The sequence below is a fragment of the Perissodus microlepis genome, chromosome 22 (assembly GCF_051167445.1).
Source record: "Perissodus microlepis isolate ML-2025 ecotype Zambia chromosome 22, ASM5116744v1, whole genome shotgun sequence".
Lineage (NCBI taxonomy): Eukaryota > Metazoa > Chordata > Actinopteri > Cichliformes > Cichlidae > Perissodus > Perissodus microlepis.
The window spans coordinates 31,628,631-31,760,243 of NC_140481.1; the positions used below are offsets into that span (position 1 = coordinate 31,628,631).

At 41.1% G+C, this 131,613-nt stretch overlaps 5 protein-coding genes and 1 long non-coding RNA gene across 6 annotated transcripts; 2 read left to right on the forward strand and 4 right to left on the reverse strand.

The window, feature by feature from the left end:
• Positions 1-208: 208 nt before the first annotated feature.
• Positions 209-3,387, reverse strand: tnfrsf11b (tumor necrosis factor receptor superfamily, member 11b). The gene is given in 5 exon segments (XM_084919920.1): positions 209-1,143; positions 1,146-1,334; positions 1,621-1,797; positions 2,571-2,964; positions 3,294-3,387. Coding segments are annotated over 5 exon segments (819 nt in total). The 5' UTR covers positions 3,297-3,387; the 3' UTR covers positions 209-1,087.
• A 9,010-nt stretch (positions 3,388-12,397) lies between these two features.
• LOC146363564 (venom phosphodiesterase CdcPDE) lies at positions 12,398-62,532 on the reverse strand. The gene is made up of 25 exons (XM_084918987.1): positions 62,488-62,532; positions 61,523-61,853; positions 58,213-58,347; positions 57,995-58,120; positions 57,368-57,428; positions 56,792-56,886; positions 53,212-53,291; positions 50,892-51,011; positions 50,199-50,308; positions 47,003-47,068; positions 46,818-46,890; positions 45,234-45,342; positions 44,591-44,713; positions 43,786-43,817; positions 41,354-41,481; positions 40,900-40,969; positions 40,722-40,809; positions 38,516-38,688; positions 35,022-35,067; positions 34,384-34,538; positions 32,683-32,818; positions 21,720-21,797; positions 19,869-20,001; positions 14,348-14,504; positions 12,398-12,835 (listed from the first exon to the last, which is right to left on the reverse strand). Exons 1-25 carry the CDS (start codon positions 62,530-62,532, stop codon positions 12,662-12,664), a joined length of 2,844 nt encoding a protein of 947 aa, XP_084775113.1. The 3' UTR covers positions 12,398-12,661.
• Positions 62,533-66,513: 3,981 nt separating this feature from the next.
• Positions 66,514-100,223, reverse strand: enpp2l (ectonucleotide pyrophosphatase/phosphodiesterase 2-like). The gene is made up of 25 exons (XM_084918824.1): positions 100,063-100,223; positions 98,095-98,200; positions 97,311-97,460; positions 94,626-94,751; positions 94,480-94,540; positions 93,949-94,046; positions 93,672-93,751; positions 93,354-93,473; positions 92,981-93,036; positions 91,895-91,960; positions 90,894-90,966; positions 90,683-90,791; positions 89,528-89,653; positions 89,408-89,439; positions 89,174-89,301; positions 88,806-88,884; positions 88,025-88,112; positions 87,521-87,687; positions 87,332-87,389; positions 86,899-87,038; positions 84,719-84,860; positions 83,966-84,043; positions 82,256-82,388; positions 81,305-81,458; positions 66,514-68,794 (listed from the first exon to the last, which is right to left on the reverse strand). The coding sequence occupies exons 1-25, from the start codon at positions 100,078-100,080 to the stop codon at positions 68,624-68,626; spliced, it is 2,559 nt and encodes an 852-aa protein (XP_084774950.1). The 5' UTR covers positions 100,081-100,223; the 3' UTR covers positions 66,514-68,623.
• Positions 100,224-110,692: 10,469 nt separating this feature from the next.
• LOC146363566 (paraneoplastic antigen Ma1 homolog) lies at positions 110,693-111,534 on the forward strand. The gene is made up of 3 exons (XM_084918988.1): positions 110,693-110,933; positions 111,021-111,278; positions 111,425-111,534. Exons 1-3 carry the CDS (start codon positions 110,693-110,695, stop codon positions 111,532-111,534), a joined length of 609 nt encoding a protein of 202 aa, XP_084775114.1.
• A 7,036-nt stretch (positions 111,535-118,570) lies between these two features.
• On the reverse strand, positions 118,571-119,211 carry LOC146363567 (uncharacterized). Its single transcript, XR_014799304.1, has 3 exons — positions 119,097-119,211; positions 118,893-119,010; positions 118,571-118,761 (listed from the first exon to the last, which is right to left on the reverse strand). It is a non-coding gene; the product is annotated as an uncharacterized LOC146363567 (long non-coding RNA).
• A 3,271-nt stretch (positions 119,212-122,482) lies between these two features.
• LOC146363568 (DEP domain-containing mTOR-interacting protein-like) lies at positions 122,483-127,385 on the forward strand. Its single transcript, XM_084919911.1, has 5 exons — positions 122,483-122,685; positions 124,568-124,738; positions 124,965-125,035; positions 125,380-125,484; positions 125,763-127,385. Exons 1-5 carry the CDS (start codon positions 122,667-122,669, stop codon positions 125,889-125,891), a joined length of 495 nt encoding a protein of 164 aa, XP_084776037.1. The 5' UTR covers positions 122,483-122,666; the 3' UTR covers positions 125,892-127,385.
• The last annotated feature ends 4,228 nt before the right edge of the window (positions 127,386-131,613 follow it).

Below are 131,613 nucleotides of genomic sequence, written 5' to 3' on the forward strand. Positions count from 1 at the left end.
GAGCTAAACCGGCACCCAACTCGGTTACATTTTTAAGTGACACTTTCACTTTTTTTTTTTGCATAATTGGCACTGTAGATGGATCTGTAAATTTTGAAGGGGTGGGGGTCAGTTTTTCTTCTTACAGTCTCTGAAGCCAGGCTTGCAACAAAAATGACTCTCGGTACTGGAGAGACCTTGAAAACGAACTAAACAAATAAATTGCCACTTTTTATGTTTGATATATTAATTTTATTTTGCATTACACAAAGCTTCAGGTAGACTAGCATAGCCAAAACAGCTCAAAATAAACTGAACTCATTCTTTACATATAAAAATAAAGATGGCTAACAGGCTACACCATCTTCTCTTTCTACTCATCTCAGGCTTATAAATAGCAAAATAAATTACAAAGTTCACATATCAAGCTGTTACACATTGTTAAAACTTTAAAACCCTTGAAATGAGCAGAACCGTTGCAACAAAGAAAGAGGTAGGTCAATTTTTTCTCCTGTAAAGGTTAATACCAGCATTTCTTTATTAAGTCTGGAGCATATTTCTGTTTTCACTTCCAGAAATAAAAACGGGTGTTTTTAAATTCAGTGCTTGTTAGTTTAGAAACACAGGTGAAACATTGTCACTTTGCTGGGAACCTATAAAGTGATAACTGACACAAGTAGATCCTAGAAGTAGCAAATAAGTCATAAATGTACTATTAGTAGCACATCATTGACAAAGGATTTAAAAAATGTAACATTTTGTAACTAAAGTGAGGTTACTTTTTTTAATTGGTCCAAAAATGAATGACAAAACAATCTTAATGTTCAAATGAAACCAATGTTTATGGTAACAAAAAAGTGCCAAAGCCTGTCTTCAGTGCATTTAAACTAACGAAGCAACTTTCTAATACAAAAAGATTTTAATACGAACAATACACAAGGAAAATTCTTTGGTGCCTGTGCATGATATATATATATATATATATTTATTTATTTATTTTTTTCTCTTAATCTCAACCTACTTTGGCACATCAACCATCTCCACCTAATTCCCTCTACACTCAGTTTTCAGCTGACTGTCAACTCTTTGCAGCTTTTGGTCTAACCTCTCACCAGCGCCGCTTGCTCCAGCGTTCGTCAGTACTGATGGAAGCTTCCGAATTTCCTCTGCTGTCGCAGATGCTATCCAGGCGTTGAGCCGTTGGTGAAGCTCTGAGGAGTTCAGCTCTGTGTTTCTTCCCTGTCTCTTCCCATCCTGAGATGGGAGCTTGTGCACAATTCGACGCAGCCGCTTGATATTTATGTTATGGTGCACAAAAAAAGCTGGGAGGATTTCTCTGAGGTAGTCGGCACCATCTGCAAAACGTACAGACAATCAGTAGCTGATAAAGAAATGGAGCAATGCTCTGACAGCAAGATGGTAACAAGGCATTCAGATAAAACATTTTACGTGGAAGAGCCATTCTTATTATTATAGAAACTGATAATAAGCCATCAGATATTCTTAGACTGTGATCACTCGCTAAGAGCTGACATAAACACCCATAAAATCATCGTCATTTTCAGATTCTTCCTTTCTGTTTCTTTTCAGATTTAATAAATTCGTATGCCTCCTTTTGCCTTTTTAAACTGCTCATCTCACCTTTGAGATCTTCGCAGTTTGCACATACATTATTGTGCCAGGAGGAGCCCCTCAGTGCCAACTGCAGTCCTGCACCACTGCAGCTCTTGTGCTCTGTGCAGTTGTGATGAGCAGAGGAAACCTCTGAGAAGGTGCCGTCAGAGCAAGTCTGGCACACGGTGTCCTCATCAGGTGTACCTGGAAAAGGTAATGAGTACTTTGATGAAGACACCTGAGATCAGTCATGTAACAAATGGAATATTATTTGGGATAGGTTAACAATTAACATACTAATCGAAAGGAATAAAACCAAACCCTTTTGAACTAAGTGAAATCGCCCTCAGCTCAATGTGCTAAAAATGCAGTAGGTGTAACAGTGGTCCTGCTAAGACTCTCAGTGTCGCCGTACCCTGAATGAATACATGTAGTTGCCGTCTTTGCCCCTGTGTGGCAGCAAACTACAGTCTTGAAACTCAAACTGAGACTGTGCACTTGCTTCAGTCCAATGCTGACAAAAAAGCAACACCTACAGCTTCCTAAAGCAATCCTGCTCTTTGTTGCTGTGTTGGCTTTTCAGTATAAAAACCAGAAGCTGTAAGATGGCCAAGACAACCGAATGGTAGCTGTTGCAGGCAAAATTTAAATTACACAGAATGTTTGCAGTGTGGGAAGAATGACAGTGTCATAAAGACTGTCAGTTTGTATTTGCTTAGTGTTCTGAAGATGTCATCTGTGTCAAAGAAACAGTGTCATTGTTGTAATATACCGGCCTATAAATAGGCACATAATTCAGGAAGCAGGCTATTTTGAGTTGTTGTTGCCCTTTTACACAGCAGAGCGGCAGCAATTTCGATGCGTCATAGGAGGAAACTTAACAGCGCTGCTATGACATCTCAAAATACGTGCTGCAGAAAACACATTTCCCTATGATGAAAAGCTCTGAGCTCATGCAGGAGCTCTGCGCACTCTACCTTTGGCCCGCACTCCTTGTCCGGGTGGACACGCGCTGTGTGGGAGGCACATATCGTACTGCGGCTTGTAGTAGTACCCTGGTTTGCACTGGCACTGGCAGTCACTGTCCGCTGTGCACGGGGTCTTCACCACCTGATTGTGACTGCAGACTCCACAGCGCAGGCACCTCCCGATGTGGTTCCACACCTCAGTGAAGGAGCCGTGCGGACACTTTGCGCAGTCGCTCTTCCTCTCGGACGAGCACTGAGATCGCAGGTATGTCCCAGGGGGACAGCGGTCACAGCTCACCGGCGACCCGGTGATGGGGTCTCTGCTTTCAAAGGTCATGGCCACGCTGTCGACTCGAACGGCGTGCAGTAAGAGCAGCACCACCGGGAGCACCGATAACACCATCTGGAAAGAAACGAGAAAAGTACCAACGGTGAGTGCAAGGAAACATCAAAGTCCGGCAAAATCAAAGAAGGAAATAAGCAAATAACTTTAAGGAAAACAGAAGCGTCTGACAGACACGTGGAACAGATGAATATATCTCTCATTGGCTACTCTTAGAAGTAGTCAAAATAAATGAAAACTGTAGGTCTCCATGCTAAAAATGTCTACCTCGCATTTTTATCAAACTCAAACAAAAATCTTTACTAAATGAATAAATGCGTCCACGCGACCTTGTTCTACAATGATTAGCGTGAGGAGGGAATCCCTCAGACGCTGACGACGTCACCTACCATTGCTAACAGCTGGGATGTGTGCGCTGCAGCAGGATTCAGCTCTGTCAGGAGGATGGGACTTCAGCTTCCTCTCCTCTCTATTTAAGCTAAATTACGCCCCCGTAATCAATACACAACTTTAGGATGCGTCATCGTCACCGCATGATTCCAGGTAATTTGTATTTTAAAAAAGGCTTTTATTTATCCCCAGTTTAATTACTTCTTACAGCCTACATTTAAATTTTTTTATATCATCATACAGGTGTGGGATGATGTCTGTATAAACACTACCTATCCATCCTGCGGGATGCTGCATTGACCTCACGGGACTCCCACCAGAACGAAGAACCTTTAAATAAAATAAAGCTGCTCCTCGGATTTTCTTTATTTCTTCTTCTTCTTCTTTTTTTTTACTGTTCAGTTGTTTCTCTCTCTCTTTCCGGTTGGTGTTGGGTAATACTGAGCCCACGGTGCGGTTTTACAGGCGCGTTGATGTGGTAGATCCTGAAACTGTGGTACGATGAGTTAACCCCACATGATGTTTTGGCTTTGCTAACTAATGATGACTAAATCACGCGTTGAAACGATACTAGGGAAGCAGTCCAAACTGCCGGGTATAAAAGTGGGTATAAAATAAAAATTACAAGCTGGGTGGTCGGAACACTCAGTGTGGTGTCTGTGGAGAGGCTGAACCCTGTCCCAGCTGCTGTAGGGCGGGGAGCACCTTGGATACGCTAACACAGAAAGACAAATAACTATCCAAACCCACATGAACACCTATGGATAATTTAGAATTACCAATTAAGCTAACCCCACTAATTGCTTGTCTTGGACTGAGAACCCACACAGACACAGGGAATACATGCAAACATCCTTCCTCCAAAAGAAAAAAAAAACTGTTCGCCCTCAGTATTTGAAAATATTCCAACTCACAGTAGTCGTTAACAAGGCCACAAATTCTTTCCTTGAAAATGTTCAAAGTGTCTTTAAAATCTAATCCAAGAGTGGGGTTGCTGCTGAGACTAGTTATCAGACTGCACGGGGAAACAAGAGGCAAATTTTACACCTTCACATCACTCTTTACTTTGATCTCATCTCCAGCAGTAAGACTGACTTTCACCACAGAACACTGATCCTGTTGCTGTTCGTTTTTTTGTGAGTGATGACACCTTGTGGACAAAAGATGCTCTGTTTTACATTTTGCTCATAAAGATATGAATCGTTTGATCTTTAATTAAAACCGCGAATAAATAGAGACTAGAAGTTTTCAGATGTCTCAATTCACTGGAATGTGAGAGACTAGACCTGAGATCATGGTGATACTTACATATCACCACAGACAGAACATTCCAGTGTGTGTGTATATAAAAGTGACTTAATGAAACTAGAGATAGCACAGACAGGTTTTTAATTGTTTATTAACTAACAGAGAAAGTGGACGAACTGGAGTCTTGACGGCTAAGAGAGGCTGGCTGGTTTAGTTTCAGCTGCACACCTGTCTAGACTTGTAAAAGTAAAACTGAAACACACACACTCACTCTGAGTGGGGCCTGAGTCAGTACGCATCATCAAAACATGCTGATGCTAACACTTACCGGAAAGCACTCCTGTGCTCTCGTGCACACCTGAATCTAATTATTTGAAGCAAACATGTGAATGAGACCAGATGAACATTAAGTTACAGCAGGTCAAATTAAACAACAAACACACCACAAATAGCTAAATTAAACCTTCCTGTCGTGTTTGGGTCAAATCTGAGCGATTTACAACTAAAAAAGCCTCATAAATATTGAGTAGGTCAATAATAAATTAAACACATTATGACAATAAATCTCTTAATAAGGAAAAACGTGAAATCAAACTGAATAATATGAATTCTATGTTTAAATAATCTTGCATGTGCCACACTTAGAGCGACTGACAGTCATTTCTGAATAATCGCACCAACAGATGGAAATTAGCCTTTGGCTATAATCTGGCATGTTTACATTCATGTAATTTTTTTTTTTTACATTTATGTTCATTAACATGCACTGTCCTAAATAAATAAATAAATAAACAGTTGTCACCTTCTCACCAAGCTTCGTGCAGATGGTCTTGTTGGCCCTTCCAGCTGTGTGCAGCTGTATAATGTTGTCCCTGATGTAACTGATGGACTGTAGTATGTGAGCCACATGGACACACAGCCATTCTGGAGGGCATCGAATAAATCTTTCAATCACTGACATGCAAATCAGTTTATAACTTTCATGTAATGTGTTTTTTTTCTCTGAAATAAAGAACTTGAGCTGTTTTCCACACTGAGGGGCCGGTGGATGGGGCCATGTACTGTAAAACCCTGGACGAGACCCTCATTCCCTCAGTCACAACAATGAACAGAGTTTTATTTATTTTTTGGTTGATATTCTTTCTCCATTTAAAAAAACAAAAAAAACTTGTCCTCCAGCTAAACCGGGTGAACATCGAGACATTCCCAGTATTCCAGTCAGTCCCGACAGTTCTTATGGTACGTGGCTTCAAATCTCCCAGTTGGTGACAGTGAAAGCATTAATCACTAGTGTCTGTAACAAGACTTCAGAAACCAGTGGATGATGTCACAGGAGCTCCATTCATCTTTGTAAGTGTCAGACCTAAATGAACCACAAATCCCGCATGAGTCTTGTTTTTCTTCAGTAGCCTCCGCAGCCTCCTCACCAACAATTAATAATCCTGAGAAAACAGATACTTCCTCACTGAATGTTGATTTAGAAACAAATCTGTTTGTCTTCTCCTCCGTGGTTTAGCAATCCACTTCGTACAGCTGCATGCCCTCTTCTCTCTGTCACCGTCTTCGGAAAAATAAACAAATGAATTTATTCTCTGTGTTTTTGACTACGGCTTGTTCCTAAGGGAAGGATTTCCATCATAATCACTGTTTTGCGTTCACTCACTGAAGATGATTTCTTGTGTTACCATAGTTGCAGCTATTTCTAACTACACCAAGGATCCTGGGCTCTGTGACAGAAAGAAGCTGTAAACTCTGACTTCACTGAGTTTCCCATGTTAGAAAGGCTGATTAGAATCATTTCAATCAACTCACCCTGTTGAAAAAAACCACCAGTGGCAGTTTCATCCTAGGATTCATGATGGCAATGGATAAATAATGAAGAGCGGTTGTTTTTGGTCATCTTCTATTTAGTAATCCATAGTTTAATGAATGAATTGATTTATATTTGAGCTCCAAACCAAACTGTTCGCCTGTAACCTGACAGGGTCAATGCAGGTTGTAGCAGGTGAAAACAAAGAGATGAGACAGAGATGACTTAATAACATGTGGTATTTAAACCTGCTAAAGGTGAGTTGTGTTATTTTGCAGGAGAAATACATTTTCAGAGGACTCAGATGCAGAAATAAACTTAAAACGAACCTAAATTAAAGCAGGAAGCCAAAGTCTACAGTGAGCAAAAAAAAAGGGTATTACAAACAAAAAAGACGAGAATATTTGAAAATAGTAGATATATTAGATAACAGACATTGAAAACATGTAGTGAGATACACAAGCGTAAACCAAATCCTAAGTAGGAAGGTGACATACAGGAAGGGAAAATGCTAACAAAGACTGAAGAGAGCAAAAATGGAGTAATCAGGGAGAAAGGGAACACCTGGAAGACAAGACGCAGCTGAAACAGCTAATTAAGCTGGTGACAAAGGAAATAAAGTAGAACACAGAAGACAAGAGGTTATCTAAATAAAATGATTCTGCTGGAGGCTTCTTCCTGTTGAAAAGGAGTTTCTCCTTTCCGCTGTTCCATGAGCAATGAGGCAACTCATGGGAGGATGAGTGAATCCTGGAGTTTTTCTCTATCATTATAGGATCCTCACCCTATAACCTAAGGCACCTTGATGTGACTGTTGCTGTGACAACGGCAAAAAAGGAGCTTTGGACCTGTTTCTGAATATCCCTGTAATTACTGAGGGTGTGATGTTGTTTTTTGACTTTGTATAGACTCTTCGTAAGGACACTTGCATGTTGTCATGGTGTATTTAGCTAAACAGTACACTTAAAGTCTAAACTGTATGAGTGGCTTAAAGGTAATGAGATAGAAAACAATCCTTCCCAGAAAGGAACCTAAGAAACACTACTTAAGAAAAATTATTGCAAATGTGAGACGTTGTTTATAGGCCACTGAGTCAAAAGGATTCAGTTTCAGCATTCGGTAAAAACTAATACCTCAAGAATAGAATAGCATAGAGTAGAAGACAATGTGATAAGCATTTTTCTCCTATATTAAATCCAGAATTAAAATTTAAATCCTGCTCCTCGCACACAAGGTCTTAAATAGTCAGGTCCCATCTTATGACCTTATACTACCATATCACCCAAAAAGAGCACTTTACTGCTGGCTTGTGGATGCTGTTTTATTTAAAAGAAGTATAGGAGGCAGTGCTCAGCTTACAGGCCCGTCTTCTCTGGAACCAGCTCCCAGTTTGAACTTGTGAGACAGACACCCAATCTACTTACAAGATTGGGCTTAAAATGTTCTTTTTTAACAAAGCTAATATTTAGAGATGGATGTGACCCTGAATTCTCCCTAAGTTATGCTGCAATACACTTAGGCTGCTAATGCTTGAGCGTTTGTCCTTCTCTCACCACCTTTCACCCACCATGTGTTTATAGCACGATCTGATATCGTCGTGTTGGTGTTGTTCCCAGATCAACATAGTAAATGTTGTTCCAGGATCAACATTGCAAGTGACCAATCAGAATGTTGTGACGTCATACTTTTGCGACTTCAGGAAAAAACGCCGCAAAACAAAAAACTGTACTTAAGCTGCAAGAAAGCGCCTCTGTCCGCCGATCAATGGACCCTGACCCTGACCCTTTAATAAACGCTAAGCAGAATTGTTGTCCTTGCAACACTGGAATTTCATAAATGCACGAATGGCTTGGCGCGCCAAAGAATAACGTCACAACAATGTTGTTCCTGGAACAACATTTACTATGTTGTTCCAGGAAGAACACCAACATGACGATATCAGATCATCCGTGTTTATACACCACTCTGGCTTTAATTATTAGTTATTATTAATCTCTGGCTCTCTTCCACAGCATGTCTTTTGCTTCAAAGGAAGTTTTAACACGAAGGGGTTTTTCCTTCCCGCTGTCGCCTTGCTCATAGTGCTTGCTCATAGTAAGTCATTTAGTTATTTACCTTACAATATAGAGCGCCTTGACATAACTGTTGTTGTGATTTGACACTATATACCATATTTTCTGCACTATAAGGCGCACTTAAAATCCTTTAATTTTCTCAAAGATTGACAGTGCACTTTACAATCCGGTGCGCCTTATGTATTCATTCTGGTTGTGCTTACTGACCTCGAACCGATTTTATGTGGTACACAGCACTCAAAAATCTGTCAAAAAAATGTTTTAGTACGACTTTGGTGAGCTATGGAGCCGCACCGCTTGAGGGATTGTCGGAGCATTATGGCTACTGTAGTCAGGAGCCTTGTGGAGTAATCTGGGTCCTAAAGTCCGTCCACCTCAGATCCCAAAGTCAAACGAACACTGCGGCATCACTGAGAGTTTAAACTGACTAAACAATTAGGTTTAACATCCAGGCATCCATGAAAATAGAATTCATTAAATTCAATGGAGTTAGCAGTTAGCAGGAAGTTAGCTTGCTAATTTCCACCTAAACATGATATAGCATGTTCTGACCAGTGTTGGTCAAGTTACTTGAAAAAAGTAATCAGTAATTAATTACTGATTACTTCCCCAAAAAAGTAATCCCGTTACTTTACTGATTACTTATTTTCAAAAGTAATTAATTGCTTAGTTACTTAGTTACTTTTTAAAAACACGATTTACAACCTGAATAGGTGATAAAGCGATAGATCTTTCAGCCCAATTCTACTTTTTCTACATAATCCATCATACAAAATGTAATCAAATGGAAAAGTCTCCTTTTTTAAAACTTGTTTTATTAGTTTTAATCTTTTAACTTTATGCATCAAGCAAAAATGTAATTATATGCAACATTCTCTGACTGGAAGAAATTTGTTTAGCATTTAAACCTATTTTCTGCACATTCCAGCACATAAAATAAATTTTTTTTGTGTGTTTACACTCACTCTTTCACATAGATGCAAGTAAAACACAGCAGAAAATAAATAAAGTCAAAGACTCAGCGGTCCTTTTGCTCTATTTTCACCTGTAAAGCAGGAGTGGGGTAGGCGGAGGTTTACCCTGGTGCAGGTGTGCCGCAGCGGTCAGTGGAAGAATCCGCGAGTTTCTCTGTGAGTTTCCCATTACGTCATAGCTACTCGGTGCTTGCTCGGAAGTTTAGGTGTTTTTTTCGCTGTAAAAAGAAGTTTTCTTCCCAAGCACAACGGACGCTAATGTTTTTGTCACTTTTTATGGAATCAAACTCAAAGTAAGGTCAGTACTTCCACGCTTTAAACGGTGCACGCTCATACTCTCTCTCACACAGCTGTTGTCACAAACGTCGCACTTGCTAACGTCACTGTCATGAGACATTCTCGCAAAAAAATCACTGTTTTAATAACGCAGTAACGCAGCGTTCCTACGGGAGAGTAATGGTAATCTAATTACCGTTTTTGCAATAGTAATCCCTTACTTTACTCGTTACTTGAAAAAAGTAATCGGATTACAGTAACGCGTTACAAGTAACGCGTTACTGCCCATCTCTGGTTCTGACTGAGAGATTTCTGAAAAAATTCAAACGTACAGCTCTGCTATCACTTGCAACACAAATGAAGACAGAAAACTAAACAGCAGTGACGTTTGCAGGGTTACTGAAGTTGGGCTAGGTGGTATATAATGATGTGCTACGTGATCACTAGCGACACAGGCTTGGCTTCTAGAAATTGGGCAGCGATTATCTACAAAAAAATTCCATCCAAATATTAAAGACAATCAATTTTGAGCCTCAGTGGAACTGTTAAACCTTAGCACATAGGTGTCAAACTCTGGCCAGCCTAATTACATTTGGCCCGCGAAGCCATACCAAATTACTATTAGAGCTGGCCTACTGGTATTATACAGCTAATATATATATCGTTTAGTATTAAGCTTTGCTTGTTCCATATTCAGTTTTTCAGCAAAACCTGTTTGAGTCCATAAGAAAAGATTCATTCTTATATCTGGAGGAAGATTTTTTTTTCAATAAATATTAATGTTAGGCTGCGACTTTGTTCCAGTTTTGAAATTTGGCCCACTGTGTATTTGAGTTTGACACCCCTGCCTGTTGACACAGTTAATTCAAAAGAACCTATTTGTGAGAGCTACTTTTAGCAAAAGCAACATGTTAAAAGTCAAATCATTGCAGCTTTCTTTGAAATGACATTGAATTCATGGTACTCTGCACTATTCTCACCAGATCTCAGTTCACTACAGCAGCCTTGGTTTGTATCCTGAATGCGCTGCCCACAAATCTGCAGTAACTCGGTGATGCCACAATGTTAGCCTCAACCAAACTCTCTAAGGAAAACCTCCTTTTTCATCTTGTTGAACTTATTTAACCAAAAATAAATCAGGTCATTTGAGCTCTCTTCGAATCCTAGCTAAACATCTAAATCATAGAATCAGAGGTGATGAAAGAAGAGGTGCAAGTTAGGATCTGAGGTTATTGATCCCATGGTTTTTAGATCCACCTATGGAGACGGTATAGTTTTGCTCCAAAATCTTTCCTCTCGTCTTACTTTTTAGACAAACTTTGTTTAATCTCGCAAAAATCACAAATTTTAAATATAAACAACATTATAAGAATAATCCATAAATATTATGTGTACAGTATTCGATCACTCACATTGGGATTGTAAATAAATACATTAATTTAAAATGTTACACAACATTTTACTGTTCTCGAAGCATGCTTGCATAACGATATGGCTTTTTTACTGGCAAAAGGCTCTCAGGGAAGTGTCACCGCGACATCATTTTACCTTGTCCACTGTAATTTTCTTTCATAGGTGCTTGTGCTTTTGTAAATTGCTATTTTACAGCACGAGTCATTCAGTGACTACTTTCGTTTTTACTTGCAGTCTTATTCACACATTCACAGAGCTGTGGAGTAATCCATCTTCCAGAGAAATCCACTGTGATGACAGTAGCACTGCTTCAACGGCAATAATAATAATAATGACCACCACACTGGTGACTGTTGATGTATGCTATACCAGTAAAGGTTATTTCAAGTCACTCCTCTACACATTACTGTCCTTCACTAGAAGACTGTCGTTGTACTTATGAGAACAGAGAACAGCTTATAAGTCTGTGAGGAAATTACCCTGTGTCAGTACCGATGAAGAGTGGAGTTTGGATGACCCACTTTCCCAGGTAGGCAGGAATACCCCTTCATTTTGATGTAGCAGGCGAATACAGTGAGTAACTTTGTTTTTACTTGTGTGATTTTTCCTCTTGTTAGACCACTAATCACATTCTTGCCCTGAGCCTTACATTTAAAAATGTCGTGAGCATCAGCAGCAAAATGTGCATGCTGTAGTTGTGTTTCCTGTAGAATTTGGTGCAAGTTGGACATGTGTGGTATTCGAGGTGTGTCACAGTAAGGGTTTTGTCTCTGAATAAAAAATGCTGTTTGTGCTGGTGGATAATGTGTCATCTGCTCCATTTCTGTTATTCCCTTCCAAACGGTTGAGGCAGACTGTGACCCACCCACGAAAGGTTACTGAGAGGACTTGTGACTCGCACCCTCGTTGGATTTTTACTCACATATACTTACATATTTGCAAAAATATCTCTACTTCTATCCCAGAGTGTGGAAACACAGGTGTCCTGTGTGAAACTTTAAATTGAACGTCTTTAATTTTAATTAAAGACTCAGACTTAATTTAATTTTTTCCATCCCAGAATTATGAGTAAAAAGTCTGAATTTTTCAATCTCCTTTTTCAGTGGAGACAGAACAAGTCACTTGGATGAGCAATGGAAGGTTTCTTGCACTGAAAACTTCCAGATTAACAGAACCAACTTCTTGGGGGATTTCTCCACCTGAATGACTGAGCAGGCAGTCAGTTTATCCAATAACAAACCCAAAATCTCTGCAGGGTAGATAACACTGGTGATAGGAGAGAATATAATACTGTATATTATAAATAACTCTTCTTTTAGGATCAGTATGGATGTTTTTTTTCTGTTTTGAGAAGACCAAATGACAATGTTAATTCCTTCAACTTCTACTTTATTCATTGACGAATTTCTGAAAACTTGGGAAATAATGATTCACAATAGCAACTGGAATAAACAACAACTAAATTAAGAGCTGACAAATAAAAGTAAATAAATAACGTTGCTTGGAATGTATACCCTCAGACCAGTGCTACCAGTGTCATGACATAATTAAAGGAGTGCTTATGGTTTATTTTATTGTTTTCTGTAAATGGCTGCTGTGGGGCGGGTCTTCACCCTCAGCAGCTCTGGGACTGGTCGGTTGCTACCCTGGTAAAAGTCCAGCCCTGTGAGCCACTCAACATCCCTGACTCGTGCCTGGTGGAACCACATGTGATCTTCAACCCACTGAGATTCTGCTTCTGTACTCTGTGGAAGTAAAAAGGCAAAACAATTAAAAATCATAACTTTGTATGGATGCTATTCACCATGTTTATGAACAGTGGAACTGTTTTGAATATTGTTTGGGGTAGCTGTGTACCAGCTGTATCAACAGAGTGTTTTTGCAGCTCTACAAGTTGATTAAAGCTTAGTGAGCCATGATGACGATGGACATCTTTGGCAACAATGCCTTATATCTTCATTAATTTATTATGGTAATTGATCAGCACTATTTTACTGTATTGAATTAAAAGAAAGTACTTCGTACTTTCAAGCTATTTAGAGGGTTGAGTGTTTTGGACACTTCTGGGTTCATTCAGTCATTCTTTTTTGACAACAATCTTAGAGTAGGTTTCTGTTAATAGGAAAATTGTACTTAGTAGTCAGTATAATCTTTTAATGATATAAGTTTGCATATGGTAGAATGCTGCATGTAATCATTTGTGTGTAGAAGTATATAGTTGGTGGCATATTGAAAGAATGTCTCATCCTAGGAGGTCTGTAACATTCTAGGGCGTTCACCCCCACATCCTAGGAGCATGAGAGAGGTCGTACCTTGTCTTATTGTTTTACGGTAGGATTAACGTAGCTATGTCAGTTTTAGTTTAAGTGCTTTTTTACATATAGATGAACTGTTGGATTTTCCAGACCAGCAGGTTAAGGGAAGTCGTTTATGGGGCCACACTCTGACCCCCCCCCCCACACACACACACACGCACACACACACACCTCCACATTCCAATGTAAGGAACAAACGCTCACTGAAGTATAAATAAAGACCGGGGCAGTTTCTCAGTGCGAGTCTCAGTTCTGGAGACTGCCCTTGCTAGCAAGAAGTTCTGTGTGTTTCTCTTCTCTGAGTCTTTACTGAAGAAGTGTTTTAGAATATATTTCTTAACAGTTTCTGTGTTCATGGTCCATAGCTAGTGGGTTTTCAAAATAATTCAACATAAATCGAATGAATATGACTTGGCAGTAAAAAGTACATCCACACAACTTGGGAGCATTTCTGCCAATACAACAAACAAATTGTTTCTATTATCTTTGGGAGATAAAAGCTTGTAACACATTATGTTATTCCATCACAAAGTCCCTCACTGCTCCGAGGCGCAAGACCTGCTTGAACTCATATTAGCCAGCTAACTAGCATAAAGGAATATTTAAGCCAGTTCTTGATATTTAGCTAATTTTGGACTCTGAACAGCTGGAAGAAAAGGGAACTAAAAAACCCAAAAAAAGTCAATAAGTTTCAACCTGCTGCAACCATTCTCTCAGTCTACAAATAGACATGAATTGTATTGCCATAGCAAAGTGTTATTGCTATATGGGAACAGAAGACAATGGAGCCTTGTGAATGGGTTGAGTGAGGAATAGTAGACTATCATTCGGAGTCAGTTTCACATTGAGCAACACAAAGTGTTTCAGTCATTTTTCAGGCTGTGGTCACTCAAAGTGGGTACTGTTTTTTTCTTTGAAAAACTATGACATCAGGACACTTACTTTGCAACTTTCCAGGTTGTTAGCTCTGTGAGGCAGGAGGAAGGATACAGTCTGCAGCTCGCTGTCACAGGAAGTCACGCTTTGAGCAGAGTCCCTGCAGCTGGTCAACACAATAAAGTAGTGTGTGGGGATGGAGATGTTTGTACCAGGAAGAAACCTAGAATCCCACAGAAATGCACACAGTCATTAGCAAGCTGATTTTCTAACAGTCACTGTTGACCTTAGCAGTGTGACACAGAAGAGCTCTGTTGTTGCAGATGTGGTGGTCACACCGGATTACTGAATTCCATTTAAATTACAGTTGAACTCCTGGTCTCAGATACAAGCCTGATCTATGAACAACAAACAAAATCCTACTGCAGAACGAGTAGATGATGTCACTTCAAGAAAACCTATTAGGCCGTCAGGCGCATACTCTATGTAGTCCACTGCAATATACGCAGTGGTTGGAGTTTTATCCTAAGTTACATATAATGTAACTTTAAGTTACATTATATGTAACTCATGGTTATGCTATTTATAAGTTACTGATGCTGTTGGAAATTAATATCCGAATCAATGAAAATATTATTGACATGTATATTATAGATCAAAAGATGAAGAATGATAAGTCATAAGGAAAAAATAAAACAAATCAAACAAGAAGCTGTGTTACTTTTACTGTCATTTTCATTTGTTGTGACTGTTTAATTAAGTCTATTATTTTTTTATGGCCCCGCCCCTCCCTGAGCCTGGTTCTGCTGGAGGTTTCTTCCTGTTAAAAGGGAGTTTTTCCTTCCCACTGTCGCCAAAGTGCTTGCTCATAGGGGGTCATATGATTGTTGGGTTTTTCTCTGCATGTATTATTGTAGCGTCTACCTTACAATATAAAGCACCGTTGTTGTGATTTGGCGCTGTATAAATAAAATTTAATTGATTTATTTACACCTAAACTGTAACTAAACGTGGTTGTAGCTTTAGTTGCCATGACAACACCTATTAGTTTGTGAAGTCATTTTGAAGCCTCGTTAGCATTTAGGGTGCTGTCACGTCAGTTTGGAATGCTAAGCTATCAACTTATCACCATTTCTTAGATAACTGCCTGAAAATGCTCTGAAAGCCAGCTACACCAGAAACACGTCTTTAATAAATTCCAGTAGACACAGCCATACACATATGGGGGGCAGGTGCTCAAGCTTAAAAAATGCACAAATTAAAATAAATAAATAAATACATAAGTTGAACATAGCAGCACTTGCATATACTCACTGGTCTTCCTCATCCTCTTTACTGATAGGTGGCCCGATGACACCCTGAACTAATAATCCACAATCTATTCTTTCTTAGCATCATGCTGCAGTTGGCAAAGGCAAAATAAGTATTATAAAAAATGATAAGGGCAACTATATGACAGTCACTTTCAGATGACTTTATGAGCATTCCTAGGTTTTAGACTTGGATTTTTGCAGTTATACTCTCTCTATGAATGTGTAATATGGTGTACAATTATCCAAACTAGTCTGATCCTCGTGGACAAACTGACTCATCACCTCTGGCTGTCTCAGTTGTTTTTTTTTTCCTTTGCAGCAAGTCAGTGTAGAGTATCCACAGTGCCTGAACACCAGAACTGTGGACGGATGATGGATGGAAAAACAAATACTTTACTGTTATGATCTATCAGGGTGGGTTTTATCTCATTTAATCTATTACCCATAAGCAAGGAAAGAAACATTGTTTGAAGAAACATTTTCCCAGCTTCTGAATTACCACCAGCGTGTTATCAATGCCAAGGATCAGTTAACCGACAGAGCAGAGGCTCTGCAGTTTCCTTATTATGTTGTCTTTGTTATATCCATCCCATATGGTGTCTGAGTCAAGTCTGTATTTTGTGGTGTCACACTCCCCTAAAAGATCACATCACCACATGGTAATTGTCAGACCTCCTTTGTTACATGCTTGTATTAGTGCTCTTCAGTCTTTAACTGATATTGTCTCTGACCTCTCCAGTTATGAGTGTGGATTTCATCTTGGAACCCTGCTTGTGTGGAACTCATCTAACCTGAGGACCGTGGGATCATCTGGCTGCTCTTACCAGCTCCGGTGCGTCTTTCTTGAAAGGAAAGGACTTATTTGTTCTATTCTTATTTGCAGATTCTCCATCTGGATTCCCATTTGGAAATTCACATTCCACCAAAGTTTTTCTGTGTGCCTCCAACAAATGAGACTGTTGCAGTCAAGAACAACAATCACGGATTCTTCTCACCTGGACCTCAGTTAACAGTATTGGTCTGATTGAGCTGATGTGTCTCCCTCTATTGAAACAACTCATCCCTTTCAGTTACTATTTGCTTTTGCCTGCCTTTCAATGAACCCTTCAAAATAGCTAAAAGTTGCTGGAGTCTATTTTTGAGTCTGCAAGGGAAATTACGGTGTTACGGCATCAGCATTGTAAAATACAGTTGGTTCACTACAAGGTTTATCAGGTAAGACCCACACCGAGAGCATTTCATATTTTATTCAAGTATCTTTGATTCCAGCTGTTCAGCTATTTGGCAACAAAGAAGAAAAACGAACATGGCAGCAGCCAAACTGCTAACATTGAGCCTTGATATCATTGTTATGTGACTTTAGTTTTACTGCATTTGAAACATTTTGATAATTTTTTAGATGCTCATTTTTTTGTTCTTGTTTTTTTGTTTAAGTCCTATGTTTCATCCCCTATTGATATAACTGTATATTTGCCTTAACCCTTCTGTTATGCTGCGGGTTCAATTGACCTATTTTAAATGTGAAAAATCTAAAAAAAAAAAAGTGGCAAAACTTTCTGCAGAAAACATAATAAGAACAGTGCCAGGGCCGACCAGGGTGGCAGTGACCCGCGTGACAGACATCAAGTCAGACATCATTTGGGGGAGAAGTGGAAAGAGCTAGATAAAATGCATTTACGTGCATATTTGGGAGTCCTCATCCTGGCCGGGGTCTATAAATCAAAGGATAAATCAACAGCCAGTCTGTGGGATGCAGAGACAGGCAGGGCTATATTTTGTGCCACAATTCTCTCCAGAGTAATCCGATTTGATAATCGAGAGACGAGGGCTGTCAGATGGGAGCGAGACAAGCTGGCGGCTGTTAGGACAGTGTGGGACCAGTGGATAGCAACTTCCTCTACTCTATAACCCAGGCCTCAATGTCACAGTGGATGAAAGGCTAGTAGCATTCAGAGGTCGGTGCCCATTTAGGCAATATGGCTTCCAAACCAGCCAAATATGGCATAAAAATCTGGGCAGCATGTGATGCAGACACCAGCTATGCACTGGAAATGCAAGTTTACACTGAAAAGCTGGTTGGAGGAGCCCCAGAGAAGAATCAGGGCTCAAGGGTTGTGCTTGATATGGTACAAGGTCCCACAACATAACCTGTGTTTTTTCACAAGCTACAGCTTAGGTCAGGAGCTTCCAAAGAGAAAACTCACAATGGTTGGAACAGTCTGAAAGAACAGGCTGAACTCCCTGCTGAGCTGCTGGTAACCAGGAACAGGGTCCTTCAGTCTTCCATATTTGCCTCCACAGACACTACAGCGCTGGTGTCCTATTGCCCCAGAAAGGGGAAAAATGTTGTGCTCATGAGCACTTTGCACAAAAAAGCTGAAATCAGCACACGAGAGGACCAAACGCCAACTATGATCCTGGACTACAATGCCACCAAAGGGGGGATGGACAACTTGGACAAAGTCACAGGATCCTACAGCACCAAGCGAATGACTGCACGCTGGCCACTGGTGATCTTTTACAACATGATCGATGTATCTGCCTACAACGCATTTGTCATTTGGACGGAGAGCTTTCCTGAGTGGGTGTCAAAGCTGTACAAGAGGCGCATCTTCCTTGAGGAGCTGGGGAAGGTGCTTGTGGTACCGCATATACAACGGAGGCAGCACATGCTAAGGACCCCAGCTGCTGCAGCGACAGTGAGGGAGATCCAGGAGAGGACTTCATCTAGTACACCAGTGTGTGAGGTAAGTGTGTGTGTGTGTATGTTGCGTATGTCTTGGGATCAGAAAAAAAACATAGTAATCACCGTCCTCTTCTTTCTAAGTTGCTGCTGGGGAGGAGAGGAAGAGGTGCCAGGTCTGCAAGCCATCTGATGTCAAGTCAAGCATGACCTGTGTGAAATGTGCAAAATTCATTTGCACAAAACATTCTGTGACGACATGTCCCTCTCATGCTGTGTAGACATACACAAAAACGAATAGGTGGAAATGAACCAGGGGCATTTCTGGTTCTAAACATTGTATAGTGTTTACAAGTCACTTGTGTGCTGTGGAGACACACAGACACACACACATTGTGATCATATTGCTAATCTCTTATTTTGTTCATTTCTAGATCAAAAACAGCGCTTCAATAAAGTTTAGTTCCAGTACAAACTGTCATGTTTGTGCTGTGGCAGGCAGAATGTAGGACCCAAACACACGACTTGGAACGCAGGGATGAACTAAAAGAGGCAGCTTTTATTGAGCTGTGAAAACTCGCGTGCCAAAATACAGGAAACAGAGCGTAACAACTGGAAACTAAACTTGGAAACAGAACTAGTAACAAAGAAGCTAGAACATAAGAGTTTAACAAGTTCCAATATAATCCTGAGACACACAGCAAAGAGTGTAACACAGGACATACATACACAAGCAGGACAACGAGAGGATGGGGAACAGGTGGTAACACAGCTGGGGCAAATCAGAGCTAACGAGACACGGGGAAGCAAAACCAGACACACTGCGCACAGGACATGGACTATCAAAATAAAACAGGAAACACAGACTCAGGACACACAAGCTTAACACAGTAACTGGGGAGACAAAGGGAACATAGCGACATGGGTGACTAGACATGAAAGGTGGGATACAGGGAACAGAGACTAAACACAGGCTAAGATAACTACTAAGGGAGGAAGGACTACAATCAGGAAGAACTAAAGAAAACCAAAACTACCAAAAACAATAACCAAATAATATAATTACAACGTACATCAAAAAGTTTTAAAATGCATTTTTTTATGAAAAACAAGGGAATTATCCTGATTGAACCATGATCTGTGTGAAGTAAAGAACACCATTACACCAAATGTTGATTGGAATGGTGAGTAATGGAGTTAATGATGAGATAAACAGTGTTTAATGGGATTCTTTTGGTTTCTGACACTTTTAGATAAGTAAACATGCCCCGGGTCAAATTGGTGTTCCTGAGAAGCGAACACAACACGAGGGTTAAAACCTTTCAGCATCTTTGTTCAGAAACACACCATTTTTACTGTCCTCCCTCAGATTCTCTCTCATTTCTAATTTTGTGGAAAAGGGTAAAAAAGACAGAGTTCCCATTTCATTTCTTTACTTATTTGGGATGGATGGTGTGGGTTAGCACCAGGCCAGTTGGTTTTGGTCTTTTTGTTAAAAAGCATTAAGCTATTTGCACAATATCACAACTCAGTCTATATTGATGGAATTTTCAAAAGAAAATATTATCATTGGACTAGAAATAAAACTTACTGCTGGATCTGCTCTGGAGTGTCAAATTGTCCGTCATAGTTGTAATCAAACACTGGACCCAATACCACATTCATGCCATTGTAAATGGAGGCATATTTCTTAAGCAGTGTGTTGTGGAAATAGTCCCAGATCCCTGAAAAAGAAGAGAAGATAGAGAAGTGAAGGCACATAAGGAGGAAATGTAGTTTTTTCTTAGCCGTGGTTGTTGTGAGATTCTTTTGTTTTTGTTTCTTTGTTTATTGATTTGTTTTTGAATGACTTAAGTCTTTGTCTGGGGTTTCTTTGGAAATATTTTAAGATTGCTATTTTCCTTTTGTCACGGCTGGGGCAGCAGTCGTGTGGTGCGGTGAGAAAAGGATTCAAAATGCAGGTACTGGCTGGGGTGCGAGCGAGCGTTTATTTGTAGTGAAAGCAGAGTACAAAAGCAGAAAGGGCAGAACAAAACCTAAACTGGGGAAAACTAAAGAACCTGAAACCACACACGGCATGAGGAGCAAAAATGGCAGAGAGACGCAGAAATTACACCAGGTTACACAGACGACGCGACAAGGAACACAGGCAGGCACACACTATAAATACACACAAGGTAATGAGGGAACGACACACCAGAGGGGAACACAGCTGAACCTAATTAAACACGACGGGACGCAGACCTTCAAAGTAAAACAGGAAACTCAAACTGTTTTACAAACACAAACTCAGGGACGCAAAGTCCACGAGGGGAAAGAACACAGGTGGGATAATAAAAACACTGAACACCAGAACCAAACCCAACAACAAATACAAAATCAGAAGAAACTAGAAAATAACAACAATAAACTCAAAACGCTTGGTCACCGACCCTGGACCATGACACCTTTGTCATTATTACTTCCTCCAGCAGTCGGCTCGTATTCTAAGTTAATTTACTCTGTTTATATTCTAGATGTTTCCAAGGGTCTTGGTTTTATGTAATGTGTATTTGTTACCTCAGCCGTATGTCCGTGTCTGCAATGTTGGGAAGGTTACTTTAAAATGTATTCCACTACAGATTACAGAATATATGCCCAAAAATGTATTTTGTAATGTATTACTTAATATATTATCATGCTTTTTACGAGCACATGAATGTACTATTGCTGTGTGATTTATTACTATTACTGAAGGCTACTCGCCGTACCAATACCAACTAGATTATTCGTGTTTTGTTTGGGTTTCCACCAGCGTGGAATTACCAAAAATAGAGAGGACATAGCCGAACATATGAATATTACCATGGTAACTGTAACGGTTTCAGTTACTCATATTTTGTATGTAATTATGTAACACCGGTACATGTATTCCGTTACTGTCTGTTGTCGCTGCGTGCTATTTTCATGTCTTTGTGTCAAGTTTGTGTTTCAGTGTTCCCTTTCTTCCTTGTAACTTGTGCATAGTTCTGTTCCTTGGCATCCATCATCTGTAATGATCCCCAGCTGTGACCCCATACAGTCTACACTCTGTTTGTCTGTCCTCTTAGAAGATTTTTATTGATTTCCAGGACTTCATGTGCAGCTACACAAGATCTCGTTAAAGGCTGAATGAAAAGAATTGTTTCTCTCGTGCTCTCTACGAGGCAGAAGAGATTAAAGCAGAGACTTTGGTTTCCAACTCCAAAGACTTTAAAGACTGTGTTTTTGTTCCTGAAACAACAGGGAGTTTTTGGAGAATGAGCTGAACAATAATAAAAGTAACAGAGTGCTTTGTCGCAATAATTTTATGTTCAGCAATAAAGTTGTTTTGTTGTTGTTTTTTCACAGCCACATTTTCTTTACAACCTCCAATATTATTGTGCATTACAGCTTTTTCAGTAACATTTAATGTTGCACTTACTCTTAAACTCGGGGTACATTGGTACCACATTACTCATCAGTAAAGCATCATACTGCTGGTTCGCCGTTGTGTTAAGATCTGCAAAAACACAAAAGGAAATAAGGACTTTTAGAGGGTAACAGAAGGTGAGAGGCAGTACCACATCAGACATAATTCAGACAGTCTTCAATAGGAATCCCTGGAGAAATTCTGTTGCAGTAATGATGATGGTTGTCCTACCCCTGCATGTAAAACAACATGAGGTTCACTAGCTTCACACAACTACCAAATTTCAGAAGATGTAGGTAAGTGTTCTTAATATTTTACTTGCCTTTCTGTAATAACATGAATTATCATGTTTACCAAACAGTGAAATCGTGATCATCTTAAGCTTTCCTGTGTACATTAGAAGTAGAATATGACATTTTGGGGAGAAAACAATGTTTTTAAAGTGATTTTAACAGATTGGAGTGGCAAGCCTACACATGCAGGCGCTACCCACCCTCACTCACAGCTCAGTAGAATAAAGGATGCTTACAGCTGGAACCAGGCTGCATTTTGGTACTTTGCTGAATTGCACTTCACTACAGCCACCATGTTGTTGCAAAGCAGCCACATCTGCTAATGCATGTTTATGGAGGCATTATTATTTTTCATTGATTTTCTGACTTCTTTTGCTCCTTCTGAGTTTGCAAAATATTCTTTGTTCAAAGGAAGTTTCAAACTGAGTCACTAAATCTGACTGAAAAACAAAAAACTGTTTACCCTGCAAATGTTTGAGGTTTCATGCTTCTATAATTCACCCAATGCATTTTCTCTGCCAGCATTTATTGATATTTTACAGCAGTGGTTTTTCAAACTGTGGTACGTGTACCACTGGTGGTCATAGCCAGTGTTGGGACTAACGCGTTATTAAGTAATGTGTTACAGTAACTACGTTATTATTGTGGTAACGAGCACGGTAACTAGTTATTATCCCAAAATCAGGAACGCGTTACTCGTTACTGGGATTTAGATAGGCTCGTTATTCGTTACTTCGTGTGGAGGCATCGCGGAGCTTCCACAGATTCAGTAACATTAGCAAGTGGTGGAGGCCAGCAGGTGGATGAGAGAAAGGGGAGGCAGGAGGAGAGACCCGAAGCGGCCGCCCGTCCGAGTGTCAGGTGAACTGAACTTCAGGTAAGAAGTTATGACCTGCAGTCCATCTGGGTCAGATATGAACCAAGTTTAGGTGGAGTTTATTTTCGTTGTGCTGACTTTTCCGTACTGCTACTAGCTAGCATGACGGAGTTTCTATACAGCTGGGTGGTGCTATGTTACTGATGTTGAACTTTATTTTGTTCATAAGGTTAATTATTAGAGTTGCCAACCGTTCCCTAAAAAACGGAATCGTCTCATATTCAGAGAAAATATTACGTGTTTCGTATTGAGGTGAAAAGGAACAGTTTGTCCCGGACTTCAGCTACAATGAAAAAGACACAAAGCTGGAGTTATTCTGTCTTTATGCTGCACAGCTGCCTCTTCTTCTCTCATTCTCTCCCCTCCCTCTCCTGTTGCTACTTTAATCATGAAACTGATCAATGATCAGCTGATCGGCTTTTCTCTCTTGTTTATTTATCGCCCACTTTGCGCCAGAAAGAGGAAACCACCGGATGTCACGTTAAACAACAGCAGCACGTTTAAGCTTGATCAGCTGTTGTTAGAATTTATTTAATATTACTTTCTAGTATCAGCTGATGTTTGCTGGAGCCACAGCTGTAAAGCTGCTGGTCATGATATCGGTTTGGATATGTGGTGAGAGGGAAACATGAAGATGAAACCAGGAGATGTCGTTACTGAATCATCAGAGCTGAGCAGGTGATGGAGAAACAGGTTTACCTTTTAGGTGACAGGAATGAGTTGAAGGGAAGTTATGAACTGTTTCTGAGAGATAAATAACACCAGGATCCTTTCTGTGTAGCTGACAGCTGGTAACTGTTAAGGGGGCGGGTCTAGCAAAGTTTTGCCAGGGGGGCAGGTAGGGCATTAACAGGGAAAGGGGGGCACAAAGAAATACTTTTTTATTCTCATTTAAAATGTCTCGTTTTTAATAAATAATTATCTGAGTCTTACAACAAACGATTGATAGATTGATACATATATACCATCAAGACAGTGTACATCACTGTCACAACAGTGTTTATTTTCATTCAAAGGCTTTATGATTTTTCCTATAATGGTGGGCCGGTCTATAGTCAAAATGCCCGGGATGATTTTTTGTCCCAGTCCAGCCCTGTATGCAACTCATCTGCAGTCTGGTGTTACCTACATCTTCCTATTCAGAAGGCAGAATTTCTGAGTTCTGAGTACAATCAAAAGCACCACGACTGCAGTTTTTGTGTTGGATGTAAAAAGCACACACGACGCTGTAACGTAGGCTAGAATCATGGCGGCGGTCAACGACGGTCCAGGCGTGGGATTTCTCTCGTGGAAATATGCACATTGTTTTTTTCTTTGGTAGGTGGCACAGTGCACTTGTGGCAAGTAAGCAAGCTAGAAGACTGGCACTCTTGCTGGGTATCCAGTTAGCAACACATTAACAAGAGAAGTCTGAGTGAAACCAAAGTTACTTTCCCTAGTAACTAGTTACTTTGAAAGTAACGAGTAACTTGAAGTAACTGAGTTACTTTTGATGGAAGTAACTAGTAATGTAACTAAGTTACTAATTTAAAGTAACTTACCCAACACTGGTCATAGCTGGACTGGCCATCGGGCATACCGGGCATTTGCCCGGTGGGCCGCTGGCGATTTTTTGTTTTTATGGGCCGATCGATTTTTTTTTTTTTTTGGAAGGGTATAAATACTGAAAGGTGTTGGATTGGCCAATTGGTCATGATCGACTCTGGGCTGGACCAATTACAGCCGAGGAGGTCGGATGCACCCTCCCCCTTGTTTAGCAATCTTATAGACGAACTAAAGAAAATGGAGAACAGAAAAAGGAAAGGAGGTGCAGAAAAAATTAGGGCCAAAAAGAAACAAGCCCTTCAGGCAGACGCTGCCAAATGTGTAAAAATAACTGAATTGTTTGGCGGTAGCTATGGCATAGCTTCCACAGATTTAGCAACATCAGCAAGTGGTGGAGGCCAGCAGGTGGATAAGGGAAAGGGAGGCAAGAGGAGGAGAGACCCGAGGCGGCCGCCGGTCATAGTGGCAGAGGAACTGAACTTCAGGTAAGAAGTTATGACCTGCTGTCTATCTGTGTCAGATATAAACCAAGTTTAGTTGTAGTTTGTTTTCGTTGTGCTGACTTTTTACAGTTGCTTAGAATAACTGGTACTGCGTACTAGCTAGCATGACGGAGTTTATATACTGCTGGGCGGGTGCTATGAAGTTACTGATAGTAAATTTTATTTTATGCTTAAGGTTAGTTTCTCAAACTCCTCAAAATCTTAACAAATTGTGCCAATCCTTACATGTTGCACCAGGCTGATTTATCATCAAAAGTGGAGAAGTCTGTGACAGAGGAGACAGAAGAGCAGCAGAGAGAGATGGAGATGGAGAGATGACTTTATGTCATCCATGAGGGATGCATTTGACATATGTTTCACATATTATAGCCCGACAAGTTACTTATAGCAATTTAAATACGAGCAATCAGTTTTTGGCAAATACCGGAAATCAGTTTTTGGCACAACACCGGCTATTGCAGTTAATAATACAACAGCTTCTTGCCATTTTTTTGTGTTTCTTTTTATCGCTGTGTAACTGAGTTCAACTGAAAGCCTGAATGCGCTAGTACCTCTTGCCACAAGTTCCCAGAATCCTTTGCGGTTTTACCCCTGAATCACGTCACATTTTTGGTGGGCCGGTCTCTAGTCAAAATGCCCGGGCCGATTTTTTGTCCCAGTCCAGCCCTGCTGGTGGTGCGTGGGCTCCCTCTAGTGGTTTGCAGGAAGTCTCCAATTTTTTTTTGAAGATTAAATAATATAGCATGTTCTGATTGAGGGATTTCTGAAAAATTCAAACGTACAGCTCTGCTATCACTTCCAACATAAATGAAGACAGAAAACTAAACAGCAGTGACGTTTGTAGGGTTACTGAAGTTGGACTAGCTGCTATATAATGATGTGCTACATGGTGGCTAGCTACACAGCTATGTTAGCATAATATAAACACAGTGAAGCTGGAGGATGAACGCTAACTTTTTTCCACTAAAAGTTAACATGAGGGTTCCCGATGGTTAGGGACAAATACAGTCGCATGGCAGGATGCTGTAAACGGACCAAACTTCAGTCAGGAGAACAACTGAGAAAATCCATCCACAATACGAGGTTAGTCATTAATATACTGCTGCATGGGCTGGGCTGGAGTTACAGCGTAAGGGTTTCAAACTGAGTTTTAAAATGAACGGTGGTAATAAAAACCGAGAGGCCGACAGGGATCACTGACTTTTTTTAGGTACTTGTTCAGATTAAATAGAGCAAGATACAAAGTATTAAAACATGTTAAAAAGACAACAACCCTGATAAACGCAGAGTAGTTTGGACCCAGAAGCAGGGTTCATCAGGTCATCACTTAAAGACCGGATATCCCACCTGCTGTGAATGTTTTAATGCAGTACAATTCAATTCAATTCAATTCAATTCAATTCAATTCAATTTTATTTATATAGCGCCAAATCACAACAAAAGTCGCCTCAAGGCGCTTCATAGATACAGAGAAAAACCCAACAATCATATGACCCCCTATGAGCAGCACTTTGGCGACAGTGGGAAGGAAAAACTCCCTTTTAACAGGAAGAAACCTCCGGCAGAACCAGGCTCAGGGAGGGGCGGCCATCTGCTGCGACCGGTTGGGGTGAGAGAAGGAAGACAGGATAAAAGACATGCTGTGGAAGAGAGACAGAGGTTAATAACAGATATGATTCAATGCAGAGAGGTCTATTAATACATAGTGAGTGAGAAAGGTGACTGGAAAGGAAAAACTCAATGCATCATGGGAATCCCCCGGCAGCCTACGTCTATTGCAGCATGACTAAGGGAGGATTCAGGGTCACCTGGTCCAGCCCTAACTATATGCTTTAGCAAAAAGGAAAGTTTGAAGCCTAATCTTAAAAGTAGAGATAGTTTCTGTCTCCCGAATCCAAACTGGAAGCTGGTTCCACAGAAGAGGGGCCTGAAAACTGAAGGCTCTGCCTCCCATTCTACTTTTAAATACTCTAGGAACAACAAGTAGGCCTGCAGAGCGAGAGCGAAGTGCTCTAATAGGGTGATATGGTACTACAAGGTCATTAAGATAAGATGGGGCCTGATTATTTAAGACCTTGTATGTGAGGAGCAGGATTTTGAATTCAATTCTGGATTTAACAGGAAGCCAATGAAGGGAAGCCAAAACAGGAGAAATATGCTCTCTCCTTCTAGTCCCTGTCAGGACTCTTGCTGCAGCATTTTGGATTAGCTGAAGGCTTTTCAGTGAGTTTTTTGGACATCCTAATAATAATGAATTACAGTCGTCCAGCCTGGAAGTAATAAATGCATGAACTAGTTTTTCAGCGTCACTCTGAGACAGGATATTTCTAATTTTAGAGATGTTGCGCAAATGGAAGAAAGCAGTCTTACATATTTGTTTAATATGTGCGTTGAAGGACATGTCCTGGTCAAAAATGAGTCCAAGGTTCCTCACAGCATTACTGGAGGCCAAGGTAATGCCATCCAGAGTATGAATCTGGTTAGATACCATATTTCTAAGATTTTCAGGGCCGAGTACAATAACCTCAGTTTTATCTGAATGAAGAAGCAGAAAGTTAGCGGCCATCCAGGTCTTTATGTCTTTAAGACATTCCTGCAGTTTAACTAATTGGTGTGTGTTATCTGGCTTCATGGACAGATAGAGCTGGGTGTCATCTGCATAGCAGTGAAAATGTATGCTATGTCTTCTAATGATGCTGCCTAAGGGAAGCATGTATAATGTAAACAGAATTGGTCCTAGCACTGAACCCTGTGTACAGGTGTTATTATTATCACATGTCACATCCTGTTTATGACAGTTAAAATAAATAACATTTATATAAGAAAATTGTCTTGTGTAAACTGTATATGGTGTTAAATAGGCCTATACTACTGTACTTTAATGTCCGCCATAAGGGTGGTACTTCGAGAGCCATATATTTTATGAGGTGGTACTCATTGTGAAAAGTTTGAAAACCACTGTTTTACAGGAGTCAACGCATCTGGCTCAGGAAACGGATGACTCATGTAGTTTCCACTGAAGCCAGTGTCTGGTTGTTGTTCTGTCTATTTGTGAAGGCCACATAATGACCTAACTAACGTTTGTGGACTGTGTTCTTGGGCCAATTAGAACAAAACAAGAAAGCTAAAGCACTTCAATAGTTCCATTTCATTGTTTCAGCTCTTTTTGTTATCATTTCTAATAAAGTTTGTTGGCATTTGGAGTTTTTGCTGTACTGTAAATAGTTCAGTGTCCTGAAGAATGACAGCTCTGCATTGACTGCTTACCTGCATGCAACCAAACTCTGGGCAAAGGAGAGGAAAATGAGTCTAAACATATTGGAAACTCTAAATGTAAAGTTTCACATTTCACTAAATATATTGGTGAATATGTTTCTGATGCCAGTGATGCAGATCTTTTGTGCAAACATTAAGAACAAAACACCTGATTCAGATCTGCATCTTTCATCACTCGACTAAAACACTTTGAGCTATTCCCCTGGCCTGCAGAGAATGATGATAAGGATGGCCGAGTGACAGTCTCTGCCATTGTCGGAGCTGTTAAACAATTATTAATTCGCTGCAGCTGTACCAAGTTCTCACACATCGTATCAGATACTGTTTGCCTGAAATTCATGAGATAAACAATGACCTCTTCCTGCTACACTCAGCTGGACAGAGAAGTACATCTGGTTGGTATGTGGAAGTAAGACCAGACAAAAAATTATTTCTCTAAATGTCTCCCTCTTGCTTCATCAGCCTGTTTTCCTCCAGTTCGTGCTGGGTTTGCATGCTTTACTGGCTTCCTGTTTTAGAGCCTATCCTAGCTGTCATATCCTCCTGAGAAGCAGCCTATTCATTTATGTCCTGTGTAATGGACATTTGTTTTTGGTCTACGTCTTTTGACTTATTTGGGCCACCCTACCAAGTACTAAATAGAGGATATCCTGGCTCTCCATTGATATCTCATGTGTTTGGGTGGCCTCTTTAATCTCCAAAGAGGAAGGAAATCACAAAAAAGTTCAATGGAAATTTTATTTTTTCCTTGATTCTCAGGAGGATCTGGTGAGAGGCAGCAGACAAGTGACCCTGAGTCTGTTGCAGGGCCAACAGAGAGAATCAAACAACCATTCAGTTTTACTGTTACCCCACATTAGATCCACTTCAACCTTCTTAGAACAGACTCTCACAGGATGTGAGAATGTAATCAGACTGTTTATCAGAGCGAACGTGTGGGTTTTAGAACATAGCATTAGCTGGCATAATGTTGGCTTTTAACCAGCTGTTGTTGTCAAACCAGCTTATTTCAACCGTCTGGAAATGGGAGGGTCACATGTCTAACCTCGTGACAATAAGTAATTCTGACAATATCGTGAATAAACAAGCATGTTTATACACATTTTCATGTGTTAGCAGGTGAGTGCTGTCTCTATCCTCTGGGTTTTCCTTCCCCGATGATAAAACATAGGTCTGATGCCTCCTCCTTGAGAATGAAGGTGCATCAAGTTGTTGGAAGATGTGACTGCAATATTCAGTCTACATTTATGAGTACAGTGTCCTTTTTTTATATTAAATAACCTCAAAAATTACTGAGAACAACTTCACTATCTTGGCCAATGATACTTTGATACGGACACTGGAACCACCAACCATCTCATTCGTATTCAGCTTGTTAGGGCTCTGCCTCCTGAGCCATAGCTACATTGTATCGAGAACTATTATAAAGTATACGTGGGTTACTTTGGTAAGAGAGTCTGTTAAACAGGTTTTCTTAATATATGTTGAGTTCCTCTCTGTCCACCCACAAACTGATTCAATCTTTCTTCCTCATTCGTATGATCTTTGCAGCATGATAGCACATGTGCGATCACACTAATTTGCAGAATTTTGTGTCTTTCTCTTAATTTTTACATTTAAATTGACCACTTGTATGATCAATGTTACTGGTGTAACAGCAGAGTAAACTATCATTGGACACTGCACTTCCAAAATTTGGAAAATTGTGTTTTTCACTCCCATCTACTCCCATACTTGTGCTCATTACATCAAAACTGTGGTAAGTTGATGAAACCCTGAATTATATTCAATTCAATATTGTTTATACAGCACCAAATCACAACAACAGTCGCCTCAAGGTGCTTTATATTGTAAGGTAGACCCTACAATAAGCACTTTGGAGACAGTGGGAAGGAAAAACTCCCTGTAATACCTACAGCATGTTCTAATCGCTCTAATAGGATATTATGGTCGACAGTATCGAACGCTGCACTGAGGTCTAGCAGGACAAGCACAGAGATGAGTCCACTGTCAGAGGCCATAAGAAGATCATTTGTAACCTTCACTAAAGCTGTTTCTGTGCTGTGATGAGCTCTGAAACCTGACTGAAACTCTTCAAATAAGCCATTCCTCTGCAGATGATCTGTTAGCTGTTTGACAACTACTCTTTCAAGGATTTTTGATATGAAAGGAAGGTTGGAGATTGGCCTATAATTAGCTAAGACTGCTGGGTCTAGAGATGCTTTTTGAGTAAAGGTTTAACTACAGCCAGCTTGAAGGCCTGTGGTACATAGCTGATTATTAGAGATAGGTTGATCATATTTAAGATCGAAGCATTAATTATTGGCAGGACTTCTTTGAACAGTTTTGTGGGAATGGGGTCTAAAAGACACGTTGATGGTTTGTATAGTTCAGTATTTGTTCTAAATGCTGAGATTAATATTGTTTTTGTTGGGTTTCTGAAATGAGTGAAATTTGTTGTATAAAAATGGTGATATATACCCAGTTCGCCTAAAAACTATAGAGACAGCAAATGCATCTAGTGAGATCTACTCGTGTTATTTCTTAAAAAATATACATCATCATAAATGTAGCACAAACATAGCAACAGTATATTGGATATTGCCACAGTTTTCTATATCACTTTATAGTAATTCAGTTTAAAGCATTTTTAGACATTTTCAGACTAGAAATTGTAAAATATGTAGATTTGTTTGTTTTATGACTATAAAGCAGTTTTACTATTGTAAATCTCTAACCCTCAGAAAGCCTCTGTCTCATTCTTGCTCTCTAAAGCCTAAAGAGAATTATGGATTTGATCAACTGGTCCCTTAATGCAATTGACACTCTCTTTTCAGGGAGGAGCCTGGGACACTGGGGCTCTGCGCACAGCGTCTGTAAATCGGGGCTGTACGAAGTCACTTTCATCTTTACGCAGGACCGTAAGCTGTCGTCTGTGAGGCGTGAGCGGTGTTTGTTTTTAACATAGTTCACGGTGGAGAACAGCTGCTGACATAATGTGGATCCAAAGAGCCATAACTGACCTACCTGGGGTTGAAAGTCTCGATAAATGCACGGCGTTTCGGCGGGTACACCGGCTTCCGCGAGTGTGACGCTTATTTTGAGCGATGAAAAATAATAAAATATAATTTTATTTTTATATTTCAAAATCACAATAATCTTCCAATTTAGAACTACAAGTTAAAAAGAACTAACATAAATAAAATACACTTCAGCTAATTACTTCTAATTTATTTTCCCACACTATAAGGACTAAAGAGCCGCAGGTTGCCGACCCCTGGAACAGGCCTATGCGTATGTTCAGTTTTTGCTTCCTGTAGTCTTGTTTGTCAGATTCAGCCGTGCTCCCTGGCGTTTCCTGTCTCCGCAATCACCTGGTGTGTACATATTGTCCGAGTCTCTGTGTTCTTTGTCGTGTTTGCTGTGTCTTTCCTTGTGAGTTGTAGTTTTGGATTATTTGTTTGTGAGTTGAAGCAAAGTCGTTTTTGAGTTTTACTCCTCGTCTCGAGATTTCTGCAGTTTTGGTCTTATTGGACATTATCACAATGTTACACACAATGTATTATATTTGTGCCAGTGTCAGAAATGTAACAGTGTCAGTAACAATTCATAAATGTTTGTGAAAGTTTGTGTTTTTCCTATTTTTTTTAAATATACTTCTAATATGCACACACTTACAAAAACATAAACCCTAAATGGGCGAAGAACCAAATATGGCGCCTAAATAAAATGAAACATTTAGAAAAAGTCACACGGGTAAAGTGCTGCTCCCATAATAATTTAGAATTTGCATTGTTTTAATGAGTGTCCTATAAACGCTTAACTTGTATATTCCACAGTTGCTTTCGTCTGCACGTCACAGCACGGTGACACATTTCTCAGTCCAGCGCTAAAATGGTTTGTAGACCTCATTGTTGTTGGTTTCAGTCACCACTCATGGTGAGCACTGTGTCAGCCTTTCCAGTAACCCCCCCACCCCCACCCCCGAATTCTTAAACCTTGAGTTGAGTTAATCAGCTCAAGGTTTAAGGTTAGACTCAGACTTTGTTGAACCTGGTTTGTAGAACAGGATCCAGATTCTAATGTTGTTTCCATGGTTACATGCTCTTACAAAAAATTAAAAGTATTGTATTGAGTATTGCTATCAGGATTACTTGCCTGGATCTGTAGTGTCAGTGTCCAAACACTGACTCACTCTTGATGTCAGTGTGTGCTTGATCATTGTGTCCAAGTTTAGACGAGTTTGAAAAATGGTTTATAGACACATTTTTGGGGAATGATGTGTGGGGGAGTCTGGAAAGAGTGTTACTGCTATGGAAATGCCCATCTTATTATAATCTATTAGAAAATGTTTAGACAGAACATTACTGTGGTAGTGATTGAGTACTCATGTGGTCGCTTAACGCTGACTCCAGGTTGACTGGAGGTCAGTTAGCGTGGTTGTTGTGTCAGTTTGGATTTATGTGAGGATGGATACGTACTGGGTGGGTACAAAAAGGCTGAATGCAGGTTTCCAGCAGCAGTATACTGATCACATCTGGGACTCTGAGATGCTGAAATTCTCACATCAGCCCGCAAACAACCTGGTGTGACTGGAGGCAACGGGTCCAGGTTATTCTACAAGAATATGAAACATGCTTTAGTCATTTCAATTACAATTTCATTTCATTAACAGTTATTTTCAAATATTTCTGCCAAAGGAAAAATAAAAATCATGTCTAAAAACTGGCTATCACAAACACTTTGCTGCTTCAGTCTTTTATAGCAAACCAAGCACAGGGAGTACAACCACAAAGTGACCCACAGTTCTATTTGAGGAAAATGTATTTTAAATTTATGTAAATTGTGAGGGTTTTACTTTGCCAGTTTTTCAACTTGTGCATGCTAGGGTTCACACAGAAGGAGCAGCGTCTCTTCAAGACATGTTGAGGAGCTAATTTAGCCATTTAAATCAGCTGTGTTGGCTCAAGGACACATCTAAAACCTGCAGGACAGCGGCTCTCGAGGCCTGGAGTTCGAGACCCCTGAACTAGGGAAAGCATTATGTCAATTAGATGTCTCCACAAAGATACGAAAACACAGTGTGTGTGTGTGTGTGTGTGGTAGGAAGAAATCCAACGCTTCATGTTTGAACAGTCCGAGTGGAAGATCATTAGCCAAACTTCATCCACGCTGCATTTCTACTGTTGTTTAAATCATCACTTTTAAGGTGACAAAATCTGTGCATCATTATCATTAAAATAATGAAATATTTCTCTCTGTTATTAGATCACTTTTTAATTTTCTGTTTACATTATACATCATGTATCGTTTATATAGTGTATATTGTTGTAGCAGTCTGTATTTCTAAGAGATGCCAAAAAGGCACCTCTGCATCTGTTATTGGTTACAATTATGTAACTGCAGTGATATCATGTTTCTTGAATATTGCATTAGTTGACTTCATATTTTAAATGCATTTAGATCTTTATACATGTGTCTTTGCCCTTTTTGGTTTAAGGTCAGAAATATGCCCAAACAAAACAAGCAGTAACACTTAACAACGTGATTCACAGCTTATGACCTGATAGGTCAAGACTGTGATGATTATTGCCGTAACAACTAATAAATAACTACCCGCCAAATTATGTGTTGAGATGGTAAATACATCATTAAATTTGGATGTCTTTAGAGGACTAGTGTGCACTTAGCACTTGTTCATAACTAACTATTCAATAGTTCACACATTAAAATATTAAATATTTAATTTAGGGCGGTTTCACATTTTAGAAACATCAGCTAAAATCTCATCCTAAAATAATCACAATTATAAAATAGTGAGTGTATCCAGATTTTCATTCTACAAGAGTGAATAGATGGAAACAATAATCAGACACATTTCCTCTAAACCCCCCCTTGGAATGAGTCAGAAATTTTAAATGCTGCAAGTTCCTCATACGTTCACACCATCCATGATTCATGTGGAAACTGCATAAATCTTATTCACTGTGAGTCAGTAATTCTTTTTTGTCATATAAGAATTTTCAAAGAGCGATGGAGTTTTATAGAGCTACTGATTATCTATGTGTCTTCACATTGAACTTTTATATCAATCTGAAGCCAAAACTTGTAATTAGATAACTACCCTCCTCCCCAAAAAACAACCCAAAACATTACATCTTATCACCAGTCAATGGACTTACAGGCTTGTCGATGGTGAAAGAGCTCCACAGGGGCATCAGGGCTTTGTGGCTATAGGCGCTGATGAATCCCTCCTGGTAGAGGATGCAATAACTTTGGTCAGGTTGCAGCATCCGGGGTCGACCAAAAAGCGCGTGCTTCTTTTCTGCAGCGGATGCTGAAAAAGAAATGCCCTCTCTTTTTTAGAATAATTGTCTTCATGATGTCCCCACCAGTAAGAGCATTTTCATTAAGATTGTGTGTTTATGCTTTTCCAGTCAGTTAGGGGATTTTGTTTTTTGAGAAATCAGAATTTAAATTAAAGAGCTTGGTAAGAAAAGCTCCTGGACTTCTTTAAGTCCTTTACATTTTCAAGAAACACCCAGTCCAGGAGCTTTTCTTACCAAGCTCTTTAGACTATGATGACCTGGGTGACCGAGAACCTTCACAGGCAGCATTGAGATGCATGGAAATTTAACAAGGCAGAAAATGTGGAGGCATTTTTGAAAGAGCATGCAAGAAAAACATGCCAATGTGATTAGTTTGATCAGATCTCCCTTTAAAAAAAATTGTCACGTAAATCAAAAATCCAGAAAAAAAGATGTTTAAAGTAGAGAATAGAAGAGAATCGTGGAGTCGGGAGCGAGTAGAAATGTCTCACCCTCCTCTGCACTCAGATTCAGCCGTTTGTTGATATCAGGTTCAACCTGAGGGAAGACAACATTTTCCTTTAGTCTATCAGAATCAGAATCAGAATACTTTATTGATCCCTGGGGGAAATTATTTCTTTGTTACAGTGCTCCATTACAAACCAACATAAACCAACATTAAGACAAGACAGACAATACGCTAACTAAGAATAGTACAATATATACATATATATATATACATAAGTCACTCATTAATAAATAGCTGGAAAGAAACGTGTAGTTGTAGCAGTAACCAGTGTGTTAAGTGGATGCGTTGTACAGGGAGATGTCCACAGGCAGGAAAGATTTCCTGTGTCGTTCAGTGGTGCTTTTCGGTAATCTCAGTCTCTCACTGAACGAGCTCCTGTGACTGACCAGCATGTCATGGAGTGGGTGGGAGGTGTTATCCAACATTGTCTTTATCTTGGACAGCATCCGCGTCTCCGACACCACCTTGAGGGAGTCCAGCTCCATCCCCACAACATTACTGGCCTTACGCATTAGTTTATTAAGTCTGTTGGCATCTGCGACCCTCAGCCTGCTCCCCCAACCTGTAATGCTGCTACACTTTTTTCTACTTTGACATGATTGGAAGGTGAAACAAAGATTCAAAGATAGTAGTGGTAAAGGGATTGGTTCTTATATAATGTGTTTCTGCTCTGACCACTCAAAGCACTTTACACAATTTGTACATTCGCACAAGCACTTTTTTTCTACCCTGTTTCTAAGTGTTTCCTATCTAAGGATATTTGCAGACTGGAGCAGACTGGGCTCAAAGCACCAGCCTTCCAGTTGGTGACCTGCTCTACCATCTGAGCTACAGCTACCACGAATATCAGTACACTGAGCCACTGGCAGTTACAAATCGCAGCCCTTAGACATTGTTAATATCTTTGTGATGGACATGTCGATCTGTTGATAAGCCAGCTTCTTCCAGCTCAGGGCCCTTACTGTAATAGTCTTTATTTTGGTATCAGCCAGGCTGTGATCTTTCGTCTTCAGCTTGTTCAGAATGCTGCAGCCCGACTCTTAACAGCCACATAAGTCTTTAAATGGATCAGCTCCTTCGTACCTCTCTGATCTTTTAACAAAAAATACTCCAAGTACAACTCCCAGGTCAGCTGATAAATTGCTTGTGGTTGTTCCTAGAAGCAGACTGAAACAGAGGAGAACGGACCTTTGGCTAAACTTTGGAGCAGTCTGCCTCTTCAAAGCAGGATCTCTCCAACACTTGACATTTTTAAATCCTGTCTGAAAGCACATCTTTACTCGGTGACTAGAGCTGCCTTGCCACCCAAACTTGAAGAGCATGACTATGTTGTCATTGCTGGTTTCTTGTAAAACTCAAAGATTTTTCCACCATATGACTGCTGAGATTCCATTTCTTACTTTTTCCAAACATTTGTCATACCTCTTTCAAAAAAGTAGCAGCTTTTAGTTGTGGTAAGCTATTATTTTTAAATATGCGCTGCAGATGCTTAGTCAGCAGCATTGAGGTTTCAGCTGGTGAGAGAGTCCAGCAAGACTTCTAGTTTGATCGCTGATCCAGAAATCCTCCCTTTAGTCACAGCAGACGGTTATTTGAATCTCACCAACTAACTTGGTGGATGATTTGGCATTTGCACCTCAGAGGAAGTGAAACAGAATTTTACTTTCAGTGGTTCAAGGTTTGGTTGGAAACTTTCACTATTTTCAACAAATGATGCAGACCAAATCAAGTACACTGGTGACTAGTTGGATATTGGTCATAGAAAACAGATTAACGCTTGAGGTTTTTTAAAAGAATAAATCACTTCCACCAAAACCACAATAACACATCAAAGATTGAATTCATGGTAACTTCATAGCATCTCAGAAACAAGACTTGTAGACTGATGGCAGTAATCTAGACCTCAGACATGATTCAGTCGTAGGCATAATAGAAAATAGAAAAACACAGATTTCCATTCAGATAAAAGTATTTCTAAAAGTTGGCCATGGAGTATATCATTAGGGGCTGTGGTGCAGCAAGTGTGACTCTAATAATTTGTGAATAACAGATTTGAAATACAAGGAAATTGTAGATGCATCACAGTAGCCCTAAAAAGGCTGGTGGCTTCTACAACAGGATAATGCCTTTATATCCACAAAAGGTGAGAACCCTTTCAGAACGTTTCTCCAGAAGTCTGGATGCTTTTTCCCCTCGTGTTCCCCAACTGCATGAACCTTGGAGTCATTTTTGACCAGGACATGTCCTTCAACGCACATATTAAACAAATATGTAAGACTGCTTTCTTCCATTTGCGCAACATCTCTAAAATTAGAAATATCCTGTCTCAGAGTGACGCTGAAAAACTAGTTCATGCATTTATTACTTCCAGGCTGGACTACTGTAATTCATTATTATTAGGATGTCCAAAAAACTCACTGAAAAGCCTTCAGCTAATCCAAAATGCTGCAGCAAGAGTACTGACAGGGACTAGAAGGAGAGAGCATATTTCTCCTGTTTTGGCTTCCCTTCATTGGCTTCCTGTTAAATCTAGAATTGAATTCAAAATCCTGCTCCTCACATACAAGGTCTTAAATAATCAGGCCCCATCTTATCTTAATGACCTTGTAGTACCATATCACCCTATTAGAGCACTTCGCTCTCGCTCTGCAGGCCTACTTGTTGTTCCTAGAGTATTTAAAAGTAGAATGGGAGGCAGAGCCTTCAGTTTTCAGGCCCCTCTTCTGTGGAACCAGCTTCCAGTTTGGATTCGGGAGACAGAAACTATCTCTACTTTTAAGATTAGGCTTCAAACTTTCCTTTTTGCTAAAGCATATAGTTAGGGCTGGACCAGGTGACCCTGAATCCTCCCTTAGTTATGCTGCAATAGACGTAGGCTGCCGGGGGATTCCCATGATGCATTGAGTTTTTCCTTTCCAGTCACCTTTCTCACTCACTATGTATTAATAGACCTCTCTGCATTGAATCATATCTGTTATTAACCTCTGTCTCTCTTCCACAGCATGTCTTTTATCCTGTCTTCCTTCTCTCACCCCAACCGGTCGCAGCAGATGGCCGCCCCTCCCTGAGCCTGGTTCTGCCGGAGGTTTCTTCCTGTTAAAAGGGAGTTTTTCCTTCCCACTGTCGCCAAAGTGCTTGCTCATAGGGGGTCATATGATTGTTGGGTTTTTCTCTGTATCTATGAAGCGCCTTGAGGCGACTTTTGTTGTGATTTGGCGCTATATAAATAAAATTGAATTGAATTGAATTGAATTGAAAGTGCATTGCTAAAAAAAAAAGCAGACAGCTGATCTGTGAACTATTATTGTTTTGACTGTTACCACGGAAGTTTGCTTTCATCCAGTCTTGAGCTGCAGTCTGTATTTCTTGTCATATTTTTGAAAATGTTAGGATGCTTTCCACAGACTTAATTCCCACAGAATAATAATGATCATATCATTTTATATATATGCTTTTGAGTGACAGTGATGTACCCACCACCTCACCACAGGAGCATCCCAGCTTGTCTTCAGGGTTTAGGCTGACCAGTGGACACTGAGCGGGCTCACTTTGTTCAGCGGGGTGCACTGGTGTGTAGTGGGGCTGCTGCAATACGTGATTCATGCTGCCGTGAGTTCCATTATTGCTGGAAGGAGAAACCTCGAGGACATCTGCATTAAACAAACATGAATTTACTTTTGTGCCCCTGATGACGGCTGTTTGTTGAGTACCAGATGTGTGCAATTAGTCAGTCTGTTCTCCTTGTCAGGGCAACAAATATTCAAATCTCAACAAAGCTGCTCTCACATCATATTTACAGACAAGGCCACATGTTTTATTCCCACATGCATTGCTTAATCAATGGTGTTGTGAGGCGCTGTGGTTTAACCCAAACCACAATCTTTTCCTAACCCTAATAATGTTAGTAGTAGGTACAAAAGACAATCTATGTCTCTTTGTCTTCACTGCAGGCACTTTATAACGACAACCTGATGGAAGCAGTTGAAAATCATTAAAGAGGGGGGGGTGACTGTCGTCTATGCTTATGGGATGAATGACAATTTAGAGTACCCCGCATTCTTGGAGTCCCTGGGTGGTGAGCTTGATGGTGCCCCACCTGGGGACCCTGTCCTCCTCCTGGGAGACTCAATGCTCATGTAGGCTCTGATAGTGAGACCTGCAGGGATGTGATTGGGAGCCTGCTAGATGTGAACCTGAGCAGTGTCCTGTTACTGGACTTCTGTGGAAACCACAGTTTGCCCACAACAAACACCATGTTCAAACATAAGGGCGTCCATAAGTGCACGTGGCACCAGGACACCCTAGGCTGCAGGTCGATGATCGAGTTTGTAATTTTATCAACACATCTGTGGCCACTGATGATGCTCAGGTGAAGAGAGGGGCTGAGCTGTCAACTGATTACCACCTGGTGGTGTGTTGGATCAGGTGGTGGGGGATGATGCTCGACAGATCTGGCACACCTAAAAGTATGGTGAGTAAAAGTGAGGGTGTGCTGGGAACATCTGGCAGAGGCCCTGGCCCGTGAGATCTTTAACTCACACCTCCAGCAGAGCTTCAACAGCGTTCCGAGGGTGACTGGCAACACTGAGTCTGAATGGACCACGTTCAGCACCTCCATTGCCCAAGCTGCTGCACTGAGCTGCGGTTGTAAGGTGATTGTTGACTGTCATGGTGGTAACCCCAAAACCAAATGTGGACACCAGAGGTGAAGGGAGTTACAGGGCTGAAAAAGGAGTCCTCCTGGGCTTGGTTAGCCCTGGATTTTGGAAGCTGTGAATAGGTACCGAAAGCCCAAGCAGAACACACCTCGGGCAGTAGCGAAAGCAAAAATTCAGGTGTGAAAGCAGTTCAGAGAGGTCATGGAAAAAGACTTTTGGACTCCTTCGAAGAGACTCTGGAAAACCATCAGGCAACTCAGGAGAGGAAAGCGGTGCTCTACGTTCACTGTGTATAGTGCGGGTGGAGCGCTGTTGACTTAAACATTGTCGGGCGGTAGAAGGAATACTCTATGGTGGAAGCAGAGTCTGGAAACGAGCAAGACAACTCACTGAGGCAGGTAAACAACTCAATGGTGGCAGAGCCCCTGGGGTGGATGAGGTTAACCCTGAGTTCCTGAAGGCTCTGGATGTTGTTGGGCTGTCTACAATGTTGCATGGAGATCAGCAGCGGTACCTTTCGAGTGGCAGAGTGTGCTCCAACTATAGGGGGATCACACTCCTTTGCATCCCCGAGAAAGTCTATCCCAGGGTGCTGGAAAGGAGAGTCATCCATTAGCTGAACTTCAGGAAGAACGATGCGGTTTTCGTCCCAGTGACAGAACAGTAGACCAGCCACTATTATATAGATCATTATATATAATATATAATGATCTATTATATAGATCATTATAGCTTATATTATTATATAGAGAGTCCTATAACATTTTGTAGCACTGCAACAGCACTAAACGTTCTGTGTACAAAAATGGTTTGTCTACAAATTTCAGCTGATTTTACTCTTTGTGAAATCAGCTGAAACTCTTTTCAACTATTTAGGGTTTTGCTGCAGCCCAGATTGCTCTAATTTATTTATTTTTATTATTATTTATATGCAGTTGTTATGAGTGTCTTATGTTCAGCAGATTTTGAGTGGATACGGTCGAGTGGTGTACAGTGGTGGTAATTTGCGGGGGGAAAATACTCACCACACATTAGATTGTAAAGTTCAGTATTGGAGAAGGGGTCAATCTCTTTTTCCTTCTGAAACTTGGGGCCGTAACTAATAAACATGGCCTACAATAGAGATTAAGAAAGTGAGTGTTGTTACTGGGAAAATGTTTTTCCAATTTAGAAACACAGAACAGAGTAATTGTCAGTGCTTACATGCATGCTCTCAAAGTCATTGTCATAGCCGTGGTTACCACCAGAGCAGAATGTGAGAGACCCTGGATCCCTATGAGGAAAGAAGAGTTTGCCAGTTGTAATCAATCATATAAGTTTCTGAATATAGACTTAAATGATTACTGAGCCCCATGAAGCGATAAAGGGGCAAAATTACACCCCACTAGAGTTTAGCTCAAGTGCCAGGATATTATGCCTTACAACAGTGTACCAGAAACCTTTACAGAGTATGACTTCATGTCCATTAAATGGGGAAAAGCATTTATACCCTTCTGGAAGAAATTAAACTGAGGTAAACTGTGTTTGACACACTATAAAAGTCTGAAACCCACAGACCAATGACTTTGTGTCTGGCTAACATTATGAATCCCTGTACTCTAAAACACATGGCTACAACCGTAAGAGAGAATGTCTAAGACTGTAGCACCATAAATACCTCTCAAACAGCCATTTAGTGTCAACCAGGATGCTGACATCTTCAATGCGACGACTGTTGGCAAAGTGAAGGCGCTTTGGTAGGTTCGCCTTCAGGTACGGCTTGATTTTTTGGTCTGGCTTCTTACACTGAAATCATGAAAGACACTCATTCGTAATCCAATCCTGGAACATTTTTGTTGTATACAGATGTGGACAAAATTGTTGGTACCCTTCGGTCAATGAAAGAAAAACTCAATGGTCACAGAAATAACTTTAATCTGACAAAAGTAATAATAAATAAGAATTCTATAAATCCTAACCAATGAAAGTCAGACATTGCTTTTCAACCAACCTTCAACTGAATTATTTTTAAATAAATGCATGAAACAGGCCTGGACAAAAATGATGGTACCCACAACTTAATATTTCGTTGCACAACCTTTTGAGGCAATCACTGCAATCAAACGATTCCTGTAACTGTCAATGAGACTTCTGCACCTCTCAGCAGGTATTTTGGACCACTCATGTGCAAACTGCTCCAGTTGTTTGCGGTTTGAAGGGCGCCTTTTCCAGACTGCATGTTTCAGCTCCTTCCAAAGATGCTCAATAGGATTGAGGTGAGGGCTCAGAGAAGGGCACTTTTAAATAGTCCAATGTTTCCCTCTTAGCCATTCTTGGGTGTTTTTAGCTGTGTTTTGGGTCATTTTCCTATTGTCAGACCTGCGACTGAGACCAAGCTTTCTGACACTGGCCAGCACATTTCTCTCTAGAATCCCTTGATAGTCTTGAGATTTCATTGTACCTGCACAGATTCAAGAAACCCTGTGCCAGATGCAGCAAAGCAGCCCCAGAACATAACCGAGCCTCCCCCGTGTTTCACAGTTGGGACAGTGTTCTTTTCTTGATATGCTTCATTTTTCCGTCTGTGAACATAGAGCTGATGTGCCTTTGCAAAAAATCCCATTTTTGTCTCATCTGTCAACAGGACATTCTCCCAGAAGCTTTGTGACTTGTCAACATGTAGTTTTGCATATTCCAGTCTGGCTTTTTTATGATTTGTTTTCAACAATGGTGTCCTCCTTGGTCATCTCCCACTTTCGCTCAAACAACGACGGATGATGCGATCTGACACTGATGTTCCTTGAGCATGAAGTTCAGCTTGGATCTCTTTAGAAGTCTTTCTGGGCCCTTTTGTTACCCTTCGGATTATCTGTCTCATTGATTTGTCATCAATTTTCCTCCTGCGGCCACGTCCAGGGAGGTTGGCTACAGTCCCATGGATCTTAACTTTCTGAATAACATGTGCAGTTGTAGTCACAGGAACATCTAGCTGTTTGGAGATGGTCTTATAGCCTTTACCTTTAACATGCTTGTCTATGATTTTCTTTCTAATCTCCTGAGACAACTCTTTCCTTTGCTTGCTCTGGTTCATGTTGAGTGTGGTACTCACCATGTCACCAAACAACACAGTGACTACCTGGAGTCATATATATATATATATGTGTGTCCACTGACTGATTACAAGATTGTAGACACCTGTGATGCTGATTAGTGGACACACCTTAGATTAATGTCCCTTTGGTCACATCATTTTCATTCTTTCCTAGGGGTACCATCATTTTTGTTCAGGCCTGTTTCATGCATTTATTTATTTATTTTTTAATATTTCAGTTGAAGCTTGGTTGAAAAGCAATGTCTGACTTTCATTGGTTAGGATTTAAAGAATTTTTATTTATCGTTACTTTTGTCAGATTGAAGTTATTTCTATTTGACCATTGGGATTTTTTCTTTCATTGACCGAAGGGTACCAACAATTTTGTCCATGTCTGTATCTTGTTGTTTTATACGTTGTAATTGCCAATATGTTACAATATTTTTCCTTTTAAATTCCCCTATCTTTCTTGTAAAACTAACCCTTACTCTCAAGAATAAAGAATTTGATAACATACAGAGGGGGAAATCCCCTGATCCCCTGCTGATTTTGTAAGTTTTCTTACTTAAAAGAAAATATTTTTTTAATGGTAGTTTATTTGTAATGGAGAGTGACAAAATATCAGAACAGTCCACCCATATGTCAAAGGATGTGAGGGATGAGATTGTAAGCCTGCACAAAAATGGAATGAATGGGCTCTAAGACCATTAAGAAAAAGTTTTGTGAGAGGGTAACAACACTTGGTGTTAAGTTTTAAGAAATGGAAGAAATATAAAATGACTATCAACGGATGGTGTCATATACTGTAAAACCTTAACTACGAAGATGAGTCGTAGATGGGTGTTCCAGCACGACAGCGACCCAAAACATACCACCAAGGTAACAAAGAAGTGGGTCAAGAAAAAACTACCATAAAAAGACAGTCCATTTCTTCGAAAGTGAAGAAACAAATTCAGCAGGGATCAATAATTATTTTCCTCACTGTACATTTTGGTAAGAAATTAAAACAAAATACTCACAGTCATATTAGCAACAAGTCCAGCAGAGTCCCCTGTTGAAAGGGAAACATTTATGTCATTGCAGAAAGTTCAAAGCCAAGGCACGGCAATTAAATCGTGTTTTTAATTTAAAATTCAAATTTAAATGGCATTTTGAAGGAATTTTCCTGTGCGATATGTTTGTTAGTGAGATATCACAAATAGCTTTGTAATCGACAGATTTGCTCTTTTTTCAGTCAGCATTGTGTCCCAACACAACTAAAGAGTCTTAGAGAGACACAACTCGTCTGTGCAGGAGTGGAAACATATTGTATGATTCTTTATCCTTTTGGCATCGTTGCCTCTTTTTCAATGTCTGTCTTTTAGTAAAGCTCTGAGAGCATCTACATCTACAATGTTATGTGATGCATTTTCAATAGAAACTAAAAATCAAGCCATCATAATCTTCCAAATTTAAGAACTAAAAACAAGCATTTTACCAAGAGTCAATCAGATATGTTGGGTCAGCCATGGACAGGTGAAACTAACTGATAGACATCCAAGCCTTTTCTGCTTGATGCATCAGGCATCAAGCCTTTTTACTGTCTCGTGCCTTACTGTCTCTGAAACAGCCATGCCCTGATGTTGTACTGATATGGCTGCAACATTCAAGTATGACCAGGTTCAAACACAAAAGAGACCTAGGTAATCTCGCAGATTTCACATGCTTTAGGAACCATATAGTTGCTCACGACTTCAAAAAGCTGGTGAAACCTATCATCAATGACTCATCCCACCTCCTCATTAAAGACAAGCAGCAGAGCACTTTGTTGTTACATTTACTTACACAGTGCGCCTTTGCTCTTGGCTCTGATGCGTCCAATGGGACCCTCAGTTACCACATACATGCTGGTATCGCCCACGAGTTCCTTCATTGTTTCCTTTCTTTCACAGCTTGTTTCCTCCATACCTGCAGCAACATTCAGCTGTTACGTTACAGCCTTAATTTCTTCAGTGGAACTAAAAACAAACAAAAACTTTGGAATGCTTTATTCCTTATGTGGAATACTCATGAACCATTATGATCCCGTTCTAGATGGTGGTAGTGTTACTGCTTTATCAATGTCCAATTGCTGGAACGTGTGTTTGTTTTTATTTCCTATGTAGTGGTAAGATTCCAGTGAAGAGATTCCACAAAGATAAAGTAAGATCAAAGTGAATAAAGGCAGGTGAAGACGATGCCTTCTTATTTCCCAGTACTGTTTTAAATGCTCTGGTCTTTGTAGCCATGACTCTGAATCATGTTGGACTTTCCCAAAAATAAAATTTGCTTAAATCATTAAAATTTTATGAGGCAAGCCAAGGATTGTTGTAAAGCTACATGCATGGTAAACAAAGAGCACATGTAAACATTTCTATTGACACTGATTTCTTTGAACACATGTGACAGACGTGTTTTCAGAGCCACATTACTCTGAGTGGTTTGTTACCATGATCAGCCACAATAATGATGTTGAGACAGCGGTGTAGATTAATTTGCTTCAGTCCATTCATGAGCTGACCAATGATCTTATCCACACCCTGGAGTGATGCAATAATCTGGAGAAAACAAATTAAATGTTCAAATAAATATGACGCAAATAATGTTGCTGTACTTTAAACCTGTCATGCAGGAATTATGACAACCTCTCTGAGAATTTTTATTCATCTTTAGGAATGAAAATATGTATAAAAACAAGAAAATCCTGATTGAGGTTGTCATAATTCCTGCATGCCAGGGTTAAATAACAGTGAAACACATCATACACCTATAGTAACATTAAACGGCCAGTGAGTGGCATGGTATGGAGTGACACATCAGTGTCCAATGTAGTGGTTTATGTGCAAGTGTGCCATCAACACTGACACAAATACAAGGAAACAGCCTTTGAATAGCTGTAACTGCAGTGACCACTATGTCTGAAAGGGTTAAATTACTGAAAACAAAGTAATACGAGAGTGGAAGAAAAGTATCCATGACCGAGCAATGACGAACTTCATTAGAAAAACGTAATTCAAATCTTGGCCATTGATGTGTTTTCCTTTTTTCTATTTTAACCAGTCCTTCCAAGAGGAACACTATAAATTGTCTACTGTGTCGTTCCTTTTTCATTCTTCGTTAATGAGTGAAAGCATGAATCACTTCTTCACACGTGAGTCTCGTGCTTTTCAGGCATTTCCCCATCAGTGAGTCACTCACTCACTCAGCCAGTAAATAGCTGGTTGATTCCTTTTTAAAATCTGCATGTTGATTTTATTTTGTCATTGAAACCAACCACGTCCACATCTAAAGATTACAACTATTTGAAATGAAATTCAGGAGAACTCTGCTGAGAGTTATCTCCAGACCCAACACACATTCCCTAAAAAATATGCTTTTTTTTTCATAATTTGTCTGCATGGCCAAATCCTGTGACTGATCCACTAAATCCATATTTTTGATGCTATTGTCATCAGTTGTCTAGCGCTTTCCCAAAAGTCACCACGTGGATGTATACGCGATCCATTAAGGTCTCCCAAAAGCCCGACTTGACAGATGCAATTTTAATTGTTTAATTAGAAGTGTCATAAATATTTATGGAGATTTATGAGACTTGTCAGTGGACTTTAGAGTTTTGTTATTATGCTCACTTATCTGTGATCATTCACTGCGAGGTGTTTTACTGGTGTGGATAATGCACGAGTGGTTTCAACATGAGGATCTTGTTTCAGCACTGGGCCAGAGGGGCTACAACAGAATAACATCTGCACATCGCTCTCGCATTTCCAACCGGTGCCAGAAAGGCGGCATAGGTCAGCTTTCTCTGTGCTACTTAAACATGTTACAATTATCAATTTAATCATTGTCCCATGGGCTTTATCAGAACTTCAGCAATATTTAGCAATGACAAACGTCAGTCACCAATATAATGAGCTTTTGGCATATCAAATCATCATGGAATTATCTTTGCTGGTTTGTTTTGTTTCATGAACCAAAAGAGCAGAGCAGCTGTCCCTTCGTCTCTTTCTTATCTAAATGAGTCGAGTGACCTTACCCCTCCACTCACAGGACCATAGCTGTGTCCAGATTTATCCGGCTCCTCCAGATATAGCGTAAAGAAATCCGGCCTGGCGGGAAAGAGTTGTTTTACTTAGAATTGAGTCAAAGCAAACATAGTTCACATTTATCTTTTTTTATCTTCCTTTTGTGAAGTCTTTGTTTTGAAAAAAAGTAACCAACCTTTTATTAGCCGGCAGCTGCAGCCACTTCAGCACAGTGAACACTCTTTCTTCAAACGGCACGGTACTAAAAGAATAAAAACAAATAGAAAGTAGAAGGTCAGTGTAAAAATAGTGATATTTTTCTACAGAGAGCGCTAACAGTAGTGATCATCACGGCTGTGTATATTCCACCACTGTAAACACAGAACAGTCCCTCCTGCTGAACACCTTTAACGAACAGCCACCCTGGCTGATGCACAATTTTGAAAAACATGCCCGTATCACTGTGAAGTTGACTATCCAAGTTTCCAAATATCTGAATTTCACGAACGTGCTTACAACATTACCAGTGAGCGTTAGCACTTTTGAAACTAGTCATGTGTATGTCTGCATCATCAGTGCGTTGACTGCACTGACGCTGGTGGCGGTAACACGTAAGAGGTTTCATTAGTCAGATACTGCAGTTCGCCTCCCATCGGTCTGTTGGTTTTATTAAGTTTTGTTTTTACTCACTGTTTTGGTTTAGTATGTGCTTAGTGAGGTCTTGGTTAAAATACACCTGTTTGCAATAGTAACTGAAAAATTATTTATTGGGAATGATGCATCCTTCTTACTAAGTCTGTAATATATTAGGGAGACGAAGCATAAGAGGCTTGAATCAAACGTATGACTTACAACTAGTGGAAAATCACTTTGTTTGTCACTGCTGTGCTTTGATTATCACTGAAACCTGGCTTCACCTGGGAATACCCGATGCTAGCATGCAGCTAACAGAACGCACTCTGCTAAGAGCAGAGTGGGGGCTCTGTATTTACGTGCATGAAAGCTGGTGCACAAATGGGACAATTATGGACAGGCACTGCTGTGCAACCTCGAGTGCATGTCGGTAAGATGCCGGACTATTTTTCTACAGAGAGAGCTAACAGTAGTGATCATCACGGCTGTGTATATTCCACCAATGTAAACACAGAACAGTATGGATCATGTTTACTCCAACATTAAACATGCATATAGAGCCATACCCCTCCCCCACCTCAGCCAGTCCGACCACCTCTTACTCCTCCTCTCCCCATCCTACACCCCCCTTAGATGCAGTGCCTGTCCAGCAACAACATACGGGAGTTGTGGCAGGAAATACAAGACATCATAAACTACAGAGGCTGTTCTGTGAAAACAGAAAACCTGGCTGCACCACTGGTGGAGGAGATAAACTGCCTCAAGGCCCGCTTTGAAACACCACAACAGCAGCCCTCATCTCCTCCAGCCCTGCTCCCATCCTCATCCTCACCTGGTTCCTGCACCGCTCCTTTGACTGTAACACGATGTCAGACGTGTGCTCCTAGCAGTGAACCCCAGGAAGGCTGCCGGTCCAGACGGAGTACCTGGCAAGGTGCTGAGAGCGTGTGCCCACACGCTCACCCTCATCTTCACCAGAATCTTCAGCCTCTCACTGGATCAGGCAGCCATCCCATCCTGTCTAAAATCAGCCACAATCATCCCAGTGCCGAAGAAGTGTCATCATCACAGCCTGACGATTACCGCCCTGTGGCTCTCACGACGGTAATCATGAAATGCTTCGAGAGACTAGTCCTTCAGCACATCACGGATTACCTCCCACCCAGACCTTAACCCTCAACCACGCAAACAGATCCACAGAAGACGCCGTCGCATAGCCCTCCACTCTGTGCTGAGCAACCTGTAGCAGCAGCAAAGCTACGTCCAAATGCTCTTTGTGGACTACAGCTCAGCCTTCAATACAATCATACCGGACATCCTCATCACCAAACTGGCCACTCTTGGCCTCCCTCCTCCCACATGTGCCTGGATAAAGGACTTTCTCACCCACCGACCCCCATCTCTCCTCCACTCGCACGTTGAGCACCAGCTCCCCACAGGATTGTGTGCTGAGCCCTCTCCAGCATTGTCTCTACAACCATGACTGCAGTTCCACCCACAACAATCACATCATCAAGTTTGTGGATGACACCATGGTAGTTGGACTCATCTCAAAGGGAGACGAGGCAGCCTACAGAGAGGAAGTCCTGACGTTGGCAGCCTGGTGTTCAGAAAACAACCTGGCACTGAATACTAAGAGAACCAAAGAAGTCATCGTCGCCTCCGGGAGGCACAGCACTGACTGACACTAACCTGCTGCTGACCTTCTACCACTCGTCCACTGAGAGCCTGCTGACATACTGCATCACAGTATGGTACGGCAGCTGCACTAAGGCGGACGGGGTGAGGCTTCAGAGTGTAGTCAAGGCAGCATAGAAGATCTTTGGCTGCCCTCCCGCCTCCCTGATGGGCATTTATTCCTTGCTCTGCCTCAGCAGAGTCGCACACATCATCGAGGACAGCTCCCACACTGGTTTTGACCTGTTAAACTTGCTTCCCTACAGCGCTACAGGTGCATCAGCACAGAGACTCAAATACTCAAGAACAGTTTCTTTCTGTTTTTTGTGGCCACATTGTCGCCACATTGAAGCCTTTTTTGTTTTTTGCTCGTGCAACATATCGGAATATTTCCAACACACTGCACATTTACTGATGTTGCTTCATGGATTCCAGTATGTGATTTGGCTCAAAGATCAACTCCCAGGGTTAAATAATCAGACTACATAAAAGCCCAATTATGAATTCACTGTTAAGTTACTGTAAAATACTGAGTGCAACCAGCATGGTGCTGCTGTTTTGATTGGCAGATTTTCCATGGCTTTTAAATCAAACAGTGGGACCTGATGCAATATGATTTAGCTCTGATGTGGTGCGAGCAAGAGAGATGGGATCACAGTGTAAGAGGACTTACTGCTACTATATTTTTACACAGTTTAAATGTATTTTTTCAGTTTTTAATACTTAATTTGCCTAAGTCTTATATTCATTAACCTACTAAGGTATCATTTTGCATTGGCTTCATATACTTAAGTTACTGCACGGTCAAAAGGGGTGGCACACCGATTTTCCATGAAATGATCCACTGGGAGTCTCAATAGGCCACTGAGGGAGGTTAAAGAGGAGGCGAAACAACAAAGTGTTTGACATTAAGCTGCTGTTTTTGGAGTAGCGGATGAAAAGTAGACGGGGAATTTTTTACACAGCAAACTTTGAATATCTGTGTCTCAGGGATTTTGTTAACTACTCTCCAGGGGGATGCGAGGCGCTCATGCATCATTCAGTTCTAAAGTGATTTTTTTAACTAGAAATGATGGTCTCACCCGTCATAAGGTACGTAGATGTCAGGAAAACTGTCGGCGATTTTCACATCCGATCCAGGCCAGAAGAAAGTCCCAGACTTCAGTCCGTGGGACTTTGCTGTGTGCCAAATCTCCAAAAACAAAGAAGACGTATGAGCTTGACTGAAACGTGCTCAACGCTGATTCTGAAGTTTCTTTTTAACAACGTTTATAAGAGTTGATATTATTGTTATTAAAGTTACTTTCTACAAGATGCAATGTTTCTACGTTGCTGCACTAACTGACATTAAATGAATGTGCTCTGTGTCCATTTTCAGAAGCAGCATGTTAAAGTGGAATCTTTATTATCAAAACAATGTTAACCATCTTAAACCAACAGCACCAACAGAGCCATACAAGCTTCTTCCATATTATACAACTGCTGCATGCAGCAATGCAGAGCAGGAATGTGCAAGTGCCCGGAGACTTCTCCTTAGGTGAAACTGTCAAAAGCAAAAAAGCCCAAAACAAAACAAAACAATCCAAAACCAAAAACTGTATTTGGTATTTTTGTATTCCATTACACTGACAGAAATGATCTCAACCTGTAAGATGTTCTTTCTCATCTTATTTGCTTTAAAAGGTCACCTTCCCTTTAACGTTTAATTTTTAAATGTAATTTAAATGTAATTTGACCAAAGGTCGCTCAGTTTGTGTGTGTAAATCAAGACTCACAGGTTGTCCAAGGTACCAGTCGGGGTTATTTTTCTCTGGACTGGACAGGGAGAAGGTGGCATCGAACACCGGGTCATACATGGTATTGTCAATCAGACCATTTGACTCTGGGTAGAGACCCTGAGGGAGGAGGAAAAGGAAGAAAGAGAGGAGATAATTAATAATTCAGTTTAACTGAGTATATCAATCTTGTATGAAAGCATCCTGCAGGACACTTGAGCATTCTTTGTTTCGTAACAGAGCGGAGTAATCCTTAAGTCTGGGTCATGTGTCTTCATACCACAAGTATGTGCTTTGTATGGACCTTGAAAGGAAACTTCTAGTGCGTGGGAGTCGGAATTCCCTTACGTGATTTCTAAGAAGATGAACGAGCTTGTTTTGAAAGGGAACTCCTTGTAAGAGTTTCAGCAAGAACTGGGTGTGTTTTATCATGTGAGATATGGATCAGGCACGATGAACTCTCCGTGTTCTGTTGTTTACTGTCCGACTTGTTTACTGCATCGCGAGGGCCTCAGCAGCAGGCTGGTGCAGAAATCCCAGTGACCTTTATCTGGAATCTGAGAGATGAAAACTCCAGGCTGATGGATATTCTCAAGATCTGGAAAATCTGGAAAATCTGGTCATGCCTGCTATCTCTTGTAACTTTCCTCTCCTTAATGTCAAGTATAATCGTAATAAATGCTTCTATATTTCAGAGAGAATATAGTTTTATTACTATATTCTAGTGATGAACTGGCACTTAAGAAACTTCAACTTGAACTTGAACATGTTTCTTAAACTACACACTATTCTGACTCAGTACAGAATGCTTTATTACCACAACAGATCACTGTGACTGTTTTATTCATTTATTAGGTTGAAGGTGTCACAAAGTTGTTTTTATTTTCCCAGCGCCGAGTCACCAAAATCTGCAACTGACCGAGAAGAATGACCCAGATTTGATCCAGAATTTTGTGGTTCTTCCTTTGTTGATGCTCCCGAGCTTTCACAGAAATTGACCCAGTAAAGTTTTTGAGTAATACTGCATAAAAATGACACCAGAACAAGAAATATTGAGGAATAACACAGTGTAGTACAACGCTGGGGAGGGTGTGTGTGGACATGCTTAGGCAGACATAAATGTGCAGGGTGTGTAAAAAGGAGCCACCCACAGTGGTGTTTGTTCGTCACACTTAAATGTTTCAGATCATCAAACAAATGTAAATATTAGAAAGATAACACAATTAAACACAAAAAGCAGTTTCTAAATGAAGGTGTTTATTATTAAGGGGGGATCCAAACCTACATGGCCCTGTGAGAAAATGTGAGTGCACTTCTTTCCAAGAGCAAAGCAAAGACTCATCCAAGTGGTCCCAAAGACCCCAGAACAACATCCAAAGAACTAAAATAGCAAATGGACTGGTTCTTGTTCTTTATACTTCTAATTCATACACCCAATCACACCACACCACAGTCATACACATTCACACTGCGATGGATGCATCAGAGAGCAACATGGGGTTAGTATCTTGCTTTGGCATGCAGACTGGGATCGAACCACTGACCTTCTGGTTAGCGGCCTGCTCTACCACCTGAGATACAGCCGTCAATGTCTCTGTTAAGGTTAGTGAGGACCTCACCATAACAAGAGACTGAGCAAAAATAGGCAGCATGGCAGACTTCTTAGACAAAAACCACTGCTGAGCCAAAGGAACAAAGGCTCGTCTCAGTTTTGCCCCAAGATTTTTGTAAAAATGCTCTCTGGATGGACAAGATAAAAGTATAAGTTTTGGAACCCTTCAATTTAGAAAAGGAACATCATACCAACAGTAAAATGCGGTGGTGGCAAGGACCTAAATGCAGGACTTGGAGATGACTCAAACTCAAACACAGCTTTTATTGCTGAAACTCCAGAGCTCAGGGAATACAAAACTTAGGCATGAACTGAAACTAAATATCACAGAGACCAGGAGACGCTAGAAAACACTTAGACTCTGGGGGCAGACATGAAGACAGAGAACAGACAAACGGGTACATGACCAGGGACACAGCTGAATTGAATTACAACAATTCAGCCATCCACAGCTGTAAAAGAGTCACTGCCAGGTATCGTAAACACTTGATTGCAGTTGTTGCTGCTAAGCGTGGCCCAACCAGTTATTAGGTTTAGGGGACAAACTCTTTTCCACTCGGGGCCTTTAATAATAAACATCTTTATTTAAAATCTGCATTTTGTGTTTATTCACGTTATCTACGTCTAACAAACACAAAGATCAAGTTTGTTTACTGTAAAAAAAGATGTATTAATGTATGCAGCAGTGTGAGTGCTGTGCGTCTCTACCGTAACAATGGAGTAGTGATTGGGAAAAGTCTTTGTGGGAAATGCGGACTGCATGAATGGAGCTGAAGTTCCACACCTTCCTGTGAATAAATAAGGAATGGTGCCAAATTAATTCCTCCATGTGACTTCCTTTTAATATGACCATGTGAGTCATTGCCCTGCCTGCAGGCTGAATAACTTCATTAAGCATAAGATGCAACCCTGAACACACACTAATTTATATTTGATAAGCAGGAAATTCAGTGGAAGCTGCCTTTGTGTGAAAGCGTTTAACTACAGGGAGTGCAGAATTATTAGGCAAGTTGTATTTCTGAGGAATAATTTTATTATTAAACAACAACCATGTTCCCAATGAACCCAAAAAACTCATTAATATCAAAGCTGAATGTTTTTGGAAGTAGTTTTTAGTTTGTTTTTAGTTTTAGCTATTTTAGGGGGATATCTGTGTGTGCAGGTGACTATTACTGTGCAGAATTATTAGGCAACTTGACAAAAAACAAATATATACCCATTTCAATTATTTATTTTTACCAGTGAAACCAATATAACATCTCCACATTCACAAATATACATTTCTGACATTCAAAAACAAAACAAAAACAAATCAGCGACCAATATAGCCACCTTTCTTTGCAAGGACACTCAAAAGCCTGCCATCCATGGATTCTGTCAGTGTTTTGATCTGTTCACCATCAACATTGCGTGCAGCAGCAACCACAGCCTCCCAGACACTGTTCAGAGAGGTGTACTGTTTTCCCTCCTTGTAAATCTCACATTTGATGATGGACCACAGGTTCTCAATGGGGTTCAGATCAGGTGAACAAGGAGGCCATGTCATTAGTTTTTCTTCTTTTATACCCTTTCTTGCCAGCCACGCTGTGGAGTACTTGGACGCGTGTGATGAAGCATTGTCCTGCATGAAAATCATGTTTTTCATGAAGGATGCAGACTTCTTCCTATTAGAGCGATTAGAACATGCTGTAGGTATTACAGGTACTGCACTGCAGTGGTTTGTATCATATCTATCTAATAGACTCCAATTTGTGCATGTAAATGGAGAGTCCTCTTCACACACTGAGGTTAATTATGGAGCTCCACAGGGTTCAGTGCTAGGACCAATTCTGTTTACATTATACATGCTTCCCTTAGGCAGCATCATTAGAAGACATAGCATACATTTTCACTGCTATGCAGATGACACCCAGCTCTATCTGTCCATGAAGCCAGATAACACACACCAATTAGTTAAACTGCAGGAATGTCTTAAAGACATAAAGACCTGGATGGCCGCTAACTTTCTGCTTCTTAATTCAGATAAAACTGAGGTTATTGTACTCGGCCCTGAAAATCTTAGAAATATGGTATCTAACCAGATTCATACTCTGGATGGCATTACCTCGGCCTCCAGTAACGCTGTGAGGAACCTTGGAGTCATTTTTGACCAGGACATGTCCTTCAACGCACATATTAAACAAATATGTAAGACTGCTTTCTTCCATTTGCGCAACATCTCTAAAATTAGAAATATCCTGTCTCAGAGTGACGCTGAAAAACTAGTTCATGCATTTATTACTTCCAGGCTGGACGACTGTAATTCATTATTATCAGGATGTCCAAAAAACTCACTGAAAAGCCTTCAGCTAATCCAAAATGCTGCAGCAAGAGTCCTGACAGGACTAGAAAGAGAGAGCAGATTTCTCCTGTTTTGGCTTCCCTTCATTGGCTTCCTGTTAAGTCCAGAATTGAATTCAAAATCCTGCTCCTCATATACAAGGTCTTAAATAATCAGGCCCCATCTTATCTTAATGACCTTGTAGTACCATATCACCCTATTAGAGCACTTCGCTCTCGCTCTGCAGGCCTACTTGTTGTTCCCAAAGTATTTAAAAGTAGAATGGGAGGCAGAGCCTTCAGTTTTCAGGCCCCTCTTCTGTGGAACCAGCTTCCAGTTTGGATTCAGGAGACAGAAACTATCTCTACTTTTAAGATTAGGCTTAAAACTTTCCTTTTTGCTAAAGCATATAGTTAGGGCTGGACCAGGTGACCCTGAATCCTCCCTTAGTCATGCTGCAATAGACGTAGGCTGCCGGGGGATTTCCATGATGCATTGAGTTTTTCCTTTCCAGTCACCTTTCTCACTCACTATGTATTAATAGACCTCTCTGCATTGAATCATATCTGTTATTAACCTCTGTCTCTCTTCCGCAGCATGTCTTTTATCCTGTCTTCCTTCTTTCACCCCAACCGGTCGCAGCAGATGGCCGCCCCTCCCTGAGCCTGGTTCTGCCGGAGGTTTCTTCCTGTTAAAAGGGAGTTTTTCCTTCCCACTGTCGCCAAAGTGCTGCTCATAGGGGGTCATATGATTGTTGGGTTTTTCTCTGTATCTATGAAGCGCCTTGAGGCGACTTTTGTTGTGATTTGGCGCTATATAAATAAAATTGAATTGAATTGAATTGAATTGAATTGAATTCTTCCTGTACCACTGCTTGAAGAAGGTGTCTTCCAGAAACTGGCAGTAGGACTGGGAGTTGAGCTTGACTCCATCCTCAACCCGAAAAGGCCCCACAAGCTCATCTTTGATGATACCAGCCCAAACCAGTACTCCACCTCCACCTTGCTGGCGTCTGAGTCGGACTGGAGCTCTCTGCCCTTTACCAATCCAGCCACGGGCCCATCCATCTGGCCCATCAAGACTCACTCTCATTTCATCAGTCCATAAAACCTTAGAAAAATCAGTCTTGAGATATTTCTTGGCCCAGTCTTGACGTTTCAGCTTGTGTGTCTTGTTCAGTGGTGGTCGTCTTTCAGCCTTTCTTACCTTGGCCATGTCTCTGAGTATTGCACACCTTGTGCTTTTGGGCACTCCAGTGATGTTGCAGCTCTGAAATATGGCCAAACTGGTGGCAAGTGGCATCTTGGCAGCTGCACGCTTGACTTTTCTCAGTTCATGGGCAGTTATTTTGCGCCTTGGTTTTTCCACACGCTTCTTGCGACCCTGTTGACTATTTTGAATGAAACGCTTGATTGTTCGATGATCACGCTTCAGAAGCTTTGCAATTTTGAGACTGCTGCATCCCTCTGCAAGATATCTCACTATTTTTGACTTTTCTGAGCCTGTCAAGTCCTTCTTTTGACCCATTTTGCCAAAGGAAAGGACGTTGCCTAATAATTATGCACACCTGATATAGGGTGTTGATGTCATTAGACCACACCCCTTCTCATTACAGAGATGCACATCACCTAATATGCTTAATTGGTAGTAGGCTTTCGAGCCTATACAGCTTGGAGTAAGACAACATGCATGAAGAGGATGATGTGGACAAAATACTCATTTGCCTAATAATTCTGCACTCCCTGTATTTATCTGTTTTGATAAGATAACTGGGCATGTTTCATCTTGAAGTTTTGATTTCTTATGAATGATGATGTTTGCTTTCAATTTGTCGTCAAACAGCCCAAAGGCAGCCTAAAGGCAGGCAGTTTATAGACACACGTTTCTTACAATAAACAGACATGTAAGAGGTTTTGTTCATGTATGAGGGTAATCATGTTTCTTTAAAAACAGAAGGTTGACACTGACTGAGTTTATCCAGGACAGGGATGAGTGCACTCCATGTCTGCAGATACTCTGCCCTGAGGCCATCCAAAGACACAAGGAGCAGCGGCTGCTTAAAGCTGCGAGGAGAGAAAACAACCATCAAACGTAGCAGAAACTCTGAAACATTAAATACTGACATAAACATGCCAAGCTGGATAAAAATTGGCTGATTTATGAGTAGGAATACTTTTGTGTGTCCACCACAGATCAGATCATTTCACTCTGCTCACAGCCAAACTGTCTACACACCTTTATAGCTATGCTAGCTTGTGTTGGTTGTTAGCTTGATACTCCCTATCATCCAAAGATTGTAGCTACTTTTACTTTTCTAAATGCAATCTGCAATTATAAGAAATATCAAGGCCTCATTTAAAATAATAAGAATAAATATAATCGTTGAAAGGCTATGTTACAAATACAGCTGTTTGGTAGAAGAAAGCATGCATGGAAATAGAGTTGCTCTTTTGTGCATCAAAGATCATTTCAATCAGTTTTCAATCAATCTTCAGTTTATTGCATTTCCAAAGGGATTATAATATATTTGGTATAAATTCTTACCCTGCGGGACACGTGGGGGTTGACAGGTCCTCGCACGTATCTTCAACCCACTGTTTCTCTCCTGCAGCGAGACCATAATGTTTATGCCACCAGTGACATCTGATGGTACGGGACTTTTGAATACACTTCCTAACGTCTGTTGTTTTTGTCATTTTTGCTGCCAGCTGTATGTATAAGCTGGCAGTATAAGTGCAAGTAGGGTTCTACAGATGTAATGAGAGAAAATTCCCTCTAAATGCTGCTAAAATGTTTTTCTTAGATAAATATCTGTGGGTTATGGTTTAAACTAGAAAGCAATTATTTACAAGAAAAAGCTACAGAACTGGGTCAGCTTTAATGTGCTGTATATACCCCTGCTTTCAAACTCTTACACCACTCCAGTTAAGAGGTCCTTAAGATGAACCACGTATACAGAGGGGTTTACACTGCAGGAGCCACTCGTACCCTAAGAGGAAATTCTAACAATAAACCAGTTTTAGAAATCGCCTTCTCTCATCAACCTTCTCTGTTTATTCAAAGTAAGATCTACAAGTGTTTCTCATGGCTAAACAGGTCTCCTGAAACTGTTACTGGCTTTTACAGATTTCTTTTATGTCTGCACCCTGTGCGATGTCCCTGCAGCCTCACCGTGGCAGACATGTTTGTAGTTGGTGCAGCAGTCTCCAGCAGAAAGACAGTCGTCTGAACAGTGGCACCTGCTCTGCGTCAGCCTCTTCTCTCCACAGCGCACGTTTGTGCATTCCCACTGCTCAGCTGAAGGAAACGGTCATGGAGTTAAGTACAGAAGTACACTCAGTTCTGCTGGTGAGCAGTGAAGGACGTATAAGTCACAAACAAAGTCTCACTAGGAGCAGTGCAGATGTCATAGTAGTCAAAGCAGCAGCTGTTGGCGGCGACGCAGTTTTCATCACATCTGCAGCCAGGTTTCTCGTTGTCAAAAGGCTCATAACATCTATTCCTGCAGGATGTGAGGGGCGTGACTGCAACAGAGACAAAACAGGAGCGCAGAGTTAGTCGAAGATGAAAAGAGAAAAGAGACATTTAAGGAAACAAAGAGAGCTGCAAAAACAAAAAAACTGATAAGCTGAACTTAAACCTTGGTTGTTGTTTCCAACTTTATAAAGGAGAAGATGTTATTTTCTTCTTCTTCATTCAAAACAAACGGAACATTTTCAGATCTTAAACTGGTGATTCATCATTACAGAAACAACCAGGGGAAGGATTTCCCATCATGGCTTTCTTGTCATGGATTACTCAGACATATAATGAGCTCAATGTACTGAAGATTTTCCAACACAGTACAGGAAGAACATCTGTCTACATGTAAGTAATCTGTCCTGAGAGCAGTGACACTCTGGATCTAATAAGCACTTTGAAGTGCATCAGCAGTGCTCATCTATGCAGTCATGAAATAACTGAGTCCCACCTTAAATTAGCAGCTGAGACTGCATCACCACAGCTGAAAATGATTGAGACAGGAGCCAAACAAATTCCACCAAAGCAAATGAAATGTGGTCTCTTCTTGGGTTAGTTACAGTTTACACAAAATATGTGAAATAAACTAGCTCATCGTGAAATGGAATCTGTTTTATTTACGTAATATTCTTATATTGTCACGGCTTCATTTCACAGACATAGTTGGAAATGTTGTGCATTTCTACCGAGCCTGAAAGTCAACATAGCCTGAACTCTTGTAGGTACGTTTTCTTGTAATTTCTTCAAGTATCTCCAGGAATCGTTCTCCAGGCTTCATGAGAAACATTCAAAGCTCTGCTTTGGATGCTGGCTGCCTTTGGTTGTGTTGTGTCAGGATGATCGGGAGGTTCACGACCCTTAGTGTTGCACTGTGTCTCTATTCTACTGAAGCATACTTTTACTGTTTGAGATCATTGCCATGGTGAAAAATAAAAATGATCGCAATCAGGCTCCCAGATTGTACTGCATGGTGGATCAAGGGTGTGGTATCCATTTATAATTTCATGAATTTTGAGCCCGACATCGCTGCAGCCCAGACCCTGTCAGAGCTTCCACCATGTTTTACAGATGGCTGTTCTCATCTGCTTTCCAACATATTAACAACACTTTGAACAACAAAGCAAATGAGTGTTTTCCCCTCATTGTTTGCTCAGATGTCTGAGTCTGTGTTTTGCATCTTTTTTAATTACTTGCTGACTGGAGGATGTAGCCTCATGAATCAGAGTGCACCTGGTTCTGACACACATGTTGATTAATGGGAAGAAAAAAACATTTCATGTGAAATTTCAGACAAGTCGATGCTGTGTTTTCACAGCACAGTGACGCCTATAAGCTGGTAGACAGTTCTTTCTTTGCACACAGTTCTGGCCTTTAAATCTGGGAATACACAGGCAACGCTTCTTCACATCCTCCAGGATTACGATAAGTAATGTTTGCAAATATAACAGCTTTTTTCTTGAAATCTGACGCCTTACATCAGGTGATTATAACCTCAATACATTGAGATGTTCGCATTAATAATCCCCACCCTGTCATCCAATGGTCCATGGACGTGAGATCTCAATGTGACTCACATATTTTAAGAGAGTGACTTATTTTTGCATAATTTGACCATTTTCCCTTCAGCTTCCAGATTGTCCTTCCAGTAAGTTAAGCTTTCCATCTGTTCTTGTTTCTCGCAAGTCTTGCTGATTTTCACATGAGAAACTGTTGATTTGCTGATCATTTGAGTCAGTTTATTCACATGCTGATGAGTATTAAAGCTTGAAAAACAGTGAAGCAGTCACATGCACCAGATCGGTCATGGACATCAGGTGAGATATGAGATGAGATATACTCATGTGTCACATTGTCAGATGTACAGTTTACTTGTGATACTAAATGTGATTTCTATTAGACATCAAGACAAAAATTTCCTGCACAAGACAAATGGAAAGAGTGCTGCTCTCTGCAGGGTAGGGGAAGCTTCAAGTGAAATTATTTGAGTATTTTGGCTGTGTTCTTGGATTTTAGCCATGCTGGTATGCAGCAATGCAGATATTCTGTTTTAAATGTAGAAATTGCCACCTACTTTTCATAAAAATACAAGTACAGCTTTAATACAAAACAACCTGTGTGGTTCATTTAATACTCTTGCATTGTTTATTGTGAATTATGATCACTTTTAGAACACTAATGCATCCTCCAGTGCTTATAAAAGGCTGTGTATGTGTTTCTAGGCCCGGATCTGTGATGCTATGTCTGGTCGGCTGCTAGATGGTTTGAGCTCCTAGAGACATTTCTGAGATGGTTTCTACAGGCTTAAAAACAGCAGTCCCCCTGCTTATTCTGTTATGTAACCAAAAATCTTTTTGTGTGGGTGAAAAAGAATATTGGCTGGATTCACCACCGGTGACATTTCCCGGCAGCTAAGTCATTCGGAAAAGAAGTGTTACAATGTACAGACTAAAACTCTGACCCTGAGGAAACAGCCTGGTGTTTTTAATGGACGAGCACCTTCTCTGACAAAGGCACAGAACCGAGTGTAACATGACTGACATTAGTTATTAGGCTTCAACATTTCTGTCTGTAAAGCTTTCAGCATTTCAACATTCAGACCAGAATGTTTGTTGACAGGTGAACACTTCAGTTCATCTTTCATCTTCGTTTCTAAAGCTTATTCGACCGTTAGAAGTACAATCAGGTACTAAATGTCAAAGTTGCTCCACCTTGTAATAAATGTTCACTTGACCTTTAAGTAATTGAGATTTGTGGAAAAGACACAAAATAAGTCACCGCCAGCTCTTTAGTGGTAAAAATGAACTTTAAACAGGAAAAATGTGAATTAATTCTGGTGAAAGCAAAAACGTCTCTACAACATAACAGCTTAATGAGTTGTGAGGAATAGAAATCCCTTTTTCATCCAAAGGAAAACATTTGTAGGAGGACATTCTCCTTTTTAAATGACATTTTTAAAATGAGTGGAGGAAGTTAATTCTCTCTGACATGAGATGCTGATTTGGTGCCTGACTCGCTCTGACGATTCTAAATGAACCTAAATCATCAGCATTACGCTGCCCTGAGTCATGACGATGAAGCCATATGGGGAAATAATGCAATTTATTAAGAAAGTATTTGTTGTATATAAGTGTTGGAAGTTTCTGAGCCTGCAGAGACATGTTTGCGTGTTTGTGAATGTACCTTGGTTTTGACATCTCTGCAAATCCAGTCCGAGACCGAGTCCAAGGCCAAGGATTAGAGTCACAATCGACACAGCCAAGACACCAATCTGTGCGACAGAAATGCAAACATGAAGCGAACCTAGCAAAAAATCCTTTCTTATGAAGTCAAACACAACCAAAAGCACAGGAAGGTCAGGCTCTATCTGTGAGCGGAAGCACGTTCTCCAGTTTGTTGTTGCCAAACGAGTTGTAAAATAAGCAACAAAGGGTTTAATGACAGAAATGAGGTTACGAGAGTGCAACAGAAACTTATAAACCTGCAGTTCACTGTGGTGTTTTTTTATTACCTTCTACTTACAAGATGCCACTGCAGTTTCTTCTTTATGACGGAAAAGTACCAGTTTATAGTTTTATAGGTGCTCTTATCAGCTGCATTTATTCAGTGCCTTAGAGCAACCAGTTTATAACATTAAATTGAGGAGACGTGCAGTTTTACAGACTATGGCTTCTGGACTGATTGTTGGAATAATTACTATCAATCAGACTTGTATTCATTATTTCTTATATCAGTAGAACCACGCTGACTTTACACAGGGGTGTTTATCATCAGGTGAACAGCTGGAGCTCATAATCGCCCATTCAACGCTTTCCCAGACGATTTGTGTGCGCAAACTTAAATTTCTGGAAATTGCTGTAATCTTCTCGAAAAACATGTGTGATAGGAACAACTGTTTGTTATTGTTCAGTTAATGACAGGTTTTTGGGTAGATGCCTGTGTAATGTAAGCTTTGGAAATGTTTAAATGTTGACATAGAGCAGAGCACATGTTTAAAATCAGGCTCACTGTTGTTATTCCATCCATTGGTAAGAATTCATTATCATAAACTTTCATTTACATTTTGAGTAAAAATGAAACAAAGGCCTTCAATGTGTCTCGTTAAATTCTCCAGTTACCACTTAATTAAAACAAAAATCTGTACTCACTATGATCTTCTTCTTGTTTCTCTTTGCTTCGCTTATCCAATCCATAGCTACTCGAATATGTCTCTTACTGCACGGAGACAGAGAGACGTCCGGCAGACGGACACAAAGAGACGCACGTTACTTTATGCGGATAAAAGAAAGATATCTTTGCAGTGACCTGTGGACCAAGTACAAGAACTGGGCAAGCAAATGATTGTCAGAATGAAAAGATAACCTCGTGTGTTTTTCCTTTGTGGAGCCACAGCTGCTGCTCCTTTGCTCACATTTTAAAACTTATTGGAGTGCCTGCGAGGTACAAAGATAAAGCCACGGAGTAAAGATCAGAATCTAGATGCAAACCTTCAGTGTCAGACCTTTTGATTTCTCTTGTTATCAATGATTGATAACAGCTTGAAACAATTTATTGGTTTATTGAATTAAAATTAATTACTACTTTTACAACTACAGCTGTTAATGGACTTTTAAAGACGTTTGAAATGATGTGAAATGCTGACTCACATTTCGCCGCCAGTTTTATCAAAGCAAGTACCCGAGCGCACGCAAACCTTGAAACGTTTATTTTTTGTGAAGTAATTTTCACAAAGTAAACATTTTCAATGTTTTCGAACATTGTCATATAGGATTTCTTCCCATTTCTAACAGTGCATAACCTTTGCCTTTTAAGGCCTTTAAAATAAAACCAAAGCTCTTTCATTGAAATCTAAAACCAGTTCAACTAGTGACAAAAGAACACACGAGGCTTCTGCAGAAAGTTCAAATACCATTACCATTAAAATGATCTCTAATCAAAGGAAAAGGAAATTCTTTCACACAGTCTTGCTTTAACAATATTCTTCTTTTGTGGTGCCAAACGTCTCAGGTCATTATAGTTCTCGGGGCAGGAATTTCATTTAGATTTTTTATATTTAATTTTCAGTGAGAAACAAAAGTGTTGGTGCCAACTTCTGACATCCATTAAATTAGATTAGATGAAACTTTATTAATCCCTCGGGTGGGTTCCTCCGGGAAATTCAGTTTCCAGTAGAGTGGATGATCTGATATCGTCGTGTTGGTGTTGATCCTGGAACAACACCAACACGACGATATCAGATCGTGCCATTAGAGCAGTCTTTGAAAAAAACAAAAACCTATAAATGACACATAACTCTGTCCAAGGAGAGCCGGGATGTTACAGAAAAGGAGTCAACCTAACTGAGAAGCATTTCTACACAAGTGCCCCTGATTATAAATCACTCATAAAACTATGATGCAGTGTGATAACTGGACTCGGCTGATGTCCAGAGGGGGTTTTATGTGCGTCATCTCTCTGGTTTACAGTGTAGAGAAACATGAAGATCGGTAGAATAACCTTATCTGTAGCGAGAAATAAACACAGACTGAAGCATGAAAATGGTCCCACCCATAGAAGAAGGTGAGATTTGTAATTTCCAACATATTACAAATAGCTCTAATATCAATCATAAATATCAAGAATAGTACAGATTAAATATGTATGACTCACATTTGACTCTAACTGTAACAGGTCATCAGCCTGTGGAGGCTCTTGATTGAGCAGAAGCCAGGCAGAAGGTTGTAACTGTTTCAGTGTGTTCTGTGCTTTCGATAGTTCGTTTAGTGAGAAATCTCAGTTTCTCACTAAACGTTCTCCTGTGACTGGCAAGCAGGTCGTGGAGTGGGTAGGTGTTATCCTGCATTGTTCTTACCTTAACATCCTCCCGACACCACCCTAAGGGAGTCCAGCTTCAACTTACTCACTTTTGTGAGATTTGCTATCATATTCGCTTTAAGTAGCATATTAGCTCATATTTCATATTTAACTGGGACTGACTCGTGTTACCTCTTGAATATTGTCATGGTCTGAGTCATGCAACCCAGTGTTTGGGTTCATGTTATGTCTGGTTTCAGGTGTGCTGGTCATGTTCATGTTGCTCATTCATGTATTTGTTTTATAGTTATTTCATTTTCCAGCACAGACTCATCATAGTCACCTATTCATAGCTTTCTGCTTTGTTTGCCACCTTTAATCCAGACAAAATAAAGGCTCGCTTTTTGTTTCAAGTTGCTGTCTCCACGTCTGTGTCCGCACCTGGGTCCTCACACTCCCACACACTGTCTGCCCATGCCCACCCTACAAATGTATGGTAGTAGAAAACAGCTGACCTGTGTCCTAATTACATAGAACAATGCGTAATTTCCAGAAATGCTAGTTGGGAAAAATGAAGAGACACTACACGTGCATTAAGGAGATGAAACATTATCGTGTGTATCCCCAAAAGTTTATTCTGTTCATCTGGATGTAGCGTCTCACTGTCGTTGCCCACGTGAGCATTGAAGTCTCCCAGTAGGACGACAGAGTCCCCAGGAGGAGCACCCTCCAGTGCCCCACTCAGGGACTGCAAGAAGGCTGGGTACCCTGAACTGCTGCTCGGCGCATAAGCACAGATGACAGTCAGGACCCGTTCCATGACCCGAAGGCGACCCGGAGTGCCCACTCCAGGTCAGGGACGCGACCCTGCCCCAAGTGGAGGAGTTTAAGTATCTCGGGGTCTTGTTCACGAGTGATGTGAGAAGGGAGCCAGCCGGCTGGGGTTACTGCAGCTGCATAAACACACCTAGTGTGATCTAAATGATGTTACATAAGCTGCATGATTATGCAGCTTATGTAACCTGTGAAAAAACCCTTCCAGCAGAAAACAAGACTGTCATTCTGCTAAGAAAAGCATACCACTGAGCCACTTAAGCAAAGAGTGAAAGAAGCTGTGTGCCAATTATGTGCCAACCATGAGCCGAACACCCACACCGGCGATTATTTCCATTAATTACATTATAAAAACAAATATCCAGTCATGCAATAAAATGTAAGAAATGCAACGTAAATACAATCATATTAATATGACTGAAGCTACTGCAGACTCACCGTGACAAGAGACACAAAGTTCTTGACTCATTCCTGACTCTAATCAAAGTGCCTGTGCGGCCTTGGTGTATCTGCAGATGGGAAGCTGGATGTAAACCCGTGTCTCTGTTGTAAGAGGTACACACTTTATACACCAACCCTGAGAACCTCAAACTGATTCTACCGTTAATGGAGCTACAAGTTATTCCCTTCACCAGCCTAACTGAGGAGTTCAAGGTCATCAGAACCAGAGAGGTGCTACTTTTTGGAGCCTCAGCAGACACTGGAGTTTCCTCTGCAGTTGTTGCTGTGGAGACTGAACAGATGTGGCAGGCTTTGGAGGCTTTGGAGTGAGCACATATTTTGAGTTGCTCCCCTAAAGCCCTGGTAGAGGGGAGAAATATATGGCACCACTGAGGTCTTGAACACAGTAGCTGATGTGATCTCTACAGGGAATCAACAGGCCAAACGCCAGATTTACCAGATGAAGACCTGTACAGGCTTTACAGGCTTGTTGACCTTTGAACTCACAATCCCCCTAGGAGGACCATTTTGAGGACACCTATGAGCTAAAGGTGGCAAAATATCAGCAGCTTGTAGAATTCTGACGGGTGGAGGATCTGCTATGAACCCTTGAGATGGGCTACAGGAGGTTCCTGGGTCAGTCTCCGTACCACACACTTACAGTTGTTGGCATCAGAGGGTAGCAGGAGTGGAAAGCTTCCAGATGGCTGTGGATCAAGAAAAGGAACCGAGGTGTAGTGTACTGCTTGGACACAAGCTGGGGCCCGATCACTTCCAGCTGAGTCACCCAGGTGAAAGAACGCCTGGGCTCTTCATTGGTAATGTGACCCAGCTCCTCACCTGTGCAGGTGATGTTTCTTTAAACTTAGTTGTATAAACAAAGGTGCACGTAAAACATAATCCATGAGGGCACACTGACTGGCTAACATGAAGCATGAGCAATAAATTACAAGGAAATCTGTTTTGCAAAATGAAGTTGAAGTTGAGCCATCACAGAAACCTTGATGCTTTCTTAAGAACAAAACTTTTTTTTTTCAGGTTTTCAGGAGTCATCATCTGCCAGTCCCGTGGTTACAGAAGACAACACAATAAAAAACAACTCCGTGAACGTTTCCACTACTCTACAGATTTTATTTGAAAGACTACAAGAATAAACATGGCTTCATACACATCTTGACAGGTCTATTAACTGACTTTTTATTGATCCTTTTACTTATTACCATGACTATGGCTACGCAGTCATGAGTAGTTAGGTATGGTAACAATGGGCTAATGTTACAAAATGCCAAACGTGAAAAAAATGCAGGTTCTGGCTTATCGGTGTAGAAATAAAGGCGTGGAAGCAAAGTTGAATTTGAATAAAGAGATAACATCAGACAGATGACATCAGTGTCGCCTCTCCACCGTTTAAACAGAACTAAAGGACACTTCCATGTTTTCTAGGTTAGGTCTCATTTGAAGCTATCATGTTGTAACTCGGTTCAAAATCAAAGTGAAGGTCAAACGATATTCATTTTGTGTTTTCAGTATCTCAGCTATACTACACTGTATTGCAGAGAAACGTGGTTTTACAACAGCCTCTTTGCACACCTAATGTCTGCATTCAGTTTGCAAAAGAGTAATCATCTGGACTGAGATGAATGCAGTAGAGTGATGAGTTTATAGCTTTCATTTCTCTTTTAAATGTTCTAACAGAGGTGGTGACATTAAGTTCTTGTTTTTAAACAGGACATCTTCCAAACCACACTCCTTTGTTGTGATTGTGAGTACATTGTTAGAATGGGAAAAGCAAGAAAACAAGACTGGAATTGGCATGCTGTCCTTGTGCTGGCATGGGCTCCCTGCAGGTACTCCGGTTTCCTCCCAAAGGTGTGAATGTGAATGCATGTCTCAGATGTAAGAGCTGTGGAGGATTGGAAACCTATATAGGGTGTACCCCACCTTTTACCCAATGATTGCTTGGTTTCAGCTTCAGCTGCCCAGGACAATGAACAGAATCGGAGAAGCGATGGCTAGCAGGATGGACGAGTGCCAAAGTTATTATAAATATGATAAATTGTAGAAAAATTCACACCTTTTGACAGAGTTAGCTAAAGAGATAACAAGCAGGTGCTTATGAAATCACAACGACAGTTTTTCACTGTAGGTGCAGGACTATGGTCGGTTAGGCCTGTTGGGTTCACTGTCACACAAGTGTTGGTTAAATCATCATGGAATCAAGAAACTAAACACCAGCAAATTTGCACATTTTAGCCTTTAAACTCTTAACATCCGCTGGATCACCATCAAGTGGTTTAGGGACAAAGGGAGAAAGTTGGGTTTTGTAAAAAAGAAGTGCTACATTTTCACAAATTAAAAGATAAGAAAAAATGTGTGTTCACTTTTTTTCTATTTGGGAAAACTCTGCCCATAATCATAGTCTTATAGTTAGTGGCACAGGCAGTATGAAACAGAAAGTAAAGTTAAGCCAGTGCAGACGTGCCCTAAAGCTGCATTCAGTTTGAAGACCAGCTGAAGGCCAAGAGTTCTGGACCTACAGAAGTTTGTCTTAATCTTGATCAACGTTTTGATGAGTTTACAGACTCGGTGACTAATTTGTGGGTATGTTGATTTTAAAAGTTTGTGATTCCACCTGTTATACTGGCTGCGGTGAACAGGTCAAACTACAAGATTGAAGAAATTAAAGCCTGGTTGATATGTTCTCATTTTTCATGTCATTTTTTAACCACTTTGATCTTATTTGCGTGTTATTTTCTTACAGTTTGCAATGAAAAATTCTCACTGTGTCAGTTCACAATGATTATCTTCCGTGATCGAAGCCCACCAAGAACGGATTTTTCTAAATGACTAAACACATTTAACTTTAAATATTAAATCTCATAGCATGCAGTGCATATGCCAGTAGAAATGTGAAGGAGAAATCACTTTTAGGCACAGACAAAACACTGGTGTGGTTCTTGATGTGTGCGTTAGAATGCGTACTGCATCTTTCCTGTGATAGCTTATTCCTAAACAGATTTCATAGCTAGGGTTGAATATTCCTGTCATAACAAACCATTCTTGTAATTTTCAAATATGTGTTCCCTTTCCAAGCACTTCTTGGGCGGTTCTTCAGCAGTGGAACAGCATTATGTTGTCTTTCCAAAGAGCATGCAATAAAAATGCAGACATTTTATAAAGGGTTACATCCTATATGATCATCTCTGTCTCTGGCTCCTACTCATCCCTCTCAAAGGTCTCCAGGTAGGTTTTGAGAATTAGGGTGTTGGTGTATGTGAGGTTTGTGGATCTGTAGAGGTCCAGGCCCGTAAGGATCTCCACATCTCGTACTCGGGCTGTGTGGAGCTTCAGCATGTCTTCGACCCACTTCGATTCATCCTCGGCGCTCTGCAGAAACAAAGGCTGTGATTCAGCAGCCGATACCATCATCAACTTGTGCGTTCCATTTTTTTCTAATATTTTCCACAATAATTGAAAACATTTCACCCCACAAGTTGTGCAATTGCAGTGTGACTTTTTCAAGTGATTTACGGTCTGACTAACAGTAAAGAAGAACAATGTCTTTGTGAATGTCTGTTGTTTCCTGTTTTACTTTCATAGTCTTGTGTGCTATGTGGACATTAGTCCCAGCTGTGTTTCCACCTGTTTCCCCATTCTGTTGTTATCCTGCCTGTGTATTTTAGTCCTCAGTCTTGCCCTGTTTGGCGTCACGTTGTTAACCATCAAACCTCCTCAGTGCTGTGTGTGTTTCCTCCCTACTCGTAGTATTTTCCTAGTTCTCAATCCCAGTTTAGTTCCCTAGTTTTCATGTTTCTAGTAGTGCTGTCAGCGTTAATCTCATTAAAATGACAGCAAACACAGCAAATCTCCATTAACCGTGGATCACCCCATGCGTGGTGCTGGACGGTGTCAATGCGTTAGTGCGGTTAGCTCATTAACGCGTTGACACCATCCATTTTAACGAGATTAATGCTGACAGCACTAGTTTCTACTTTCCGGTTTCATTTTCTTGTATCCAGTGTAGAATTTTTCCAGCAAATAAAGCCGCCGTTTTCAGTCTACTTTTCCGTGTTCTGAGTCCTCATCCTGTTTGCCACACAGGGAAACATGAGACGTAGTTATTTCTAGGATCTGAAATATTTGTAGAGAAATATCTAACATAACCTCTGCACACTGCCTTGCTTCTCATTATTTTTATTCAGGACTAACATTTCAGTTTGTGCAACCTTTGACCCTGTTCTTTATTTAGTTTACATTTCATCTCTTTTCCTTTTTCCTGTTTTTCCAGTTAAGGCATCTGTGAACTGGATGGATCCGCCTTTTTGTTGGCGCTTGCTGAAGTTTCACATAGCTAAAAAAAAAAAAAAAAAAAAATACCATGCTGTATCTCTGCCTCTGTATATATTAATGTTGTGAAATTTTACCAGCCAGAATGTATATTAAATATTACACATGCTCCAACAAGCTACAGAGAGAGTCCATAAACCTTTCTCATATCAAACAGCAAGAATGTCCTTGGATTATTTCTGTGGCTGCTTTGGTGTAAGCAATATGTAAAACTATGAAAACTCATCGTTGAATATCCGAGGTGCAGTAAAAACCCTCTTTAGCAGAGAAGTACACTTTGAGTTGTTTTCTCTAAATTTATGTTTCAGTAATTTGAAAGTAAAGCTAGATTGTGTTGGTTCTGCATGATACCATTTTACCAAGATTGAAGATTATGTGAGACAAAATGAAATCCCTAAAACAAGTTAAAATACTGACCACATAACTATGCTTCAAAGCCAGCACACCATTGTTCATGGGAGAGCAGAAACACATGTCAGCACTTGCCCTGCCGACAGAGTTCGGTTTACTTGTTGCTATTTTGTTGACTCACTGTCAGTACTTTGCAGAATTAACAGGAATCTCAATATCAAGCAATAAAAAAAAAAAAAAATTTCAAACAGCTTTTCATGCTTCCTCAAACTGACAATTTTAGCAAGGCCATAAGACACATGACACAGAGCTGCACACTGATCCCAATATTGCAGTTATTATGCATGACAGATTTATAGCTGGTGAATGTGACTTTCCTCAGAGCTGGATTGTGACACCAGTGATGCTAAACCTCTGAATCACCAGCTGTCTAGAAATGACACGTTTTAAGCTTCTAATCTGAAAGTGACTCAGAATTTTTTAATATCAATATTTGCTCACGGCCTGAGTTGTTGGTTCCTATAAAGTTTATAGTCAAAATGCCAGTAACCAGAAATTATACAAGGTCTCCATGTTTTTGTGGTTGTTTTTATATCTTAATTAGCTCTTGTGAGGTAGCAGCATTATGCAGGTATTGGATTTAGGAGAAATCCAGTATTGCAAAGTTTCATATTGTTTCCCTTCTGAACCCACATTTACTTAGTTTTGCAGATGAAATATTGGCTCTGTACTCTGAGCCTGTACCAGCCTGATTGGCTACAGCCTCCAAGATTAACCCACAGCTCATACACACAGATGACATGCCGGTGAACACAGAACAGACCAGATATGTTTACACAGTTGATCTAACACACAACTTGTCATTTGGCTTCAGCGGCCCGATTTTCTGGGTTATGGCATTAGACAGGTCTGACACTCCCAACTTTATACGCCAAACTACAATCTTTTACAAACTGAACACCCTGGTCTGAGAATGAATCTCCTTCAAAAATTGTTCTGGTTCAATAAACGGTGGTTCTGCTGCTTAACATGGAGTTGAAAAGCAATCCAGAAGCTTTCAGTACCAAACATGTTGTCCCAGGACAACCGTACGTAAAACTTGCTGGAAGTAAGTTCAAGATCGTTCTTGTGTTCACAAAATAATATACAAAACATCAACAATGGAATCAAACCAGCAACCTCTAACCGATTGTATAGGAATTTCTTTCACTTATGTATTAATCACGTTATTGTAATGCCTTGGTGCCACTGGATTTTAACATGTCTGACACTCATACTTAAGACAAATGGTAGGGGGTGTAGTAAGGATGTTGGGGGAAACAGGAACTCCAGAGGACCAGTCTTTTGTCTCTTTGAGGACTCTGGGAGGTAGCAAGGGAGTGTGAACCTTAAGGTGTGAAACAGCTGTGTACTGCCTTTTGTTCCTGGAGAAGGTATTTAACTGAGAGCCATGCTGGGCTCAGGGAGACTCTGCTGACCGTCTGCCCCGCGGTCATGCAGGCTCTCCACAAGCTTGGTTGTCTGTTCTTTGTGTGTTTGGATTAAAGAATGTTAGCTACCGCTCACCGCTCGTCTGCAGGCTTCATTTAAGTGGAAAACTTCCACAACACACTACACTTCGTTGATGATAACATTGACAATAAAATGCAAGATGCATCAACTGATAGAAATAATGTGAAATTTAGATATATAATATAATTATATATATTTAATATAATGCCACTGCTGGGAGTATGACTAATGCCATATCAGTGATCTTTTGGAAAAACAGATCAACGGCATTAACATTGATGACTACTATTGACAACATTTCATTTTCAACAGACAAAATAAATATACAACAGGGGTATTTGTTGACTTAAAAAAAAGCTTTTGATACGCTGCAACATTTTATTTTGATTTCTAAGCTGAATTATGGGGTGAGAGGAATCGCTTTGAACTGGTTAAGTAGTTATCTAGAAAATAGGTCCCAGTATGTGCATTATTTAGACAGTTCATCTGAAAGACTGAAAATTGAATGTGGGGTTCCTCAAGGTTCTGTTTTGGGACCAAAACTTTTTAATTGATATATAAATGATATTTGTCCAAAATGTTAAATTCCGTTTTGTTTGCAGAAGAATTGGCTGAATTAATGGTTTCTGAAATGGAAAATCTAAAAAAAAAAAAAAAAAAAGGTTTGATGTAAACAAATTATCTTTGAACTTGACAAAAAACATAATTTATAATTTTTGGAAAGCGTGTAAAAGAGGATGAAGTAACTCTGTCCATTGATGGAGTTCCAATTAAGAGAGTTACTGAACTCCGTTTTTGGGGGGTCGTATTGGAGGATAAATCAACATGGAAATCTCATATTGAACATGTTAGAAAAAAGATGGTTAAAAATATTTATATTTTGGGTAATGTCAGAGATATACTGGATTATAAGGCAATGCGTATTTTAGATTTCTCACTAATTTTCCAGTTATTGTACTGCGACTTATATAAAACTTTTATACTTAGAAGAAAGTGGTACGAATGGTTCATAATGTTAAATATAGAGAACATACAAATCTGTTTATAAAATCGAAATTGTTGAAATTTGAAGACTTGATTTGAGGACCAGTCGCTCCGTAATGGTTGATTTGGGCAGCAGCCCTTTTATTTGCCACACACAAATACACTGTGGTTTCTGCTCATTCTGGGACACAGACACTCCCCTGGTGGCTCACTGCTGCCTTCTGTGTCTCTGCTCCTCACTGACAACATGAAACAACCCCACATCAATCCTCTGACCATTATTACTTTAAAAACTGATGGTCAGTCCGTCCAGAAAATTGCTAAAACTTTGTATGTGTCCCCAAGTGCAGTCACAAAAACCGCCAAGCGACAAAACTGGCTCCCATGAGGACCGCCCCAGCAAATGAAGATTTGAAGACCTCTGCTGCTGAGGATAAATTCAACCAAGTAATTAGCCTCAGAAATCACACCTCAGGTCAAAGCCCACACAGAGTTCCAGTAGCAGACACATCTCTACATCAGCTGTTAAGATGAGCTGAAAAGCTCAAATAGCTGCTAAGAACTAAGATTTGTCTGAAAAAGACAAAAAAGTGAACAGATGGTCTCTACATACATGGTTCCCACCGTGAAGCATAGAGGAGGAAGTGTGATGGTGTGGGGATGCTTTGCTGGTGACACTGTTGGGGATTTATTCATAACTGAAGGCACACTGAACCATGGCTACCACAGCATCCTGCAGCGACATCCCATCCAGTTTGCATTCATTTGTTTTTCAACAGGACAATGACTCCAAACACACCTCCGGGACGTGTAATGATGGAGTGCCAGAAGTAAAGAAAAACCAATGAAAAGGTGTGTCCAAACTTTTGACTGGTAGCGTACCTGCCTGGACCTTCTTTGCCACCAGCTCCACTTCCATGCACTCCTGTTCAATCACCTCTTTCTAAGAAGAGAACAGAACTCCCCTGCCTGCCCTCCACTCCTTCACCTCTGTCCTCCACTCCTTCCACCGACTGTCTGCTCACCAACTCCTACGGAGCATTCCCTCCCCTCAGCTGCTTCACTCACCTGTAGACCAAGTAAGCCAAACCCTCTCCATCTCCGATCACACACCTCTCTATAAAAGCAGTGCCAAGACTAACTCTTCTCTCCCCCGTTACAGAAGAACCTGCCCCTGTGAAACTCTCCTAGTGTCTCATTAGTTAAAGACTTTGAAATCCTATGCATAGTGTCTGCTTTTGTATCCATCCTCGTGGTGGGTTAAACATTTACAGTCAGGATAGCAAAATAAGTATCTCCCTTTGGGCTCTTCCTGAAATGAGAAAAGTCAAGAATTTCCTTGGACCCAACATTTTTTACGCTACTGTATACTGGTTAAAGTGTCATCCAGAGATGACATGAATTCCAGGAAGCAAAGGACAGACTCTCTATTTTTTGGGAAGATGAAACTTTTCAGTCAGGAAGTACGCTATTTCTAATAAAACTGAAAACATTTCAGGTTGTTCTCAACACATTCTGTGAATAGTAATGAGCTCCGTCATTGGAAAAGGGATCCAACCACAACTGATACTCCTCCACATCAACAGAAACCAGTTGAGCTGGTTCATGCGTGTGACTAACTCCTAAAGATTCCTCCTAGGTGAGGTGTTTCTGGAATGTTCAATTGGGAGAAGGGCTCAGTACATACCTGGGACATACGTGAGAGATTACGCCCGACTGGCTTGTACATGCCCGAGTACCTCCCTGAAAATAGGCTGGGGGAGGGATGTCTGGGGATCCATGACCAAGGCCCAGACAACACCCATCAATGCAAGCAAATAGATGTTACAATTACTATATTATGGTGTATTGATAAAGGTAGGTAGGCCTTTCTAAATAAAATCAACTGTATGTAACTATGTGCATATATGTTTGAAAAATGTCAGATTGTTAGTTTTTACATAATCCTGCTGACAGACTGTAAAAACACAGCTTCAGGCGGAGCTACAGAAAACAGAAACTCAAACATCATCGTTATAAGATGCCAAAACAATGACTCACAAGCAAAAGGTTGACAAAGAATAATATTTTGTCATTCCAAGACACATGAGCTGAAGCGGTGTGCGTGACTGGGCACACACACAACGAATGGAAAAAGTTCAAGAGCACAAACAATCCAGGTACACAAAGGGAACCACATATCTCAAAACTATTTATCCTCACGATGCTTGTCACGCGCATGCCAACACAGAGTGAGGGCAACCCCTGGGATTATGTTTCTTTTAGGACATCAACCAAAACAAATAGAGCGCTGAAGCCTGCCAGGATATACTCAACTCAAGCTCTGAAGAGTTATTCCCTGGAAAGCACATTACCTTAAAACATCTTCCCATTTATCCATTCAGGGAGTCTGCCAGGAAGCCAGCTGTTTCCTCCATATCAAATATCTTTGCCAGCTTCCAACTATAGCTTTTATCAGCCTCAAAGTAATCAGTGGAGTGCAATCATTTCCCAGAAACAATTATAATATTCAGAGTAAGATGACAGGAAAGCACAGACAGGGTTTCCTTGTCCAGGGGAATATTTGTCTGTCAGGATTGATTAACTGTTCCGATATCAAGAGCAATAAATACTTCCAACAAATAACTACAGCCTTTCTTCCTCAGTGACTTGTTTCTTATTGAGGCCATAACCATAACATTACTTTCATTCTTTCTTTTCTTAGAAATTCGCCATGCCATAAGAGCAAATGGGCCACTGTGGCTCCCAAAGTTTGCTTCAGGCACGTCCTCCCTCCACACCTTTGTCCCTTCTAAAGAAGGTATTTTGTCTACATCTTCCTGATATCTTGTTCTTTGTCCCGTTTCTTTGCTCCATGGATATTGTTAAAGAATATTTCCTTACAGTTTTCTATGTTTTTACTCCCTCTTTCATTCCTTTTTCATTCTCTTGAGCCTTCATTTCCCAGTCCTGCATCTTCTCTTACGCAGATTCATAGGCATGCTATTACTGAGCAATATATATCATATGTTGATATATAACAATCTGTTGTTGTTGTTACAATTTCCTCATTTTAGTAATTTCCTTTTGCAGTTTTCCCTCGCCTGCTTGTTTTGGACTAGCCTGGCTCATCATGGAGAGATTTTTGTTAGCTTCACCTCCCAGTCTGTCCATTTCCACTGTCTGCAGGACTTATTGCATCAAGTATGTCACAGCACAGAATCATGTTTCAAGGCAAGGGTTTGCACAGTTCGCAGCCCTCCCCTGAAAACATCCATGAACTTTGACAATTAACCACAAAAATGATGCCGTCAAATAATCAAACACTATATGAGCAACATCCTGTCAACAATCCTGTGACAGTAAATAAAGTATCTCAACACACTGGAGTCAATTTATGTTTGTGCAGTAAGTTAGCTGTTAGCATATTATAAGTTAGCATATTACCATAACCTCACTGTAATACAGATTTTCATTAACCTCTGCTATCAGTGCAGAATCTTAATGGCTGATATGTTCTTCCAGTTGCACACAGACACACTGATCATGTACTTCGTGTTCTCTGAAAAGAATTGTTTTTATCATTTAGGACATTTGGAGTAAAACGGAGCAACATGAGAGACTAGATCAGTAATCAAACAGCTCGTGCAAACCTCCAACCTGGTGGTTGTTGGGAAGCCATCTCCTCAATTTTCTCCTCAAATGATCAGTGAAGCTAAACATCTATTGTACCGTTTGACAAGTGACAATGGGCTAAGTTTTAACCATAAAAAACACACAAACTCAAATGTTTTAGCACTTTTCCTGATTTATTTTTCTTGCAGCTATTAGATAAGACACGATTTATATGTTTGCCGATGGCTTAAAATTTTAATCCAAGGAGCAGCCTGTGTGTGTCACACACCGTGACTCATTGTTTATTCAGAGGCACATTTTTCAGTCACACTAACCCAGACCTTCCCAAAGTGGGGGGCGCAGAGCCATTGCAGGGGGGGGGGGGGTGGTATGAAAAGGGAAAAAACTAAACAACACTTGGACACTGCTAGCACGGGGCGCCTACAAAAACGCAAAGCAGGAGATGAAGCATCGCTGAATGTTTCCAAAGCAACTTCATTCTAAGCCAAAGACTAGAAAATATGGTGAAGCAAATCTTCCCTTTGGCTTCACCTGCACAAGTGCCGAGGTCGGTCTCCCTGCATAACTGCTTTTCCCTTTCGTCGGGAGCAGCGCTGGGCTGTTCAAATCACAGACAAACAGGATCCCACATTCTTGATTTTTAGTTCACAAACACTTCTTGTAATAACTAACTACTCCTGACATTTTGGAGATGTTTGCTCTTTATACAGTAAAGTTACAGCGGGATACAAATAATATCAGGCTGATCCAGCCACGATTTGTGTTTTTAAACCCATTTTGCACAGAGAGGCATTTTTTGAAAAATGTATTGATAGCAATGTTGAATATTATTACACAGGGAAAAAAACAACTACATGTAAAATAATTACACCATGACGCCTCTGCCTTTGTAAATAGAGGGACAGTAACTGCTTGTGTAAGCGTGTAAAACCTGCAGATAGTCAGATTAACAGTATTTTGTCTCTATCTGCCATTCTGCAATTCATCTCCTGTAAACAATAACGTGGCGCACAGGGTGACGTGGAAAAAGGCACATCCCTTTAACATTGCGTGACGAACTCTGTATTCCTCGTCCACACATAAACCCAAAAAAGGAGTTTTAAAAAAAAAATCTCCATTTTCGGTGATTCGAAACGCCGTTTACGTGGACGAAACAGCTGCGTTTTCAAAAATACCCGTGTAGGTGCGGACGCAGCGTAAAAGAGTTAGTAGTTTATTTTATTACTACCTGCAGTTTACTTGTATTTGCTTAATTGTTTACTAAATGTTTGAGGTGTGAAATAAACCGCAATGGAGCAAAATATGGGTGTGTGTGGTTGGAGGATGTGTTTGGGTAATTTTCTTGTAAAACAAAGGGGGGCCCAGCAAAAAAAGTTTGGGAACCACTGCCCATATTTCATTACATATTTAGACAGCAGGGACAAAAGCCAGATGTTACAACAATGAGTCATATCATTATTTAGTGTTTTTTCGCAGAATTCATCTGGTTTGAAAATATCATATCATTTCAAATTTGTCTCTGAATCACAGACAAATGGGCCGAGTGCTATGCTATCTTTATTTATTTAACATACAATAAACAGAAAACGAGTGCAGACAAAGAACAGCTGGCCTCTTGTCCTCACTTCTATTTGCCGTATTGCCAGCTGCCATATTACCTCTCAGCATCGTGCAAAACAGGACTGCAAAATATTGTTTGATAAGTGGTTTCTGTAATCTGGGCGTTGTGCTTATTTCAGGATCATTCGTGGCTCCCTGAACTGCCCAGCTGGCTCTGAACTAGCAGTTCTGCATAAACAGGCAGTCAGGGTGGTAATAAGTTTACATGTCATGTTGCTGTACTATAGATACAGTGTTTGCCCCTCCCTGATTTCCTATTTCTTTGTATGTTCATCACACTTAAATGTTTCAGATCATGAAACGACCATCAAACAGGTAAACACAAAGGTGTTTATTAGTAAAGGAAAAACTTATAGCCAGTTATCGCAAACGGTTGATTGCAGTTTTTGCGGCTGAGGCTGGCCCAACCAGATATTAGGTTTACGGGCCAAATACCTTCACACAGGGCCAGGTAGGTTTGGATTTTTCCCCTTAATAAAAGACCTTCATTTAAATTCTTTTCAATGATCTGAAATATTTAAATGTATCAGGAAACCATCAAACGTGTTCTGTGTGTTCTACATGTTTAGGAGGACGAGGGCATCTTTGTTGGGAATTACTGATGCCTGATAACTCTCCAAAGCAACAGTACTGTTACAATCATGACACCATGTAAAGTTAATCTAGTGAGCGTGCTCAGAAGCATGTCACAATTGGTTCTTTGTGCAGGGAGTGAGCAAAGAACAAGTCAGTGACGCACAAAATCAGTGGTTCTGTCAGCACATACGATGTTAGTGGATCAGGGTTTTTATTACATTGGTCATGACTCTTTGTTCCAGTGCCTCCCAAAGCACACGGCATGAGTAAGTGTAAGAATTATCACTCTGCTTATCATTACAATCTCTCTAAATTATTTTTCCACTTCTGAACGGCTCAAAAAACCCCAAAGACTGACCTGGTCAGAGTCTAGAGTCCAATCAGATTGAGCTACTTTGGCGTGATGTTAAACACGATCATTTTCATGCTGGAAACCTTCAAGTGTTGCTGAATTTAAGAAAAAAGGACGAGTGGGCCAAACTTTACAAATGGCATAAATGTTCCCATTGCTGCTTTCTTCTTCTTTTCTTGGATCTTGAACTACTTTTATGAACTTGTTTAAAAGACGTTGTATATCTATGGAAACAACACAGTTGCTCAGCTTTACTCCGTCCAACCCAACAGAGGAAGAAAAGACCAAGTTTTGTGCCGATAAACAAAGACACATTCTTTAGAAATGACCCAGTGGTGCATTCGCAGCACGGGCTTGTTGGCCGTTTAGTTTTTTTTAAAAAGTCAACAAAAGCATGGCATGAGAATGGAAGTAGTTTAACCTATACTGAGTATATATTTGTAGGGTCTGCATAAACATGAGCAGTGTGTTTATCATGAACTAATTGCAGTTTTATATTTAGAGCTATTTGTAAAAGCTCCATCATTTAATCTGCCCGCTCCATTCATTCTGCTCACGACTGGAGCTGAAGAGTCCCAGGAAAGTTTGGAGATGTTTACAAAGCAGCTTAATCACAGTTTATGTAACATTGTTATTGAGCTTGGACGCAGAATAAGAAATTGTACTGGTACTAAAAGAAATGCTGCGCATTGTTATTTTATTGCTTTAATTTGGAGCCACGCAGTCGGCCTTCATAATGATTTGACACAGAGTGAGTAAGTCATGCTTATTAACGCATGAATGGTGCCTTAATCAAACGTCAGTGTTGCAACACATCCCCTCCCAGATATTAGATGATCAACTGCAACTTATTGCAACAAGTCTAAGGAGCTTGGGAAGAAACATTTTGGGAGGAACGTCGAAGTATTTCAGAACAGCACGTATTTAATTCCTTCCATAACAGTCACGTGACTGTCTTTTGATAAGACTTTTATCCATCTCTATGGTAACGCTCTTAACTGAAAAACATCATCTTAAAACTCCAGTGAACGATTAATGAAGCTGAATGAGTTGTTTGTAAGGATGCATTATAGCTCATTACTGTATCATTACTGTCACCTGAACTACAAAAGCAGATACAAACACATGATGCATGACTTCAGCTCATGCAGGAGAAAGCAGACATGCCTGTTGACTGCTTTTATTTTACCGCAGTCCAGTGCTGCCGACACAAAATCGAAGCTCTACCAAAACATAGTGCAGAATAGCATCGTTAAGCTTCACGATATTCATTTTATTCTCCTTCTTCTTAGTGAACGATCTTTTGTAAGAATTTCTGATTTAATTAATAAGCTAACAAAGAAGATGAAGGAGACGAGCACGGACAATAAAGATGCTGTTTGCTCACATAGCCCCACAGAGTCGTAGATTCAAATGTAAAACATGGAGCTGAACACGAGCCCATTCTATTCACCTCAGTTTGGCTGCAATGAAAAAAAAAGTATTACAAAAGGATTAGCTACACTCATCTTTGTCGGCTTAGCTTCGCTGAATCATTCACATCACTACCAATATCCACTTCACCCAGAAGTTGGAAAGACTAACAAACCCACAGACTGTCATGGTGAGTCATCATATTACACAAGATTATAATACCAGTGGTATTATTATTATTATTATTATAATAACAGCAATGGTTCCCAAATAGCTTGAGGCAAGTCAAGACAATCCATCAGATTTCGTAGTAATTGACTGGAATATGCAGCTGGTTTCTTTCATTTTCTCCTTTATTTCTACTCTCAGTGTAGATGGATTATCTGTTGGGAGACAACATGTCATAAGTGCCTCCAGCTAATAATAATACAACCAAAAGACAAATGACAAAATGTTAACAATAATAATAATAATAATAATAATAATAATAATAATAATAATAATAATTTTAAAATGCAGAAATTCAAAGAGGTGAGACATGAAATGTTGGTTTGGTCTCTGATCCTCTGATGTGCCCAAGGCAGGTCAATAATGATTCTGATTAGTACAAAGATACAGCAGAATTTTATCCTGCCTCTTTCTATGATACTATGTCAAACTGCACCTACAACGGTGCTTTTGGTGTTTTTAAGAAATATGGTCAAAGTGACGAATTTGTGACAAAACCCAGCTGAAGGAGAATTCTTCAAAATGATTTTTCTGCAGTTTGAGTCATTACATAAAGTATCTGACATTTACTGTGTTTAAAAAGGAAAACGATAAATGGCTTCAAGAGAAGTAAATGTTTATCTATCGGCGACACTTTAATCCCTGGGAATTAAAAATTCAAAGCGTCATCCTGTAAATCTTTTGATTGTTTTTCATGTTTTCATTTTTTTAATCTTTAAATAAAAACCTACAGCTTAATAAAAAATGGTTAAAGGTCTTTTTTTTTTTTTTTTTTCCATGCAGCTGTGCAAATGAATTCACTACAAAGATATGGAGGTACTGCCACCTGCTGGAATGATTGGAGGGTCTTTACCTTACAAAATAAAGCTCCATAAGGCCATGAATTCATTCTTACTCACATTGCATGCCTCACTGTTGTCTGGCTTGTTAGGAAGAAGGAAGGAGAAAACCTTTAGCGCTCCGTCACACTCATCAACCGTCTGGTTCACCTCCTGGCAGCTTGTAATCACAGTGTAGAAGTGGGTGGGAACGGGGAAGCCATCAGCTGAGAACCTGGACCGAGGAGGGGGATCAGAGACACGTGCAAAATGTGAAAAAGTGAAAAGCACAGGTCACAGGTCATCGTACAAATGCATCACTTACACTGCTGTGGCTGCTTACGTTAGGAGCTAAATTGCATCAGAAGTCTAGTAAATCTTTAAATAACCTCCACAATCAGAGCCAGTTCAGCATCAGTAATGAACTAAACACTCGTGCCTTTGGACCACTGGTGGAACATGCACAGCTACTGAGAATATGTAAGCTCCACAAAGTGAAAACCACAGCATGCTGTGTAGTTATTAATCACTTAAATGATTCCTCACATGGAGACGACATGCTCGCCATATATTTATAGTTTATTTATGACACAGGCAGACAGGAAGTCTCTGCAAAGGCTCATATAGACTGGAGAGCATCAGAGGGATAAAACGTCCATCCGAGGACTATGTACACACAGCGCTGCCGGGAAAGAGCTGAGGGAGTTATCAGGGACTCACTGCTGCCTCAGAAATGTGCACATCCTGTCTGCAATATAATCAGACTGTGTATATCCTGCCACCCCTCTTGTAAAGAGGGTATAATATAGTTAATAATTTATATTTGTGTTGTATTTTGCATTGTCTTGCTTATTCTTATCTTTTCTCTACGACTGAGAGAGCTCTGCGCTGCTTTATCCACAAATGGCAACAAAATAACCTCGAACCTTGTGTTGATGTGTTTTGACACACATATGCACCTGCAAGCTCACTTTAGTTGTTATCAGCTAGCTGACCGAGCGCCATCATCGCTCGCCGCTGCGGTGAACTTACTCTTTTATCTTCTCGGTGGTGTCTCGAAGGCCGTCGTAGTTATAATCAAAAACAGGGCCGCAGAGAACGTTGACCCCATTGTTAGCCTCTGCATAACGCCGCAGCAGCGTGCCTTGTAGGTAACTCCACACTCCTGCACACCCACAGAAAAATAGGCCATGCTGCTTATACTCTCACCTTTTTTATAAACATCAGTAATAAGAAACACTCGAAGAGCAGCTCACCCTCTGTCCAGTATTTGATTTTGTATATATTCATTTTGTTTTTTCTTTGAGTATATTTTTCATTTCAAAGAAAGAAAGAATAAAAACAGGAGAAGTGAGGTTTTACTGGTGGAGTGAACATCTGTAAGTCTACTGACCATAACAAGACTTTAGACGTCACGTCCTAAATAAGGAAACCTATCCTGCTCTTGCTGTTTCCCATTTATTCCTGCAACCTTTTATGGCCTTAATATAGAACTTATTAGCCGAGCAGACGCAAACAGACACACAGCTGACGCACACACGGTATAATGGGTGCATGCATGGGACAGGTATGCAGAGACTGAGTGTCTGCTTTCTCCTGATAAGTCCTCTCTCTCTTTATAAACAATGGGTATCAGGCCACCCTCGCTCACACCTGATATCACCACATTTCTGTCCTGTGTCTCATGGAACACAACTCAATTTCCACCTCCACAAGGACAGTTAAAATAAGAGATAAAAATGCGCTGATGTCAGACTCATTGTTTAACTCTGAAACTATTCTCAAGTCACAATCTACTGTAAATACAAAGGGACGGGGTGAGAAAGTAAAATAGTAAGACTGTCACCAAACAGTGTGTTGTTGCAGCGGCTTCAGTGCTGATAAGAATTCATAATTATTCAAATAGAGATGCAGTCACTTCAGACAATCTGACATGTTTTTGTTTTGGGTTCGAGCTAGAGACTGTATATCAAAGATGGACATTCCCGCTGTACTTTTGTATTTTGAAACCTTGATGTTGGCCGAGGGCCGACTGTGGCTCAGACTGAGGAGCGAGCTGCCTACCAGCTGGATCAAATCCTGTCAGTGGATCATGAACAAGATACTGAACCCCAGGTGTTTGAGTGTTAGATAAAAGAAGCTCAGGTGTCGATAAAAGCACTGTATAAACAACTGATCAAACTTAATAAAAAGATGCTCCAGGCCTCGAGGGCCGGTGTCCTGCAGGTTTTAGATGTGTCCTTGATCAAACACAGCTGATTCAAATTGCTAAATTACCTCTTCAACATGTCTTAAAGTTCTCCAGAGGCCTGGTAATGGACTAATCATCTGATTCAGGTGTGTTGACCCAGGGTGAGATCTAAAACCTGCAGGACTCTGGCCCTTGAGGCCTGGCGTTCCCCACCCCTGTTCTAGTCCATTGTAGGATTTTTGGAGCCAGAAGAGGAATTTGCTAATTACCAGCTGACAGTGGCACATTTGGTTAGTAGGTTTTATTTTACAGACAAAGTAGTGCTCAGTGAGAAAAGTCCTAATGTTTCACGAGCCTGTTACTGAGACTGAAGCACAAACATCTTGTATGGGAATGTAACATATTTTGTGGAATGCAGTAAAGACCAGATTTCCCACATTCCCAGTCCCTGGTATAATTACAACATCTTGAGACAACTGTTAGCGTGTTGCTACAGTTACGTACAGCTGAAGTGAAAATACGAATTTTTGACTTTTATGGAGGTGACTTACTCTTGAAGGCAGGGTACATGGGGACAGTGTTGGTGATGAGCGAAGCGTCATATCTGGACTCGGGAGATGTTGCCAGCTCTGTCAACACAAACGTGTGAGTCACACCTGTCTTATCATCCACTGTTTGCACATATCCAAACAAGCTCGTATAAGATGTTGACATCGCAGAAACGTCGCTCAGAAGTTGTGACAGTCAAAGTTAACCCAGTGAAATTTCTGATTATTGTAATGATTTCCTATTTTCCCGGCACTCCGCTGGAATTCCAGTGTTTTCCTCCTCAAATATAATTTTAAATGTAACTATATTATGTTAAATAACACAAGCTAACAATGTATGCAAAGTTTGGACAAATGAACTCCCCCATCATATGCAACAAGGTGGCCTGGTCCACTTCCTGTCGTTCTCTAACTTCCTTGGAAAGGTGAACTTCAGGAAACTGGTTCTCAGGGCCCTGATTGCCATCCTTATTTAAGGGTTAGACTTTTTTTTTTTTTCACATAATTGATATATTTTATTTTCTAGAATGTTCCTCTATGACTACATCAGTTAAATCGTCAAGAATTAGAGCTCAAAACCTAAATGACTTTTTCGATTACAATTAATATCTGCAAATTAATATTACAAATAACTCAACATAATATAATTTTATCTCATTTATACTAAGATCCAGTTTTTATGATGTTTGCACAATGTATATTAAGCAACATGAATATTTCTGCACAGAGGGTCCTGTGTTCACCCTGTGGTGCTACCTGGGGGGAAGAGGAAGCCATACGTGAGGTGGGTGTTCTGGCCGTAGGCGCTGCAGCTCTGACTGTGATCAGCTGACACTCTGGCGTCGACTCGGATGCACTTAGCACTCGGAGAAGCATCTGGTATAGGAGTCATGTCCTCCTGTGAGACAGACATGTGACAACATACAGTGAAACTGAACCAAAAATGTGGTTAATCACAGTCAATTCATGATTTAACAGTAGGCACATTACTTTTATCCTGCATAGGGCCAGGTAGGTTTAATGTTTTTTTCCCTTAATAAATGAAAAAAAGTGTTTGTTTTGTCATTTAATGGTATCAGTTGCAATTTGGTGCAGCTGAAAGAATCTAAGATAAAAGATAAAAAGCATCTAAAGTGAGAGTGAAACTCAGATGTAATGCTGGGCGCTAATATAATGTTTACTTCCACTCATGAATGCGTGTTGTTTTGGCATTCATGCATGACGATGTATATGCACGGAGCAGGTGTGCCATACGTGAGCAGCTGCACAACATCTCAACACAACACCTGCAACGAGTCAAACACGCACGTTCACCGAATCACAGACCGAGTGTGTTTACTGGAGTGGCTGTTTGAGATTTCATGTTTGCATGTTTTCAGTGCTCTGTCACATCCTGCTGCGACACAAACACAGTCACTCACTGCAAACACCACGTACAGAGTGCCTCTAATGTGGTTGCATCAGAGGTTTAACCTCATTTATATCAACGAAGTTCTGAGAGTAAAGAGGAAGAAGACGTCTGTTTACATGCTGGACACGTCTGGACATGCTGTTCGTGCAAACACAGGACAGGGTTAAAGAAAAAAGCAGAAATGCAAGAGTTACTCTTGTACTCTTACAGTCACTGTAGTTTTGACCATAAATGCTACATTTCAAACATTTCAAACTAATCACCTGAGTAAAGACTTTTGTAATAGTCTTTACTCAGGTGTCAGTCTGTCGTCAGATTCTAGCAGCCTTACACTGGCTGCCAGTCACTTTTCAAATGGATGTTAAAATGTTATTATCCGTCTTTAAGGCGTTACATGGGTTAGCACCCTCAGACCTTTCTGATCTTTTGAACGGGTTCACTCCAGCAAGGTTATTGAGGTCTGCGGATCAAATGCTCCCAGCTGTGCTGAGGTCCACATTACAGCACAGAGGAGGTCGGGCCTTTGCTGTAACTGCTTCTAAACTTTCAAAACCCATCTGAAAACCCACTTTTATTCCTTGGCTTTTAAATGAGAATGAGGAATGAATGAACTACTTTTATTTGTCTTATTTCTTATTCAAATCTTCTCATTTTATGCTTTTTTCATAAATTTTCTTTTTATCTCTTAATTTTTTTTAATTTTAAATGTTCAGCACTTTGCTCAAAAGTTGCTGTTTTAAGTGTGCTGTATAAATACATCTGACTTTGACTAATCATCATAAAGCACTGTGATCGCACCAGGGTTAGTAACACCGGCATGTCCCTGAAGTGCATTCAAACATGCTGATATAGCAGCTTCGAAACATTGCACAGGAAGGCTTCTTCCTCTTCTTCTATCCCAAGCGCCCTCTTGTGTCTCGCAGGCACCTCTGCATATCTTCCTTGACCACAACCATGGACGTCGTCCAAGGTCTTCCTCATTCCTCCAACATATCCACTCTCCCTCCTCTGAACATGTCCAAACTCGTCTCACTAGTGCCATCTCCAAACTACTCGACCTGAGCTTTGCCTCTGATGTACTCATTTATAATCCTGCCAATTCTGGATACTCCTAAATGAAAAAGTTTGCAAAAGGTGAGTTAAAGTGCTTTTCACAGACAAGAGTATAAATATAAGAATAAGACTTTCCACAGGAACAGGGCGGTGATGACCTGCAGACTCTTCAGGTTAAGTTTCTTGATTTGAACAGCAGCTAATCTTAAGCAAACAACTGGCAATCAATATGAACATAAGGACTCCTGAAATATAACAGAAAAAAAACTCAAACTTTTATCTTCATATCATGGAAGTGTATCTGTGAATTTATCCTCTGACGTTTTTATAATTTGGACCAGCAGGAACACAACAACCAGAGATCAAACTAGAGAAAAAACTAAAAGTTTTAGGTGACTTCAAGGGACAATCAATGGCTTGTAGAACCAAGCTGACTGATATAAGACGGAGTGAGAACTTTACATGTGTGTACCTGTGGTGGCAGTGTGTATGATGTCCACAGGGGCATGGCTAGCTCTTTGTTGTATCCACTGATGAACTCCACATGATGAAGAAGACTGTACTGAGTGTCAAACATCACCGCTGGTCGACCAAACGGCAGCTGGGTGCTGTCTGCAAAAACAACATGTTGTACCTCGATGCCAAATTATTTGATTATACTTCATGATTAAAGGTGATTCTGTTGGTGTCCTCTGCAGTTCCTACTGATCAATAAAACGGCAAAAAATAAAAATGAAAGCAGAAACAGGAGGCATTGCTTTTTTAAGAAAATCTAGATTTACTGTCAAATAATCCTATTTCCTCAGCTGCTAGCTGAATGCAGCTGTTCCAGTGTGTGTGTGTGTGTGTGTGTGTGTGTGTGTGTGTGTGTGTGTGTGTGTGTGTGTGTGTATGACAACACTTACTATAACTGTAGACCCCATCTGATGCACGAGTGAACAGTCCATTGATCTCCACTTTGTTCTGAAAATGATCAAATGTGTTTTTTTCCTCATCTTTGTTTGTTACAGAAGAAAGTGACAAACACAGTGAAATCAGCTGAATTCCACCTGATGTTAGAAATGATTTCTGCGGCATTGCTGCCTCCCACAGACCTCATTGTCACAGCTGCAGCCCAGGTCGTGGCTGATTTCGGTGTCGGACGGCGGCGACGGTGGCGTGACTTCCTCTGGCATGCTGGGTTGGAAAGGCGGATCTTTCAGCATGTCGTTCAGACTGCCGTGTGTCCCGTTGTTTGGAACTGGCTTCAATCCCAACAAGTCTACAGCACGAACAATCAGAGGACACACTATTATAATAGTAATGATAACATCGGTATTATTATCTAGGCCAGGAGTGTCCAACTCCAGTCCTTTAGAGCTTCCTTCCTGCAGCTTTTAGACACATCCTTGTTCTGACACACCTGAATCAAATGAGTGGCTTGTTATCAGGCCTTTGCCAAACTTGATGGCTGAAGAGGTATCCAACCATTTGATTCAGCTGTGTTGGAGTAGGGATGGCTCTGCGGGACCTTAGCTCTCGAGGACTGGAGTTGGACACCCCTGATCTAGGCCATATTTTCTGGCATTCAAAACAAGATAAAAAATAATAATTCTTACCACACATGACATTGTATAACTCTATATTCTCAAACTCCGGCACCATCTTCTGAAATTTAAAGCTTGGCCCATGGCCAATAAAGATTGTCTGCAAAAAAGAAGGAACATGTAAAAAAAATCAAACAGTGAAATCAACTCGTGGAGTTTTCAAACAAACTTTAAGAAAAACTATCGTGTGGACATCAGATCAGAGAGATGTGCTCCTCATAATGAATTATAAGGTAATAGTCAGCCATGTTTCTTGTCCTTCTCTCAAATTCTACTTTTCTCGAAACAATATTCTGTGTGGAACAAGAAGAAAGAAACCTCTGGGGCTGAAAATGAAGCCGAATGAACCTTAGATTCCAAAGCTGCAGTTCCTTCAGCCACCACTTGATGTCATCATCAAGGGTCAGTCAATCATGGCCTTCTGTGATAAACTGCCCACTTTATAACAGATGGTTTTAAAACGGTACAAAGTCTTTTTTACGTTCTTTAACAATCACATCTGTCTTCAACTATTTAAATTCTGTTTGACTATAACTGCTACATGTCAGACTTTAACTCACCTGGTTCAGCCACTGAGCTGAGCTGCTCGTAGAGCTGCTGGTGTTTAACATATTAAGATACTATGGCTTGCTGTGTGATTTAAAAAATGCTACATGGTAACCTTTGGCTCAGAAAGCCCAAGATGGCGGTACTCATAATGCCAAGTATTCAAACAAAGTATCCAAGCTTGACGCACGATGCCTTTAACATAGAAACACAGAAGGAGCAAACAGCAGATACGACACACGAGTACCCTCATGCTGGTTATCTTGTTGTCAAAGCCGTGATCACCAGAGAAACCACACTGAGTCCTCGGTTTTGCTGGCATTTTCCTGAAAACAACAAACATGGAGTATGCAGGCACTGAGTCATTCTGTGATTTTTGTAGCTCACTGTGACAGAATTCAAAAATCCTTTCTTCACCTCACTTTCTAAATATCACTGAACTTAACTTAAAGTCTTCAAATTTAACCAGACATAATTTAAACATAAAATGGGAGTAGAGGTCACTGAGGCTGCCAGTTTCCTTTGTAATCGTCTTATTTTTTCCTCAGGCTTGATAAGATCTCGATTTATTGGTAGTTAAAACACCGTTTATGACAGATTAGAATCACAGGCTACCTGGCAATGTGCCACTTCCTCTCCATCAGCAGATGGACATCCTCAATCCGTCTGTTGTTGGCGTAGTGAAGCCTCTTGGGTAAATCCCGTTTCAGGTATGGCTTGAAGTGCTGAGCTGGCATTTTGCACTGAAACAGTAAATACAAAGGTGAACGACCCCTGCAAACACAGCAAACCGCTGGGCGTCTCAGTTTGCTTTAGGCTGTACTGTGATCTTATACATTTGTTACTTACAGTGAGGTTTGCAACCACAACTTTTGGGTCATCTGGAAATGGAAATTTGAGAAATATAAAGCAGGTTTTGCATCTAAAAAAGCACGTGTCACAGTGTGCTATTTAAATGTGCGCACTTACACGTGGTCGATTTTGGCTCACGGGGTCGTATTCTGCCCAGCGAGCCAGGGATCAGCATGATCTCGTCTATGTTGAGTGGGTAGCTGCTGAGAAACTCTGTCCTGTCGCAGTGGGCCTCCTCCATCCCTGAGACACAGCAGTGACATCTGTAACTTCTCGACACACCTCAGACGTACACAAGTTATGTGACCAAACGTTTCATGCTTGTGGTGCTGACACTGAGAGTAAACGCCAAGTGAAGGAACCTGTGTGTCTTTTAAAAGAACCATGTGACTTTCAACAGTTTTAATAGAGACTATCAAACCTGATGCAGCTCTTGATGGCATCTCTGTGGCCTCCAGAACTAGAAGAGGTCAGATCTAGTGTTTCTTTAATCCTGTTTTTCTCCCCTCACCCTCAACCGGTCACGGCAGATGGCCCCGCCCCTCCCTGAGCCTGGTTCTGCTGGAGGTTTCTTCCTGTTAAAAGGGAGTTTTTCCTTCCCGCTGTCGCCAAGTGCTTGTTCATAGGGGGCCATCTGATATTTGGTGTTTTCTCTGTCATATTGTCTCTATTCATACTAAAAAGCAGCGTGAGCTGTTTGCTCTTGTGATTTGGTGCTACAGAAATAAAAGTGAATTGAATTAAACTAATGTGTAGAAATGTCGAGTCATTTTTGACCAATCCTTTCTTCCGTAGAGAAATAAAGAGATCATATTTCTCCAAAAACACTGGCTCCCTGTAATATTCAAGACTGAATTTAAAAGTCTCTCTGGGACGATAAAGCACCATAAGATTTTAACGGTCTCGTAAAATTGTATTATTCCAATAGAGTACTTCCATCTCAGGCTGCAACCTAGAAGTAGAAGAACCTTTAGCTATCAGGGCTCTCTCCACTGGAACCAGTTCAGATACCTGGATCAGGTGACCCTGAAACATTATTTAGTAATGAGGCTACAGGATCCGGCTGCTGGGGGGGCTTCCTGAGCACTTTTCCTTCCTCCCAGTGAAGGAGTAAAGGTTCTAAAGAAGGTCTCTTACTCTGTAAAGGAGCTCCTCCCTCCAAGTACAACACATAGAGGACTGTCTAATCATTGCTGTATTTACAAGAACTGTAATAAAAAGGTTAATTAGACAAAATCCTCTGAATTCAGCAGGTTTCTGTGGAGCTCATACCGTGATCTCCTACAATGATGAGATTGATACAGCGGTGCAGGTTCATCTGCTTCAGTCCATTCATTAGCTGACCAATGATGTTGTCAATTTCCCTCAGAGGGTTGTCCAGCTGTGGACAGTATTTCAATTGAAACCAAAATGATTGATTATTGCATATTATTAATCGCACCTCCAGTGAAGAACTCTTAGACCATCTTCAGGCCTAGCTCACCTCACTGCTGAGGGGACCCATTCGATGTCCGTAGGTATCGGGCTGCTCTGAGTGGATAGCATAAACATACGGCCTGAAAAGACATGACAAAGGAAACGTTGTGCTGCGAGACACTTTTCATGGAACAGTGACGACTAAACAAGGTAGAAAAAAACTTTGTTGTTTCAGTGTGAGTTCAAGCATCTCACCTGAACGCACAACCAGAGAAGAAACACAAACACCTACTTCACCTGCTGACACACCGAGCTGTACAAACACTCCATGCACGTCACTACCCAGCACTTATCTGCAGCATCGCACACACACGTGCGTGCGCATACCTTCAGACACCAACCTACTTTTTGCACAATGCAACAGTATTTTGCACATTTCCACTGCACTGTCTTGTTTCTGTATCGTCCTGTTCTGTCTGGTGTTTCACTGTCTTGTCTTGTTTTACTGCAGTGTTTGCACATTACTCTGTTATATGTCATATGTAGCACCAGGGTCTCTGAGGAACGTTGTCTCATTTCACTCTGTACTGTAACACTGTGCATGGTTGAAATGACAATAAAAGCCACTTGACACTTATCAGCTTCTGATCCGATCACTGACCCCAGACTCTGCAGTCTCTTAAACAGACACACCCACAGTATCACTGTCACTGTCATTCTTGAGTAATTTTACACATTATTTTGTGTGTGAAAGCTACATGCTAATTTATTGTTACAGTTTAAGAGAAGATTTTATATGTATATTTTATTTGTGTAATTCAACCCTCTCATAGTTGTTCCCCACTGAAGCATAAACAGCTACATGTATCCTTCTTTTAATATTATTTCCAGTTGTAATTTCACACATTTTGACAATCCTCTGCTCCTGATTCTGATCCTGCTTGACCATCGACCAGATAATCATCAAATCAACACACAAACTTTGACATGAGAGAAACTTTACACGAGTGCTGCAGTTTTTGCCCGGCAGCTCGGGTTGTTTAGTAAGTAAAAAAGATATGGACACACCTGACATCATCAGGCAAGTGCAGCCAGTGCAAGATGGTCAAAATCCTCCTTTCAGGAGGAATCACCCTGAAAACAAAAATCATGATGATTAAAATGTTAATGACAAAACCTGCGTGACGATCAATTTTTATTCTGTCACCAAATAGCTGAGGCTGATGGTTTGAATGTAAATCAGCAGATGAACACGCTGTTTTGTTCGGACTCTTCAATGGCCTTTGTTGTGACTGACTGTGTAGGAGTATTGTCCCATTGTCTGTCTGTCTCAGGATGTGACTAGTGCACATCTTCATGTGTAGCCCTCGTGATCATTGAGTCATGGACATGCAAATACTCGCTGACATGAACCTGTCTGCTTCGTGCCTGTCAGTCGAGCTGGGCTCGGTCATCGGGTCTAATCAAAATCAAAAGCTCCTCTTTTACGTCTGTGTTGCTCAGACTTAATAACAGTTTGTAGTTAATTACACGAAGCATCAGAGAAGCACTGTTGCTCGATGATGTCACACATTTTAATACTTGCTTTTTAAAATTAAAATCTTTGACTCTGCCCAGTATCCCATTATCATTTATCTTCTCCTCACTGCTTCAGACTCAATCTTCAAGAGTTTTTCAGCTACTAAAGTGTATTTTTGTTGTTTTTTCCCTGAACCTCCCTCATTATTTCTCCTGAAAGACTGAGGTTTATTTATCTTAGTGCATTATTGTGTTATTTGGCAAGTAGAAAGATTTCACCACAATGAACAACAGCTTCAGCAGCATCCACATCATGTCTCCTTTCTGTACTGTTTCCCTAAATTGGCAGTATCCTCGGCAACATCCACACCTAAGCCACTTCCCCAGCCACAGACTGGTATCCAGGGTGTACCCAGCTGTTTGCCCCATGAAACGAGTCATAGGCTCCAGCCCCACTTATCCCTGAGGGGGCATTTTATTAAGAGAGATCCAGGGCTCTGACTGAGCCCATCGGACATTTAAAGAAAATCAACACAAAATATATCAAGAATGTATAAGTAGTGCAGGAAAAGTGACTCCTCAGTAAAGTCTGATATCTAAAGCTACTGAAAAACATTCCAGTACTAACTTAAGTACCAAGGCCAGAAGAACGTGCCTGGTTTCACTCCTTGTTTCTCAGCGGTGATCCAGATCTGAAAAAAGAAACAAAAGGAGATGAAATCCAGAAATCCAGAAATCCAACGGTCCTCTTAAACGCTGTTATAAGTGACCTTAACACATTACGTAAGCTCTTCAAATCTATGGAGAGAAAATGTTGACAAAATGGTCACAAATGTGTTAAATATTCTCAGGATTTTGTGTCACTCTGTGTACTTACAAATGTATGCTCCAGCACACGTACAAACACCAATATTTAAAGAAGCACGCTTTTTTAAATTTGCATTTTATGCTTTAAGAGTTACGCCTGCTTTTTGGTCAGCTCCTGCACTGGACTCTAGACTGGACTCACAGGCTGTCCGCCCCACCAGCGGTGGTTCAGTTTCTCTCTGGAACGCAGTGTGAACATGGCATTAAATTCTGGGTCATACATGGTGTTCCCCACAATCCCGTGGGACTCTGGGTACAGGCCCTGCAGACAGATGGCACATTTACTGTTTGAAAAATGAGTCCAACACTTGAGTAGCAGCACGAGCACAGTGTAAGGGCATTTTGAACACACTGGCAAACATTTGTGTTTGCTCATTCTTCAGGCAGAGTACTCATTAACAGACTAGCTTTACTGTAACTTCTAACATGAACCATCCATTAAATATGCTGGCTCACTTACCGTGGCTAAGGTGTACAAATTTGGAAATGTTTTTGATGGGTAGACTGGTCGCATGTACGGTGTAGACGTACCACATCCTCCTGAGGGGAAACAAAAGGTAACTTTTTGTTAAGTTTTGTATTTTAAAAAGTAAAGAGTTGTGAAAGCTGCATTTTACAGGATGATACAAGCAACCAGGCTATATTTTGACTCATCAAAAAGTAAATAAAGGACATACAGAAACTGTTGGCTCTGTAAAAATCACTTAAATACAGATGAAGTTAAAAAGAAGACATACTAAGTTTATGAAGGTTTGGGATGACAGACTGGTCCTTCTTCAGGTAGGAGGCTCTGAACCCATCAAGCGAGAGCATGATGAGAGGAGGACGGATGAAGCTGAGAAGCACAAGAATGACAAAGTTGATTGATCTGGTAACAAACTGCAGTTATCCTCCAAAATGGTGTTTCAGGTTTCTGCAGAAGGCGTGGAGCCATTATGCTTTTTTTGGAGACGTGGTTAGTCATCAGACTCCACGGAGTTTGCATCTTCTCCCCGTGTTTGTGTGGCTTCTCCCCGGGTACTCCGGCTTCCTCCCACAATCCAGAGCCATACACTTAGTGGGGATAATTGGCAACTCTAAATTGCCCATAGGTGTGAACGCGGGAGTTAAGGTGAGTGCAAATGGATGTCGGTCTCTGTGTGTTAGACGGGCGACCTGTCCAGGGTGTACCCTGCCTCTCACCCTGAGACAGCTGGGATAGGCTCCAGCGCCCCCACGACCCTGAAAAAGGATAAGCGGATGGATGGATGGTTGGTCATCGATCTTACCCTGCAGGGCATTCAGGACTCTTGATGTCCTCGCATTCTTCTTGCAGCCATGAAGTCTCACCTTGTGAGGAAACCACAGTACATCACATGCTTGAAAGCAAATTTAATCTCCATGTCACTTGGTTAAAAATGATAATAATATGTACCTTTGCACATGGACTTGTAATTTGAGCAGCAGTCTCCTTTTTCCAGACAGTCCTCTGAGCAGTGGCAGGCATGGTCTTCGTTCCTCTCCTCCCCACACCGTTCCAGTTTGCATTCAAAGCCTCCCTCTGAGCACAAACAGGAAGTCAGTTCATTGATTATTTCTGTGTGGGAAAAATAACATTTTCACAGGATTCTCTGCAGTTCTTTGAAAATCTAAGCACATGCAATGATTCAGCAGCTTGTAGAAGCAACTTCAGCAGCAGTAACCTAAGTAAGTCTAGTCCACTGGTCCACTGGTCCACTCGTCTTTGCAACACTGCTCCAGTTGACTGAGGTCGATGGTTATTTGTTTGTGCACAGATCTCTTAATGATCTTTTTCTTCTTCTGTATATTCAGATAGAACTTTGCAAACCTAATCTGTGCTGCCATGCTCCTCCTTAAAGATTAGAGTCCTATCCTGGCACAATATCATGAACTTTAACATTTAACATGTGAATGAAATGAATAATTTGAGGCCTCTGAGCTCCAGCTCTTGTTCCGTTTTGGGGGCTTTGCAGTTAGCCTGAGCAGAGGTCTGACATCCACTCCTGGGAAGATGGTGACATCGTGATAAGATATACATACATGCATTTGATTAGCAGCACCAAGCTGCTTCCTACCCTATTAATTCAGATGAAAGCAGGAAACACAACACATCAGCGTGCTGCATCATGACAAATTCAATCTGATTACATGAGAAATTTGTTCCCCTCGTGGTTAAAAATCTAGGCCCTCTTGCTTCCTATATTAAATCATCCATTAGGAACCTTGGTGTTACACTTGACCCAGCTCTGACGCTGGACACACACGTTAAATCTTTGGTTCGCTCTTGTTTTTACCATTTAAGAAATATCGCTAAGCTGAGTCCCATTGTGTCACGTTCCGAATTGGAAATGATTATTCATGCTTTTGTTTCATCTCGCTTAGACTATTGTAATTCCTTGTTTACTTGCTTAAGTAATGCCTCCCGGGAACGACTGCAGGGTGTTCAGAATGCTGCTGCCAGGCTTCTGACAAAGCATCACAAATACTCCCATGCCACTCCCCTGCTGATTCAGCTGCATTGGCTCCCTGTCAAGTTCAGGGTCCAATTTAAGATCATAATCATGACTTATAGGGCCCTGCACGGTGTAGCTCCAACTTACTTAAGTGATCTTCTTCTTTCCTATCACCCCAGCAGGTCCCTGAGGTCTTGTGACCAGGGGTTGCTGGTTGTCCCGCATACAAGGTTAAAAACCAAAGGTGACAGAGCGTTTGTATCAGTGGCTCCCAGACTCTGGAACTCGCTCCCTTTGAGTTTGACATCTGTGGACTCAGTCATGTCTTTTAAAAAGCAGTTAAAAACGTTTCTGTTTAAACTCGCTTTTGGTTGATTTTGTTTTGTTTTAGATTTTAATGTCTGTTTTCTGCCTCTGTAAAGCACTTTGTGATTTTATCTTGAAAGGTGCTATATAAATACAATTTTATTTATTTATTTATTTATCATAACGTTACTCTTACTGGCTCCGTTTCAGACTCTTGTGTTTTTTCCCTTTCATTCAGGCGTTTACAAAACTTCTGAAGGAATGTGTTATCATGTACAAAGTTGTAGTCTTACAAAGTTTTCACAAAACTCTGGTATTTGTAAAGTTTCCTGAGACACTAAACGATGCTGAACCTTCACACAGCCTGGTTAGTAGGTGTGAACCCACATCCATTAAAAAAATGACTTTCAGCTGTTCCCTTAGTCACAGCACATAGTGCTCTGTGTTTGATTTGGCATCTCAAAGGATTTTTGTCACAAAGTCCACAGAGTCTCCTCGTTCTGTAGAAACCCATCCAGCAATCAGACTCCTGGACAGCACGTTTACTCCATTCACTGATTGTTACCCATGTGGTACAAACTCTACAGAGCTTGTTGATTAAACCATTGTGTTACTGAGCCTTGAAAGTAATGCAGTGTCTCTGTGGGTCCATGACCATCTTCCAAGTCACATATTAGACGAGCTCAGGCTGCACATTCGCCTCCAGCAGCCTCGACAGCTTGTTCAACTTTAGCTAAATTCTGCCGAGTTCGGCTGCCTCCGAGTCCCCAATGAGCCCTGTTCCACCGTTTAACTGTCTTCTCCCAACCAACGTTTTCAGATCTCAGATCTCTGTTGCATAACAGAGGGTCCTGAAATGTGTTACAGATTATCCATACCCAGGCAACGCTGACTTTTTATTATACATTTTAAAAAGAAGCTCATGGTTGCTGAATTCATTTGAAGATTTTTTTAAATGTTCCACAGTTGTTTACTTCATGTTTTCAAGATGAACATACAGTTATATGTGATGCAACCAAGATTTAAATTAGCATCAGATGAAAATGAACATTTTGGCTTTTGTTAAATTTCCCTGTATTACAAGAGAAAGTCCTCATCCCGAGCTTTGTAGGCAGTTCATTAGATGTTAGACACTATATGAAGCATAGGTAAATATCTATACTTTTAATATTAGACAGCTCTGTAGCTGTTCATTGGCTGTTACACATCTCTAAACTGCTTTTAAGGGTTTACATTGTCAGCTCGATGCAGTTAGTTCTTGACCAAGAGCCACAGACTGGGTAAGAAAACAGGAAGTGAAGAAAAGACGAGAGACGTGAGCAAGTGTGTAGAAGACTGACCTGTTTTCAGGCAGTGCTCATCAAAGTCAGAGCAGCAGCTGTAGTAGGTTTTGCAGAGATTGTCACATCTGCATCCTGGAGGGCTGGCCACCTCCAGCTCAAAGCACCTCCCCTTACAGGAGCCCGCTGAGCTGACCCACTCTGAAATGACTACAGGGAGGGGAAGGGCATGGTGAGACACACATGCTGCAAACATGCCCACATACAACGTTTACCAAGTATAATGGTGCACAGCTCTGATATAAAATGTGTTTTTATGTCTTTAAGCAAAATCGAGAAGTCATAGTACACAAGTTCTAGCTCGGTTTGCCTCCATAACAGTCATTCAAGGTAAATTCAAGTAATTTTCCTATAACATTTTTTGTCATGTAGATTTTCGATGTCAAAACTCATGATTAAAACACTCCTGTTGATGTGAAGTTAAAGTTAAATAAATGCAACTCGTTCCTGCTTTGTTTTGTTCACATTGGCCCAGCCATTAAGGAGGAAATATGTACATACAGATATATATTCACATATATGCTGCTAAGATTAGACTGAGATAATTCAGTAAGAAACAAAACACCAACACAGTGTGCCTGTAGCTACTAGCTCGGTGTTTTTTCTAGCTTTGATGTAACTTGGCAATACACATTTTAAACATCAATGTCATTTTGGTCAGAATGCAGAAATAAAGGTTTCCACCATATTTAATCACATCAGTCTTCAGCTCAGTTATAAGACTTTTCTTTCTGAACTCAACAGCCCAGAATAAGCGTTGCTAAGACATCGAGTGTGTTCTCACTTTTAGTATGAGATGGCGGGTTGTCTCCTCCCTCTGAAGGTCGGCTGGCTTGAAACACATAAGCTCTGCTGACATCAATGCCCCACAGACAGAACACAACCACTACCTGCAGAAAACCAGAGAGCATTACTTTTTAACACATTTCCACTCCTTAAGGTCAAAGGTCAGGCTTGGAGCATCTCTAGAGCTGGTACAGCTTTAGTATCCTGCTCAGCAAATCTTTACAAGTACTGATGTTTTCCAAAGTACAATTTAAAACCCAGATTTAAGGTGAAAGCAGCTCAGAATGGTAACGGGAGCTTTGTTTTATGCAGCTCCAATGTTTTTAATAGGTTTAATTACACCAGGGGTAGGCAACGCCAGGCCTCGAGTGCCGGTGTCCTGCAGGTTTTAGATCTCACCCTGTGTCAACACACCTGAATCAAATGATTAGTTCATTACCAGCCCTCTGGAAAACTTCAAGACATGTTGAGGAGGTAATTTAGCCATTTGAATCAGCTGCGTTTGATCAAGGACACATCTAAAACCTGCAGGACACCGGCCCTCGAGGCCTGGAGTTCCCTACCCCTGAATTACACAATCATGCAGTTGGACATTTTCTTGCTTAAATAAGTAAGACTTTCCCTGAAGAATCAACTAGATGGCAACTTTGTTGCTCAAAGATCTGTTAATGATGAAGCCTAAACAGTTGTGCAAGTTGCTGTGCCATGTGCACCAGGTGCACTTTTACACCCACATACAGTTGCAGATGTTGACTCTCCTCACAAGCCTGATGGTCTCCACTTTTACCCAAATAATAATAAAAAAGATTCACACAGATTTACATATTCAGAGTTTCCTTCTTCAATTATGATATTTAGACAATAAAAACACTCAAATTAGTAGAAATCTTACATGAAGTAACATAAGTTAAACCATAAGTTGGACCATGACCTGAACACCGAGTTTAGAAACAAATGTTTGATCTAAAATGTGACTCACATCGGCGGTTCTCTCACAGATCACATTTGGCCTTGACAGACAGTTTGGACGCAGGGTGACTCTGGTCACCCCAACTCTGCAGGTCAACCTCATACGTGTCATGTGTCAGCGGTGGTAACATTTCTGTGCCATATCAGGCACACACAGCACTTGTCAGTGCCATAACTGAGTTATAAAGTCCCAAAGTAGCCCAGTTAGGTCCAGATGTGTCTGGTAACTGGATATTTTCTGTCAACTCAGCATGTATTGGCCAGATGTTAGATGTACTGTGACTTCTCCTCCACACTACAGCTGTCATAATCTATGTCAATACAGCGCCATGACTTGTGGATCGTGTCTGGCCCTCAGAGTGCTCAAGGTTGCCAAAATCAGTATGTTATCCGGGTATTTTGACGTCAACTCAGTGTGGACTGGTGTGTTCTTTAAACTATGACGATCCAGTGACTGATGACTAATTCAGGTATAATTCATTTTTAATATATTGCGGTTGCTAATTTCAATTCATTCTAAAATGAATGATAATAAAAGTGACGATGGTGATCAAACCCACGTCCTGAAGGACGGAGACGGGAGTGATCCACGGTGGAACCGTTAACCTAAAGCTTTTTGCTTACCTTTACCTCCCACAGGTAAACAAATCTGCGGCATTGTTGACAATGAGCTGTTCCAGGCTATCCATCATCATCATCATCTGTCCCGGCGTGAGTCAGACCAAAAATAACAGCAGCAGTCGTCGCTGCTGCATAATTGATACTTCGCAGACTTATGTAATGCCTTCTTTCTTAAGGTAAAGCTTCCAGGTTTGCGCGTTTGCGCTGATATCAGGCACGGAGCGACTGTCTCGCTCTCAGGTCGATACATCAGTTCTGCAGCCCTGCAATCTGTGTTTAGAGGGCAGGCGGGGCGGAGCTGGGAAACACTTTAAATGAAGCTAAAACTACACAACGCTGAAATCAAACCAACAAAACTGTCACAGTCTTACCGTACCAAATTTCCCAGAAGCATTTTCCAAAGAGTCACTCTACTTCTGGCATTCACTTAAAAAACTGAAAGATGTGACCACTGTCCGACAGAAGGTCCTCGGTGCACCTCTGCAGATCGATGAAGCACAGCGCAGGCTTCCAACTCTCTCTCTCTCTCTCCACTTGTTTGCCTTTGCTCGCTCCCTCTCTCGCTCTCGCTCTCTCTCTGCCTCTCTCGGTCTTGATCCAATAAGAGATGAAGTAATGGTAACAGCTGCGCTGTGGTACAAGAGAGCGTCAGGTCGGGGTGACGCTCCGGAGGGGCGATCACAGAGAGAGGGAGGGAGGGGGAGGAGGGGTGGGGGTGTGTGTGTGTGGGTGGGTGGGGGTGTGTGTGTGTGTGTGTGGGTGGAGGGGGGGGCACTCACGGGGAAAAGAAAATTGTATAATCTTTGATCCTGAACCGTTTACTGTCTAAAGGAATATGGTGGTTTCATTACTCTGCCGGACAGAATAATTGACCGTGATTTACGTGAGGTTGATCAAACTTTGTTCTAATAAGCACTGACAGCTGAGATTTAAAGGTCTCTGTAGTAGCTGCTGGGATTTTTTCAAAACAAATAAGAAAAGTGTGCGTGGACACATATTGCATAACAAAGCAGTTTTGAATTTTCCTGAGAAATGTTGCACTGAGTCAAAGTCCCAAACTGACTGCAACGAACTGTATGCTGTCTTATCAAATGCTTAGCATTGCCTAATGACTGGTGGTGAAATCTGAGCAATGCACAGTGACTGTGAGCTGATGTTTCAGAAAAACAGAAAGCAGTTCCAGTTTCACCCCATTTTCAGTCTTTATTCGTGGCAGTGTAATATCGAAAATCATCTGAAAATACCAGTAAACTGTGGAAAATCCACAGGACGGGGTTTTTGAAGCTCTGTCAAACTTTAAAAGTTCATATTTCCTTTTAACACAAACAGTAGGTTGAGCTAAACATTGGTTATTTCACCAATCTTAAAATGAATTTTGGCTAAAGCAGTAAAACAGAACTGTTTAGACCGAGCTCTGCCACGTCACTCAGTGACTACAGTGAGGATACTCCCTGCATGAATACACTTTATGTTCTGTCTGCAAATGTTCCAAAACAGAGGGACTAGTGAGCCAATGCCCATGCCTTTCAACAGGAAAGTACTGCAGTGCATAAGGATGGGCTTTCCACAGTCATCTATGTAAAGAGGTGGGCAGTGAGGGCTTTTAAAGTAAACCTGTTTGCCTCAGCGTTGAGTTTTTGGGGTTTTCTTTTACTGTTTCTATGAAATTCACACACCTCAGGAATAATTCACCAGTGCACAATCATCCCTCAGACTGGGTTCCTCTTTGTTCACAGAAGAAGGTAGAGTTTCATCCAGGATGTGGCACCACCACACCAGATGTGGAAATGAGCTCTGTCCATAGTGTGTCTTGGATCGGCCCTAGGTGGCGAGGAGGGTGGCGTTCCACTGGAGGTGCTGGAGCGATTCTTAGTGTTTTATTTAGAGATCAGAAGAAAAACATGGTTGCAAATTAGCAGAGCGTGTGCACTGATATTCCCGCCTGCTACCACACAACAGCAGGCCATTAAAGGCTATCCAGAAGCCGTGTGTGCAGAACCATGTAGCCATTCAGCACCGTAAACCTCCTCCTCGGATAAAGACGAGAAACGTTTGGATTTGTGTTCGTGAGACACCTCAGAGGTGACACGGATGCACCTCAGAGGGCTTCGTTAAAGAGTTGGAGACATTTCATAAGTTTCCTTTAGTTTAGACACACATGCTCAAATTTCAGTGGAGAGGTCAGAGGTCATGTGCTGCAGGTCGACATTTATTGACTTGTTCAAGGACATCAAACACATCAGCTTACTCTCCTGTTTTTTTGTTTTGAAAGTCTTTTGTATTTCAGTGTATGTGGATCTACTTGAAATTCAGACACCGGGAGAAGTGTTAATGGCCAACACTTTTAAACACACGTAAACATTTAAGGGACTTTGTATCACAGAGGGTGCACATGTCAGCCGGAGAGAAAAGGCTGATCCAGCATCAGAAGCCGTGTAGCTCAGCCTCGGTCTCTCTGACTGAAATGACTGAAAGCTCAAAGATACCTGAAACCTGCAGTGTACCCAACCCAGCGCAGCCCAATCAGCATGTGAACGTCTCACATTTCTTGCTGTACAAACAGCGGGACAAAGACACAACACTACGAAGAGAGCGCTATTAGTCAAAGCTATCTCGTCTCTGCACTCTCTCTAATGGCGCCCTTTGTACGGCCGTCGAGAGGCTTCAGAAGATGTTTATCTGTTCTGTAAGGCTGGATGATCACCGCAGAAAGTCACAGCTTAGCCATGTTTAACAGCACATGCAGGCTTTTAAAAGGCTCTGCTCTCACTGACAGTCTGGACTCTGCTGGGAACACTATGTTGGGGGGGGGGGGGGGCGTACTGGGGGAAGGGAGCTCTCTGGGCTTTGAAATGGATCTGTACATCCATCCCCTCAGGGGGAAACATCCTCGTCTTACAAAGACCACACACAGACATAAACAGTCACATATGCATGGGCACGCATTCACACAGAGGCACGGCCCACGGCGGCATGCCAGAAGCACACACGCGGTGATTTTCATGGACAAGAAGACAAAAGCCAAAACATTTGAAAACATTTTAAGAAACTGCGCCTCATTCGTGGTTGTTTCTGAGCCAAGCTTTGATGCTTTGGCTGGCTGATGGTGGTCAGGTCACAGCTTGAATTTCAAAGCACCTGGACAAACCACAGCAGCAAAACCAGTGAGATTAGATTATTAGATTTTTAATCCCTCGGGTGGGTTCCTCCGGGAAATTCAGTTTCCAGTAGCACAGCACCGACAGAAGTTGCACATTACAGATACAATAAAGGGGAATGTGAGTGAGGATATAAGCATAAATATACCATATGTACACATATATAATCCATATAATATGGATAATGTGGATGTGGAGGTGCATGAAGCTCAAAAACATCCAGACTTGTTGTGTACAAGCATTTTATTTCATTCTTCAGGGTCACCAGGGGCCTGCTGCCGTAGGCTGAGGATGGCTGGATGGGTATTTAATTACCTTGCTTATCTCAATATTTGAGTGCATGATGAAAATATTCAAAAGACTTTGCAGACATGCAAATATAAACAAATGCATATGAAAACTTTGCAGGGTTTTTTGGATTTCAACACTATTCAAATCTTCACACTTCAAACATGAGACGAGATGACGGTTTGCAGCCAAATCTTCATGTTCCTCAGCCTGAACTGAACACTGACTCATGAACGTTGTGGACAGAAGCGCTGACCTTACAGAATCTGAACTTCCTTTTCTCGTGGCTCACAGCGCCGCTGTCAGCTCAGCCTAACCGGAGAGGCAGGAAGAAGTGTGATGCAACCAGAAAGGCAGATGCTTCCTAAACAGTGCTTACACATGCACAGTCTGCACTGAGCCAGCAGCTTACTTACTAGATGACAGTTATGTGATTGCATTAAGGTGCCAATGACACCATTTAACTTTAACACATAAAAAAGACCGTTAGCGAGAACAGCTGTTTGCATTTGTGTTATTATCAGCTGCAGGTCAGACAAGAAGTAAAGGAAGTCAGTAACATGGAGTGTTTTTCTTTTTATGATCTATATTTTAAAACTACAAATACATTTCTGACAGATTTAGTGTGAAACTTCAGCTTTGTTACATCGATCACTTTTATGATGTTTGGGTCATTATTTCTCAGTCAGTGCGCCCCAGGGCAGCCGTAGCTACAATGTAGCTTGCCATTGCCAGTGTGTGAATGTGTGTGTGAATGGGTGAATGACTGAATGTAGTGTAAAGTGCTTTGGGGTCCTTAGGGACTGAGTAAAGCGCTATACAAATGCAGGCCATTTACCATTATTTGGTGGTGTTTCCTGCTTCATTCTAAAAGCTTATACACTTACTGTCATGGGCCCGGCTCTGGGGACCCAGGGTTCATGTGTTTGTGGACTTGTTTATATTTCTCGGGCTGGCAGTCCTCACTGGTTGCCCTGCCTGTGTGTCTGTTTAACATGCATGTGCTGTTGTTGTTGTTGGCGGTGTCCTGGTTTCCCTGGGACACCAGGCCTGGAGAGTGTTTCCCACCGTGAGGCCAGCCACACCCGAGGAAGGATAACTACACGCACCTATCGCTGATCAGTCTCGTCTGTTTAACAGTGTAGCTGAGCTGCAGTGGATTGTTGTGAGAAACCCAGTCAGCTAGTTTGCAACCGCATCTTGGTTCTCAGGTCTTTGCATGTACTAACAGCAGCCTGTTGTTGTTTGCAGAGGGTTGCAGAAACAAGTAGAAGCAGTGGAGCGCTGTTGTACATCAGGATAAGATGACTCACCACAGCACAGGAGCAGGGAACGAGCACAGGAAGAAACCCCGTGGAGAGGATTATTTGCACCTTTGTCTTTTGATTCATTGTAAATAAATGCACTGAACTCTACACAGGACGTCCTGCGTTCAGGCCCTGCTCTCTCCATCTCTGACACTTACTCTGGTTTTCTTTGTCTGTGCTTCTTTCCCAGTGTTGCAGAATCAATCAATGTAGAGCAGTGACACAAACCAGGGAGGCCCAGAAGAGTGCAGTCAAACGATGAGTTTATTAACACACAGGAGAGAAAACATCAGCATATGTCTTCTGCCCAAAAATACACAGAGAATGGTTTATATATCATCAGGGTTTGACGCCCCCTCTTGCGTTCTATAACACAATTTTTGTATTTCTAAGAACATCATTTGCATCTTGTACAGACAATGAGACAATTTTAGAGCTAGAGTCAGACACAGAAGTTCCTCTTTCTAACATCTTTCCCAAATAAGGCGATGATTTCAGGCCATGGAGGTACCCGTGGACTTGTCCTCCTGTTGACCCATCTTCTGTCACCTGGTACTAAGTAGACTAAAATGCAGTTAGAAGCTAAATGAGTTAAGGCCTCAGGCCTGGCACATTTCTAGATTATATGTGTATTGGCAGTTATCCTTCTATGCTCTAGTCTTTAACACAATAGATTGTGAAGACATCGCGCTTCACAAAGCTTAAGACCCTCTGCAGACTAAGCAACAACTCTTAATGAGCACAAATATTATGCAATGTGTATGAAATACTTCTGGCCGTACCTGTAATAAAAGTTAACATGGTGGAATTAGCTTTAATAAACATCTTTAATACAATATCAAATGCTATAAGAAATATTATTAAATGGAATAATGCTGTAAAGAATGTCATTAATGCAATTATAATGATGCAGGTTATATGGCAGCAATAAAAGGATTTCTCTATCTCCACACCAGCTTGTGTGATTGTTTAAGGAAATGTTTTGTTTCGTTTGTGTTCAGTCAGTTTTCACTCAGTTGTCGGTCAGTTTATCTGTCTGTGGGTATTTCTTGAGTTGCTCACTCCTTGTGAGTAGTTGGATTTTCTGTTTGCTTTCTGCAGCATCTTGTGTTTTCTCCTTTTTTAAGTTTCCTTAAAACCCCGGCCAGTTGACAAGAGGGCCTTTGGGTTTCTATTTGGTTAGTTTAACCCAGTAAAACTGCAAATTTTAATCATTCATGTATCTAGCATTCATGTCAGGTATATGGGAAACAGTCTATAGAAAACATTAGTATTAGGAGGAGAACCCGGTGAACCGACAGGCCAGACTCCCCAACGTTTCACCATAAAACTGCAATCATTGTTTTTAAGCCACTCATGACAACCTTAAAGTTGGCCTAACAGTCCCATATTTTTATTCTTGGACTAACGTATGTTTGAAAAATGATCCTTTTTACCTCTGCTTGGCCTTCGTCCTGCCCTGCGGTTCATCCGTGTAACTTTTTGGCTTTAAATACCACCTTCCCTTTAAACCACATTACTTCTGATTGGCCTGGAAATTTGGCTGTTGGCCTTCTGTGCTCACTGTCAGAGCTGTATGCCTGGTGTGAATGTATAAGGGGCAACCACTCTCACTGACGTTCTACAGATTCAAACATAGAAAGCAGCTGTATGGTCTGAAGGCTGAGCCTTTGACTCGCATGTATTTATCTTATTCTTTGAAATGCTGCCTATTGTAATAGTACATATGAGAGAAAATAAAGAGGAGCAGAATAGTCCGCTTTAAAACAATCACACTTAACATCTTCTTTCTTTATAAAATTGCTGCAGTAACACATTAACACGTGGTTGCAGTTCCCACCATCGAACAGCTTCACATGTCTGAAGCAAAGCGTGGAAATGTTAGCATTACACATTTAAATGTGTGTTTAGAGACACATGTGCTCCTGAATGCAGTTTGAAGTTCAGATAGCATCGCACTGAAATACACGAACTCTTTGCTCATCGTAATTCTGGAGCAGTAATGTACTTTGGACGGGGTTAATATTTGCCTCACTACGCTCAAACACACACCCACACAAACAGCCTGGTCCAGTGTTCGTGTGTAACGTGAGATATTTTATACATAAACTGCTTTTTGTGTGACTCAATTTCATTTTATTTCTATCTCCCAAATCATTCAGCCCAAGTCACTTTATAAGGATCACAAGCCAACAGTGTCATTAGAAACAGGAACGAGTCAAAAATCAAACTCAGAAGCTTTCAACAGTTTTCAGAAAGAAAAAAACTATCAAAACACCAAAGGTGTGAAAGGCAGAGATGAGTGCTGGTCTGGGACTTCTGTTGGAGAGGAGAACAGGGATTAATTAACACCCAGGACTTAAGTTCTTGATTGGTGTTATTTAGCAGGTGAGTATGCAGACAGCCAACGGAATAATGCAGCATAACATTTATTAACTTAACAATTAAGAATAAAATTTAGCAGCGACGGTGTGAGTGAAGCTTGTGTCCAGCAGAGGGCAGCAGTGCTTCTTTTACAAAGGAGGTGAGGCGGTACCTGCAGAGAACAGGCAGAGGAGCAGGGAATGAAACAGGTATTAAAGTTTACTCATAATCCTGAAAAGATGAACATGAATAAACCCTGCCAACACATTTTGTGCTGTACTATGAATCAAAGTCAGATCTTTACAGCTGCAGCTTCATATTTGTATGTGCACGCAGCACTCTGGTGATGATCATCATTTTAATGGATGATCTTTCCAAGAGTCAGAATTTACAGCAGAGAAAGGGCCGTATATTTAAATACAGACAGTGGATCAATAGTGAAACACGTTAACAGTTCTGTAAAACATTATGTGTATTGACTCTGGTGCTCTGTGTCCTGTAGTCTGGGAGCTCATTGATCCGTGTAATCAATGAGACACGACAGCGTTAGATCACCGCTGCTGAGGACAGTGTTCGATTATTAACGAGGAAGTGCACAGCGAGTGATACTTAATCACTGGAATTTACATCCAGCAGGCAGTTATTTAAACGGCCTCCAAACATGTCCGAATGTCTTCGTGAGCAAGACGCTCACAAACGGAGGCCTCTCGTGCTTTGCTCAAGGGCACTTCTACTGAATATGCAGTGACAAAGAGAAGCGATTAGTCTTTTTATATTCTACTTTTTAACCTTTATGTTTTCCCAGACTGGGAATTTAATTACTTTGTGATTAAAGAACTAAAAACGGACATTACAATAAGCCACCAAGACAAAGAACCTCATTAGCGGCTCTCACTGCTCGTTCTTGGGACATGTGTGCCTTAATGTAACCGCTGTCTCGGGTGATTGGTTTTAAATGAAGCCCAATTGTGAAACAAGCTTTTAAATTAGGACAAACATTTCCCATACAAAGGTTATTAATGGGCTGCTATTTTCTACATTCTCAGAAAGAGTATTGGAATTATATTTGGAATATTATATTATCTACTGATTTGTGTCCATGCGCATCAAATTGTCCAATTTCTCCAAGTTGATGAGGTTGTTGTGGTTTCACCACCCACACCAGAGACCAGTTTGATCAAAAGTGAACCACAATTTTGACACTTGTTGGTATCAAATAATCACTCACCTGCTGGATAAAAGCACCAGTTCTTCCTGTTCGTTATCACATTGGTTTACCAGCCTATATGCCAGCATTAGTCCAGTTTTAAAGTTGTCTGACTTACTTATCTGAATCTCACATCCTCCTCCCAGACTGCAGCATGCATCTCTGTGTGAGGGAGGTGCAGGGGGGAGACACAACCCCCCTTTCCTGTTGCTAGAATTTGTTGCAGCTTGAGTCACTTCCTGCATTTGTGAGTTCTGGTTCAGTTTTGAACAGATTGGTTAGCTTTAATTAGAGTTACCATTTATTTTTATTTTTTTTGCTATAAGCAGTAAAGACGAGAAACAAATGAGAATAAACTACAGTAGCTCCAGAAAGAAAGAAAATAATGTGGCTGACAGAACTGGCTCTGTTTTAACATGTAGACAAAGGAGCAACGTGCAACACGAGCACTTAATTTAACTGAGACAGAAGATTGTTTTTACACTTGGATCTTTCAGAATAAGCTTTACTCAACAAACTCAGAACTGTAATCTGCCCATCCTGGTTTACTTCACATTATAGGTTTGTAGGCTTGCCATTCACACATCACATGCAGTGAGATTCTCAGAAAATACAGAGAACCCCGGTGTCCTGCAGGTTTTAGATGTGTCCTTGATCCAACACAGCTGATTCAAATGGCTAAATGAGAGGCCTGGTAATGAACTAATCATTTGATTCAGGTGTGCTGACCCAGGGTGAGACCTTAAACCTGCAGGACACCAGCCATGAGGCCTGGAGTTGGACACCCCTGCTTTAAACTATGAACAAAGAGCACTTCAAATGGTCTAAAACACACTGAAATGCTGTGTTTGTTTCATTTTCTACTTATATGTGTAGCCCTGTCTGAAATTATTCAGGCTTGCAGTATAAAGAAAAAAGTCTGTTATAAAAAAATGGTTAAAATATAAATAGTTGATAAAGGGTTTAAAAATCATATGCTTTGGTACAAATGTATTTCATTTACAGTTAAGAGTCCAATAATTAAAAGGGTTCCATGATTTAGAGTTTATTTTCTGTGCAGAATAAATATGTTGGGGTGTAACCTAAGTTTATTTACCCATCTAATGTCGGTTATCTCAATGTTGTATTGTCATTGGTTGTTGTGCTGACGAGCCAGTCAATGTCATTCTTCTCTGCTATGGGGGCGGGACGAGTGGTAAGGTTTGTGTGAATCTGTGGGAGCGGACACAGAAGCTAAGTCCGAAGAGAGAGATGTCGTAAGGCAAACGTGGTGTGGATTTTGCATCTAAGTGTATCATTGAGGTCGACTACCCGTGGTCCTGATATTACTTATTTGTGATCTGCAAGAGGTAAATGAGACTGTGTGCCTTGACATTTGTACTGTAACTATTCGTTATAGTGATAAAATAGCGTGATATGTGATGCTAACTAGCGGCTTGCTAACTAGCGCAGCTTACCGCGTTATGTGCTGTGATGCCATGCTGTATGTTTAGCTCTGTGATTTTCAGTCAAAGCATGCTAATGCTAAATCGTTATGTGATAGCATTTGGTATTGTAGCTCAAGTGTTTTAATATGCAAGAGAAGCCGAGGGACGCTCTGAAAGGAGAGGGAGAGAGAGGTTTCTACCCGGATGGACCCTGCTGTTTTCTCACCCCTGACTGTCTTCACTACTGAACTAACTGCCCGTTTCTGATTGCCCCACTAACAAACTCATTGGACTCGTGAGTACTAACTGGAACTAAAGTGCACGTATTTTGTTTATTGCTCAGTTTGAGTGAAGCGGCCATCAGTTTTAGGCCTCACCGCACCCGAACTTCGAATCAGGCCTGCAACAAGCACCGTGCCACAGGTGTAGTGTGGACAGGTTAAAGTGTGTGTGTGTGTGTGTGTGTGTGTGTGTGTGGGCCCACTGTTACAAATTTGGTTTTGGTGTGTAGCTGTAATCTAAGTTATTATCAAAGGTTGAAATTCATCCCTTTTAAAGGTGTGAGCTGTTGTAACGGAAATAACAGTTGGCACATAAGAATAAGGGTTATTTTGTTTTGATAATCTTTTATTTATAATCCATGTAGTCACATTTACAGTATTTTTGTTTGTTTATTTGAATTCAATTCATTTAATAAAAGTAACTGTTTATTTTATTTATTTCTTTTTGTCTAAATAAATACCCGGTGAGGGATTTAATTTGTATAAAATACAGTTGTGGTGGTCCTTATTAATTCAATTAGAGGGTATCAAGTATCATTATTAGTAGCACTACGAACCCTGGCCCAGTCTCATTGTACTATATACTCTAGCTTTACCATAGCTACGTGGGACCTGGGTTACATAAATGGAGGCACCGCTGGGATTGTCAACTAAAGTAAACTAAATTTATTTTTGGACCAAGAGGAAAACAAGTCGACCCCACAACTGTTAAAGTAGTCAAACGTGCAACAAAAAAAAAAAAAAAAAAAAAAGACCAGCTAGCAATGATGACACAACAAATGAGCAGACCATCACAACTTGAGTTGGTCAACTGGTGCAAAGGGGAATCAATAGATTTGAAACATGCTCTACTATTGTATGGGGTACCGGAAGGTGTTTCGAGAGATGAAATAGAAGAAACAGCAGGGACTATCAAAGCTTTGGGAAAAGTAGTAGTTAAGGGAAAAATGTTTAACTCTCAACTTCAGTCATTAATGGTGTTGTGTGAGTGTCGTGAGGAGATAAACCCCATGACAATCCCCCCAGAGATAATGCCAATAAGTGGTGGAAGTGGCTGGAAAGCAGTGCACTACATTGAACCTCAGCCAGATGACTTTGAGGGGAAGTTACTGACTTTTCTGCAGAATGAAGGGAAAACCTTAGAGGATATCCAAGGGTTACGCACCCACGGAGGGGAAGTGGATGGTAATTCTGAAGCCATCATCCGTGCAGTAGGTGAGTTAATAGTCAGAACAAACAAACAGCCTGAAAGCCATCCATATAGACGTCTAAGGACATTTTCCGGGGTCATTCCCACCCCAGCTGGGGAAGAAGTCTTGGATATCTGGTTGGAGCAAGCGACACTTCTAGTAGATGAAGGTGAGTGCTCCGATAAAGAAAAACGTAGACGCATACTGGAAAGTCTCAAAGGGCCTGCCTTGGAGATCATTCAGGCCGTGCGTCTGACTCAACCTGATGCTAGTTCCCAGGATTACATAGAGGCCATAGAGACCATTTTCGGCAGAGTAGAGTCCGCAGAGGAGCTCTACCTGTCATTCAGAGCCCTTCACCAACAGCCTGGTGAGCACCTGTCTGAGTTTCTGCGAAGATTAGAGAGGTCTCTTGTTAAAGTAGTCCAGGGAGGTGGCTTACCAGTTAGCACTGCTAACAAAGCTCGGTTAGAGCAGTTAGTTAAAGGATCCACTTCTGAGCTTATGTTGCTTCAGTTGAAAATAAGGGAGCGAATGGAAAATCCTCCCTCATTCCTGAACTTGTTAAGAGAGGTGATGGAAGAGGAAGGCCGCCAAGCAGCCAAACAAAGCCAGACCACATCTAAGGGTCACCAAAGGGTTCGCACAGTTCAGGTGGAAAAAGAGAGAGAGTCTGAAGCGGTCACTCAGAGTGAACTGCAAGCTCAGATTCAAGAGTTGAGAGCACAGTTAGAGGAAAGAAACCACTCAGGAATTCAACCACTGTCTGATTGCACTTTCAAACCCTCAACAGAGAAGCAAAAACAGAAAAGTGATTCGCAGAGTGAAATACGGTCACTCAGAAAGCAAGTGAAAGCACTAGAACATAAAATGAGTGTGATGGCGGTGAAGTCTACAAGTGACCTTCCACAAGAACACTCAACTCAGTCTCGCAGACACAAAGCAGCTTCTGGCCCCAAGCCTGCTTCTTTCAAAGCATCATCTTCTAGAGAGAGTGATGAATATTTCTGCTATAAGTGTGGAGAAAATGGTCACATAGCTACAAGGTGCACTGCACCTGAGAACCCGCAGAAAGTCATAAGAAAACTCATACGATTAGTACGAGGAGTATCTGGTCCTAACAAGGAGGACCCAAATCCTACAGGAGAAGAGCAATGCGTTGCTCGGACCAACAAGGTTGAAGTCCCAGAAACTGACACAGGCCTGCCTGAGGGTCTTGTAGGCCCGTCATTTATTCACACAGTCAAAGTCAATGATGTGGCCTGTGATGCTCTTATTGATAGTGGGTCTAATGTGACTATTATCTTTGAAAGCTGGTATAACCAACACTTGGCAGATGTCCCCATAAAACCTCTCTCTCGCTTGGGACTCTGGGGACTTGCTGACACAGAGTATCCCTATAAAGGCTATGTTGTAGTAGAGATGGAGTTTACCAAGGAGATCACTGGTGTCTCCGGGCGAGTAGAAGTGCTCGCATTGATTTGTCCTGACCCGAAAAACCAGCAACAAACCCCCGTGTTGGTGGGCACCAATACGTCTCTGTTCCGCCGCCTATGGGACTTGGTGCAAATGAAAGGTGACCAGAACACAGCTCATTCCATGAGAATTCAGTCTGTGTATGCCCCCATTAGGGCACAGGAGCAACTGCCAAAAACTGATGTGCTGGGACAGATAAAATGGAAAGGGCCCTGCCCTCTCTCTATCGCCCCAGGAGCAAATTGCTATGCCACCTGTAAAGTAGACAGGCACAGTGCCCCCTCCAAAGACCTTATCTTGATTGATGCACCCTCTACCCAGTTACTCCCTGCCGGCGTGCTGGTACAGCCAGGTGTGCTCTCAGATGCTGGCATAGACAGCAATAGCTTGAATGTACTCCTCCAAAATGAGTCCACCAAGACAGTCTCCATACCAGTGGGATCTGTCATTGCTGAAATGTTTGCCGTGGATACAGTCACCCCAGTCCAACCCTCTGACCTTGCCACTGAGAAAATTGATCCAAACCTCTTCGATTTTGGGGACTCCCCTATCCCCGAGGAGTGGAAAAGTAGACTTCGGCAGAAGTTAGCTGAGAGGAGAAATGTCTTCTCAATGCATGAGTGGGACGTTGGCTTGGCTAAAGGGGTTGAACACCACATTCGTCTACATGACCCTAGACCTTTCAGGGAGAGGTCAAGGAGACTAGCCCCAGCCGATATAGATGATGTGAGGCGACACATACAGCAGCTGTTGGCTGCTGGCATTATAACAGAGTCCCGTAGCCCATATGCCTCCCCAATTGTTGTTGTGCGGAAAAAGAATGGGGCTATAAGAATCTGTATTGATTACAGAACACTGAACAACCGCACTACACCTGATCAGTATACAATGCCACGCATTGATGAAGCCTTGGACTCCTTGTCAGGCAGCCGATGGTTCTCAGTCCTAGATCTGCGTAGTGGCTACTATCAGATAGAAATGGCTGAGGAGGACAAGGAAAAGACGGCATTTATTTGCCCCCTGGGCTTCTATCAATTTGAGCGCATGCCACAAGGGATCACTGGAGCTCCTGCAACGTTCCAACGCTTAATGGAAAAGGCTGTTGGGGACATGCATCTTCTGGAAGCCCTTGTGTACTTGGACGACATCATTGTCTTTGGCAGAACGCTTGAAGAGCATGAGCAACGCCTCTTCAAGGTGTTGGACAGACTAGAGGAGATTGGTTTGAAAGTCTCCATTGACAAATGCCAATTCTGTCGTCCTCAAGTTAAGTATGTGGGTCACATTGTATCCACCAATGGAATAGCCACCGATCCAGTGAAGGTTGAGGTGGTGAAACACTGGAAAGTGCCCACTCACTTGAAACCTCTCAAGTCTTTCCTCGGATTTTGTGGTTACTATCGGAGGTTCATAGCTAACTACTCCGCCATTATCCGTCCTTTGTCAGAACTCACCAAGGGTTATGCACCCACTTGGAAAGACCCCAAAGCCAAGAAGAGTGTAGACCCAAACCAAACCTATTTTAAAGCATCCGAGCCGTTTGCGGAACGATGGACTCCAGCCTGCCAGGCTGCTTTTGAACAGATCCGTGAATGTCTGATCAATGCTCCAGTATTGGCATTCGCTGACCCCACCAAGACATACATTTTGCATGTGGACGCCAGCATGAATGGTTTAGGTGCTGTCTTGAACCAAGAACACCCTGAGGGCCTAAGGCCGGTAGCTTTCGCAAGTCGAAAGCTCAAAGACTCAGAACGTAACTATCCAGTTCATCAACTGGAATTCTTGGCATTAAAGTGGGCCGTCGTGGATAAATTTCACGACTACCTGTATGGTGCCAAGTTCATTGTCAGGACTGACAATAATCCCTTAACGTATGTATTGACCTCGGCTAAGCTCAGTGCTGTAGGGCATCGCTGGCTCGCTGCCCTCGCCACGTATGATTTCACCATACAGTACCGCCCTGGGCGCCACAACATTGATGCTGACTTGCTGTCCCGACAGTATGCCCAAGAGGAAGTTGGAGAATGGACTTCCATCCCGCCTGCTGGCATTAAAGCTCTCTGTAAACGAGCCTGCATCAGGGAAGGAGCAGTTGAACCTGACAGATTGGTGGATCAACTTGGTGCTCCTGCCTCTGCAGTACCAGAAGCCTATGCATTTCCTGTGAATCTCAGCGTAAACATCCTTGATCAGCTGAGTCCGAAAGACATTGAAACATCACAAGATATGGACCCTACCATTGGGCCATTGAAGAAAGCCATCAAGAGCAATAAAGGGTTTGCTCGCTCTAAAACTGACTCGCCAGAGACTGTGATGCTCCTCCGTGAAAGTCGCAAATTGGAGTTGAGTGATGGATTACTCTACCGAGTAAAAGAAAAAATGTGTGGAAAACAAAGCCGGCAGCTTGTCTTGCCAGCAAGATACAGGTCTATGGTGTTAAGGTCTGTGCATGATGAGTGTGGGCACATGGGAGCAGAGCGAACAACAGAACTGATTAAAGAGAGGTTTTACTGGCCTCGTATGGCAGCTGAGATTGAGCAGTACATTCGCACTTGTGGGAGGTGCATCTCCAGGAAGACGCTCCCTCAGCGTGCCTCGCCCTTGAATCAGATAACAAGCAATGGCCCTCTAGACTTGGTCTGCATTGATTTCTTACAGATAGAGCCCGATTCTAAAGGTGTTGCAAATGTGTTAGTTGTGACAGATCACTATACACGTTATGCACAGGCATTTCCTACCAAAGATCAAAGAGCCATTACCGTTGCAAGAGTCCTGTGGGAGAAGTACTTTGTGCACTACGGTCTACCGGCACGAATACACTCTGATCAGGGCAGAGACTTTGAGAGTCGACTGATTAAAGAGCTTTTGTCCATGTTGGGGATTCGGAAGTCACGAACGTCTCCCTACCACCCGCAAGGTGATGCGCAACCGGAAAGATTCAACAGAACCCTTCTAGCAATGCTCGGTACCATGGACACTGCAAAGAAACAGTGTTGGAGCCAGCATATCACCCACCTGGTACACGCGTACAATTGTACAAGGAGTGATGCCACAGGGTACTCACCTTATTATCTCATGTTCGGGAGAGAAGCTAGACTGCCCATCGACGTCTGCTTTGGAATCTCGCCAAATGGTGAAAGTGAGTCCTCCTACCAACAGTATGTTTCACGGATGAGAAAAGAGTTGCAGGACGCATACAAACTCGCATCAAATGCAGCTACAAAAAATCATCTGAAGAACAAAGCACACTATGACCAACACGTGAGAGATCTGCCTTTGGAGAAGGGAGACAGGGTTCTCATTCAGAATGTTGGAATAAAAGGCAAGCATAAACTGCAGGATCGTTGGAAATCTACACCGTATGTTGTAGTGGAGAAGTTGCCTAACCTGCCTGTTTATAAGGTAAAACCAGAACATGGTCCAGGTGTACTCAAAACTCTCCATCGAGACCACCTGTTGCCCATTGGTTATATGGTCAGGATGCCTAATCCATCGGAAGACACAGGACACATTAGGAGACCCGTAACCAGAGCACATCGTGCCCAGAAAAGTCAAGCAGTTAAACCGCCTGATCCAGTTGAAGAAAGTGACACAGCATCATCAGATGAAATGTTTGAAGCTGTCCATAATCCTCAAAGTTTTGGCGTGCAAGAGGTCAGGAGACAACTGGCAACGCCACATCAGACTTCGGAAGAGGATGACACTTCTGAGGAGGAACATTTTGAAGCAGCAGAAAGTCAACCAGTAGGAGAAAGTGAAAGTGAAAACTCATCTGGAGATGATACACCTACTATGCTGGAATATGATGCTCAAGAGACAAATGAGTCTATGGGAGAGCAAGAGGAGGAACGGGAAACAAGTTCACCCTTTTCAAACAGAACCCGAAGTGACAATTCTCAAAGAGGTACAAGAAATGAGAGTGAACAGTTCTCCACATCCCGAAAATCCCTGAGAAAACCAAAACCACCCATGAGATTGACCTATGAAAAGCCAGGCCACCCATCTTGTGAGCCTGTTACCATCATGCACCATGGTATGGTCATTCAACTAAAATTGAACCCTCCAGACATCAGCGAACCAAAGGAACGTTCTAAGACATCGAAGAAGTTCTTAGGGAGTGAGGAAGACCATCACCCTGTAAAGCTAAAGAGAAGTCAAAGGTGTGATGAGGACATCTACACGGTTAGAAGGGGGAGGGTGTAGCCCTGTCTGAAATTATTCAGGCTTGCAGTATAAAGAAAAAAGTCTGTTATAAAAAAATGGTTAAAATATAAATAGTTGATAAAGGGTTTAAAAATCATATGCTTTGGTACAAATGTATTTCATTTACAGTTAAGAGTCCAATAATTAAAAGGGTTCCATGATTTAGAGTTTATTTTCTGTGCAGAATAAATATGTTGGGGTGTAACCTAAGTTTATTTACCCATCTAATGTCGGTTATCTCAATGTTGTATTGTCATTGGTTGTTGTGCTGACGAGCCAGTCAATGTCATTCTTCTCTGCTATGGGGGCGGGACGAGTGGTAAGGTTTGTGTGAATCTGTGGGAGCGGACACAGAAGCTAAGTCCGAAGAGAGAGATGTCGTAAGGCAAACGTGGTGTGGATTTTGCATCTAAGTGTATCATTGAGGTCGACTACCCGTGGTCCTGATATTACTTATTTGTGATCTGCAAGAGGTAAATGAGACTGTGTGCCTTGACATTTGTACTGTAACTATTCGTTATAGTGATAAAATAGCGTGATATGTGATGCTAACTAGCGGCTTGCTAACTAGCGCAGCTTACCGCGTTATGTGCTGTGATGCCATGCTGTATGTTTAGCTCTGTGATTTTCAGTCAAAGCATGCTAATGCTAAATCGTTATGTGATAGCATTTGGTATTGTAGCTCAAGTGTTTTAATATGTTTAGAAGCCGAGGGACGCTCTGAAAGGAGAGGGAGAGAGAGGTTTCTACCCGGATGGACCCTGCTGTTTTCTCACCCCTGACTGTCTTCACTACTGAACTAACTGCCCGTTTCTGATTGCCCCACTAACAAACTCATTGGACTCGTGAGTACTAACTGGAACTAAAGTGCACGTATTTTGTTTATTGCTCAGTTTGAGTGAAGCGGCCATCAGTTTTAGGCCTCACCGCACCCGAACTTCGAATCAGGCCTGCAACAAGCACCGTGCCACAGGTGTAGTGTGGACAGGTTAAAGTGTGTGTGTGTGTGTGTGTGTGTGTGTGTGTGGGCCCACTGTTACAAATTTGGTTTTGGTGTGTAGCTGTAATCTAAGTTATTATCAAAGGTTGAAATTCATCCCTTTTAAAGGTGTGAGCTGTTGTAACGGAAATAACAGTTGGCACATAAGAATAAGGGTTATTTTGTTTTGATAATCTTTTATTTATAATCCATGTAGTCACATTTACAGTATTTTTGTTTGTTTATTTGAATTCAATTCATTTAATAAAAGTAACTGTTTATTTTATTCATTTCTTTTTGTCTAAATAAATACCCGGTGAGGGATTTAATTTGTATAAAATACAGTTGTGGTGGTCCTTATTAATTCAATTAGAGGGTATCAAGTATCATTATTAGTAGCACTACGAACCCTGGCCCAGTCTCATTGTACTATATACTCTAGCTTTACCATAGCTACGTGGGACCTGGGTTACATATGAAATCAAGAAGTGCCACATGGGATGAAGAAGCATAAACGCTGCATGTTCGTTTCATGATGAAAGCACCTTTGCCAGCCTTCAAATGTCACTGAGGAGAAAAATGTTGACCAGCAGCCTGACGCAGGTACTGAATAGTAGTGATGGGCAGATGAAGCTTCATGAAGCACTGAAGCTTTTCATCCAATTGGTTCACTCCAGCGCAAAGCTTCTTGAAGCTTCATTTGCTCTAGTAGGACACCTACTGGACGTAAAAATATTAGTTGGCATGAATTTGAAGAGTGTGGCCTTTTGCACACAGCCTGTAAATGTCAACAACAAAAGGAGTGTGTAAAACATCTATATTGTAATGATGCAGTATACTGTGTATATTTATACTGGCAATATGGAAAATGATTATTTGGAAATGCTTAAAATGGAAATGATCATTTACTGTGAGGTGAGGTGTGGTTGGGGTGTGGACAGTAGTTGTGCTTTTGTAACGTTGAGGTTGAGACAGCTACACACTGAGGCTTTGAGCCTCAGTCCTGCCTGTTCACATTTTATTCTGTAAAAACTAAATTTTCACTGCTTTTATGACCTTTTAGTGGGGAGAACATAGCTAGGATTTAATGATTTAACAAATCTTTTAAATCCTTTGTCCTCCACAATGCTAAATGGCTGGGAGTCCTCAATCACCATGCTAACCAGGTCTTCATCTATTTGAGATTGTTCTCCTGAGGAAAGACAATAAAGACAAAGCACAAATATAAATATCACACACGTAACTTATAACAGTTGTATAATATTGTTATATCATTTAGTAACATTACAGCATGCTATATTATCATGGCATTTGATGGCTCACCTGGTCTTGCTCCACAATCGGTGTTCCCCTTATTCTCATGCAAAGCTCTGTAGTGCCTAAGCATGGATGAGGTGTTGTTGTTATATCCCAGCTCCCTGGCACATAGCAAACACTTCACCTTGTACAAAAGTAAAGAAAGCTTAACATAAATTGTATTGCACCATCAGTATTATGAAAATACATCTTCTGTAGAAATTTACATACCTTGTTGGGAGGAATAAGATCAAAATGTTCCCACACAGGGGAGGACATCCTCCTCTTCTTAGCCGGCTCCATTCTCTCCTGACTTTCTCTCCTCACTCTCATAAACCTCCAAACTCTCTCCAAACTCTCACTAACCGCAACTCTCCATCAAACACCCACATTTTTGAATGAAGTCTGAGGGGTTTATATCGCTGTCATAGCTCGCAGCAAAGTTCGAACCACTTCATGAACCAGTCACGTGGTACAGCCGGGCAGCGAGGCTTCGGACGTCATCATTTTCAGCTCCTCCCATAAATGAAGCAAGCCGCGCATCGCGGAAACGCCCCCTCAATTACTCGACACAAGCTTCGAAGCCTCGATACAGAACGTCACATCACTACTGAATAGTAGCAGCTCAGGCTCACACCTTTAACACTTCTCAACACTTTAATAATAACTCTGAGCTGTTATTAAACTGCAGCAGAGATCCAGGCTTTAATCCAAGGATACCGCCTTTGAGGAAACATCTGAAGGCGATGAACTCCTGACTCCGTTAGTCCTGCGGCAGGTTGCCATCCTGCCCGGGGTGTACCCTGCACCTCTCTCTATGACAGCTGAAGACTCCAGCTGGGGCCACACTGCAGAACTGAAGTGGAAGAAATGAATGAATGGAACTACTAACACAATCGGCTCACTGTTCCTCCTGGTTACATTTGGAAATAACTGGAAAAGTCATCATATAAAGAAAACCTTGTGAGTCACAGAGGTGTCCAGTGAAAAAGCCCAAGATGGAAACTGACTATAAAACTCCTTTATGGATGAGCTCACGCCCACATAAGCCCTAAACTGCTTTAAAGTCGTATACTTTACAACCACAGAGCCTTGCTTAATTTTAATGTTTCCAGGTAAATAAAAGAAACACATGAGACGTGTTGTGTTAGAGGAGTTCATGACCCACATGATCCGTGGGTCACTGTGTCAAAGGTTAAGAGCTTGTTTTGTTTTGCAGGGCTGAACTCCTTTAGCTGATGGCAGGAAATCCCACCTCATCATCCGTCCCCAGTACAGTGTCACATCTGCTCTCAACAGCAACAACTTCATATTAAAGAAAACTGTCCAAGACCTTCCAGAAATTCCAATAATTAAATTCACCTTTGCAGGTGGAACAACTGAAACTCCATCATGCAGTAGAAGAAGGAAGTCACAGTAAAAACTGAACATGTGATTGCTCTCCAGCAGACAGTGATGGTGGAAAAGTACAATGAAGGGCTTTTTTAGAAAACCATTAAATGAATGCATAACAAAAGTGCTGTGGATATTAAATCCATCTTAATTAAAGGAAATATTTGACAGGAAAGGTAAATAAATTAAAAGTAGAAAATAAATGATCATCGTTTGATCCTGATACCAGAGTCACCTGAAAAATGACTAAATATTATCTCCAAGGTGACGACGCACAGGCTTCGTCGTTTTGTTTATTGTTTTATAATAAATTCAGTTAAATGCAAATCTTGCTCCTGGATTCTTTTTGATGCATCTAAAAAAGCTTTATTTATTTATTTATGCATTACTTGATGATTAGTTATTTATTCATTGGTTTTGGACATTTGTTTCCTCCAGAAACAAACACAAATGTCTTCTGGTTTGTTCAGTTTACACTGTCACCTTCATGTCACTCCAGGATTAAATCACTTTTTATTCAAACGGGTATCATTGGCAAAAAATGTAGTTTAGCCCAAGATAATGTTAATGGTGTGAAACTGGATATTTCCTGATTCTATTGATCTGTTTGTCAAGGCAACAGCTGTCCGTGTATCTTTGTAGTTTTATCTTCAGTTTAACGAGCTCTGTTAGCCTCATGATCAACTCACTGATGAGTAACCTGAAAACTCGAGATTTTACCTCCAGACATTAGAAAGGAATGTGGATTTATCTCCCACATGTTGTTGTTGTATAACAATGATTACGACCACATGTCCTTCCGTGTGACTCAATTGACAAGTTTAAAGCAAGTGAGGGGGCTGAAACAGAAGCGGCAAAGGCTGCAGTTCCTCTGATGGCCATTTGAAGCTGTGTCCTGTAGCCCACACGTTTCTGTAGACCTCCAGGTTAAAATCAAGGGACGTCCTCGGGAGCTGGAAAAGGAAGCCAACGTAGAAGTTCTGCAGTTCCTCCAGAGTCCTCTATGTGTGTTGTTGGGGGAAACGTCAAAACGCAGAGTCCAAAACCAGAGTTTTCAGTGGTTAACTTTACATTGGAAACATTCTTGTCCTTCCCTTTTAGTGACTAACTGTGAGGGCCATTCGTATGTGTGTTTATTGAGTTGTCCCTTAGTTTTACTTGAACTTTATGTTTTGGTTTCATTTTTATTTGTTTTTATGCCTGAAAATGTGTGTGTGTTACCTATTAAGGTGTAACAAGTAAGTCAAGAAACTTCATTACATGAGGCTCAGAGAAAATACTTCACATGTTTTTGGGCATTTCCTGCTCCAAAGGACAAATATGGACGAAAACTCAGTGGTCACTGTTCTGTGCTGACCGATGGAAATCTCCACTGCTCTGTCCATCAGAGCAGAAATGATCTTTGTGTTTCCCCTTCCTCTCCACCTGCAGCTGCTCCTCCAGTCTGCATGGCAACCAGGCTGAAGCTCAGTCCCATTTACAAGCAAAAACCTTCCTAAATCCTTCACGTCTCTGCATGCTTTCTTGTAAAGTTGCCAAAAGCTGCCAAATGTTTGAGTGTTTTTATCTTCTAAAGTTACACAGTGCAAAACTGTAAATGCAGAAATCACCTGTATTATCACACAGTGACTTTCAATGGTACAAAAGCTGAAACTGAAAGGTGATTGATCCTCAGGAACAGTGAGTTCTGTGTGAGGTGATGGCAACACAAAGCTTGATATCTTGATCCGCTGCAGGAGCACTTGCTTTTGTTTTCTGCTCTCCAAACAAAGGGCATGCAAGCAAAGTCTGCCCGCAGGTAAACATGCATGCGGAGTGTGCATGATGCCACTGTGTCTACAGACAGAAAGCACAAGGTTTGCAGTACTAAAAATCTAGCAGCACACTGCAGATTCATCTATGTGCAACAGTCTGTGGAGATTAGTGCAATACTCCTGAAATCCCCTCTTGCTGTGGAATATAGATGAGCTCCCAGGCACTCTTTGCATTAAACCTGATTTTTTTTGTGACAATAATTGTTTAACGGTTCATAAGTAACAGTTAATAATTAAAATGTACTGTGAGATTTCTACATTTACGAGCGTTATTTCTCATTTTTTACATTTTACTACATGTCGCCTCTCGTCTCCTGCTGACGGCTGATTTGTTTGTTTGAGGGTTTAATATTTAACTCGGTCACGCACGTCTATTTCTAACCAGCTGACTACCCTCCCTTTCAGATCACAGGTCCAGTAACTGAGTACTGAACTGAGAAAACTGATAGGTGTCATCAAGCCTGCGCAGAGTCTCACTTGAAGCCGGACAACACTCAGAGACTGATGGTCTGTCCATCTGTTGGTGTGCGCCTTTGAAGCTTGTCGTCTTCCGGATTCATCTTCTGCATTTTGCTTTTCTTGGACTTGAACAGAGATGGGACCTCGTACAGGAGGTAAGAACATCTCGCTTTACTTTCCAAACTCTGAACATGTGAGAAAAAAGAGCAGAGACCCCTACAGGAGCCATGACTCTCAGCAACGTCACAAACAACACACAAGATACAAGAAATAAAAAAAAGTTGTAAGAAAGTCAAAGTTCAGAGTTTTAGTCTTTATTTATTTCTTTATTTTTAGTTTCGGAGCTGTTCGTAATAAGTCAACAACAGCAACTTCTCAGTTTATCCCACAAGAGCTGCTTTTCCATCAGTGGCTGGCAGATGGTTCTCCTGCATGTGTCACTGATGCAGAGTTAATAGAGAGCAGCTTGTGTGGTTAATTCTTATTATAACCTTTAAAAATAATGTTTCTTTTACATTTTTATCACGTGAAAAAGAATTGTCTTGTTATGACTGCATGTACTGATGGATACTGACTTCTCACATTTACTTCACTACACGAGGAAGATGGTAAATCATTATCCTGCAGAGGAAGAACTGTGATGACTCAAAGGCAACCATTTCCTTCATGAAGCAAATAAACGCACTTTATTGTTTGACTGTCGTTTTCTTATCCGGGTGAATCTTCGCCGAGTCAGCCGTTCTTAATAAAACGACCTGACCGTGGATCTCTGTGTGATCGTGTGAGACTCCACAAACACTCAGCCTATAGCATCATTTTGTGTTCTGATACATTTATGGAAATAAATAAATGGAGATGACGAAACTTTAAAAAGTGACCCAGAGGTTTTGGGCAAAATCAGTTTTATCACAAATTATTACATATGTGATAAAACTATGTTTGCTTCAACACATTAACAGTTTTACACCTCAAGTCATCAAAGACTGTAAGGGCGAGGGAGCAGAGCGGCCTACACTTTCTCACGCTCAGCTAATCGTGTAATGATTACGACCCCCGGGCGTCACATGTCAGTGGTTTAACCTCATCGCTCATAGCAACCTCAAGAAACGTTCTTCTATCAACTATATGTTTTTTAATGTTACTGTTAATGTTACAACTTTCACCACTCAAACTGCTTCTCCGTTTTCATGACAACTGCACCAGAGCAAACATGGCTTCAGAGTCTCACGTAGGTTTACGTGCTAAAAAAGGAGAAAACGAATGAATCGCCGTTAAACTCGTCAGAAACTAAGACCTGGTCTGGCGTGAATGTGCAGCAGCGGCGAGGCGCTCGTCACACTGCCTCGTCTCAGTCAGCACCATGAACTCTGTTAGCCCGGCTTATCTCTGCTATTGAAAGAAGCGTGGCTTCTTATCAAAGCATGTTTGAACTGAATTGTTGGAAGTTAAATTAAGGAAGTCAAACACAGAACTGGGTCAGCTTTAATCGTTATTATTGAAAACATGGAAGTCTCCATCTCATCACTTCAACACTTTCCTTCTGTCCAGGGCCAAGTTTTCCCTGATGGGTGGGGTAGTGAGGGGAGAAGCATAAATACATGCATACACATCATATTATTACTACAATATGTATATTTGAATTCATTTAAAGGTGACTTATTGTGAATAATCCCACTCTTGCCTCTGTATAATATCAGGAAATATCTCTGATGTGGTGACGTTAGGCACACAGCTCTGACTCACAAAGCTCAGCTGCTGTTCAAACCTGTTTGTGACCTGCAGATGATCCGAGCAGCGCTGGCCTAAATCGGCTCAGAGGACAAAGAACTAAAATAACTTGTTTCAGGGAGCAAACTTTGAGATTCAACCAAAGACAAGTAAAAAATTAATCATGCAGAGCTGCTCTAGTACATCAGAGCAGGAACTCAAGATGTTCATGTCAATATTCATTTGGTAAATAACTCAAATGTTTTTGCTGAAATGTAAAATATAATCAACAGAGTATTAAGGTTACAGAAACCTCTCTGTCTCCAACAGTCACAGCATCCAAGGATGTGAAAGCTGTCACAGGTGGATGTGGCGGAGGTCGTGGTGGAGAAGCCCGGATGAGAAGCTGCAGTGATGGAAACATATACACCCGAGGACGAGTCGGTCTCCCCAGCACCTCCTCCTCCTCCTCCTCCCTGGTGCTCTCCAACCCCAAATCTGGTAATAAAAATGCTCAACAACTGTAGAGAGTGAAGGCGCAGCTTTAGACCTCTACACTGTCAGCGTCTTCTTTGCTTTTCCAAATATGGAAACCAAACTGCTTTTAGTTGTAAAAATCTGCCAAATCGAACATGGAAAGTTACCCACTGTGGCGACTCCTTGTGAATAGGGGAGCAGCCAAAAGCAGCTTGCATTAAATATAAAATGTCTTTTACTTTTGTCTCAGTCCTCAAGAGACCAGTGAGCACAGAGGAGCTACAAGAACCAGGAGGACCCTACATCAGGAAAACCTTCACGGTAAATTCATTTTACACACTTCAAAGAGTTTCCTATTAAGCTGAGGGAAAAACTTGTAATATTTTTTTTCACAGTACAAGAGAAAAATGAGCGAATGGGACACCTTCTTTCTTTAAAAATGCTGTTCTATTATTTTAATGTGAACATGTTTCAAAGATGATTGTGGATGGTGTTGGTGCTGGAGTGAGTGTAACAGGTGTCAGGAAAGACAAATGCTTCACAGGCTTCATGAATAAAACACTAGATGAGAACGACGATGTCTTTTTCTCACTTTCTGTGTAAAAGACTTTTCCATAGCACACACCCTGCAGATAAATGTGTGACTGTCGTCTGTGTGTCTGCAGATTGTCGGTGATGCAGTGGGCTGGGGCTTTGTGGTCAGAGGAAACAGGCCGTGCCACATCCAGGCCGTGGAGCCTCAGGGTCCAGCTGCTCTCGCAGGGATGAAGGTAAGCGTGACAGGCCATGTGGCTACTGAAGGAAGCCCAGTCACAACCAAAGCAGTTAGAAGTAGAGGAAGAAGCTACTGCTGTGAATTTATGCACCAAATATCTTGATATTGTGCTGAAGAGATACCAACTGAAGCTGAACTAGGACTGTACTGTTGTTTGTACCACAACACGGTGATGGGCTGGCAAAAAGCCAACTCTGTTAAGGAACTGATGTTGATTTCAGCAGAGGACACTTGAAAAAGTTTGTGCTTCCTGTCTCGTGTCCTGATCTGCAGGTTCGCCAGTTTGTGGTTTCAGTCAACGGCCTCAACGTTCTTGATCTGGACTACCGGACAGTCAGCTATCTGATCCTAACGGGACCCAGAACCGTGGTGATGGAAGTAATGGAAGAAGCTGAAAACTGAAATTGTTGTTATGTGACCTACGTGTGCCCTTTTTTCCTACAAAGACTGCAAAGATGCAATAATGAAAGAGGAAAACCGTTTGTTAGGAATTACACGGGAAGTCTTCTGTTTTTAAACTGTTGCTGAGCTGATGATGGGTGCGGTTGTTTTCAGAAGGGACACTTTTGTATATTTGAAAGATGATTTTGCAAAATCTGAGTAGCTTCATCAGGAATGAGTCAGGCTCCGATCCAGAGAGTAGAGTTTATCAGCGATGTGCGATCGGATAAAGTGGCGAAAGGTTTCTATTGAAATAAATGTTCAGCCATGATATTTTTGTTCATACATGCACTGTGGACAGGATATTTTCCACAGTTATTTCTCCCGTGTAGCACACATGCTGCAGGGAATAGTCCAGTCCTGATACTTTAAACTACTGGAAATAATAATGATGCAAAGCTGCTGAATGCAGTGTGTACGAGGCGGCACACATGGTGCCAGCAGTGCGTGGAATACTAGCTGTGCTGCTCAGACATCATCACAACAAGCTAGCAACAATGTGCTGGCTTTGTACTGTAGCAGCTCTTATATTATATCAACTAAATGCATTCTGGCTCAATGAGTCCAGTAAGAATAACAGTGGGAAGGAGAAAACGTTGGCTGAACGCGTTTATTTTCAGGCGTTTTGAGACACGCCTGCACGCCGTCGACTTACACAGTGACTCCTGAAGTGACATGATGTTGACAACAGTTGTTGTTTTTTCTTACTGTGACGGGTTGGACTTTTAACCCCACGCGCCACCTCACTTCCTCGTCCACACACAAATACATTACTTACGTCCATCACAAGAGTGTTTACACACACCTGAATCCCCACCCACACACACACACACAGAAAAAAACACGCCTGGAAACTCTTCCTGCTCTTTAGCCCTTCGTTGTGTTTACCTTTCCACCTGCTCGTGTCTGATTCCCAGTAAAGAAGCTTCGAGTGTAGAGAAGTGTGAAGTAGATCAATTTAAACTTACTGACGGAGCGGCTGTAACTGCACTGCTTAGTTTTGAAGCCTCTCTAAAGTGTCTCTGATTCTTTTATCTTTTTATACCTGTTTTTATAACGTGCCTGTGTGAGAGAGTTTGTGGGATATTCCTCCATTAATATGTAAAGCCTCTCGGCGGGCAGCACTTTGCTCTCTGCGGGAGGATCCTGGAGACTCGGTGAGTGTTTTGGCTCCTCTTGCGTCGTTAACGCCGTTTTCAGTTTGAAGGATCGTTGTTTAAAATACCAGCTGCTGGAGATTTTATTGAGAAACTGAATTTTTAAAATGTGTTTCACTTTTTCATTTTCCAACAAAAGAAATAATCAATATTTAATGTGTAACTGTATATGTTACCTCTTTGCTTTTACTTTGCTTCAAACTACTGTTTCTTTCTTTTATTTGTGCACGTTTAATTGCTTGTATTTCAGTTTCGTTGTGACTGTAAGTAAGCTTTAATTTTTAATGCTGAATACAAATAAAACCCTTCAGTGACAAAGACAGGCTCTCCTGTTGTATTCTTTAAAGTAATTAAAGCTCATTAGTTGAAAGACGTGTAACAGAAATGTTACAAAAAATGTTCTAAAAACATCAAATTGTATAAGCCAACCAGATTAATACGACGCAAAATAAACCAAAGTATATTGATCGGTTTGTGCTTAACTGTCTGTTTCCATTAACTTTCAGTCAAACTAAAGTCATTACAGTTACTGTTATTAACCTCTGTCTCTCTTCCACAGCATGTCTTTTATCCTGTCTTCCTTCTCTCACCCCAACCGGTCGCAGCAGATGGCCGCCCCTCCCTGAGCCTGGTTCTGCCGGAGGTTTCTTCCTGTTAAAAGGGAGTTTTTCCTTCCCACTGTCGCCAAAGTGCTTGCTCATAGGGGGTCATATGATTGTTGGGTTTTTCTCTGTATCTATGAAGCGCCTTGAGGCGACTTTTGTTGTGATTTGGCGCTATATAAATAAAATTGAATTGAACTGAATTGAATTGAATTACAGATAATCTCATCCTCCCACTGATGGCTCGCATGTTTGCTCTGGTTTCTCTCACCATCACCAAACACTCCGCGTTAACACTGACTAATAATTAACCGTTCATCTCAAGAGTTTCTTGGTTAAATGTAAGTTAGAAAAAAACAGCCAGTTCATAAAAACAGGCTTTAATGATCTCAGAGTTGCAGAATGTGCACTGCTGTTCCAAGAAGAAGTGATGTTACAGTCGACCCCGAGGAGCAAAGTTCACTATCTTCTGTTTACTTTTAACCCTTTATCCCTGCAGCTGCTGACAGGGGCGAGTTTGAGAGCTTTGTTTCACCTTTTCAGCGTCACTTTCATGTCATTCTCTCCCCTGCCCTGCTCATCACTACCACAGCTTTTACTTCAAGTGTTCACGCCTCACTAATGGCAGATCTTTCTCTTATTGTCATATTCAGGTTCTTGCTCTCGTCTCAAGAATGGCATCTTATCTTAAAAAGTTTGAGGGAGTTTCAGAAAAGTTTGTAGGAACACATTCAACACAAACACACAAGTCTGCCAACATGATGTAACACAGCTCTGGCTGTGAGCACAGGAGCACCTGCCCACTTTAAAAACTTCGTGAGAGGAAGATCATTCAGACGAACTTTGTCTTAAAGTAGCTAAAGCAGCTTATTTCATATAGAGGATGAATCGAAGGGCTCGTGAATTATGCAAAGCTACTTCAGAGCAGATAAATAGTGACATGAATCATCAGGATGAGATTAAAAAACTATTACCAGCCAGTAGAAAGGAAAATAAACCTTAGTAAACAACAAAGCAATAGAATTTGTTATAAACTACTGCAAGTGATTATAATCAGGTCACAGAGACCAGTGGACAAAGTTAACGACTTCTACAGAAACCACAGCATCTGACGATGACAGAAACATTCAAGGTTATAAACTGATGGCATCTTAAACAGGCTGACATATTAAAACAAAACACTTGAACACTACAGGACATCAGACAAGCACAAGTCTCACCGAAGGCTCAGAAGCTACTCGAGTCGTTATAATTTAGGCAAGGCAAGTTCATTTGTATAGCACAATTCAACAACAAGGTGACTCAAAGTGCTTTACAGAGACATTAGAAACAAAAACAAATAAAAAGCATGATTTAAAATTGATTAAAACAAGCAAACTAACTAACAAACAAACAAAACAGTTTATAAAATCAAAAATCAAAACAGATAAAATCAGAACAGTAGATAAAATCAGTAGTTAAAATGTAAGTTTTGAAATTTAAGCTTAAAAGTGTGGATTTGGTGCTTTATTCAAATGCAGCTGAGAATAAGTGAGTCTTCAACCTGGATTTAAATAAACTGAGTGTTTCAGCTGATCTGAGGCTTTCTGGGAGTTTGTTCCAGATATATGGAGCATAAAAGCTGAATGCAGCTTCTCCGTGTCTGGTTCTGACTCTGGGGACTGATAAAAGACCGGATCCAGATGACCTGAGGGATCTGGAAGGTTCATACTGGGTCAGGAGGTCACTGATGTATTTTGGTCCTAAACCATTCAGAGCTTTATAGACCAATTTAGAAACCAATATCTTCAAAAACTGCTCCCCACCATTACAGCTAAGATCATATCTAATATTTTAAATCTCATGTAAGAATCTGGCCAAGACGAGGCTTGGCATAATAGTGATTGTTGTATAATAAATTCACTGTCACTATGAAGAGTACATGAATGTACTGTCAGGAAGGGCAGCGTAGTAATGCTAGAACAGAGTCACACTGGATCCCAGTCAGGAAATAAACATCAGGATCTGATTTCAGAATATTTTACTCTTAATCCCCTGGATCGTGTCAGATGTGCTGACAGCTAACAGTGGCAGTGATAAAGTGGTGGCTAGTATTGCACTTACAGCTGCGCGGCTCTGTTTCAAGCACGATCGTGGTTACTGTGATATCTACAACAGCAACGTGTTGGACAGATGGAATAATAACGAGCCGCTAACACAGTAAGTGTGTGCAGGACAAAAGCTCAGGTAGGAAAACTGGATGTGGAAGAACAGGAACACACAGATCCAGCAGTGTGCTCAGCAGCTTCTCACAGCTTGGTGTTTTTATTATTGTTGCTTTGGAACAATTAAAAACAGTCCAACCACATTGCTGTGATGTAAATAGACGGGAGAGATTAACTTTGAGTTATGTCTTTTGCACGAGCTTAAAATATAATCTAGCACATGCCATTTACAGAAACAAATAAACATGACAAAAACTGCCAAGACTTTGGTGTATTTTTAAAGATTTTGTTTTTTGAAAGAGCAAACTGATGAACAGGATTTGTTTCTGCTGATGTCACATGACTCTAATGTTTCAATTTTAAGACAATGAAGGGTTTGAAAATGGGCTGTAGGGCAGCGTGATGTGTTGTTTTCTTTTAAATTAACCCGCTGAAGTGAGCTGAGAAAGAGCTGTCCAAAGAAATGTTTGGTTACTAAATGAAATATTCTCAAAATCACATATATGCCTCCTGACATCAAAACAGAGAATCTGTAAATAAGCTTCTCAGCAGCTATTTCTCATTTCTAAAGGTTAATTACTGTTTGAAAAGTGTTTGCAGGTCTCAGAGTATATGCAGGTGCAGCTTTGCAATTGTGTGTGCTGTCTGTTGAACCGTGACTAGCCTCTAAAGTAGCTGCGGTATCGAAAACAATACTTGCAGTTCAAATCTTTAACTTTTAGGTAAGCTCAGAAACTTTCAACAGAAGGACAGGCTTCCTGTGAAAAGCCAGAAGAGAATCCAGGATGTAAAAGAGTCCTTCACACAGATATTTGACTGGTTACAACTGAAGCTTTAAGTCAAACACAGAAACAGACTGTAAATATGTCTTTGAAGCTGTGCTGTCAGTGCTGCAAACACTATGGATCACCTTTGTTGCACTGCCCCCTACTGGCAGAACCAAGGTCCACCAAAAAGTCTCTTTTTTAATAGTTTATATATATACTATGAAACTATAAACCATATTTATAGTTTATAGTTTGCATATTAATAGCTAATAGTAAACACTAATAAGAACAGATGCTCTGTGGGGTAATCTGTCAATTATATTGTTTGAAGTGTTGTAGAATAGATTATGCAGGATAATTTCATACATACTGCTGTCCCGTTGAGACTGATGATGTCTCCCTGTCATCCTTGTAGAGCCATGTCAGTGTGCTTCATGCAGCCCTCTGTATCCTCGGTGGGGGAGCGCATCATTATTATTTGCGAGACTATCTGTGACTCTGCAGGTGAACAGGGTCATATTTTCAGCTTCAGCATGAGCAGAAATATAATTTGTGTTCATTTGAATCTTGTGGTTCAGTCGGTTCATTTATGACCAGCCACAGGCTCCCGTCAGCTGAACCCTGTCACATAATGAAGCCTTGGCTCGCTGGTTGATCAGTGCACAAGGAGACACTTTGCTTATATTCCCAACAAAGAGTTTGCTTGCACAACACGATCAGACAGAGAAATGTTGGCGTGAGAAATCAGCCTGGCTGCAACCAGACAGTCAGGGATGCGTCATGACTTTGACAGCAAATATTAGCTTTTTAGATTATTTTTTGTCACAAAGATGAAAAAGATGATGTTTAATGCACACGCCTAATTATAAATGCCACATATCACCACATACTGTACTGTATTCGCACTAGTGCCTATTCAGATTACAGTAAACTCTCCTGAGCTCTGTCGGTGT

Excerpts from the sequence above, each read along its gene's own strand:
- LOC146363564 (XM_084918987.1), bottom strand. The coding sequence starts at position 62,532 with ATGGATTGGATAAGCGAAGCAAAGAGAAACAAGAAGAAGATCATA. Across the intron at positions 58,348-61,522 it reads GCAGAGATGTCAAAACCAAG|TCACGCCCCTCACATCCTGC; the intron begins GTACATTCACAA and ends TCTCTGTTGCAG. Across the intron at positions 40,970-41,353 it reads ACTAAATGGCTGTTTGAGAG|GGATCCAGGGTCTCTCACAT; the intron begins GTATTTATGGTG and ends CTTTCCTCATAG.
- enpp2l (XM_084918824.1), bottom strand. Across the intron at positions 87,039-87,331 it reads AGATGGGGTCTACAGTTATA|ACAGCACCCAGCTGCCGTTT; the intron begins GTAAGTGTTGTC and ends TTGTTTTTGCAG. Across the intron at positions 84,044-84,718 it reads TGGCTTCCTCTTCCCCCCAG|AGCTGGCAACATCTCCCGAG; the intron begins GTAGCACCACAG and ends TTGTGTTGACAG.
- LOC146363566 (XM_084918988.1), top strand. The coding sequence starts at position 110,693 with ATGGTGTTGTGTGAGTGTCGTGAGGAGATAAACCCCATGACAATCCCC. Across the intron at positions 110,934-111,020 it reads AGCCATCATCCGTGCAGTAG|CTGGGGAAGAAGTCTTGGAT; the intron begins GTGAGTTAATAG and ends TTCCCACCCCAG. Across the intron at positions 111,279-111,424 it reads AGCCCTTCACCAACAGCCTG|TTGAAAATAAGGGAGCGAAT; the intron begins GTGAGCACCTGT and ends ATGTTGCTTCAG.
- LOC146363568 (XM_084919911.1), top strand. Across the intron at positions 124,739-124,964 it reads GCTCTCCAACCCCAAATCTG|TCCTCAAGAGACCAGTGAGC; the intron begins GTAATAAAAATG and ends CTTTTGTCTCAG. Across the intron at positions 125,036-125,379 it reads ACATCAGGAAAACCTTCACG|ATTGTCGGTGATGCAGTGGG; the intron begins GTAAATTCATTT and ends GTGTGTCTGCAG.